This window comes from Larus michahellis, chromosome 9 (assembly GCF_964199755.1).
Source record: "Larus michahellis chromosome 9, bLarMic1.1, whole genome shotgun sequence".
NCBI lineage: Eukaryota > Metazoa > Chordata > Aves > Charadriiformes > Laridae > Larus > Larus michahellis.
In genome coordinates, this window is record NC_133904.1 from 39,901,465 (window position 1) to 40,004,336 (window position 102,872).

At 37.2% G+C, this 102,872-nt stretch overlaps 2 protein-coding genes across 15 annotated transcripts; one reads left to right on the forward strand and one right to left on the reverse strand.

The window, feature by feature from the left end:
* Positions 1–9,106: 9,106 nt before the first annotated feature.
* On the reverse strand, positions 9,107–29,559 carry XIAP (X-linked inhibitor of apoptosis). 9 transcript variants are annotated; one of them, XM_074600610.1, is made up of 8 exons: positions 29,428–29,527; positions 27,152–27,277; positions 18,035–18,941; positions 16,353–16,452; positions 14,487–14,565; positions 13,817–13,850; positions 12,243–12,467; positions 9,107–10,922 (listed from the first exon to the last, which is right to left on the reverse strand). In XM_074600610.1, exons 3-8 carry the CDS (start codon positions 18,906–18,908, stop codon positions 10,729–10,731), a joined length of 1,506 nt encoding a protein of 501 aa, XP_074456711.1. In that variant the 5' UTR covers positions 18,909–18,941; positions 27,152–27,277; positions 29,428–29,527; the 3' UTR covers positions 9,107–10,728. The 9 variants fall into 9 exon arrangements, with proteins under 9 accessions (XP_074456711.1, XP_074456709.1, XP_074456716.1 ...); XM_074600608.1 differs by lacking the exon at positions 27,152–27,277 and having other exon boundaries at positions 29,428–29,559; XM_074600615.1 differs by lacking the exon at positions 12,243–12,467.
* Positions 29,560–47,001: 17,442 nt separating this feature from the next.
* On the forward strand, positions 47,002–100,595 carry THOC2 (THO complex subunit 2). Of its 6 annotated transcripts, XR_012589160.1 has the most exons (41): positions 47,029–47,189; positions 54,280–54,338; positions 55,701–55,792; positions 56,992–57,043; positions 59,240–59,310; positions 60,071–60,192; positions 60,988–61,121; positions 62,817–62,983; positions 63,565–63,657; positions 66,281–66,436; positions 68,462–68,634; positions 68,785–68,980; positions 70,738–70,779; positions 71,455–71,496; positions 72,687–72,817; positions 72,905–73,006; positions 74,278–74,362; positions 75,384–75,477; positions 75,959–76,039; positions 76,302–76,398; positions 78,171–78,288; positions 79,067–79,246; positions 79,790–79,954; positions 80,641–80,916; positions 81,366–81,507; positions 83,521–83,678; positions 84,977–85,105; positions 85,613–85,744; positions 85,829–86,013; positions 86,763–86,947; positions 87,250–87,352; positions 87,741–88,177; positions 89,056–89,114; positions 89,404–89,847; positions 90,639–90,674; positions 94,929–95,066; positions 95,399–95,468; positions 95,543–95,700; positions 96,354–96,430; positions 96,538–96,585; positions 99,736–100,595. XR_012589160.1 is itself a non-coding variant. In XM_074601666.1 (40 exons), exons 1-39 carry the CDS (start codon positions 47,128–47,130, stop codon positions 96,563–96,565), a joined length of 4,827 nt encoding a protein of 1,608 aa, XP_074457767.1. In that variant the 5' UTR covers positions 47,029–47,127; the 3' UTR covers positions 96,566–96,585; positions 99,736–100,595. The 6 variants fall into 6 exon arrangements, 4 of the variants coding, with proteins under 4 accessions (XP_074457768.1, XP_074457767.1, XP_074457769.1 ...); XR_012589161.1 differs by lacking the exon at positions 89,404–89,847 and having other exon boundaries at positions 90,532–90,674; XM_074601666.1 differs by lacking the exon at positions 89,404–89,847.
* The last annotated feature ends 2,277 nt before the right edge of the window (positions 100,596–102,872 follow it).

Genomic DNA, 102,872 nt, shown 5'->3' on the forward strand with positions numbered 1-102,872 from the left:
AAATTTACAGTTGCCTGCATGGGTGCCTTATCTGGAGAACTCCAAGCCTGCGTGGCGGTACAAACAGGCGCAGTGTTTGCTGGCACTGGTGGCATTTCTCGTGGCTGGGAGCGCTCGCCCGAAACGTTTTCAGCTTCTGCCCGTCACTAAGTGCATTCCCAGTTTAAATTGGCACCTGCTCCTACGCGATTCCTTTTTCCTCCCTGCGTGAAGATTCGTCTGAACTGAAACGATCGCGTATAAGCAGTATAGAATATTTAACTAAATATAAAATTTGTGTTGCTTATTTTTCTAAATGCACAATTCAGTAATTCCTTCTACACTTTTTTTCTCTGTATTGTGTAATGCCAAGCGTATTACTCATGCCGAATACTTGCACGTAAGCTTATAGTTAAATCAGTCAGCACAAGAATAGTTTTGTCCTGGTAATTACTCTAATCATCCTCTTGTGTTTATCTACTTTTAATTTTGGGGAGAGGGTTAGCATAACTAAGCAGGCACTAAGCTGAGTTACTCTGCTCACCTGCTTAACAAAGGCAGGACATTTAAGAGAAGAGGATCCATCAGTTCCAGTCTTTTCAAAACTAAGATGAGGCATCCAAGAGCAAATGACGCTCATAATGGAAACTGTGATCAGATAAGGAGTGTTTTAAATAAAAAACTAGTGTAATATGAGTTGATGTCACCTAGCAATTCCAGATATAATCTGTCAGTTGGTCCATGAAACAGAAAAATAAATTATATTCTAATAAATTGTATTCTATAGCTTGAATTCACCTTTCAGAATGTTTTTTTTCACCTCTTCTCAAGGTTGGGGAAAAAATAAGAAAATTAGAAGAAAGATTGCTTTCTAGGCAACACTTTAAAATGGTGTCCTGAATGCCTAGTCATAAAACTATGTTCAAGGTTTCAGTTACAGATGCTGATCTTTAATGTGCATCTGTTAATGTGTGTCTGGAAATTGTAGAAGAATTGTGAATAAAAGATAATCTGTTAAAAAAAAACCCAAACGCTAACATACCAAACCTCAAGTAAGTTTTAAACTTGCCCATGATCTGTATGCTTGTTAAATTACACATAGAAATAGATGGAAAGGAGCTGGATCCATTTGTGCCTTCCCCATACAAAGTCAGCTTCTGACAGCTGCCAGATAGACAACTTTTCCACAAAAATAAACTACATGCTTCCAAAACTAACATATTGCCTGCACACGGAATTCCAGTAATGTATCCTCTGCTTGAGATACAATAGGGCTACTCATATTACAACCCAAATCCAGAACTTTGCAAGATTATAGCAGTCCACTGCGAGAGCTGGCAGAAGCACAACACCGAAGCAGCTTCCGAGTCAGCTGTGCATAAAATCCACATATCAGCATGTGCGTCAGATATTTGGTCTATTCCCAAAACACTGTAGTTCACACTTGACCTCATAGCTGAGATTTTTTTAGGCAAATGTGTTTAGCAGAAGAAAACGTGACATCGTTTTTAGCCTGTGTTTGTGAAGGAATGAGTGTGCAAGTGCTGACAACACCGTGGCAGAGAGCTCAGCCCATTTCCAAAGCTGACTCAGACCTTGGAAGCCCACATTTGTCATACTTTGGGGTCTCCTGTCTCACATGACAGAATTTGCTTTTTTAAACTCGTGACAACAAAGCATGGACACACTCTGGAGACCAGACTCCAGGTGCAGCGGCACATGAGGAACCGTTGGTCACAGAGCCCGCCTAAGAGGATTTTGCACTCTCCAGTTCATTTCCTCCCTGCCAGTTGTTCGTTCAGCTGTTTGCCCGGCCGCTGTCAAAGGAAAACTGTTGCCTCATCAGAGAAGGGGAGAGGGCCATTTGTTTTCTAAGGGATTGGTTGTTTGGGGTTTTTTTTTCCACTAAACCAGATAATTTCTCAGATGCTATTTAGAGTACAACTACGTAAGCAATTCAGTCAGCACAACTGAAGGTAGTTGTGCTCCTATAGAGGAATGTTTCTGCTCTGCTCCAGTGACCAGAAGGTGGGAGTTTCTTAAGCCAGCTGTGCCCTGGGAGGATTCCTAACACAGCACCACACTCGGATCATGCAAATAGCCGCCATAAACCAGTTTATATAGTACCCATCTAAGGAGCAAATGCAACAATCTCTCAAGCGGTGGGTGGGAATATAGGGGGCAGAAAAATGCAACAAGTTCTTACTGTTTTATTTGTTGTCTTTACGAGGGACAAAACTGTCTCTCTGACGAGTCTAACTTCTGCATTTTCCATGCTTCTGGGACTGAGTCGTCCAGTTGGTACAAGAGGGAAGAGGAGATGAAAAGCAGTTTCTCTGCTAGCACACCACTTTTTGTAAGCTAGCAATTGCAGAATGGGCTTCTACCATCTGTTCAGACTTTGTGATGAAGTCAAACAACATCTTAAAGTTTCTATATAGTTTTAGCACTGTAGCATCCTTTCCAATACAATGAAAAAATGTAGAAGCAAAAAAGAAGTGTGATCCAAGCATGATAAGGAAATAGAGATATTTTAAATTCTGACCTTTCTAGAAGGGATTTGAATCTAACAGAAAAGAAGTTCTGAGGAGAACTGTAGGAGGAAGTATTCTACAGGACTATGTCACCTTTCTCATAACAGCTACAATTCAAGAGCTTCAAAGTCCACCATTTCTGATATTGAGCCCAATTCAGAGATGATTTAACAAAGACTTTGCAACAAGGGCTTCCACTATGCTTGATCCCAAAAGAGCTCTTGATCAGTCACTCAGTTAAGAAACTGAGCGAGGAGAGGGTAGGTACCAATTCCATGTCTGAATTAATGGCCAGAGGTTCACCACTGGAGAAGATCAGAATAAACCCAAGCTGCCAGATGGCTGATTCATTCTTCCAGGCAGGAGATTCATGCTCATGCTGCTTCCTTTTCTTTGAGGGCAAAGGAATAGGAACCCCCTCTGCAATTCCATTTCCTCTTTTCTGTTAAAAAAAAAAAAAGAAAAAAGAAAAAAAAAGCTACAATCCTTTACCATTCCTTTTATTTGTTAAAAGGATTTGCTTATGAGAATTAGAAAACAAACCAGAATTTCTATGCTGGATCCCTTCCAAGGTGAGGTGGTAACCTTGATGGCCTGTATTAAATAAGCCACAGTCATATTTTTATCTGTTTGGTTGGGTACAGAGGGGAAAAGCAGCCTTCCCAATCAGATTTTGTTTCCCAGATTTTTGAAACTGGCTTAGTCACTCTAGGGAAATCTGCTCTAAATCCTTTTGGAGATGAGCTATTACATAAGAAACAAAAATAAAGACCAAAAAATGGGTTACTTTCCCATAATTTGCAGCAGAGAGATTGCACATTAGTAGCTCCTTAAGGCCTTTCCCTGTCCCGTGAATAATTTCTTCCTTTTGCAATTTACATAAGTCTCCCTAGCACACCCCTGTTTCTTGCCCGGTCTCCCCAGAACACCTGCCTCAAATCGGAATTTTCTTTGATTCAGTAAGTTTCTGCCTACCGAGCTCTCAGAGCTGTAAAGGAGCACAGAAGCACGGTTTGTCCTGTGGCACTAAAAAGGAAGGAAGTTTTAACTCCCCTTCATTATCAGCTCTAGAAACGAATAGAACCCCAGGAAGTCGCAAATGCCTTTCTGTAATTGCATTGTCAGCAGCTTTATTCACTCGTCTTGTGCCACTTGTTACCCGAAGCCCCGTGTTCATTCCCCTGTTTGAGGTGAGGTACTCTTGCTATGTCTCTTTCTTTGAGATGAAAATCCCTCAGCCATGTTTTAAAGTTTTCGTCACCAAACCTCCGTGTAAAGGCCACACCAGTTATTGGTAGGAGATAATGCAAAGCCCTTCTCCTACCTTCACTCAAGAGGAGTCGCTTTCACTTGAGGCATCACCTCAGCTTATGTACAGGAAAGAGTAAATCTTGGCATTCAGGCCACCTCTCTTGGATCCAGGACATTATCTGCTCCGGTTTCCAGACATAGGGAGGTTGTGGGAGACGGGACCAAGACACACTTGTGTCCTATAGCTAAGTCCAGGCAGAGGGATCACGAATCAAAGCACCATTTTATGAGTCAGGCACCATGACAGCATCAGTTACAAAATCTGTGGGAGAAGCACAGGAACCAGAGAAACATGTTTTGAATTGGGTAAGCTGGATAAGCGGAAGGGCACGGCCAAAGGCAGGGAACAACAGACTGTACGACAGAAAAAGGGCTGGGGTGAGAAGCAGGCAAGAACTGAAACAAGGTCAAGCGGACCAAACAGCAGCAACCAGCACCGAGCAGGGGAAGCAGATTTAGCTAAGCCGAGCTGAAAAACAAACAGTGAACCTCTGTCACACTCTTGATGTGCAGGACAATTCTCCCATTTCGAACATAGAGCAGTTCCCAGCTGGCTGGATTTCCTCGGGCCTCCAGCCCCCCGGAGACTCTGACGTGGAGCCAGGGGTCTGCCTGAAACAGGGAGGAAGGAGGCTGGCCTGTGGTTACATGAGGTTAGAGTGGAACTGGGCCAGGAACGTCGTCATTCAGCTCAACCTCTGCTCAAGACGATAGAGCAAAACAATTATAAAGTAGCAAAACAATTATAAAGTCAAATACATTCGTGTTTAATTTAAGAAAATCCTCCATCAATCCTCCATCTCTTCTGTATTTGCAGGCAAACACCAGGTTTGGATGATGACAGTGGGTTGGTTTGTCTTGGTCTTTTCCCCACAAACTCCCGAGACTAGAACTTGGAGGGTTTAAGCGGGAGTATATGCAACAGGGGATTGTTACTTACATGACAGATAAGGTCAAGCAACAGATTTACTGTTTCAGATAGCAAGCTTCCATGGTTTTTCTGGGGCTGACCCACCACATTCCCAAGATCCTACATATATCCCTAATAGAGTTTTCTTTGGTTTAGATTCCATCATCAACTAACTTCAAGGTTTCTTTCAGACGGTGCTTCTCACGAGTCCCCTCTCCTTCCAGGCGGGCTCAAGGCCATTCTTGCTGCCTTGACTGTCGGAGTGGGAGGTGGAAGCAAAGCAAAGTGTGAGCTGTCATTAGCTGTGATTTAGGTTTTTTTGTAAGTGGCACAATGCATAACAAGTAGCAAGGAGTACAACAGTTTGTGACATCTAGGTGGCTTGCGCAGATGTTCAAAACCGTTAAGATAAAAATACTCCTTTTAGACTGTAACTTCCTTTAGCATGATTGTAGAAGTCCTGCAAAGCCTCGGTGCCAGCAGCTGTGACCAAAGTGATTCCCCTCCATGGCAAAGGGCACTGCTGGGACGCTTCCCATGAGCGCCAAGGATGGTGATTCCCGACCCTGCTCCCTGGCCATACCCTGACCTTTCTCTGTATCGCTGGTTCCAGCTGGGAGCCCAGCAGAGGTGAAGCTTCCAAGCTGGAGCAGGGGTCTTCCTTACAGAAACCTGCAATGGCCCATTAAGCATTTACAAATCAACTTTTAACAAAGTTATAAAAGGGCTAAACGGCGATGCAGAGATAGGTGTCAGATTAATGTTATTTTTGGTCCATTCTGTTTTGCAAAACACCGAAAGAGACACCTGAAGCAACAGTTATTTTTCTGGTGGCTCGTACCCTACCAACAGAGCTCCTGCACCAACTCCAGTAACACCACGCGGGCTGGTTGTGGAGGGAGGGGAGGTGAAGTCAGTCCTGGGCTCAGAAGCCTCCCTCTGTTATGCAAGAGTTAAAAGGAAAGGACTACTGTAGCTTGACACGTGCTTTTGAAAATCTTGGATTTAGAAGATTAACTATTTGGCTTAAGTGATGACTCCATCATACCGTGCAAAACTAGAAAAGAATTGTGTCAAGAAAAAAAAAACCGTGTCAAGAGTTTTACAGCAAGATCTAACTTCCTGAGATCAAAAACACGTAACATGAATAAATTCAAGTGCTCTCTCGCTCGGTAATTTCTGCAAGTTTGATTAATTCATTCTACAAAATTTGCCCGTGACCATATGCATTTCTGCTAGAGTTGGCTTTTCAGCAATTATTGTAATGATTCTCCTAGATGTTTTCGCAGTACAACTCTGCAAGTGTTTTTCATTTCTTGATAGCAAACGCCATTTTTCAATCTAAGAGCAAAACCCTAATTCACGTATCTCTCCAATACATTTCCAGCAATTCTAACTTATCAAGCATTTTATCTCAGCCATCATCAATAGCTGCAAATTAATAATTACCCAAAGGCAACCAGGGAGTTTTCACCTACCTTGAAATATTAAATACTCACAACACAATTAATACCACTTTTTCCCCAGATTTTCCATGGGGTTTTGTTTATCCAAGCCGTTTATAACTGGATATATACTGTCTTCTTTCCCATCCTAGGAAGAAGCAAGTTCTTTTGCTAAGTTGGTCACAGAGCCATATTCTCTGAACTAATGCTCAGAGTTTTACTGTCGTGTTGATGTCAGTATTGCTTATAGTTCCTTATTATAGTTCCTATTATAATTCCTTGTAATAGGAATTACTGCTTAAGAAAAAATTAAAGATAAAATGTGAATTTCAGCAAAGGTTCTTTATTACCACAGGTCATTTGCCTCCTCACAGAAAGCCCCACTATAATTACGGCACACTAATTGCTGTACAGCAGCATCGGTACATCTCTTGAAGCAACGTGACAGTGGCATTCACAAAGGTGGCAGATACTTTCAACAACCTGGATCAGTATGAAGCCATGGCAGGGTCATGGGGCAGGAATGATTTTCTTGATCAAGCTCCCAAGCTACTCAGGAAAACTTATACATGTGAAACACACGAAAAAATAGTAAGAGGGAGAGCATTCACTCATACTTTGTCTCCATGAGGAATGAGGGTGATCTCACCAGATGGGAGCTTCCCATTGGGCTATGAGAAGACGACCGTCACCCTTCCCAACGCAGGTTGAGGAGCTGTGGTCGGTCCAGCCCTTCTGCAGAAGACGGGGATGAAAAGCCCCTGGGGCAGCAGTGGAAGCGCTTCTCTAGCCCGCGCGTTGGCATCCAGCCTTCTTGCTGATAGCCACCCATCAAGCACAAGGCGGAGGGTAAGGAAGAACCTGGTGTAACAGCTCACTGCTCACATACTTACCCCTGCGAGAAAACACTGCAAAACCCAGAAAAATCTCCAACTCCTCCTTCACCCCACGCAGAGCCAACCGTCCCGTCGGTCAGGCCTCGCACATCACACGCTAGAACCTGCTCGCCTTGGCAGGCACAACAGATTCTCTTCTCGGCACTTAAATACTGCGGCAGCAAACGCCACTGCCCCCCGTACCGTTTGATCCCAGCACACACCACTTCAGCTTGAAGTTTCGCATGAACATCGTAATCAGGCGTCTGCATTAACCTCCCACCCAGTTACAATTCAATTCTAACAACACGTTGCACTGAAGTTTTGGTTAATTCCAATTAAAAAAAAAAAAAAAAAACCAAACAGCAAAGCTAACTTTAAAACCCCCTGTCTTAGATTAGCAAAAATGCTTTGAAAACTTCGACAAACTGCTTGTCCTGTAGCTTCAGGTTGCACACACAGCTAACAAAAATAAACACTGGAGCGTTGCAGTCAAAACTAACCAGGCAGCACTAAAAGAAGTGTTTAAATACTCAAATTAATAATAAAACTAAGTATAATAATTTAAAAATCTTTTTATTGTGCTATGAGCTTTGAAAAAGTACAGACAGCTAAATATCCGTAGAGGTACAAACTGCAGCACCCTGTAGAGTAAGTCAGCATTATGTTCTGAGCCCCATGTTTCACGGCAGCGAGAAAAAGCTAAGTGCGTAACAAAAAAAATTGAATTTATGGCTTATTTTAGCCTCCTATTCCCAAATTAGGCATGTAAAGCAGTTCCAGAACACATTATTAAAAACCCTTGCAAATCTCCCACATATCTAGAGCAGCAAACAGTTCTGCCATCGCAAGTAAAATGGAAGTAAGAAAGATTTTACGTACAAGCTACTAGAAGAAAGTTATGAATACTGATTCTTGAATATGGTGTAAAATCAACTAATAAATGAATATGGTGTAAAAAACTGATAAAAATCAACTCCCAAGGCATCTCTGTCCTGCTACTATGCTCCTTCTCAAAGCACCTGGGCTTCTACTCCATTTACTTGCATCCTTCAGTTCTAGCTCTTTAAACGCTCAGCCCAGTATCAGTGTCCACGGAACTTCCCTGGTTCTTTAAGATACAAAAAACCAAAGTAATTCGACAAAACACGTTCCTAATTCAAGCTGTCAAAATTTGATGACTATGCCAATTATTTTTTCACATTTAGTCTGAATAGAACTCTGATTATAGTTTTTTAAAAGACCTAAACCTACAGAGCAGTTATTCTGTCATCTCACCAACAGGCTTTTAACCCTTTAATGTGCCTAAGTGATTGTAATTTGAATTGCTATTATCGCTAAGTTTTTAATAATATTTATCAAAAAGTTACAATAAGGGATACAGTATACCTTTTAAAAGTTAACAAGCTTTAACACGAAGCGTTTATGCTATTTGCTCACATATTTGGACAATGCGTTTGCGCTCCCTTTCAGCTCAGAACTTCAGTTCAGTTTCAGTATTTGTGACCTACTTCCAGGCTTTTCTCAGAGACTTTACATACTATACTTCCATCCGAAGTCATCTCCTTACTAGGATTTAGTTTTCTAACCGTTCTAAGTAAAATTTGGTCAATCTCTTTCCCGAAGAGGGCTTTGTCGAGCCACGTGCCGAGTTCTGCAGCCTGTAGGTTGGATCCAGCGCAGCCAGATAGTCTCTCGCGTGACTTCGGTCAAGGTTAGGTAACAAACCATCTGCTGAAGCAAGTCAGCAGAACACGGAAACTAAACGAGCTATTTCAGGCGAGATATACTGGCTCATAGGCAAACACCCATCCTTGAATTTCCCTTGAAAAGTAGAGAAAACCCTCCCTGTAAGGGAAAATGGGAGCTAGAGACAAGCCTGTCAGTTGCCCGCCTGTATCTGTCCTGAAAAATCCCTGTGTGCATGAATTGTCTGAAACGCTAAACTCTTCACAAAGGCACAAAAAGGCAAAATAAAACCTTTCTCTGATGAATTCTTTATGAAGTTCTAGTCATGCTGTGTTCCTAAGAACAAATTTATGACAAAAAATATTTTGATTTTATAGTTAACAAAAGTTTATTTATACAAACAATAGATTTTATTTCCTTTCCGATTAAATATATTTGTTATACTTAATAACATTCAGGTTAAATTAATAACAGTTGGTTTACAAAACAAAAAAGCAACAGAAAGCAACCTTCTGTTATGATTTTTGTTTTTGCATGTAAGAATCAAGTACGCTGATCAAGGAGCAACTGGGTTGCACTTTATTTTAAATACTCATAACATTACACCAGCATATAATCACAGCATATATTTAAAAAAATAGAAAAAGTATACATTAAATGTCTGTGTATTGGATTTAAAACTTTTATTATGTGAAAAATTATACTCCATATATTCTATATTCTAAATCTATTAGTGTGTAGGACTCAAAGATAAAAATATATACACAAAATAAAATAGCAGCTTCACAAAATAAGGAAGTCACATGAAGTAGAGCGATCGTAAACCATCTGAATTTAAATGCAAAGCTATGATACTTTTTTAATTGGAAAATTGAGGATCAGTCCAGTAAGAAATAGTTTATTAAGTATTTTAAGGTGACTCTCACTAGAAGATATATCAACTTTTTAATTTAAATGCTGCAAACTGACAAGAACAAAAATGAAAGATTTCTAACATTACTGGTGAATTAAAAAAAAAAAAACAAACGCATTTTGATGGAGATAGAGTTTAATCGTTTCTTACGAAACAATGGAAACAGACAGAAGCACTGCAAAGTATTAGCACATAAATGAGTTATGGTAATGCTAAGTGTTAAAAAAAATAAGGAAAAAAAATCAAACAATGAACAAATTTTTGTATAGGGGGCAATTTAAAGTGAGATCACTCCTTTCATGAAGGGCACAAGGTATGTAAGGTCTCCTTCATTTCTGTTTAGTTCTCTCTTAATATGAAATAATGAAATAAATGTACATTTTATACACAGAGGTATTTTTGTGAAAAATGGATGGCTAAAACCAGTTTACTGAAGTCAATTTATACATCTAACCCAGAGAAAAAAATAAATGGGGAGACAGGAATTATATATCAAAACAGACACTTAGGAAGTCGCAGTAGCAAACCTAAGGTGAAATATTGTAGCAGCAGGTTTACGTGTATTATCTGAATTACGTCACAACCAAAGTTACAGAAATAAGATAGCATTTCCAATCTTACACAATGTGCTTGAGAAGCTAAAAATCTCAGATATACTATACATGTATACAATAATTTTTTTAATTCACTTATTTACAAATTTTATCATCGGTCCAGACTCTTTATGCAACTGTATTTGCACAAACTTCAGCCACAGAGTCCTACCAAAGTGAAGCGAAGGAATGATCTATAAATAAAGCTTTGCATTACTTAGACCTTCCCAAATCAGGTCTATGAGCTGCAGTTACAGAATATATATAATTGCCTTTCAATATTGGTTTTTACATACAAAAAATTCACTTAAGGAAAATAATTTTTAAGATGTTAAAATGTATGTAAAGTTTAACGGCAGAAAAATATAAATACTGCCATATGATTACATCCTGGAATTAACGACATTTTTTACATTACATTACATGTATTTAAAGCAATAAAAAAAGTGAACGTTTGCATTCATATGCTGTACATTTCACTAATACATGAAAATTTCCTGTCTTTTCATAATATTTGCACGACACAGGGGGCATTCATGAAGTGCTTCAGCACATCCCTTACAGGCAACTAGGTGACCACAGGGAATGAGGACGACTGATATGTCTTTCGCCATACAGATTTTACAAAGCTTTTCTTCCTGCAAGCGTCTTAACTTCTCTTCAGTACTGAGATCTAAGGAAAATAAACACATAAAAAGAAATTAACATACTTAGTACCACTGAATTTCTTTCCTTTTTTTTTTCTTTACACACAAGGACAATGTTTTCTTTGTATGATTTAAAGGTCACACCTTTAAAAAGAAAAAAAATTACAAGAGATGGAAACCAAGCTGCAGCATGGAATCCTCTCTTTTTTTTTTTTTCCCTCCTGATCTCATTACATCTCCCAGGCCAATGCAAGCAGGGAATTCAGCTACCTGTGTTTGCAAGGCCTTGGAGTATCTACAGAATTTAGGATATTTCAATCAGGAACCAGTCTTTTCACAGACTTCCCACTGACAGCTTTCCCAAGACTTGTACAGAAGGTGAAAGAAAGGCTCGCCGATACTGGTTAAGTAATTTGGATTTTATTTTTTTTCCTCTACTAAAAGAGAGTTTCCCCAATGAAAAGAATGAGGATGTGATTTCCTTCCCTGCCTCTGTTTTCAAAATGTCCGTACTTCAAAAGCTTAATATTTGTAATAATTTTTGCATTGTACATGAGCTCTTTATCATTCCAGTGTGCCCCATTTGAAAATGCAAACTTCAAAAGCCTTCCCCTGCCACTTGAGGAAAGCTCTGCACAGCCAACCATAAAAATCACGTCCATCTTCACTGCAAGTTCTTTTTCCCTCCATAATGTCCATTAAAAATCTTATGAAAAAGAGTGGGCTGGTAAGATCTCTGCCTATCAAGCAAACCAGATGGTCTTTTCCCTCTCTGTGAATTCACCTATACGCTTGTCTTAAACTATGTCTCCCGAGTTAGAAATCTTGGGTTTGGTCTATTTACAGAGTGCACCACAATGGCTTTTCTGAGCACAACTGCCATGTCCCAGCATAGCTGGAACACAAATAACTGAAAAGAAACACTATCTAGAAGTACACTTTTTCTTATTGCCCAAGAGTTCCCACATCTATAGTTCTTGCTTTTATTTTCAAACGCCCTTATCACAATAATTTTGGCTTTTTAATTAGCATGTATATAACCTTTCCCAGAAGCACACTAGACTATTATTTCAATATTATACACTTTCGAGGTATTAATACTACTTATTTTATAGATGATATTTAGAAATGCTGCTACACTCAAATATTTTAAAACCCTCTTTGTTCAGCTTTTTTTTAATTCTAAAATTAAATCTCTTGAATTTTAAGTTACAGCACTGTAACTTGAATTTTAAGTTACAGCACTGTAACTTGAATTTTAAGTAAGACTTCGATCAGAGGGTAGAATAAACAGATAACAATAAGATACGTTTCACAGACTAAAGAGCCGATATGAAAGTACACACAGAGGTTTCGTAATTGAATAAGCTCATCTTGCTCAACTGGGATTTCATTTGGTTCTTCTTCCCTTGTATTTTCTTTCTGAGCACTTAAGTCTGCTACCAGATCCTCAACAGATGTGTGACTTTCTCCAGACATCTGCAATCTCTTTTCCATGGTGTTCCTAATCTCAGACAAACTGAAACCCATGTCTATGGCACTTTGTACCAAAGGATTCTGCAAGAGATCATCTAAAACAAAAAATTAAAAAAAAAAAACAACAACAAAACAACAAACAACAATTTAATAAGGATGAATCTGATCATTGGTCAGTATTCACTATAGTACTCTAAGACACCTTTTCAAATATCTAGCCAAAGGAACTCTATTTCTGATTTGAGAATTTTGCTAGTTGTAAAAAACGGTGTTATCCAAACACCCAAAACTGCAGATTTGAGATTTCTTCCATCCTAGCTTTCCCAGTCTCCCTTCATCTATTTATAATATAGAATTCCTCCTAGATTTGCTATTCCAATCAACTACTTCAACTTCTTAAATAAAATGTCATATATAATTACTATCACAAATTCCATAACTGAGTGTTAACTGAAATTCATCCAAAATTCCAAGGCACAAGGTACGTAAGTATTTGGTAACATTACATTAGTTTTAGTTCAGTTCAGGGAAGGAGAAAAAAAAATAATCACACATATGTTAAGAAAAAACAATAAATAATTTGGATTTACAAAAACAAAACACAGCACAATCAGCAAGCAAGTAAGCCCATTCATGGTAACACACCACACTACTATGGGAAACCATTTTCCAGTCTGCTGGAGCTCCCCCTTTCTCTTTTCAGTGTAATTTTTTTAACACATTTGTTAACAGCGTGTCTTATTTCCAGTTCTTCTGTTACACGTAAATGACTAATTTCTTCTTTACTTAACAAGATTGTTCAAAGAGCAAAAGTTTAAACCTAATTTCCACTCTCATAAATGAGTAGTGTGTGAGAGATTTCTAAAATAGGTTCTGTGTAACCACTCTTATTAGCAACAGCTATCATTTCCCTAGGATGAAGCTGCCTGACTGTCTTCCTACTACCCCTTTAACCGTTTTGTCTTTTTATGCCTTGGTATTTGTGAAAAACATTGCAGGAATGTGTAATATTGGAACACATAACAAGCTATTTAAGCTTTCTCAGCTTCCTAGTCCTTGCCATTTAACAGCTCAACTCTTCCTGCCTCATGAAAAGCAACAATGATGTTTCATTTCAGTATTTTTTAACATCCATCCCACAGCACTCCTAATTCAATACCTGATGTATACTTACTAGCTATAAAAATAAGAGTGCACCCTATACGTACTTTCTTTCATGGTTTACAATCTTTACTTTACAATATTTATGCAACCATGATTAGATTTCCCCTAAGAGAAATAACATTCATTCCGCAGTTCTTTAGAAGCAATGAAAAATATCATCCAACAATTTGCCTGTCATACTTTATTTTTAAAATTAACCGTTTTCTTTACTATACATGCAAATATGGATATTCCAAAATAGGCAGGGTTTATTTGGTTTGGGTTTTTTCTAAACAGATACCTTCAGGAAGTATTGTCCCTTCAGCAGCTTCTGTCTAAAAGTGAAACATAAAAAGACAAAATTACAATTCTGGAGAAAGTAGAAAGAAACCTATACAGTTACAAGACAGAAAAGAGCTATTTGATCTCAGTTATTTTATTGACTAAAACTATTAAATTTGCTCTGAACAACTGCAAAGGGATCAGTGTTTTGTTCTGTCTTTCATATTGTTTTAAATGTTCATTTTAACCCATCTTTGCTATAATCATACGCATATAATCCTTAGTCTACTCAAGAATTCTAAAATAAAATTGGTTTTACTTTTTAGTGACTGCATACAATGCTCTACCGACAAGAAAAGAAAAATGATCTACTACACTTGAACAAGGAAATTGTTCATTGTAAACCTCAGGTTCCCAGGCTATAAGAAAAAAATAGCACTTGTTCAGTGCAAAATATCCAACATATGCAAAGTACCCTACCTGTGATCCATAATCCAACTAAGGAGATCTATAAACCCTGAATGACAGAACCAAAATACACTTCCATGTCTTTCACTTTCTGCCAATGAAAGAAGCAGCAGAACTAAATGACGGCCAGAAAATGAGAAGAGTAACTTCATATGAAAATTATGTTAAGATTGCTTTCTATTTTAACAAAATGATATTTGATTAATATGCAAGACACTTACTGTTGGATCACTACATCCACCTCTTAAGTGAACGTTATTTATAAATTCTATCCCCTTTTCCTTTCTCACAAATCTGCACCTATAAATGAAAATATTTAGTTATACTCAAACTGCATAAGCAGCAAACAAAGATTGACTACATAACTTCAGAAAGCTTTGATACATTTTCTACATCATACAGAATGCTTGCTTTTGATATCTGTAAATGTTTAGTCAACATCAGTAACTTCACTTAAACATTTCTAAAAACATCTTAATCATTTCAGCAGTACTTAACTTTTTTCACATTTTTGGTGAACCACAAAGCTAAAGAGTTGTTGGCCATGACAGCTGATGCCACAGGTTTATAAAAATACAGACTCCAATGAAAAACTAACATTATGTTAAAAGGTTGGTTCTTTTAGTCTTTTGCAATCAAAGAAAAGCAGTCACTGGTCAGACAGGTGCCTTACGTGCTTTCTTTCACTGTTTTCCAACCAGTCCTAGTCACTGGGCAGAGCTCTCCCCTACCAGAAGATTTAGGGAATGCCATAACTCCTCCACAACAGTTCTCTAGCTTCAGCAGTTAGTTCACCTTCATGGTGTCCTGTTCATGGACATAGGAAGCATGCCGTGAGACTGATCCACTGCCGCTGAAGTGGATGTGCAAACAACCCTCCCATATATGACAGTTAATGATCTGTGAGTAAGTAATTAAATCCGTCATAATTTAAGCAACCTAAAACCATATCAAACCCATGGAAGGAGGAGTGAAACGCAGCAAGACAATGTATCTTGACCATTCACTGCACCAAGCCAAAAACTTGGAATGGCATTTCTTTCAGAGCTTCCAGAGAGCCTTTCACCACAGAAGACAAACTTGGCAGCTAACGCATAAAAGACATTGATTTTATCAATGTTATACAAGTAACTAAGTATTTGAACTTTGACAGCTTTTATCCATCCGTAAGAAACAATGAGTCATATGCTATTCCTCCTTTCCTCAAGACAGATTTTTAGACAAAATTGGCAATCTTTCTAAAAACTACTTCTGGGTCTGTAATCCGCAATCCTTTAAAATTATGCAGAAGTATGTTTTGAATTCAATACCACTACAGACTTTTTGTTTGCACCATGACAGAAGTTTTGTCATTTTGTATCCTGACATAAGTTACAAAATTTGGCATGTATGAAGCTATTAAAATAATGCTAAGAATGTAGCTCTTGGATAATGAGGAAAAAAAATAAATATCAGGTACGTATTCACAAAACTCCACGATTCTGCTAGCTGAGACATCAGTTAGATACAGAAAGAGAAATCCTCCCTCCCCTTTAATAATTTCTACAAACAAACTAACAAACAAACAACACTGACTTACAGTTATTCAGAAGGCACAATTTGAGGACAACCTTTCAGAGTGATCACTTCTCGAGTTCGTTGTGCCCTCAGCCTCTTGAGATTTAGTTCTCTTACCCGCCCACTTCAGAGAACTCCCTCCTACCCCTCAAAGATGACATGTCCTCTTTTGAGGCCTCCAATATAACATTAAAGCATATGTCAATGGTCATACATATAATAAATAGCAGGACTACAGAAGGTAGAACAGATGGAAAAACAAAAATAAGGACCCCATGCAAAAATTTACTTAAAATCTTTTCTAATTATTGAAAAGGAAAAACATAAACCCTGGAAGATAACTGATATTCCTTTGGTGCCTACATGACAAAAATGAAAAAAGGAGGAAGTAGAGGAGGGCAACTAAAAAATAAATTAATTTCATAAATCTAAACAATGTTAAACCATAGTCAACCTTCTGAAACCTTTATTAGTATGCTCTGTAAATAAGGCTCAGACATGCAACAAGAAACCAGTAAAAAATACCTTACCCAGGAAACCATTTGGCATGTTGATCCCACGGGTCTTCATTTTCCTTCCATTCTTGCAATCCTCCACCACAGTGGAAACACACAACATGATCACCATTACCTGAGGAAACACATGACAAGAAAGTTACACATTTCTAGTAGGCATAATAATAAGTTTTCAACTAAAATGTTACATTATTAAGAAAAAATATTTATTTTATTGATTAGCAATTGTAACTAAGAAGAACTCAATTTTCAAGGAGGACATAATACATACAATTTGAAACAAATGTTTATGAGACTTGAGCTTAAAAAATACAAAGTAAGAGTCACATGAAATACTCCTGAATTTTATTTTAGCAAGTAATTATGAAGATAAAGACTGAAAGCTAAAAATAATCTATTATCAAATAGCTCAACCCACTGGTAAACAAACCATGAAGTAGTCTACCACAAAGAATTAAGGATGTTTACATGTCTTTTGGATCCTCCATTTCAGCATTAAGATTCATGGGCTCCATACAGCAGTAGCCTAACTGACTGAGGACACAGTAGGAGAAATTGCATTCTCTCTGTTCTAGCACTATGCCTACTGTAATCAAAGACTGCACCAGAAACTGTTTAGATATTGTGCTTATTGAAAGCAGGGGAGAAGGTACAAATAGATTTTTCCTGCAGAGATAAATAATTCTCAGGCCATAGGAAGTTTTCACAGAAGTCACTTGAACAGCCCTCGGGTCTGATAAGCTGGTGCCCATTTAGTGCACCTCCACAATACAGATCTCACTTGGCTGTGAGAAGCTCGTTACTTTTAGGAATACAAGAAGAAATCAATAAAAACAGTTCTACTGGGTACAAATATTGCCCATATATCACCCACACAATAATATATCAAAAGCTTTACTTATGGCCATAAGTAAAACAAATGGAATCAGGTTTAAAAGTTCTTCTGAGAGCTACTAAGAGAGAAACCAATTAAGAGGAGAGCAAGAAATTATCCCAGATAATCCCCTTTTCTTTGTGACCTAATAATAGCAACACTTTGCATTCAGCATCTCTCAGTGAAGAATTTCAAAGAGCTTTAATGGCACTGTTCAATTCAATCTAATTGGCAAACCAGTGCACAAAGATGTTGGAGTCTTATCCAAGTCAAATACTACATGGCTAAAAGCTCTTCCACTGGAGTCACTGTCTTCATAAAGCTTTTACAGTAGGTAGTAATGGTATTTGCTAGTTTCGGGTGTCTGAATGCTATGATAATGCATGTGATAAACATGTGTTAACTAAATAAAATGGCACACAGCCTGGATTGTCTTGTTCAAAGGGTTCTGTACAGCCACAAGCCCACTCCTTACACCTAAGGTAGATATCTGGAGGACACCACTTCATTTTTCAAAAAATATTAACCTCAATAATTGTCATTGTGGAAGATGTATTATGAGGGTTTTAGCAGGCGAGGAAAATACACTTTGATATTTTACTGCTAAAAAGGAATTTATGACCAAGTTTATATTTTGCTATTAAAAATACTTGATATAATGCATATTATCTTACACAAGAACTATGAAAAGTAGTTTACAGAGTAAAGAAATTCTGGCAAATCATTCTGTATTAGAATAAAAAAAATGGTTATTTTTTCATAACAAGACACTCATATAATATTTCTTTGTAAAAAATATTAGCCATTTTAAGGTCTGGCTTACCTATGCTATAGAACCCAGCTTCAGCAAGTTGCTCCTTGTCAACAGGATAGATCCAAGTTAAAAACGTTTGTAAACGTCTTCCATATTCTGCCATAGATGGATTCCTTGGATACTGTGCGCTGTTCAGACCACTTCTCCCAAGCTCAGCGGAAACAGATTCACTTGGAACATTTCCAACATCCCGGCCCAGGACGAAAAAGCATTTGGGAAAATGCCTCTTATGTTCTGACCAGGCTCTGTCACTGGGTTCCCACTGTTTCAGTTTTCCACCACAACAAAAACATGCCACTTGATCACCAACACCCGTATAATAGAATCCAGCATTAGCTAATTCCTTTGGTGTCAACTGGACATTGAGGGGCCACTTGTGAAAAGACTTCAATCTTGCTTCTTCACTGCACATAGCAGGGTTTTTAGGATACAAATTATCTGACATATCCACAACCTGCCTAGTTCTCAAAAGATAATCTGCCTCCAGATCAGATGGGTCATCCAGGGCACATGGGAGGGCTGAATTGCTGGAACCATTTTCAGTTCTATGCTGGTAGTTCTGGGCGTCAGGATGTCTCTTATTTTCCAGAAAAGTAGATTCAGTAATAAATTTGCAACGTGGGGAAAGGTTTTTGTGTCTCTCAACTGCAGAATCCCCCAGTGCCCATCCTTCAATAGTTTTATGGCAACTGAAGCACTTCACTTTGTCACCCTCTCCAGTATAAACAAAACCAGCTCGTGCTAGTGCTAATGCTGAAACCGGACAGTCAAGTGGAAATTCAACAAAAGTTCCTAGTCGGTAGTGTTCCTGTGCCCATTCCTGGTCATGGTCAGTGTCTGGAGAGGCACAAGCTTCCGAGTTATCTGGGCCATTACACGTCATCTCTTTGTAAATAGGGCTCTCCCTTCAGATTTCCTAAACAAAGAATAAATGTTTTAATTTCACAGACAGAAGAACAGATCATACGCATATGCACGCCTGGAAACTGGCTAAATTAAACTAGCTATCCTTTATGTACTAAAATAATGTCTCTTCCCTCACATCTCACCCTTGCCTGCTTCCTGTGCCATGCAGGGGCAAACAGCAAAACATTAAAAACAAAACAAAATAAAAAAAGCTGTAAAGAAAGGCAGAAAGATCATGAAGTTTTATAGGCCAATAAAAATATACCTGGAAAACACACAGGTTTATACACTTAAGAGCTTTAAAAGCACGTTCTACTTCTTAACAAGCATTGGAAGAATGAAATCAACAAAATATTTAACAAAAGCTCGGCACAAAACTCTGCCAAAAGGCTTATGAACCTGAAATACAGAGTTATTGAATTTAAAATACTGATCTAAACCAGACCACAACTGCGAGATTTTACAGCCCAGTTCTGAAACACAACTATCTTTATTTTCCCCCATATTAAGGCCATGACTGCCAAACCCATTACAGATGGGCAACAACTGGTAAAACCATCATCAAAAGAACAAAAACCTTTGGACTCATGTTATATTGTAAAGACATATATCTCAGTTTTCCTTTTAGCAAAATATCTCATGAAATAAACTATCAGATGTTTCACTGGGGTATTTTACCAAAATGCTGTGCTTTGCTTTTAAGATCAGTGTCTTGGACTACCCAGCCACGAGTGTTCATGCTCAGCACATTGCTTCCACACTTTCCCATGCCCTGCCTACACTCTATCAAAAGTTCCTGCGCCTCTGCCCTCACCTCAGCTTTTCCTCCCTTCAGGAATGTCATTCTCCTTACCACCTGTCCCACATTCCTATTGCTGCCTACACTTTTCCAAGGTGAGTACCAACTGCTAGTCCTGCCCCGCATCCTTCTGTGCCAGAAGGCTGCTAAGAGCACTCAGACAACCCCTTTTTTCACAAGGATGAAAGAAAACAACTTGGTTCCCGCAGGTCCTGTGCAAGAACCACAAACAAACACAGTCACCACCTTCATCCCAAGATGGATGAAGTCAGGCAACAGTAAAAATTCATCCATCGTCCTGACAAGTGCAGTGATATTATTGACTTAGAAAGTCTTGGGCAAAACACAGGATACTGCTGAAACACATCTCAAACTTACTCCTTTATGAAGTGGTAAATTAAATTATTATGAGAATGCCCAAATGGACTTCTTAGCACAAAGCAATAATAATTCAGCAATTGGCAAAAATAAATGCATATAAGGAAGAATAGACTATGTATTTATTTGAACAACTGTCCTGCCCCATTTTATATATGGATCCTGAAATGTATCGATGTCCAGTCCTCACCTTTTTAAGGTAGGCCATCAGACAAAAATTCAGCTTCCTCAACACGTGCATTAGTATTGATTATACTTTCTGTGAGGTCAATGCAGATATTATAGTTATAATAATTGCTTATATAACAGCAGATTGAGATTCTACAGCACAGACAAAACCTTTTTTAAAGTTCAGAAGAGGAAGGGGAAAATTAAAATGACTATGCGTTGCAGGATCGCTGCATCCTTTGCCAAAATGACAAAGATAATTAACCTATAAGCAGGTTGAGAAAACATGACGTTAGAGACCCAGCATGCTTGCTTCAGGTAATCATGGACACAAGACTACTTCTGAGCACCAGCTTTAATTCCTTCTCTAAGTCAGTTCGTGACTAACGTAATGATACTAGAAATTATACTGTGGTTTTTAAAAATAGCTTTTCAAAAATAGCTTCTAAATAAATTGCATGGACTGACCTACAAAGCTGACCTATATGCTTGTTTTGACTTTGAAGGGCAAAAAAAATTAAATCAGTAATAGTAATATGAATCATGTAGTAATATGTGTAGAATCAGTGTAACAATATGAAAGCTGTCACAATACTTTTTTTTTTAATGTATACATATATTGAAAACAATTAATTTTTGTAAAAAAGTTTAAAAGTTCACATTTGTTTCCTTTCAAAACATTATTTAAAATCCTCTAGGACTGTTTCTGTAAAGATCTCAAGTGACCTTATGGATCTATCACTACTACAACACTGCATTCATAAAATACTTTGTATTACTCAAATACTGTTACATGCATACTAATTTTCTTATCTGCATGCTTAAAAGACTTTCTAGAAGAAAGCAAACAAAGCCTACCACACATCCTTCAGAGACTCCTCTTCAAAAAGCCCATTGAAAAAAACAAAACAAATGCATATGCTTTCAATGCATGAATAGCAATATACCTTCATTTCTATTTTACTTATTTCTCTGTAAGTTCAGAAACAGTGAAAAACCAACTCATCCTATTAAATTTTTACTTTTTTGGTTTATATTTACTTTAAAATCAGAATAGAGTTTCTAAATCCCCTTTTGATCTGTTGCATACAAAATAACTGTGGCAAATCAGACAATCTACTCAGCCATTCTCTGTAATTTGCCCTCCCTGTCCTCAGTGAAATCAGGGGTAGAGACAGACAAAGGTTCAAGTCTAACAGATCTCAAGAATTTACTGAAGACACAAAGATCACCCTTGGTTTGTGCTTTTTTGTTCCTTATGCCATATGGGGTGACCACATACTACAATGATGACTATGACAGATGAAGTTAAAAGCCATTTAAGAGTCAGAATTAATTATGCCCCCACTTCTCATAAACTAACTACAAGTTCTGTTTTAAGCACCACTTAACTGCTCCGTTATCAAAACTCATCTTAAAATATGCCATTCTTAAAAAGAAAACTGATACAGCAGTATCATATGCATAAAGAATAAAAAAATAGATTAATGTATACCAGATGCATATATACACATACACATAAAACTTCCTTATAACATGAATGCACTGCTTACAGTAAGTCATTATTTTTCATAAGCTAAAGAAGATATTTTACCAAAGCAATCTAAACAAATATTGTATCTTAATTAAGACCCAGATTCTCCAGTGCCCCTGGACAGATATGATCTTCAAATCATTTTTATACTGCATGAGCAAGCCTGGGTCTTGCAGTACTTCTCTGGACCCTTTTCCTAAATTTTCTGATCTTGCGGGGGGGAGAGCTTTAAGAAACCTCATAACATTTTTTTTTTAGTAAATAAGCTGTAAGTTCTAAAAATTTTTTTAATTCATGCAATTAGTAAACATCTACTTTTTAGATCATTTTATTCCAAAGACCCCACTTCTTTTGAAGCAGACTGTTTTCAGAGTGTCTATAAACATGTAACATTTAATTGTGCATTTTCTCCTCTTCTCCCAAAATAACTTCTCACCTTTAAAAATACAGGCTGCAAAACTCAAAATATCATGTAGGTGGTGTGTCTCATATATGACAGACTTTTCTAACAGGAATAACAGAATGAGCTTTAAATTATTACTTAAACCAGTTTGTACTAGTTGTATTCCGCTTACTCTGTTGATCCTCTTGGTGTTTCCCAGGAAGACGTGTGTGTGTTTTAATGACACTAAGGAACTGAGAAGGAGACATTTGAGCAAAGACACAAAGAGGGAAAGAAGAGGATCAAAGACTAAACTGAAACACTAGAAATCAGGATGAAGATGATATTCCATTAACGGAGATGTTCTTTTTCAATTTTATGATTACTTATAATAACTGTGGATGCTAGGCAAAAATAAATTAACAGAACTACCTAAAATCCAGTATCCGTGCCACCCTCAACTGCCTTTCAGCCAGATATAACAGTGGTATCTGAAGCAGGAAAAAAAAAATCTTTATGTATTGTACTGGAAGTTCTAACAATTGAGGGAAAATATAATTGAAAGTAAGCGTTAGGATAAAACTAAAAAAAAAATAATCTATACATAATGCACTCATCACTCAACATTGAGATTAGCAGCTTTATTCTTTCAAACAGTTTTTTTCTACAGTGCTATGAATACTTCAATACTTCTGCTAACACAGGGAATTAAAAAAAAATAATATGAAGGAACTGTTTCAAATTATATCAAGCACTTTATTTAATCTTAAATCTTTTGGAGCAGAAAGATTCAACCATCATTCTAGAAGTCTCTCATAACCATGTCTAAATAGTGCAAGGACAGAAGCAGGACAAATCCCTCACAGGTATCTGCTAGCTTTAACAACACTCCATCCATGTTATGAAGCCCTTTCCTTACGACAGCCCCTCTAAACATAATTACTTTACATTTCAGTATAATTTTATCTAAGAGAAAAAGATATAAACGTATTTATTAAGCATTGAGACAAGCTCTTCTTCTGTCTAAGTACTGCTTTAAATACAACATTAGTACTACTTTAAACGCAACATCAGGTTCAATTATTTCTATTTCAAACAACTGTTAAAAGCAACTGTTCTAAGTGTAAAATTAAAACTAACTTAGGAATAGTATTTCTACACAGGTATTTTAAGAGTTGCCTTATTCCAACTGACAGGATTAATGATTTAGAACAATATCCTGCACCATAACAGCACTCAAACGTTAACTGCAGAAGAAAAATAACTGAAGGTAAATTTTTGAATGATTTATGGCTGAGAAACGTCAATTCATAAAAAGCAGCCAACTAAGACACATACACAAGACTTTACGATACATACCAGCAGCAAAGCCGAGTTCAGAGAGTATACCTTATGCATACGGAAGTTAATTAAGCCTTTCTGCACAGATTTAATTAAGTAGAAGGTCCAGAAATGTTGAAGTGCATCTTCACTTTTTAAAATCATGAGATTTTTAAAGTATTATTGAAGCACTAAATATCTTCTTATATATGTAGTATGTAAACAAAGCCTATTTTAGCCTGGAAGACTTCGAGAAGCTGAGCCACGTTTAATCCTGCTTTTAAATATCTGAAGGTATTTGTCAGAAGACACCTCCCACTTTCAAGCTAAAGTACCGATTTATATAGTCTATTGATTACGTTTCAGAAGAAAAAATAAAGACAAGAATCCATAGCAAAAACGTTAACTTATGCAAAATGCAAAATTGTACATTGTAGTTTTGCAAGCCAAACATGTTCAATTAATGTTTAAAAATATTAAAAGGTATGATTTTATGCAGAAATATATCCTCATTGCAATACTTTGAGCTGAAATGCTTCAAAGGAAAAGTACAGAACCCGCTTTTCTCTTTTAAGTATATTTTATTAGACATTATTATTTCCATCTTTAATCCTAAAACAGATTGGCATTATAAGGAGTTATTTTTAATTCTTCCACGACAGGCATGGCAGTAACCTCCAAGTCATAAACCTTCTTGCACAGCCTCATGTTCCTGACCAAAGGGTACATAAACATGGAGCTTCTACTGCTTGACATGCTGACTATGAGTGCAATGTTAGTGTATATTGTTGACTGAATTTTGAAATGTGAGAGTAGTGCACCAAGCAAATATCAAACAGAACATACTGTACCAGCTGACACACAGATTATGCATATGTCACTTCACTGAATTTCACTTTGTGCCTGCTCAGCTGCAATTAGATCAAGGAAGGTGCATGCTGCTAACTGAAAGCGCACTTTTAAAGATTAAAACCACAAGAAGCATAGGATTTATTTAAACAGTGTTTACAAATCTTAGCATAGTTACATTTAAGTATCAGTAGCCATTTTAAAAAAATTCAGCTTACAGATATTTTTTTATTTTATAAAGAGGGTATGTATCTACACGCCGCCTCTTGATTCAGTGCCAAAGCTTACATAAATCCATCAGCTCAGCTTCATCTGTCTGTTTTTCAAACAGACTCTACTTACTTCCTATGATGATAAACCCTGATGGGAAGCTCAGTCAGCTGCTCAAGGTTATAATAGGCTGTTAGATCCTCCTAATTCTTGATTACAGTCACAAAGACTTTTACACTCTTTGCATCTTAGAAATAAATATAATGATGCCAATAGAAACGTACTATTTTGAGAATGATTTTCATATTGTATTTTTCTTAAGTCATATGGGTATGGAATAGAGAAATAAACAAGAAGAATGGATTCATGGCAGTGCTCTCAGTAGGTAAGGGTAGAACAAATTTGCATCTGCCAAGGGCAGAGGAAAAAAATATTCTTTTTGTGAACTTGCAAGATAAATGTCTTCAGAAGAGCTTTAGCTGTATGTGTGAGAAGGAAAGAGTAAATACTAGCCACCCTAGAAAAAGCTGGCATCCTGTAGCCTAAGTACATGGTCCTACAGAGATGTCAAAAGTCAAACATAAGACATAATCAATTACAGCCATTAATGAATATATAAATCAGTGTTATCCAAAGTGACCAAGAAAGAAGAAGGACTAAAGGTCTGGAGAAAACAATTTTAGCTGTACCAAACCTTGCTAAGTGTTTAGCAGAGAGCAAAATGTAAAAGAGATGTCGGCATTTTTAATTTGGACACAGGAAAACTTATCTAAAGCAAAGGTTTAGTTCTGACAGCTGCTGCCACTGAAATTAATTGCCTACAGATGACAGACTAAACTTTCAGAACTTTTCTCTCTAATAGAAAACATCTTGGAAGTTGTATTTAATACAACTTGAAGCGTACTTCCATCCATAAAGCGTACCAATACATTTTGGGGGACATGCAAGTTATGCAGTTCCTACCCTCCTAAAAGTAGAAATGACAAGCTACTTTTGTTAACTATGAAGTGGATGAGCTAAATAATAATAATAAAAAAGTTTAAATCTGTGATTATAAAGTATATCACTATAGAAATGTAAATGCTAAAAGTTGAGTTACTGCTGTTTTGGTTAAGAAACAAAAAAAAATATCCAGTCAATGGGGGTATATTAAGTAGAATAGCCAGTAGGAAAAAATGCCTAGCAAAACTTGCATCACCCTGAGACATATCTCCTTTCTCCAGTGTCAGCCGTGCTCCAGCTTTTAGTGCTACATCCTTTTACAAATCATTCAAACTTACAGTTGAAGAAAAAGATGGAAAAAGAGGGAGTCTTTCATCAAGGAGACATAAAGATATAGGACTTTAGCTACCGCAACATAATTAATGCCACTGCAAAACTGCTCAATCTTCTTGTTTCTAAAGAAAGAAGTTGTAAAACCAGACAAGTACAGAGAGCCCATCTCCTCCTGCCTCGCCCACTGGTAAGGGTGTTTGCTTCCACCCAGCTAATACTCCTGACCACGCCAGTGCCTCTTAGTTCATTATTATCACTCATTTATCTGCAGCCAGATGCAGAAGCAGCATCATGATGCTTTCTGGTATCACTAGCATGAATGTTTCACCATTAAAGAATGAGGTGAATTTGTATATATATTTTTACTGTTTTATAGATATACACACACAACTCATCATCTTGTAAACTTCAAAAACTCTCTTGAATTATCCTCTATATTCTAGTTTTTCAATTGCCAGGAAATTGGGATGACTTGGAGATAAGTTCTAATTATAATATTGCACCAAAAGTGAAATATGAAAGTTGCACCTGTTGAAAACACTCTGCTTGCCTTTCTATTTAATAAGAAACTCATCAAAACGTACAAGAGGAAAGACAATGAACTGCAAAACATGCAGAGGTTCATTTTATGTTTCATATGATAGGAGTGACATTGTTCACGGAGGCTGGCTTCTCAACTTCAACGGGATCCTATTAAGCAAGTTTTAAAATAGAACCTGCTCTCTAGTAAAGATGATTTTGGATAGTCATCAAGTCCAAAATTAACACAGAAGGCACACAGGTTCTCTTGCAACAATTTTCAGTTATACGCTTACAGTATTACCATTTCCATTTCTAAAAAAGGAAATGCTCCCAAATTTAGATGCGTAGAATCGTCTCCCATGAAATGAACTTCTGTCCCTTCCTCACCCTCTCAAAAGTACAGCACCATATGGGAGGCTAAAAGTCTTACTGATGGTGCCAGCTTGACAACTAATCAAGGAGAGAAAAGGCAAGAGCAAATATTCCGTGGCATAGTTAGAGCTATTATGAATTATCACCAGCTAATATTCTAGCATTCCAGGTCCTGAAGGACAATCCAATTTAAGTTCTGCAGCATGCCTTCTTCAGTCTTAACATATTTTCAACATTCACCTTTTTACGTTCAAAAGTCTTGCTATTTCTGGAGTCTGACTTTCAATCATCACATTCGGAATATTTTGCATTAGAACTCCACAAGACAGATCACATGCTATGAAAAATACAAAGCAGCAAAAGACTGTATGCTGTTAACTCCTGAAAAAAAAAAACGCAAAGGGTACTTACAATAGTTTTTCCCTAAGAAATTAGTATCCAATCAGACCAAGTTTAGTAATACATTAATCAAAACAGATGCTGGTTTCATCTCTATTTTCCCACCAATCTTTAGAACAAACTCCAATATTTACATTCCTGTTGGTAGAAAAAACAATGGTTAAAAAATTTCTTTTTCACATAACTTTAAGCACAGTTTACAAAGGCACAACTCCAAAACTAGGATTAAAAAAAAAAAAAAATTAAAATTCTATGCTTTGGCCAAGAAATCCAAATAAAATATATTCTAAAATTGAAAGAGTCTGAAATCCAGGAAAGTCTGAAATCCAGATATTTTACTGAAACTAGCAAGGGACATAATATTGGGGAGACTCCAGAAGATCCAAAGAGGGCAAAACAAAGTCGTGGAATTAACAACTAGAGGGCAGCAAAAAGGAGAACGACTGTAACAGCACACAGAATAAGGTCCAATAAACCAGCCTTCTCTTCTCTCTCCTAGGAAATTCTGCATCTGATTATAAATTGGATTTTCTGAAACTCTTCAGCTCCCTGTGGATGTCTCACCCACCCTGGCAGGATAGCAACAGAAGCAGACGCACTATCACAGGTACACAGGAGCCTGAAGTGAAATCCATCTTCATACTTCAAAAACCAAAATATGAACACATATTTTCTTACTATTGTGATAACAAATGCAAGTCTGCCTTGTATCAGTAGGAGCAGTAAAAAAAACAAAACACCACAACCAAACAACAACCCTCATCAGAATTCTTTCACTTTTGCTGCTGGTTACAAAGGGCGAGGTCAGAGGAGGTACAGAACAATCATTAACTTGTTCCTTTGCCCTTCTTGGCCAATGCTGTAGGTGCCAAGTTTTCTACAGAAAGTTGGGTGTTCTTTAAAGGGCCTCAAAGAAAAAGTCAAAGCAATCAAGTAGATAGCAAACTGAAGCACTTAGGAAAATGAAAAATATCCAAATAAAAGCTTAATCAACAAATCCATCACATGAAAACTTGCTTTCTTCGAGAGAATACTTCACTGTTGTCTTCTCTGTTATGTTGTGATTTATTTCACAATAAACAAAGCGTAGATTAAGTTAATGTATATCCTACTGTTCTTTGTTAAAGTATTACATTGAAAAAAAAAAGTATTTGACAAAAAAGTAATTTTTTTCCCCCAGTTGGTTGCTTTTCCTTCCAAATTGGTCTACTGTAAGATCTTGTAGTTTCTAAACATTCACTTAAGAAACAAAAACTTCCCACTTAGCTATATGAAGTACTAAAACTGCAACGTATGATTGAAGCAATGAAGGGATAATGAAGCAGTTCTGCAAAAGTATCTAAAGGCAGTTTCAAGATTAAATTTATGTTTTTTAGCAGATGCAAATTAGTAACAATTAAAAGGAACAGAAATTACCAAGACTAAGAATAGTTCTTATACCCATTTATAGGGCTTCTACCAGGAAGACAGGCGCATCAGAGAGACCGTGGTACAGAAACAGAAATATACTAACTGTTAAAGAGAAACCGATCAGCATACATACATAGGCATTGTGCAAAAGAGAACTGCTTAAACTGAAATCTGAATTACAGCTGAAAAAAACATGATCCGAGTGATCTTCCTCCTGCAGAATTCTTACCGTCAAAAACCTGAACAAACTGCATTTTTATTAAGGAGAAGCAGAAAGGGCATTCTAGAAAGTGATGGGTCTGTTAGAAAAAAAACACAAACACAAAAAACAAGAAAAAAAAAGAGTGGGCAGAAGGGAGATAAGACAATATTCAAATATGTCAAAAGAACCAAAGACGACCACAAAACCGCATATTAGCATAGTAAATTTTTTCTTTTACTGCCGTAAAGAGAGCACAACCTGAAACGTTCTATTCAGAGGAAAGTCTCTTGCGGACCCCCAAGCCGCAGGGATGGCAGACCCGTCCGCGTGGCGGCGGGCTCCGGGACGGGGCTCAGCCTGGCCTGGGGGGGCGGGCCCGGCCCGGCCGCACCGGCAGCTCACGGCGGAGGGGGCGCGCCCCGTTCCCATGGCAACGCCTTCCCCGTAGCCCTGGAGAGGCCGGGACAGCGGCGCCCCCGCCAGCCCCCGGCACCGTCTGCCTGAGGAGCGGGAGGGCCCCAGGCAGCGCGAAATGACCGAGCCCCCTGCCCTGCGCGGGGAGCCCCGCCGAGCTCCCCGGGGCAGCGAGAGCCGCCAGAGCGGGCGGCCGGGGAGCGCATCCCACCCTCTGCTCGGGGGTACCGACGGCCATGGCCACGCCCGCCTGACAACTCACCGCGCTGCGTCCCTCTCTTTGCCGGCACCGTCTGCGAAGTCCACTCCAAGGCCGGCACACGCCGAGAAAATGGCGGCTCCCGGCAGCCTCTCCGCGGCTCGGAGGGGAGGCGGGAGGGAGCAGCGCCCCCTGGCGGGCTGGGGGTGCGCGGCAGGCCGGCGCGCGCCGGCGGAGGGCGGCATGCAGCGGCAGCGGCGGGAAACGCAGGCCGGGAAGCGCAGAGCGGCAGCGCCGCCGCCTCAGCCCCGTCCCCTTCTCCATCCCCTCAGCGCCTCGCTCCTTCCCCTTCTCCGTCCCCTCAGCGCCTAAGCTCCGTCCCCTTCTCCGTCTCCGTCCCCTCAGCGTCTCAGCTCATTCCCCTTCTCCGTCCCCTCAGCTCCTTCCGCTTCTCCGTCCCCTCAGCGCCTCAGCTCCGTCCCCTTCTCTGCCCCCTCAGCGCCTCAGCTGCTTCCCCTTCTCCATCTCCTCAGCGCCGCAGCTCTCACCGCGCCCCGGCTCCGCGCCGCCCTTGCCTGGCCGGAGACTCCCTCTCCTCCCTCAGCATCTCGACCAGCCCCCTTCATTTCACACCGTCTTCTCCAGACGGTTTCTGGTCTGGAGCACGCTAATCCCAGCGCTCTCCTCGCTCTCACCCCTTGTCCCCGCAATTACGGCTTGTTATGATTTAAATCTATTAAACACAGGGCAGTGCCATTGGGAGGGGAGCTCCCAGGCGGGTCTGCTGCCTGCAGGGCTCTGTGAAGTCTCATGGATGCTGTCGCTGGCCAACTGACAAGATCAATACTAATAAAGTCACCAGTTTGACCTAAATAAGGTGTGGTTCCTAAGAAGCAGCTTGGCTCAAAGATTGCATGACAGTGCAGTTATTTATTCTGAAATTTATAGACTTCTCTCAACTGGCTGCCTAAGGGAATTGAGGAATGACCTACCAGATGCTGATCTTCTAAGTACTCACGGAAGATGTGAGATGCCTACAGGCGATGCCTCTCAGTACAGCTTCGGCTGTATTATAGTTGTTTCTTAATCTTTGCTCATAAATCATGGGGATATTAAAGCAAAGCAGGTAGTGCTACTTATTAAAAAAGTTTGCCAGGGACTGGCCTTTTTTTTTTTTCTTTCTTCAGATTTTGTTCTCACTAGCTATTTCATGTATTTGGACTAGAATTTTCCAAACCAGACATAAACCTCAGGCAATTTCCTTTGGTAGTTGTAACCAAAATCACCTAATCATTTTCAAGACTAAGATGGTTGTTGTGCCATGTTAAAATATTCCACTAACCATTTTCTCTTTTTGAGAAACTCAGGTGCTCTCATGATAGATCCAACAAATTTTAATGTAGCCAAGATACTTGGCTTTACACAGGGGACCTGCTTCCTGCTATCCTCAAGAAAAGTCAGCTACTGGGAGAAACATTCTCAAGCTTTGTTGGTTTTCCCATTGTGCATATGATGAGTGGCGACTTACTGTTTTCGAATGTTACATCTCTGAAGACTTGTGGCAGATAGTTTGGGACATTTTCAGGAGAAGCAGTCTAATTATGCAGTGTGCCAGAATGTTTGCAGATGCCAGAGCTTAGACTGAAAGCCCTTTTGGATAGGATTGTTTCTCACCTTATGTTGTCCAGCATCTACTAAGACCCCAATTGGATTCAAAGATTCTACTTATTATATTTAACTATAGTGACTTCCATTACTATAAGTAATGAAATAGTAAAAAACTCCCTTTGGTTGAATAAAAAAAAATCATAATGACTATTCAGTAATCAACAACAATACTTAATAACTTAGGATGCAAGTCCACCTACTACTCGCTCTTCATTCAAAAAGAATGACCCACACAACATAAAATGTAACATTTACTGATGCAGCCTAATGGTGACACTGAGCCTATGAGAAATAAACAAAAGACTTCCCTGACCTAAAGGAAATATAGTTCAAAAGGTCCGAGACTTTTGAAATACACTGAGACTAATGAAAAACTCTCAGAAAATATACTATTACAGACAGGTTCTTGTTAATATTTCTCTTAAAGAAAGCAACAATTTGACTGCAGTGCTATAAACTTTTTGTAATTTGATAATGCAAAGCTGTGATTACGTCCATGATTAACTTTAGGCAAAGTCATCTACTTAGGTTACAATCTATCTTAAGTCCTGTAGTTCTAAGTTCACTTGTTGTTCTGCAAAAATAATAATAAAAAAATATTTTACAGTGGCTTTTAAAAGTAATTGTATCCTTAAGACTTGTTTCCATCCTTCCAGCATCTGGTGAGGTTACTATTCTCCTTCATGAGAATAAATAACTTTTTCCAGTCCCACAGCGGTAATGGGTTGGACAATTTCTCAGAGGTCTGGCACTTCTCTCAATTTGAAACCTTCAGGGTATTTGTACAGAGTAAAAACAAGAAATGGAGTCATTTCTAAATAAGAAAACTATACTGAAAATGCAGACCATTTTTCAGGGAAATACTACAAAATTATTATTTAAGTATTTCAGGGATGTTCTTTAATGTAAACAGAGATAGCCTCAAGAAATGTGCTATGGAAACAAATCGCTTTAGACACACAATTGACTGAAATTTTAAAACACACCTCTGAAATATTCTAAATCTCTCTAGTCTCTTCTGTAATGCATGCATATACCATTTTTCTTTTCTCATTTGTATTCTCTGTTTCCTTAAGAGAAAAAATAATACGTAAAAGCCTTGAGTATTACTGGGAATATTTGTGTGAGCCAGACAGAATTTGGTTGCCTAAAAATGCCAAGATGATAACTGTACATGTTTTACTGTCTGAGAAAGAGCTCTATTGCAGTAGTGAAAGTCACATCAATCTAAACTCATTTCACATCAGTTCAAAGCAAGATCATTTATTTAAGGATCTTTGGGATAATATGACACAGTAAGAGGTTTGTACCTTAACACTGCAATGTGAACATGAATATTTAATCTTATAAATCCTTGTCACACCACATTATTAATACATTCATTAGCAATGATTTTCACAAAGGGCATTGCTCTGTTGATGTTCTGATACTTTTCCAAATGAAGCAGATTGTTTTTATAGATCACAAGGTGCTTTTACAGTGACCCACTTACAGGTTTTGATGTCTAAATCGAAAACTTTGGTAAAAGAAACCCAAAAAGTTCTAGCACCAGTACCTAGAAGAACTAGAAGATGAGAAAACATAATGGAAAAGAGAAATATCGGCTATAAGGACTGTAGTGTTCACAAAGTGTTTATTTTCTAAGCAAGCTAGTTCTTTGTCTTCTGTTGAATTTAACCAACTTAAAGTTCAGTTTGAATAAAGTTCTGAATCACTCACTAGAATTGTAAGCCAAAGAGTACAGTCGTACTGGAAAGCCAACACAATGCCTTTGATGACCCAACAGCATTAAAACTAATTGTATTACTTCAAAGTACTTTTTATTGCAGATAGAATTGTACAATGGTGGTATCTGAGCTACAGGGAGGGAGTCATTAAACTTTGAAGAAAATTTCAAGCAATATCTTCATCAAGACAAACTGGAGGTAGACGAATGTTCATATGTGCTGTATTCCCTCTTTCATTTGAAATGGAATGAACAAAATTGTTACTAAAGTTTGTTGAGTAGTCTGTATTAAAACAAAAAATTCAGCTTACTGACTTCACTGAGCTTTACCATCAGCTTTTTTGTGGAAGGACTTGTAGCCACTACATTATGGACATTAACTGACCACAAAGCAATTCCATGCTTTGAGTATCTTAGTCTTAGTCTTGTATTTTATTCTCAGATAAATTGAAGAAAAAAAAAGAACTAAAATTTTACAGTGATGCAAAGAACCTTCAGCAAGATAAAGAAATGCCTCTCTCAATCTGATTTATATGCTTTGTTAAATCATAATCAATCAATATGGAAAATCATCTTACTGTGTAGAAGTGTACATATGCATGTGCACATTGTGGTTTCTGTAGTGCTCTGCTCCTGCATGATGGACCATATTGTAATTTTCCAGCTCATGTAATTTATGCTATGAACACGTAAAGAAACAAGCCAGTTAGCTTGAAAAGTAGATGCTACATAGCATACATGGTGATAGCTTACACACTGTCCTCCCAAGCCCAGTGCTGCACGCTGGAATTGTATTCATTTCTTCTACTCTGCGAAGTAATTTATGTTATATATTTATACATAGGGTCAATTTAAACTGCTGTTCTGCATTAAAAATGTCATTTAAAAAATAAACATGAGTCAACTGAGGAATCTGAAGTGTCTGGGAATGGTGGTTTTGGCTGCAGCTCATTTGATTTGCTTAATGAAGGGGCAGTACTTGGGGGCATAAAGGGAGCTTCCAACCACTGCGTACCTGATGAAGGGAAGTCCAATAGGTGGATTTGGGGGATTTTCTGCTAAGTGAAAGAGATTTCAATATCATTCTGCTTGGAGGGCTTTGGGGGTTTCTTTTGGTGGGGTTTTTTTGGTGAAACATGAACATTTTATAGCTTGGACAATTTCAAATGTTTCAAATTGTTTCATGCAAAGATGATCTTTTAACATCATCTGGGGGAGGAGTTGGTAACATATTCAGGATTAATTTCATGTACCTTCTACTAAAATTTCTATTACGATTAAACAAAAAAATCTTTAAAAATTACTATTCCAAATCTTTAAATACATATTTTGGAGTAATGTGGAGAACTTTATTTAAATTTGTCGTGGTTTGGCCTCTTGCAATGATAACTGCTGGAGACTGCCTGCCTGGGGAGCAGCTCTGCGGAAAAAGACCTGGGGATCTTGGTAGACGTGAACCAGCAGCGTGCCCTGCCAGAAAGGTGGCCAGTAACATGGTAGGCAGTATGAACAGGAGCACAGGATCTGCGGATCGAGGGGAGTCATTATCCCCCTTCACTCAGCACTCATTAGACCACATCTAGAATACTGCGTCCAGTTGTAGGGACCCCAGGGTGAGGGGCGAGGGCCAAGAGAAGATGGAACTTCAGCCTGGAGAAGATAGGACTTTGGGGGACCTAACATCAACCTTCTTGTAATTATAAGGGGTCTACCAAGAAGATAGAGACAGGCTTTTCACAGTGGAAGGGCAAGGGACAATGTGCATAAATGGAAACAAGAGGTTCTGAGTGGGTATAAGCAAAAGCTTTTCAACCATGAGGACAGTCAAGCAGTCCCCATCATTGGAAGGCTTCATGATCAGACTGGATAAAGCCCCAGGAGACTTGATCTGACCTCATGGCTGACCCTGCAGGAGGTTGGATTAGATTGCCTCCTGAGATCCTTTCCAACTGGAATCATTCCATGAGTCTATGATTCAAAAACATAACACACCACATAAAACTGAAAAATCAGATTGTACCAAAAGTATAATCTCTTTGAAACTTCCTTTAGACAGTCATGTTAAAAATTTCAATCAGTTCCAAGCTGTTTCAGTCAGAGAAATATAAACTGGACTGAGCAAACAGTTCTTTGACATGAACTGTTTAGTCAATAACGGGTCATAAGTCACAGAAGTTCATATGGTAAACTGTTTGTTGATATATTCCCTAAGAAATTAATGTAATTTCTTATTTCCTACTAATATCATTGACTCATTAATCAGTCCATTACTATCAGGTTAGTGAATGGAGTGAAAGAAGCTATGCAATCCAGAGCTGGAATTTCAGAAGTGCAGCAGAGAAAGAAAATCAGATGCAGAAAAATGACAAAACAGTGCCTTAACTAGGAACATTTTCTCATGAATATGACAATAGCAAATGCAGTAACTGATAAGTAACAGATGCCTGAAAGCTGTGTTTTTCCCTCAAATTACATCCAGTGTTCTTGCTACCATTGGAAGAAGAGATGCGGTTGTTTGATGGGAATAGAAAAGCCTTGCATTTATATGCTGATCCACAGAAAATCAAATCTGATTCTCTCTTCCCAAAGAGTATGACACTTATGCCCCTTATCCACAGTACTTACTATTACAGCACATTCTTTCTTTCCTTTCATTGCAAGTAGGTGATAAGCATCATTCTCATTACATTTTAGTGAAGGCAGTGGAAAAGTCCAAAGGGAAGTTAGAGATAATTAGAGGTATCATTATAGTACAGAAATAGGAAAAGTTGAAAAAACATGATGAGCCTTTTCAATTTCAGCAATGAAACCTTAGGCAGGACAAACTTTCCTATAACTCCCAAATCCATTGCTGATCAGACAATGCAATAAAATGCCTTCTCATTAAAATTAAAAGCATCAAATAATGGCATCAGTATTGAACCCGATAATATATGCCCTGTGGAAAAGTTAGATTTTAAGCATGTGAAAATCCAGTCTTCTTTTGATGTCTGGGTATACTGTTCACTGAAATTACTTCTATGTTCACTTGCATGCGGTGTCAAATCAGGGACACAGAGCATTTACTTTCTTTCGCAACTCACTGAGCAGGCGAGCAAAGATAAATGCCAAATGAAGAGGAAAATGGTAAACATGCAACTAGTGATTTATTTTTGTTCTGTTTGAACGGATTAATGCAAGAAATAATTATCTAGAGCTGGGACTTTGGACTTAGCAAGCATGTGGCAGATGGCCATATACATGGTTTTCTATTCATAATTCCTTTGTGCTGGAATATTAGTGGTGGCACACAGGTACTAGATATTATAAGTCAGTGAAATAATAAGTAGAAAAATGCCAAGTTCAAGGCAATGCTTGCGTGCTTTCCTTGCATGCTTCCACATGTTATCTTGATGGGAGAAAAAAGGCAGAGAGGGCTGAAGAGGAATGCTACGATTAACAAACATGTCCCTTCTATCTGATCTCTTTGGTCATTCATTTTCACCACATCCCGGTGATGATGTCTGGGAATTATTATATATGGGGGAAACTCAAGATGACCATCTGAATCTTGGCTGGGCAAACTTTTCTGTAGTTCTTAAATGCTTTATATTTCTGCTTAAGTAGAAGGTTAAAAAAGATATTCTTCACATGTCAAAGACAGGTGTGTTTAATCAAGTCAGTTCTGACTTCGGACTCGCTCTGAATCAAAATACCAGAAGGAGAAGCAGCAGCAGGACAGAGAACAATGGACAAAGTGCCACCAGACTGCTTTCCACGTTGGGATCAAGAATGAAGAATCAGGACTGACAGTTTCAGAAATAGCTTCTTTGACTCCTAACAGTTGAAAACCCCAAGTGTAGGTGGGGGTTCAGGTTTTCTCTTATATGATTATCTTTATCCCCAGACACGCTTTCATTTTAACATACCTGGTATCCAGGGTATGCAACCCAAACGAGGATGTGGACCATGTTGATAAGTGTTTGACTTATCAAATTTAGTTTATACCTTCAAACCTTCATATTCTCTCAAGGCATAATACCCTTGCATCTCACAATAAATGAGCACAAGCTACCTATGGTGTTCAAACTCTTTTTCTCACATATGCCATGGGGTAAGTGCCGGCGAACTTCAGTAACAGCCATGCCAATCAGGTCTGGCGAGCTGCAGCTACTGCCCACCCACTGATAAGCGGTGACTGTTGTTTGCAAACTTTGGCTCCTGAAGCTTCCTGCACTAGCAGCACCCAGCTGACCCTCCACAGACACTCCGGTCATCTGGAGCTTCTCTGGACACATCCCAGAGGAGCGGGCAGGAGCTCAAACTGTAAGCACATGCTGCAGAGCTGCTTGGACACCAGCATGGGCTGCCTGGATCTCCTACCGCTGAACAGCCGCTGCTGCAGAGCTGCTGCGCTGGACACTTCGTATCCGCAACTGCAGGCTAATTATGGGCTGAAGTTAGCAATGGGATTTTGTCAGCAGAGTGCACTAAGTCAAATACCATTTTCTGTGGGATGCATGTGATTCAAGAGGTGTAATGACAGAGACCCATCCTGACAAATATCCAGCTGTTAGACAAACGAGTGAGTGATGATCTGTGAGTTGAGGAATACCAGCTTTCCGAGTTGTATTCTGACTTTCTGCATTAATGGAATGAGGTAATGCTGCAAGACCCTAAATTGCATTGCCAGTGATAGTATCACTGCTTACAAAACATGCAAAATTCCTATTTTTTTCCATATTTTAACACTTTACACGCGATTATCTTGAGATTCCAATAATTGACCTTGATACGGCACTTGCTAGGAAGGTGTATGGACTGGAAGTCAAAATGTTTCTTAATTAATTTACTAGTTTTTCATTGTGCCTTTGTTCGTCAGAGCAGGCAACCAGGAATCGTCCATGCAATGGTTCCAGCACAGCCTGGGAGCAAAGCCCCTTAGAACAGCTCATCTCCATCCTTCAGACAAATCCCAGCAGTAACTGACTTACAGATCTCCACTTCTGCACTAACATTTTGCCATTTGGTGAGACTGTGATTAAAGAAACAATCCTCTTTTTTCCTGTATTTGTACATTTCTCTGTTGTTCAATGCCATTGATGAACCAGGGGGTTTTGGGTTTTGTCTTTCCTTGTTCATGATAATCAAAGAAAAACAAACAGCACTCTTTAGAGCTATACACTCTGACCAGAAAGAAATACACATTGAAGTAGAGTGAGATATACTGTCAAACAAATAACTAGTCTGCTGTCAACCAAAAGCAGTTCCAGTCGCATTGCCCCAGGCATCGCTGCCAGCACCATTTTCAACAAACAAAGCCCCTTCTTCATAGGCATGGTGTGGAAGAGCTTAATTAGTCTTTCTGCCTTCCATTCTTCACCAGCAGGTGCATGAGCATACACAGAGCCAAGAAGATAAGAACATGAATGCAACTACTCCAACACCTTGACTAGGAGACTCCAGGCCAACAGGGTTTGGAAATGGAACCTAAATCTACAGTTGGCTCTTGCCTGTGTTGGAAAGTGGGTAAGAAAGGCAAAAAACAAAAAACTCTTACTGAAACAACCCTGCTTTCTGGGAGCTGAAAACAAGCAAACCTTTACCAAACACTGTGTGCCTCCACATCCACGGATCTTAATTAAATCCGTTACATTTTATAGCTCAGAATGATGAAGTGACACTGAGTTTAGCTATGAAAAAAACTCCAAAGTTGTAAGATCTGCTTGACAATCGCTATCTAAGAATGTTTCTCCTTTCAGTTGACCAGCTGAATGGAAACAACCGGTACTAGATAAATCTTTTTAGGATTCTTACTTGCCGAAACAGCATTTACCAAATGGAAATCATCTGGAAAATGTGGAAGCACGCCTTCTTTGTACCCTTTTCTTCTGCGTGAGAATTTAGGAAATGTCCCCAGAAAAAGAACAGGAACAATCACCAAACAATGACTGATTTAAAAAAAAAAATAATCAGGAATTTAGAGCAATTAATTCTTACACGGACATGATATAAAAGCCAAGTAATAAAGGACATTTTATTCCAAACAGTCGTTCTTAAATGTCTAAGGAAGAAAAGTAAAGCACTCAGTTGTTTATGCCTCAGAGCAGATAATAAAGTTGTGTCTCATCACATGAATTCATGGAGTGGGTTAATACAGAGGAAATGAGCTGTTGGACATTTTATTTCTTCTGCTTTTGTACATTTCCGACTCTCCTAATTGGTGTCTGTAGTATTTATTTAGAAAACCAAGAGCAAATACATTTTTATAAGATTAAATTAACGCTAATTTTTTTCTAACTATGTATTTGCTGGGTAATATACTGCACCCTTAAAACCCTTGTATTTGCCATTAAGCTAAATAACTTCCTACTGCAACCCAGCTGTTACCATAGTGCCAAACATGGGCACTTTCTTTAATGTAGTTGGGACAAAACATCCAGATTGCTTTTTTATTCAGGCAGGAAGCACAGTAGGTGACTCAAGACTGCAGTGTGACATACTGTGCCTTTGCAGTCATGATCGTTTTTCCTTCTTTTCAAAATTTTATCCCACTATTTAGAAAGGTAAATGTCAACCTCTAGAAATAACAGAAGGAAACAAAAAGCCATCCTAGCTTTTAACAAGGGTCTCTGACTCATTTATAGGAATCTTAGGATGCCCATGACACTTTTTCTAGCACACAAAAGCCTCATGAAAAGATGGAGAATAAACTAGAAAGGTTGTTTTATAGAACTAAAATATAGCTCTTACTTTTTAACCTAGGAATTCCTCACAATTCAGATAACACCAGGTAGGACTAAGAAAGATGTCAACAACATAAGCAAGGATAAAACAGAATTAAATATGATTTTACAGACTAGGAGTGAAGACTACTCTGTGTCAATGATATATGAATCTGAAGAGGAATTAGTACAAACTTATTTTCAAAATATTTTTTACTTTGCCTATATTAACTTATTAAAATGTATGAATGTCTATGTTTTAGAGATTATATATCATGCATCTTTATTAAGTAGAGCATATTTTATATAAACCCTATCACAAAATGCTTTCTAAAGTGCTATAGAAATATTGTGGAATCAGACTCTTCTCAGAGTAGACACAGGTTGCAGCAAGGAAAATTCTGGTTTGACTCAAGGGAAAAACACTTCGGCGCTCAACACTGGGACAGTGAATCACCTCCTTCAAAGTATTCACAACGCGGTGAGATAAGGCGCTGAGCAACCCGACTGAACTTTTTAGGCCCTGCTTCAAGCAGGGCTTTGGAGTAGGTGGCCACCAGAAGTCCCTTCCAGCCTAGAAGTATTCTGTGATTCTGTGAATGTAAACACCACAAAAAATGGAAATGGATGATGTAAATATATATATTTTTATATATAATAGCTAATAGGAAATGTGTAATAGCTAAACTATCTGCAAGAGATTTTCTAAAATATATCTAAAATACATTTTAGCCAAGTGATAAATAATTACATTTAGATCCTTTACAAAGATCTATATCTGTTTTTTTCCCCCTCATATCTGTCTTAAACTGTGTTACTAAAGTTAATGGAAATGTGGCAAGTAAATTGAGTCTAGAAGAAATATATCTCTAAACCCCAAGTATATTTCATTCATAGTTATGCTTTTATATATGCTTTTCATTCCTTTTTTGTTATGCTGTAGTTCTAAATATGAAATTGCAAATATATAGTCTTTCATTTGATGATAATTTCTGAGAAAGGACTTCACTTCATGTGAAGCACAACATGGACTTATAAGAAAACTGTTTCACTACCTATGCCTATTTAGTATTCTTAATTATTTTAGTTAAAACCCTGAAAATAATAATTTGGAACAGAGAATTGCAATGAGTTGCAAAGTGTAAATAATTCTGAGCTACAAATCAATATATTTACATATGAAAAAAATGTAATATATTAGGACATGACTTTGCAACCCTTTATATAAGAAGACGACTTTACTCATGTCTAATCTGTGCAAGTCTCGGCAGGTAAAATTGCTCACCAGCATAAATGTTCCCAAGAATAGTCTCTAAATGGATTGTAAATAACTTACAAAGTATCTACCACACAAAAGAATTGCAGCGTATCAGTGCCCACAGCTAATGCATTTCATTTACTGTAAAAGTTGTACCATTCACCACAATTTCACTATACCTTTCAGTTAGTATAAATGAAATGTAAAGACAATATAGAAAATGTAGTAATGCTGACTTGGTAAAATTGTTTGACTGTAATTTAATCCCAGGCCTAATTATTTCATAATTATTTAAGCATTTAATAAGCTAGCAAATTAATAGCCTATCCCTTACAATAATGAAATAGTCTTTACTGAGTCACTGTTGAATGGCAGATCTACAACACTTACAGGTTTTCTAAAACTCCTTTCAGTGACATTCACTTTGTGATGCTTTAGAAACGATGAAAACACTTAAACCCCTCATCCTTTAAAAGCTATCACTTCAATGATATTTTAAGTGTGTATATTCTATGATTCAGATATTCAAATACATTTGTAGGTTTGAAGTTGCAGCTGAGTGCCTGTGAGATAAACGTACCAAAACTGGGTAGTTCTGAGACACTCACTGAAAGCCATGGGAGCCAGGCATCTGACCTACTTTTGCAAAATCTTATTATGGTCCCAACTGCATCTTTAACACCTTTGAAAATCTGCTCTCATGTCATTAATTCTCGTCGTTGCTAAGTAAAATGTGAATGTTATAGAATACCACTTCTTTATTAGGGCTACATAGCACTCTACTGCTCTCACGGACCCAGACCACAGGCATTTGCCACAAAAATCCACAGACTTTGAAACAGTAAAAATTGGCATAGCACTGTATTGGCACAGTATGAAGTCAACTTTAAGAAAAAAAAACCATACAGGATCTTTGAAAAGAAGTTCGTAGCTGTGGCCAAGAGAGAAGGAAGACAGTATTTTTAGTGAAATGGCTCTTAACAATGGTCGAGAGACCTAAGCAATTGCAGAAGCAGTCAGTATTTTGCAAGAAGGTGCAACACTGAACATTTGTCTCTTTTCTACAACTGGAACTAAGTAACTTGTCCACTTTAAAACTAAATTCAATTATGTAAGCCCATATTTCAGTTTACAATACTTTAATTTGTCTCTGTTAGGTGTGAGAAATAAGTCCAAATTGTGAGAAATAAGTTCTGGTCCAAATGACATAGGCTCAGGCAGAATCCTCTGTGAAGCACGTTTTTATTCACGTTCTTGCAAGAGTGGGTGACCTAGCAAGTAGGCACACTTTTGGTTCTTGAAACACACCTTTTTATTTCCTAATCTCGGCCGAATTTTTCCCTCCCCTGTTGCCCATTGGTTAGGTACTCCAGGGTTCACAGTCTGTCCGGAGTGCCTAAAATTCTTCCCGGATGTCCTGCCTCTGTTTACTTCTCTTTATGCTACACCTAAAGGGATTATCTGACTAGTTTATTTCTTTCCTTTTTGGTAAAAATTGGTCAATGTCATTAGCCCTGGTTAAATGTTTGACTGCCCTTCTAGACACTAATCCAGTATGAATCAGTTAGTCCTTTTTTTTGTCTGTGTGATAAGAGATGTTCTATAAGCCTTTGCTGGAGCTTCTTTGTCTTAGTCGTTCCCTTATCATGTCAAGTCTGATGGAAACGGCTTTTCTCCACTGCAAAAGCAGTACCTGCCTTTCTTACAACTTCCCCCTTTCCTTTTTCATAATCTTATTGTCTTTTGCATTTCTAGGGCATGGTTCCATATGAGGCCTCTAGAGCCGACAGCATGATGTTACATTACTTTTCTTCTTCTCGAGAGTTTTTATTTTTTTCATAGGTTGTTCCATTGTTGAATTACAAAATCCAAGTAAAATAGAAGTTGGAGTTTTGCAATTTATAGTTATGATACTGCTGTCCTGTTGTTTGCATTAGCATATGAAGATACAAGTATCCCTGTGTTATAATGAAAAGAAACATAAAGTTGCTATATTGACCTGAAACGACATTTCCTACACTTAGACCTCATAAACCTTTATATTGAAATAATTATCTTCTAGCAAGAAACACAGCAAGCAAAATAACATGCATCTCGTAGATTTGATAGCTATTATTATTAGGCAATGTTCAATCAGATTTTCAAATTGTTTCTGTCACATATATTTCTACATTGCATGTAATAGCTCCCTTTATCTTCAGCCTGTTCCAGTCTGTTACCAATATACTTCACAAAATAAGTGGTTTAGTTTCCTTGAATAAACTTGGGATCTAACCATCTGGGCCTGCTATGACTTGATGGCTTCTTCTGTATTTCTCCACGAGTGTTTTTTCATCCTGATCATGAAGGCGAAATTTCACATGCTCTCATTCAGACCTTGCATAGCTCTGTGCCTACATAAATCCTTGTTCCTAATTCCTTTTGCTAGCTTCTTGTTTTCTGTTTATGCGTCTCTTAGGCTTATCTTCTATATACACCTACTGCACTTTCTTGTAATACCTTCTCATGCTATTCCTTAGGCTTGCAATTCTGTGCCTCTTTATCATTCACACGTCTGTTTTAAATACGATTTAACGAAACTTTTAAAAATGACCCATCATAAATATATTAGGCCCTTTTAAACTTAGTTTATCTTTTATCACACTGCATACTGTATGCCTGAAATGTAGTTTGTGTCTAATTTAAAATCCAAGTAGCTGAGGCAGAGAATCTGTCTCCTTTATTACTTGTGTTACTGCAGAGCTTGGGGGTTGTAATGGGTCCCTTTGTAGTAGGTGGTGCACACACAGATCAAGAACAACAGCATTCTCTGTAGTATACAGCTTGCACAAGGACTGGCTGTGAATAGTAATTAAAAGAACACTATTTCCTCTCTCAGTCATCAGTTACACGTATCTGCTGAAATTCTTTCTTATCAGGGCTATTTTCAAAGTAGAACAATGCTTTTACACAAAGCGCTTGCAAGCTGTATGTTTCTCTTAGATGTGGAGAGCATGCAGCCGAGAAACCACAGCAGTGCTAGCACTGAAACAAGCACAAATGCACTTAGGCCTCATCCTTTTGAAGTTTTTTTTATTTCAAATTCTCAGTTTTCTTCAGTTTCATCATATTTGTAAAATGATTTCCACTTCAATAGAGGAGGAAGCATATACAAGCCTGAGAAGGCAGATGAAATACAGACTTCTTCACGGGCAAGAGGAATTTCTGGAAAGACAAAACATGTGCTTCCTGACCAAATGAAGTATTTCTTAACTCATATATCCTGATTAGCAACTGAAGGAAATTAAGAACAGCTTGGAGAGACTTACAGAGATGAGTAACATGTAATAAGATGGGCATGTGTATTAGAGACGATAATCAGAAGATGACTCCCTTATAGTTGTTTGCCGTAAGTGTTTATATCAGTAATCAAGAGGATGTACCATCTGCAAAATGATCAAGTTTCAAACATAGTACAATGCATCACTGATACTCTGAATTTCTATTGGAGGCTGTAATAGAATAAATAAAGTGATACCATCAATTAAAGAAATGTGTACTTACAGGTTTAGGGTTCAATACTGTACCTTACTTCATAAAAAATTACCTCACAGACATGTTACATTAGTGTGACCATGTTAAAATGTCCAAGAAAGGTTAACATACAATTACAGACAGTTTAGATTTTTCATAATAATTTTTACATAAAACTTATTTTACAATTTTTATTAAAATAATTTACCAAATTTACTAAATTAATTTAATAAATAACATAATTTTAAAAAATAATACTAACTTGTCAGAGGGTAATGAAAAATGTATTAACATTCAAAGTATTACCTAAATTGCAATTGAAAAACTAATTTGATAACTTATTGGTAAAAATGCTGTGGCAAAAGATGAAGAAAATCTGATTTTTATTTTGAAAGATAAAACCTCTCCATCTTGCAACATGGCTCACAAGGGATGATGAGGTAGTCCATCATCATGGACAGGGGTCTCTGAATTTTGAAGGACTAAGGTTGTATTTTTCGTACTTCCAGATGTTTAGAGCAACTGAACACGTGTGTGCATGCACCCCAGCCATGCACTATTTTGCTTAATGCTTTCCAAATATGCAGAACTTGAATAACAAATAAAATACCCTGAAGGACTAGTTGAGGGCCACATGAGTTTCAGGTGGATGATGTTCTGAAAAGCATCCCATCTTCTTTACTTCTCTTAAAGGCTTTGTGAGAAAGTAAGGGAAAATCAGTGAGGAGGACTATAAACATGCTCAAGTGACTTCCATGTGGGGTGCTGGAAAACACATATATCACACTAATTGTTGTTTAGTATTATGTGTTCGGCAAGTAGAACATCCACAGTTAGATAACGTAGGCCTGTGATGGACTCAGGGGCACTTTATTGAACATGCCTGAGATTCCTGCCCCGCTGTTGAAGAAGATCAAAGCACAGTGGAAACTACGCCTGCCTGAATCCTTGAAATACAGGGGAGAACAGCAAGTCTGAGCTCTCGCTCTCTCACTCGCTCACTCTCTTGCTAACAAGGACACTCTCGCTAACAAGGACTCTCGGTCCACGGTGCCTTCATCCCCTGCGTTCGCGCCTCTGCCTTGTTGCTGCTTCAGAGATTCCCCGATCTACGAGGTATTGAGACTAAATCTGTCTTTTGCCTTTCATCCATGGTTTTGTGGTTGTTCCTGCATCCCGCCTGCATCAGCTCACACAGGCCTTTCTTTAAATCCCGGTTCAGTGTGTTAGCTCTCTGTTGGCCAGTCAGTAACGCTGGCTCTGCTGCTTGGAGGCGGTTGCTGACGCATCCCTGCAAAGCCGCACGCTCCCTACACGCCTGGCTTTGGGTCGCTGTGCATTTGGGGAAAGAGTTGCTTCCATAGGAAGGCAACGTCCTAAAAGAGTTTATGTCTCTTCAGCTTTGCTTCATTAGCGGGGCGGTGGCTCAAGAGAGGAGAGGTGCCTGCTGTCCACTTGCCTCCCTGCCAACTCCCACCCTGGGACGGAGCCTCCTCGGCCGGGTGCCCCATGCAGCTGGCAGCTCTGCCGCATTTTCGGGGAGTGGTGATTGTTATGGTTTGAGAAAACCCACAACAATTTATTGTCATTTAGACAATTATTCTATCACCTGATGACCCCTCCCCATCTGGAAAGGGGAACTGGGGAAAGCAAGGAAACACGAGGGTTGAAATATAAATAGATTTAATAGGATAAGACCAAATAATTAACAATAATACTAAAGAATCAGTATTAATCCCAATACTAATATAAGATATACAAGAATTATACTCAGCCAATTATATCAGCAGGAAGCTGTGCACTCCCAGCAGGGGACAGCAAATGTCAGAGACTGTGAGCACACCAGTTTTGGGAGGAAGGGAAGGGCTCAGGGGTCTGGCACTGGGGCAAGGAGTTCTCTGGACACCTGCCATCAAGGAAGAGAAAAACTATGCAGCAAACTTTCTAATTTATATCAAATGTGACATTCATGGTATGAAATAACCCTGTTGGCCAGCCTGGGTCAAATGCCCAGGCCTTGCTCCTCCTCATCCCTGCACCAGGCAAGGCTCGAAAACACTGAGACCTTGAATCCCACAGAGCCTAGCTGACTATAAAGTAAGTATTTTCACAAATTCAGACACTAGAGTCTTCTAAAAGTGCAGTTTTCCCCAGCATTAGAAGTTAGCCCTGTGTGGCTCAACCCGGGACAGCGATGGAAAGCACCACAGCGGTTTGGGAGAGAGAAGAGCTTTGTTCCCATCACAGAATCTGCTTTTTTTCCCCCAAAAGAAAAACCCTTGCTGTTTGCAAATGATGCTGCTGGGATCTGACTTGTGAGCTCACAATTTGAAAAGTAACGGGAACGGTCTTAACTGTTCTTAACTGTCAACGTTCTAACAGATTGAAACAGGATTCATGAGGACGTTTTGTGTCACATAAACGTTAAAGGCATCTAACACGCTCAAGCGACCCCGGTCTGTTTCTGAACTGTTTCTGCATTTGTGAAACTCCTTGCTTGCAGCATTTTCACAAACGTGGTGAAGCGAGCTGCGTGACAAAATTACACCCGGCTCTACCCTGAATCCCCCATTATAAATGACAAGCAGGTTCCCCTAGCCCCCGGGAGTTTTAATTCGCGGGCTGTGCTAACACCCCCCTCACCGGGGTAGCCCCGGTGGCCGCGGACCAGCACCGGGCCCTGATGGGGCGAGGGCCGCGCCCGGAGAGGCCTGGGCCGCTCTGGGGCCCGGAGAGAGGGCGGGGCCAAAGCGCGCGCATGCGCGATGGATCGGCGCGCGCCGTCTCCCAGGGTACGGCGCGTCCGCGTCCCGTCGTGCCTCGCGGGCTGTTGCGTCCCCTCTGACCCGGGGCCGTTGCTCCACCATCCGGGCTCTCGGCGCCACACGGGGAAGATGGCGGCGCTGCTCCCTGCCGAGTGGATAAAGAACTGGGAGAAAGGGGGCAAGAACGAGTTGTGAGTGCGGGGTCTTGGCGCGGGGAGGCGATGGGGCGCCGCAGGCCGCCGGCCTGCGTGAGGGAGCGGGGAGCCTGGGCCTCAGCGGCCAAGGGAGGCTGGCGGGGGGGCGGCGAAGGAGGTGGGAGCGGGCGGGGAGGACGTCGCTCGGGGCTGCGTCCTTGCTGCTGGGGCTTAGGGACGAAATCCTGCTCGGGCTGAGGGCCCAGGCCGCCTTCTTATCCGGCCCTGCCTCCCTTGTGGGTTGCTAACGTCCTCCGCCGAAACCCAGCCCCGGTAGCTGGGCCTAGCTCTCCTGGCGCCCGTTGCCCGCGCCCCGAGCGCCCCCTTCCTGCCTCAGTGTCAGGTTTATCGGGTGTCGGGCTCCTCTTTAGCCGGCCCCCCGTGGTAATATGGAGCCCGGAGCCTTCTTGCTTCGCTGGCTTCACAGTGTTGACCTTTCTGGCAGAGGTCTCGGCGCCTGTTCCCACCTTTCTACCTATTCCGAGGTGATTATCGCTGTATTCTTTGATTCAGGCAAGGTAGGATGAGCTAGTCATTCCTCTTCATCCTACAAGGTAATTTTTGTGTGCTGAAGGGTCTGGTTGCAACTTCCCAAATCAATCCAGGTGTGCTAGGAGCTTTCCCTTTCAGGGCCTTCTGTGTATCTGTTTTAAGTAATCTTAACTTGATGTGTTCGCAGACTGTGCTGCCTGCATTGTTTCAAGACTACATCAGTTCAGGGGCTTATTCACTAGTTTGTCTATTTTGTGTTATTATGTAAGCTTGGACAAGCGTGTCCTGTGTACTAACTGTCTGTTTTTAGATGCCCTTATTTTAATTTTTCCATGCAGTTTTGGTTTTTTGTTGTAACTTATAAAACCCTGCAGTTTCAAGTAAGGGTGTCTGAGGATGACTTTGAGAAACGCTTCTTGATATTCACTGTTTTTGTTATTTTCTTTTCTTCATCTGTTTCAAAAGGTTGTGCAGCTATGGTAATGATCTTCCCTGTGCATGAAGAAAAAGGTAGCGGGGTAGAGAATAGAGGACGTAGAGGCTCCTTGCACAAAACGCCATTCTCCCCAGACCCTCCATTTTGTAGTGAAGGGCCCCCCCTTTATAGTAATGCTATTTTTGGCTTTGGATTGTGCTAGAACCATTGTCACGTTAGCATGTAAGTTTAACATGTTTTGATGTGAATGATACAAGGCCAATGAAAATCTCTTCTATACCTGCATTTCCAACAGTAATAAGTGTTCAGGAGCCCCCAAACAATGCTGAGGTTTGCATTGCCTTTTTAATCTCCTGTTTAAGATTTTTATGGCAATAGCAGAATTTCCATCCAGCATGGCCATGTTTATGCAATAAGCACAGAGGCCTTTTTATTGAACTTCAGTGTTTAGAAACTTCTATATGCATAAAAAAAAATAAAATGTGTAAATGTGTACTGATGCCTTTCAGAAATGCACAAATGACTGTAACAACACAGATTGCCTTTTTATACATAACATTATCTATATGTAGATGCACTTGCTAGCTTTTCTGTAATGGTTATTAAGTCATTTTTGCTTGAAGTAGTCACATATGACTCTGGGTTTTGTAACTTACCCTATTATGATCACTGAGATTGTATGGAGTTTGCATGAGGACAGAAATTTCATAGTTGATCAGTTAATGGCAACTGCATTGTTTGCATTGAATTCTGAGAACTTGTAGCTGTGTAAGAGGTAAGTTAGCTTAGCTTTTGACCATGATGAAACCTTTTATGATTCTCCCCTCCCCCTAGAGCAGTGTGTCTTAACCATGATGGTAAGAAATTGTTAATCTGACCAATAAAACAAAATAATAGGCTAAATTCCTATTTTTGTGGCATTTGCACTTTATTTGGAATACTGCTTAAATGCAGTTCCCAGTTCCAGGCATGATTTAAAGAGTAGGTTGCAAAAGAAACCATGTGTTTTAAAAGAAATGTGATTGCGTCTGGATAACAGTTGTCAGTTTTTGCAGTGATCGCTCTATAAGCATGTGGAATGTGTATGAACTTACTTTCTAGGAGCAAAACAATGTATCTGTAGCCAATATTTAGAGAACTTTTTAAGAAAGTAACTTCTTTGGGGGGAATCTTCAGTGTGTAACTTTGCATTTCTTTTTCCAAAACTTCCTATCTCCTGTTTTACTGGGGGAAAATATAATTATGATGCTCTCTTTCAAAACTGAAACGCATGAAATATTTTTAGGCATTATTTAATGTAAAAGATACTTCTTATTTTTATTTAATTATTTATCTAATACAAATATGCTCAGAAATATAAATTAGGTCTAGGCCACAGTTCCCATCTGAGGGTTTGTGGTTTAAAGTTAAGACAATGCATTATATTGATAAACAAATTAGAAAAGCGGGGAGGGGAAGGATACTGCAAAAGGGCAAACCTGACAATTCTACCAAATACAGGATTTTCAAAAATTTTAAAAGGTGGGTGTGGTGGTGATTTTTTTGGGTGGGTTGGTTTTTTCTTTTTCTTTTTACTCTATGGAATCCTGGTCTAATAAAGGCCATACATGAAGTCAGAGAACATTCACTCTTGTATGGAGGGGTTTGTTTTGTTTTTAAACAAAGTGGTGGGTTTATTTGCAGGGAGGCAAATACCAACTTTATTGAAAAGCAAGGATTACAGGAAAAATATTTAGCAGAAAGAAAATATTAGTCTTATAAAAAAAATAATTATTTACTGTAGCATGAAATGGCGTACATGATCTGACTAGATCAGCCCAAGACAGTATTTGGCAGTTACTAGTTACCTAGATAAACCCACAACTTTATGTTTTGGGGGAATATGAAACTGTATTGAGAGAAGTAAATGTTTTGGGTTTATTTGGCATTTCAGCTTCTTCTGTGATTAATAATGGATGCCAAAATGATCTCTGTATGTTTTCTTATGTAATAGTGAGTGGTATGGTGGTGGTCTGCCTGTGCTTGGAAACATACAAGACTTGCAATATTGCTGTAGTCTGTGGGAGATACTGTCATTGGGGTCGGGGGGGGGGAAGAAAAAGTTTGATTGTTTTATAAAGAAAACAAAATATAGGGATGTTTTAAAGAAATCCAGTAAGGAAGTTAGTTTTAAAGTGACCTTTTGCTGTGAAAAACAAGCTTATTTTTGGTAATGTTGTCAGTTTGTCGTGATATAACTGTAATATCCAAAAACCAGAAGGTAAGGATTTTGTATGTGTCTTAGAGTGTCATAATGTTAAGGCAGCATCATAGAGCTTAGGTAGCGGTGACCATTCACTTCCTAGAAATTGTTCAGAGACCTTGTTCAAAACTGTAAATGCTTTGAATTTAATTCAGCTACTAATGTGTAGTAATATCTAATACAAATACATAAATGTCCATCATGTGGTAGTTTCAGGTGTTCTTAGCTGCCAAAACTATAAATTGGTCACGATGTGGTCATCTTATCTGTCACTTTCTATTTTGTCCAGACCCATCTCTGTCTAAATACATTTTTATTAAATTTTGTGTATTTGTTTTGTTACTGCCGGATATTGTGGAGAGATTAAGTTGGAATCCGTGTGTGACTGCTTATTATGCTGATCAGTCTAGACTCCTTGTAGGCCTATTTGTATGTACTTATACTGTCCTTTGTAGCAAAATTGTGTTTTGTACAGTGTGCTCCACAATAAGGTGCTGGTCTATGACTGTAGCCCATATGGATGTTTGTAATATGCATACAATGGCAAGTACTTACTATTAGACTGATACTTTGCCTTGTTTTGTTATAGATTAAACACATCGAGGACGCTCTAGTGGGGAAGTAGGGCTTTAATAATGTACTTTGCTGGCAGTTCATGCAGTATGCTAAGCCTCGAGGTAAACTAAAGAAACTTAAGATTCTGTGAATGTGAAATTTCGAGACTCGATCTTTCAAGCACTACCAACATGCTTGTTACTTTATTTGCAGGAAGAATATTACAGTGTTGAGTCAAAGGGCTGAGACTCAGGAAAACAGAGTTGAGTTGTAGTTTTGCCATCCCGACTGCAAAATGCAGTTGATTGTACTTTATCTCAACTAGAGAACTACCCAGATCAGTTAAGTTATGCATATACGTAAATGTTTGCAGGCACATGCACTTCATGATAATTACTGCCTTATACTATGTGTGGGAGTGTAATTGAGGATATAGGACGTTGTATGTGAATTGTGAGGCTTAGGTTCAGTTGCTGGCTCTGCCATGCGAACTTGTTTGATAGGTGCTCAAAGCTGCTTCAGAATTTGTTGTTTAAACAAATCTACCCCATAATTCAAAAATTTAATTTTGAAACTTTGGTTTTCAGAAGTGATTCTGTGTCTTGTTTTGTTTTTTTAACGTACTTTCTACGTTACCCTATTTTTTAATTGTATTTTACATGTATTATACAGTTTTATCTTTGGATGAAGGGATGTAGATTTTAGTAGGGTAGGTGAGTTCTCTATCCTAAGCTTGCAGCAATGAACTACAAGATTAGTGTAGTAAAAGTTTCAAACAACTCTTAACGGTTAAGACAACAGACAGTTTGAGTCTGTTGAACTGAAAAGTGGACCTGATAAACAGTGCCTAGGACAATGGAAATGTAAGTGGGAAAGTATTGTGTCTTTTTTCTGAATTGATTAATCATACTAATATTGACATTTTTATTCTTGTGAACACGCAAGCGTTTTGATTTTAATTTATGATGCGCTTAGTTGAGAATAGATGAACTAATCTCACAGCTTGTTGGTACTGGAAGGGAGGGCTTCTGCCTTGGTTTCGTTCACCAGGGCTCTCTTTGCTGCTTATTTGACCTCCTGGTAAGATGCTTCAACTTGCAAAGCTGGCAGAAGACTTTTTTTTTTTTTTGACTGGTTTTCTGCCGGGTTTGTCAGTTTAACTGATTTAACGGTATGAGCGCTAGAACTGTGCGGCCAGGAAGGGAAGTATTGGTGAAAGTGTCCATTTCTGCAGCAACAAGCCATTAAATCAGCTCAGCTGTACTGCCTGACAGCATCTTCAGAAAAGGTCAGCCTCCTTTGGAAATGGGGTTGCTGTATGAAAGAATGTTAGCACAATTATTAATTTAGATCCAGAGTAGTACCAGCATCTTCTTTTCTACTACTAGAACTTAACCATGTAGATTTTCACAAAAAGAAACTTTTAATTCCCCCCCCCAATTTAATAATTGGAAATTATTAAATTGGAAATTCAATTACAAATTTACATTACAATTACAAATATAAAGCAAATTGTTTTACAGACTGATCTTGAATAGGGTTTCTTGTTACATTGATCGGACAGATTTGTGTCTTAAAGTCAAGTTGATAGTACTGTTTTGGTATTGCTGAAAAAGGAGTTGGAAGAGGTTAAAACTCTTATTTTGTATTAAGATGTACTTAAATGAACTTTTCAGTCCAAACAGACAGGGTTGATCCTCATGTAACCTGGTTGATGATATCACCTCATGACATAGGGGTCAAAGTGAGCATCACGGCAGATAATTTTTTGGAATCAAATATTTCACTTTGCTGTTATTTGTATACAGAGATTAGAAATGAGTGCTTATAGGGTAACTTCCTTATGGGGTAGCAGTAATTAAAATTTAAGAAAATCTGACTTACAGCAAATTGATACACTCTTTGGAGACAGCTGGTGAAAAAAATAATCTATTATTTCTTTTTTTAAAAAGTGCACTTACCATTCATGAAAAACAAAATAAATTACCCATTCTCCTGTTTTCCTGTCTCTCTTCTGGTTATTTCCAAATATATTGTATTCTCTTCAATAGCATTTAGAACATCTTAGCCATACCTTTGCTTTTTGCTGAGCTTGCATGTTTCTGCTGATTACATTACACATGAAATTGCCCTATTTCCAGCTGTCTTTAAAGGGTGCGTATACCTTGTATTTGCAAATTATAATCCTTTGATTGCTGGAACAGCTGTTTAATGCGGCTAAGGAGGTAATAAACTGTATAGGATACAAATAGAATGAGTAACGGATTGCTACAGGATCCTTTTTTACTGTTTATTTTTCATGATAAGCCTCTGTAATGATTGTACATACCTGCCTTATTTGAGAACATGCTTGAAAGTCGCTCCCACAGGAATTTGTAGTTTTGCCATTTTATGTAGGAATAGGATGTAGCTCTGATACTGTCATCAGTTTCTGCACATGAAAGACTTTTTGATGAAAAATATGTGAAACTTGTTTGAAAATTTGCAACTGTGAAGAAAGCTCTTAAAATATTTGTTACTGTCTGTTACGATATAGGTAAATCACTATCTCTTTTAAAATACTCTTGCTTTTAAATGTGAAACTGCTTTTGAAGCCTCATGCAGGGATGACCATGGTGGTAGAAGAGAGGGAAAATCCTTGTACCTTGGAACTATGTCCATTTCTAAGCCATCAGTGTAGTGGAGAAGCCTGCTCTTTAAGCATTTACTTTAGAACACACAGAACTATTATTTTATTTCATGAACAGTCTGTATGGTATTTAGTGTACTTTTTACATATGGCTAATTTAGTTGAGGGAGCCCCAGGAGTGACTAAAGTCAATGTAACATGACAGGTCTCTGCATCCTATAGTGGAATCTCTTAGTGACTAGAATAGCTAAAAGTCTGTGTTGCCATTGATACAGCATAGCATCAGGAAATTCTGCACATAGTTTAATATTAAAAAAAATTTTTTGCAAGCCAGATTTTGAAAACTATCGTAGTCATAGTATTTCTATGAGAAGTGTTTCCTCATTGCTAACAACATTAGGTTAATGCTAGCACTTCTAGGCTTCCTTTCACAGATTGAAATTACCTAGTGTTATCACTTTTCTGTGTGTAAGCATATGTAATGTTAGGAAGAATATTTTTTAAAGTATATGAGATATATGTATGTATGAGGTCTATTAGGAGTCTTGCATTTCTTTGCTGTGTAACTTCTGTGAGTTTACTCTATGAAAATTAAAATGTCAGCCATTTAAACTGCCCAAATTTAAGATTATTTTAGCTAGAACAACAAAAGAAGAGCCCCAAAGCATTTGTGTGTGTATGCTAATATCTAACTATTTTTGTTTGTTCATTTTTTTTATTTCTTTTATTTCAGTGTGCAACTATGTCGCGCTCTCAGTGAAAACAAAAGCCATGATAATATGGGTTTCAGAGGTAAGTTGTGTAGTTTTTTGGTTGTTTTTAATTCAATAAAAAAAGCCTGGAAACAGTATCTCTGCATGGATCTGTTTGGAACATTCATATGCAGTGACCATCAGTATGTGCTAAAGGTGAATACTACAAATAGTAAGGCAATACAAATATCCACAACTAGGTTTGCTTTCTGATGTTCAGCTTTCTTAGATTTCTTAGACAGTAGTAAGTGGTGGCAGGATAGTCCAGTGTTCGTTGGTGCTGTAGAAAATGGAATTTCCTTTTAGAAACTCAACATACAACTAGATTTTTTTTTTTTGAAGTTAAACGTATGAACACTGATGTATGCAAGTGTGGTTGTATATTGCAGAAAGTAATTTTTACTACAGTACATAAGTTACAGACTTTTTCTCCTGTGTTAGTGAAAAACACTGCTGTCTTTAAGTTTTAAATTCTCACTTTAAGAAATCTTTTGTGTTTAAAGAAAAATTAAATTTTTATTTGCTTTGCAGAAGAAAAGCTTCCATGTTACTAAGACCACGAATGTGCTGTGCTGCTCAGATAGTGTTTTGGGTTCTTGCTAATATAGTCATAATGGGCAACTGTAATAGCAGAAAAGATAAACCAAAATATTTCAATGTAAATTATAAGTAATATTACTAAGTAAGAAGAATTTATTGTTCAACAAAGCAAAATCACTATTCCCAAAGTTTTTGAAGACAGGCCACTCTGTTCTGGACAGAGGTTGACAATTTCAGTATATTGTTTTCTTTTTCTTTGTCCTTGCTGCTTTTGCAACCACTATGTTTAACATTGCAAGATTTTTCCTCAAATGCAGTACCTCTCTTCAGTGTTTCAGCTTAATATAAGCTTTTGTAAAACAACATTCTTCAGTTACGGGAGACTTTCCTTAAAAAAAAATAAAAAATAAAATCCTTGTTAAGTGTTTTCTCTCCAATTACATGTCTGTGATGAGATACGATTAAGAAAAAGTACTGGAATGTTTTCTATGTATTATACTTTTTTATATATATGGATAATGTGATATTTATGAGAATTATAAGTTACAGATGTCTTTGTTAAACCAACTGCCAAGACTCAAGTTACGTGCAGGACTGTAGTTCTTCATCCCATTTTACTATTACTCCATAAACTCTCTAGGGAAAGTGTATGATCTCTTACTATCTGCTTGCGTGAAGTCTTAGATATTGCTCAAATTTAAGCTATCAGCAGTAATAAAGTAATCCCCCTCATTGGTAAGAGAAGCATATCCTCTTTACTTGTAGGGTGTCTGAGGTCTACAGCATTAGTGTAAACATTGCTTTAAAAGCTAGACCAAGAATTACCTAGTATGTTCCTTAATCATCTGTTTTCTTTCAACAGATATCCAACAGGCTTTGTATGAGCTTGCATACCATGTTGTCAGAGGAAACTTAAAGCATGATCAAGCTTCTAATGTTCTCGGTGATATCATAGTAAGTATATATTTGTAATAATTGCATACTTACTAAATTTTTAGTTTGTTACAGAAGTCCAAATGAAAGTCAAGCAGGATGATATTCAACAGACTTGGTTTTCCCTGTCTAAAAAGTCATTCTTGCAAGTCCTTTTTCTTCATTTGTGTGCACCTGAAATACATGTAATCTATCAGGGTTTTGTTTCTTCCCCTACTTTTTGTGGTAAGGAATAGGTATATTAATTTTAGCATAAATTAAAAATTAAATAATCTTTTTAAGGGCATTTGAAGACTAAAGTTTTTAATAAATGCTAAAAATAGATTTCACTTGCTTATGCGGCATGTCTGTAATGCCACCTACTGGTTTTTATAATTTACATCTTTCTTACAGTGTAGCGATGTGCCTGTCTGCCATTTTACTACTGAGATGTCTAAGTCCCATGATTGTCTTTAAAATAATGCATTAGACTTATTTTTTGTTTGAAAAAGGTTTTTCTTAAAATACTTTGAATAACTAGAGAAAGTAGGGAAAAGAGTATTTACCTCTAAACTTCTAAGGTTACCAAATATTGGTGTTCCTAAAAGAGGGAAAAAAAAAAAACAAACAACACTTAAAAATCCTCTGAAATGATTTCTTATTTGTAAGTTGTTAGATTGCTGTATAGATCGACATATATAGAACATGAAAAAAAAGTACGTATTGCAGTCATCTATTCTAGAATAATCTTTTTATGTTTTTAGCCTTCTGCATTGGGTTAGAGAGAAGTCAAGGCTGACTTAGCATATGATAATGTTTGATCTTTAGTTACTGTAGGGGATTGTAATTTGCTTGGTGCCTGAGAAAGTATAGTTTATTGTACAGGCTGGTGCTGCTCTTCAGACAGGGAGTTCCATTGTGCTACAGAAATGGAGGTAGTAACCAGAGGGTTTTGTCCCTGGCCACTAGATACTCTTTTAAATTACATTAAAATGTGATGTTATTTCATTACATATCAATAATTAGTACAGCATTTATGTTAGATATTAGTCAATAATTGAGCCTCTTCATTATTAATCATTTATGACATTAATTATTATTAACATAATTGGTAATAATCACATTATTAATTAATCTGAATTTACTTTATGATGAAGTGTTTTATGTAATGGAATAAGAATTTTCTAAGTCTACATATTGGAATTTCTGTATTCACTAGGTGTGATCTTTTTCCTTTTTAGGAATTTCGGGAAGACATGCCTTCCATTCTAGCTGATGTATTCTGCATATTAGGTAAGTTGGGTTCCCTTCCTTTTCAGCATTGTGAGAGATTTGGAGAAATACATGCCTTGTGTGTTTGCTTGTTGACTTCAGGAAACTTCATTAGATCTGTAAAGCATGGCTTCTCTTCACAAAACATGTGTTGATTTTTTTTCTCAGTGTATTTGTATCTCAGTTATTAATGTCTTTTCATTCTGCTTTGTTCTGTTGTAGTTTCCAGACGTTTACCTATTAAAGGCAGTGGAAATTGATCTACTAAGAATAGTTACAGGAGCTAGCTTGTAAGAATGTTGGATGTTAGCTAATGGAATCAGCAACGTAGTGTTGTTATCATTCTTATAAGTATTTTAAATAAAAGTTGACTTACTGGTAGGTAGATCCCCCGTTCTCAGAATGTGTTCTGTAAATATTTTTCTCTGTTCAGTCACTGTTAACTAATTGTCCAGAAATCTAAAGACAAATGGCATTGTTTGCCAAGTTACTGTGTGCAAACTGAGCGAGCTTTAAAGATTTGTGCTTATTCTGGTAATAACTTCTGGATTTTTATGTTGTAATGTTGATCCAGAGCAGTTTCTCTCATGTTTTTAGCATTTTAATCCTGTGTACTCTTTTTCCAGATCATAGTTTTAACTGCTTGCAGTTTCTATCTTGTTCTATATCTCTCTTTTTTTCAACAATTTTCAGCAAATTCTTTTGACAATCTGCTCATCACAGATCCTGGTTTGTTCCATATACTGAAGGAGTGTGGCATCTTCTGTTTTGTGGCTGCCTGTGCAGAGATGGATCTAATTAAGTTTGCATATGCACCCTCACTTCTGTAACATCTAAATGATGAATTCTGACTCTGTTTTATTCATAACGTTTCATTCTGTGTACTTGTATATTTTTTTGGTAATAATTAGTTTTTATAATGCAGTATTATACTGATACCCTTTTGTTTTTTAAGCTGGGTTAGAGAACTTAGATTAGTTTCTTCTTGAACTATTTGAATAACTAAAACTGGTGTATCTGCCTACCCTTTTTTCCTTTTTTTTTTTTTTTTGCTTCTCTCCAAGTTAGTATGTTGCCAAATGCCATGCCTCCACTAGTAGTAGAGAAACAGTATGGCTAAGGAGCTAGGTTTCAAACTCTTGGGCAAAGGACACTTGACAATTTCTTGCTTGTTTTTAGTGAGTTTCCTTTAATGCTTTTCCCTTCTAACCAGTATTTGCTACTATCAGGATTTTTTTTCTAATGTCATCATCTTGTAGTTAGTGTGTTTCAATATATCAGAATTTGATTTATCCACTTACCCACATTCCCTGGACTAATGTTTTTCTGCAGATTCCTCTTTGGCTGAGAGGCTTGGCTGCTAGGGTCCAGACTGATCTGGCAAGTCTGTTGCCTCTGCTGCCACCCTGCTACATCATTGGTTTTCAGCCTGTTTGGGGCCTTCTTTATCAGACTTTTGTTGTTGATGTTTTCTCTATGGGTCTAGTTTTTCTCTGGGTATGTGTGGGGCTGGTTTTGTAGGGTTTTTTGTTTTGGTTTGGTTTTTTTGTAATGTCTGCCTTACATTCTTTTAATGAGTTTTCCACTCCTTCTGCAGCTCCTTGCTTCCTTTAATGATGTGCTTTAGACAGGTGTGCTTCCTTGGCCATTGTTTTATGGCTTGTCTTCCCACAGGAGTAAATTTATGAATTACATTCAGTAGTTGACAATGCAAAAGAAAAGAATGGAAGTATAGAATCGTAGCTAGTAAAAGACTGCAGACCAGGCATCAAATGGTAGTTACCCTGAAGACACAGGGAAAGAGACTAGAACATTACGTTAAGACTAGGATCTTGCCATTCTTTTCAGCAATTCGTTGAATACGTGTGCTAGCACAAGAAAAATCTTCTTGCACCTTGTTATTGATTCTTAATGCTTGCTATAAACCTTATTGCAACAGAGAGAAGGGCAAGAAAAATTACCATGGCATTTCTGTGGTTTCTTTTTTACCTTCTCATGAGACTTGTGGATGTTTCAGAATTTTCATCAAAATATTATGTGGACCCCAAGGTGGGTGGGTAGGTAGAAAGTGGCAAGAAGCTAGCACGTTAAAAACAAACTACTTTGCATGGTGTTATCATTAGTATTTGTCAGAATAGTTATAAAAAGAAGAAACTCATACATTTCACAAGTAATGATTTAGTTTTTCCTTTTTTTCCCCACCTTCTTTTATACTAGATATTGAAACAAGTTGTTTAGAAGAAAAGAACAAGAGGGATCATTTTACCCAACTGGTATTAGCCTGTTTGGTAAGTTGTGCTTTAGAAAGTAAAAGTGTATGTCAAAAAAAAAAAAAGTATATGCCAAAATCTGACAAGAAAAATCAGAGCGTTTTGGAGCTTGCTTTTTTGCTTTCTTTTTTTTGAGGAAATAACTATTAGAATGTCTTATCAAATTCCCAAATCATTTAAAAATGCATCTTCGAAGTGTTATGGTAGACTAATGTCGTTGTCCCTTGAATTCTTTGAAGGGCTTTGAGAGAACTTAAATTTTTTCCTCCGGTCAGTTCAACAGAAATTTTGCTTCTGAAGTATGTTTTGAGTTGGACTTCTCCTTTATGCAACCTCCTCTGTCTTTAGAAGCGGCAATCGTAACCACATGGAATATGCTTGATTTGTAGGAAAATTCAGTATATGAAAATAAGGCTTTTCTCCCAGAATATGGGAGAGGATGGGTATAAGCTTTGTAAATATGCAGTTTTTGGTGGTAATATCCCTAGATGCTATGCAATGTATACTTTGTAACCAGCAATTAGGCTCTAGGACTTGTTTCTTCAAGGTGCTTTTGTATATGAAATCTACTGCTGTAAAATTCCAATATCAGTTAAGTAGTTTCTCAGTTTTGTCCGCTTCTATGTTTGAAGCAGCATGCATTTAGTATCATGCTATATGATGGCATTTGAACTGGTTTCTTTGTAGTCAGAACATATATGTAGCCTAAAGTAATAATCAGATGGTTTCTAGGTCTTTCTAATTGACAAATTTGCTGTATGTTTTTGCTGTTTTTTAGTATCTTGTATCTGACACTGTCCTAAAGGAGCGTTTAGATCCAGAGACACTGGAGTCATTAGGACTTATCAAGCAGTCTCAACAGTTCAATCAGAAATCTGTTAAAATAAAGACAAAACTATTGTAAGTTTTGGGGCACGGGTTGTTTGGGGAGTGGGTGGTGAGGGGCAATGGTAATTAATCTGGTAACAATGTTTGCTAACAGTGTGTAACGTTTCTTTTAATAAAAATACTGTTTTCTTTAGGAAATGTGTTTTATTGCACTTTAACTTGTCAGCCCTCTTAGTTTTCAAACTCTTGAGAAATGTAAAATCTTTCTTAATGTCAGCTATTGCCATGGCTTTTGCTACAGTGATTCCATATGTGCAGATTAAATATTTAATTTGTGAAAAATACGAATTTACAAAGTATAAGAAAATTAATTCCTGCTGTTGTATTAGTTAAGCATAGGCATGTATTTTCATAAATAAGCAAATACAGTTATATTAGTTTTGGCAGCACAGGATATATTTTTGTGGCGTATGTGTGGTTTTTGTTTCTGCATCCAATATTTCTGTTGCAATCTCAAAGAACACCCTTTGAAACTAGAATAGGTCCTTAAGCACGGACTCTTACACTTCAGTTCTCCAGCACAGCGTGTAAGAACAAGCTTTACTGTTAAGTATAAGCATAATACTGCTTTTAAATGGTCTGCATTTGAAATAAGAGCTGGATTTGTTTGGGGACTGCTTGCTACCTTGCAGGTATTCATTGTACTGTGTTCTGTAATTTTTGCCATAGCTCAAGTAAATGACAAGTGCTTAAAAATATGTTCAAAATTAGGATTTTGTATAACAAATTTAATATTGATAAGAGCATAAATAAGCTTCACTGTGGACATGTGTTACACAATAGTGTGTAATTTCTGTTTATTTGCAGTTATAAGCAACAGAAGTTTAATTTGTTAAGAGAGGAGAATGAAGGTTATGCAAAGCTCATTGCAGAACTTGGGCAAGACTTATCTGGAAATATCACTAGTGATTTAATCCTTGAAAATATCAAATCTTTAATAGGTAAGGAATTTGTTTTAAGGAACGTGGGCACTGGTTTTCCTACATGGTCTTATAACTACAGAGAGTGACTTTAGACTGCTGTTTGAAATCATCTGTGGATCAAATAATATGTCATGCAGGCATGTGGTGTGATAGTAACACACGTATTGGTAGATTACCTTGGACAGAATTATGACATTTGGAAGTTCCTGTTTCTGTGGCAAAATTAATTTTGGGAATGTTATGTAGTTAAACTTAATTTAGATACTGAATTTATGGTACAACCTCAAATATGCATGCTGTGATTTTGATTCATTTCAGCAGTATTTGTTGAGAATGTGCTTGTCATCTCTTAACAGGCAGATTGGAGTATAACAAAGCAATGCATTTTGCTATTTTAAGGTACTCTATTCAATGCATGAATACTCTTTTAGTCTTAAAGAAGTTCAACAAGTGAAGAGAAATGAGAAGTAGTAAATGTTCTTCTTTTATCTAGTTCTGTTTGATTTGTCCATATTTCTAAGCTAAATCTTTGCGAGTGTCACAACCAAAATGCAAAATGCACTAAACCCAGGAAGTATCTATAATTCCCCATGTTTTAAATCTGTAATTCCCCTTTTTGAATAAAGAGTTTTAGACAATATATAGATGTTTGCTCCAGTACCTGTTTCATATGGTAGCAGTGCAGTAATGGTCAAAAAACTATGCTGCTATTTTATAAAAGATAATTTTTCATCTATCACAAAATTTTGACTGATCCTATGAAATCCCTGTAATAATATTACTTGTTTCGTAAGAGACCTAGGGAAGATAATATTTTTGCTAGTTATTATGGTAAAAAACATGTGCTCAGTTTGAGGAGTTTCATAACAAAACACTTTTCTGCTTCTGGAATTTCAGGAATTGGAAATAGACTTCCTATAAATTGTCAATTCTTTCAAAGTACTGACTTGCAGTAGGTCCTGGTGTAGTGGAAATGGCTTTTGGGAAGGAAAGAGTGATGCAGCTATATATCTGCATAGTGGATGTGCCTGGATAAAACTTCTCATGGCACAATGAAGAAAATAGTCTAGATGTGGATTCTTTTGATATAAGTAATGTTTCTGTCTCGAGCATGTCTCCTGGAGTTTTGGTGGAAAAGTTTATATAGTAAAATACAGGTATGATTACAACATTGGCTTAAGCTGATCTATGTACTTGCACTTGCTCCCCTCAAAATAAGCAAACTGTTCTCCCTAATGCTATCAATAACACTGGATTGACAGGACAGTACAACCAGGTGGATCAGGGTCTAGCTCAAACTAGAACAATTTTTGGGGTGTAAAACAATTAGTTTCCAGCTGTCTGATCTGTGTGACAGCATGAATACGTGTGCTAGCACAAGAAGAGAGGACGCAGCCCATGCCTTTTGCTGGCGCTATGGTATTAGTGAGGTTGGGTTTTTACTTATTAAGTGCTCACTGTAAAATGGTAATTTTTAGTCTTTCTGTAATCTGAATTGAAAGTCCTGTTTAGTATCTCTGCCTACTTCAATTTTCAACGTAAGTCAAAGTGATTGATCCTGTATTTACAGATGATCCAGATTGCTTTGCTGTAGATAAATCCAGGCACAATTTTAACTGAAAAGAATTAACTTTAACGCATTTGTGGTTTGTTAACAGAATGAAGACAAAAAGTAGCAATGTTAAGCTTTTCTTATCTGTTCTTCTCTACTAGGATGTTTTAACCTTGATCCGAACAGAGTTTTGGATATTATCCTAGAAGTCTATGAGTGCAGGCCTGAGTATGATGACTTCTTTGTACCACTGATAGAGTCTTACATGTACATGTGTGAACCTCAAACTCTATGCCATATCCTTGGGTTCAAATTCAAATTTTATCAGGTAATGTATTTCCATTCTTAATTCTTGGTTTTGGTGGTTGTTTGGTACTCAGTGTTGAACTGCAGTTAGTGGTAACAGCTTTTTTTCCTGTAAATGTGTTTGTTTTTAAAATAATTAAATTCTAAATTGTAAAATTCTAGTATAAAGAGCAATAATTTAATGATTTGAGTGGAAGTCTCTGACATATTTTAGAGGAGAACGCTTAGGATTGGCATTAAAGAAGAGATTGTACGTTATAATCAAAAGACTTGTCCCCAGGAGTGAAAAGCGTGTTTGCAAGGGAGTCACAGTTGACATTCGGTAAAATATTCAAGGTTTTTTTAGGTGTATGGTTAGTAATTGCATACAAGCACCATAAGGTGTGAAGATAATTGAATGGGTTTTTTTCTGAAAATTCTGATTGTGTACTGCAGTTAAGTCTAGGGGCTTTATAGTAATAGCAGTTAAATAACATGGTAACAAGGAGAACTGTGGGTTAGTATGTTTCATCTGAACTTTGAGCGGTTTCTTTTCTGTTTCCTGACCTTCTGCAGTGGTCTGTTTTGCTTTTTTTCTTAAATTTGCAATCTTGTCTCTTTTAGGATCCAAGTGGTGAGACACCTTCCTCCTTATACAGAGTTGCTGCTGTCCTTTTGCAACATAATCTCATAGATTTGGAAGACCTTTATGTTCATGTAAGTGACAGTGCTATTCTGTCAAATACCAAAACTAAGAAAATTTTAAAAAGATATCTTACGCTATTCCTAAAGCTTCAGATTTAGACGTAATGTGTAATAGCTGTATGTGTACGTGGTTTTATGCTCTTTAAAATTTCCAGCAATTTCTAATGCCTCATATTCAAATAAACACACAGTGAAATGTCAATGCTGTAACACTTTCTTTGAATTATCTGTGTAGCATCCTCTGTATTGTTTACCTCCTGCCTGAATAGGAAATAGGAGGTAAATGCCTCAGTATGCATTAAATGGCAAAGTAATGTTCCTTAAGAACTCAGCACTTGGAGTGTTCTGCCTTACAAGATCAATTTTTGAAAAAACAGGTAGGACAATCATCTCATAACATTATTTGTTTAGTTTAATAGTAGGATTTTTTAAAAACTCTTAACATATTCCTGAATAGACCTCTCATTCCATCTACAAGAATTCTGACGATTCGTTAGGTTGAAATAGGAAAATGGAGTTACGTGTGCAGACTTAGTCAGAGAGACTTATCCTCTCCAGTTTGACAGTCTTACCAACTAAGGTGCCAATTTGGCAGATAATAAATGGAATGTTGCAGTTATAAAAATAATTTTGCATTACACACCACTCTTTAATTTCAGAATATCCATAGATATTTTAAGACTCTTAACTGTTCCACTGAAATCAAGGAAATGAGCTCTAGTTACAGCTATGGAAGTTTTGTAATGTAGTCCTGCCATTAATTTGTGTGGCAGTTAATAACATTAGTCACAATCTGACTTGTCAATAACTGGCTTCATAGGAGTATTTTGGCTAAAAACGTGTTGGGTGGAGCAAGAGTAGGAGTGCCTGTCTCAGATAATCGGTGTGGAGGGAGGAATGCATGATAATAATGCTAGTTTGTTAAGGAATGTTTGTAAGCTTGCAAAAAAAATGCTCAGACTCAGAATTACAGTGGCCTGTGCAATCTCAACTCGAACTGTATAGGTGTGGGCATGTTTTCTGACAGTCTCACAGCTAAAATGGGCCCTGCATTCATTTATACTGTTCAACTTTGTCATTGTCATGATTTGGGCTGGACCGGCCGCTGAATGAATGACAGATGCTCTCTTTTTCCTCTCTCCCCTTCAGACAGGAGAGAAAATGAGACAGATTGAGATTTGTGAGTTGAAACTAAACTACTTTAATGAAATAATAATGAAAATAAAATAATAAAAAGAAAAGATAATAATATTAATAAGTCTGTAATCTACTTTCATTCCAGAACCTCTCTGACAGTCTTTCTTTACATGTTTGGGATGGCGTTTTTTTCCTCTTTTCAGTTCAGGCTTAATTTAACTTGCTATGGGAGTTTCAAGAAAATAATTAGTGTGTAGGTGTTGAGTCTCAAGTGGCATATATTGTACAGCTCTTATACAATAGCAGCTGTCAGGTTTATCATTCACATCAAGAATGTTCTTCCCCCCGCTCTGCCCCACCTTCCCCTTCCAACCCTGTAAGAACTGTTTTCTATTTGTGTATACATACACACAGCCGTATATAATATGTATTGCATCCTGACCATATGATTTACACCTTAAAATTCCGCGCTAGGTATTTCTTGGTGAATCTTAGGTTACTTTTGTTTTCAAATAAGAAAAGTGCAACTCTTTCAACCTTTTACCTTTCCAAGTGGGATACGTTCTTCCCCAAATTTCCATGAAAATGCAGACTTCTACTATCTTTTCTCTGAAGATGATGATGCTTAGACTTTCCTCCTTCTACTGTCAGTTTGGGAGGACAAAAAACAGTAAAAATCTTCCCTTGTTAAAAACAATAGAAGAAAAGATTACTGTATCAAAGAGGTCATGATCCTACAATAAGTTTTAATTACTTACTTGCAGTTAAATTTTGAGCATGATTTTAGGAATCAATTTGAAGTTTGGCTTTGTCAGAAAAAGAGCTTTTCTTCAGTCTCACAACTTGACCTTTTAATTTTTGAGTGTAGGGTTATCTTCCTCATCCTGACAGTTCTCAAGTACAAGACTGCTGAGGTTTTATCATACTAGGTATCTCTTAATGTAAGATGGGTTTTAAGGAACAGATGTTACGTGTATTTAACCCACATTACTGATAAAAAGGAAATTTGGTAAGCTTTAAATGGTATTCCTTTAAAATACAGTGCAATCAAAATGTGTATCTAAGTAGGTTAACTGGGTTTCCTTGGTGATGAATTTTTTTTCCTTTAGATGAGCAAGTGAAAATTTATGCTTTTGAATATTCACTTGCTTTTAAACTACTGAATTTTGTAAATTCAAAGTATTGAAAAATACATGTGTAATTGTCACCATATATCTACAGCTGAATGGTAAATTGGAGAGGGGAAGGGGAGCTTATATGACTAATGTTTGTGAGGAAGTAGAACAGAATGATTTCTCGTGAGTCCTTGATTGCCAAATAGTCTGTTAATAGTATATTTCCTTGTTGGGATGATGGTAGCAAGGAAAACAACCTTCCAGGGAGTAAGTTCATCTGATTACTACCAACGAAGGATAAACTTCTGCTTTGAGCTCAAGTGATCAAAAGTAGCAGTAGCTCACTTTAATTTTCAGCTATAAAGTTTGTTCTGTTTTTTTAGCTTCTTCCAGGGGATAATGCCATCATTGAGGAACACAAGCGAGAGATAGTGGAAGCAAAGCAAATTGTCAGAAAACTTACAATGGTTGTCTTATCCTCTGAAAAGACTGAGGAAAAGGAGAAGGAAAAAGAAAAAGAAGAGGAGAAAACTGAAAAGGTGAGTATGTGTGAATATTTTGCTGTCCAAGAAAATAATTTGAATTATTTTAAACTAAACATAATAATTGTTATGAAAACATTTTTGTATTTATTTGAAAGATAGACGGGGTACGTACTTCTTGGACGGCTTGTGTCTATCCTCTGATTGCACTTCCATTATACTGAATGTGCAAAAATGCATGGTTGGGGAGCTGTTCTGAATTTCGCTAAGGTTTAATGTTCTTGGTTCAGTGGCTAATTAATTTCTTTCCTTCCTTCTTGTTGTATCAGCTCCACAGAGTATGTTCCAGCATTCATATACTTCAAAATCTTAAACAACTGTGTTTTCTAGGACCTGCGATAGTACAATTCTGGTTGATTTCTTGAAAATAATGACATTAGTAAGAGTTCATTCCTTATTTCTCCCGATCAAGAATTGGGACATAAACAATTGTCAGACAATATCAGGAGGATAATTGTATAATTATCCTCCATTGTAGAAGAAGGTTTTAATTGAACATTTTTAATTGTAACTTCTGCTGTGTTTTCCATTAGTTCTGTATCTTTGTATGTGTAAATATATACTCCTGTTTGAGGTGCTACTATGTCATGTATTGTTCATATTTCTGTAGGTCTAAATTGTTTCAGCACGTCCAAGCCTAACTTTAAAAACAGTTATTTAATCTCTTATCAGCCTTTCTGTTGTGATCTTCATGTGATTGTCTAAGTACTGCTTAAACATCTTGTTTAAAACAAAAAGTGAAATAAAAGCTTGATATTTGCATTTTATAAGTAGAGTGCTGCAGAGGGGGGAGGGCTCCATCGGTCTTGACAGCTTCTATTCTTCATTTTCTGTATCCTCCTGGATTCATTATATCAATCTGTTTTGTCTACTTACTCCTGTTTGTTCTACCCACCTTGATTCTGTAAATTTCTGACCTTCCTTCCTCCTTCCATTTTTCTTGCCTAGCTTGAAAAATCGCATTAATTTTCTTCCTTCAGGCAGCTGATATAGTCACTGCTCTCTGGCTCTCAATTGCAGCCATATCTGCTGCTTAAACTGATTCCTTTCACTAGCTTTTAAGTTTCTGACCTCCCTCCCGCTCATTATTTCCATATCCCTTTTGATTATACCACACTGCTTTGGTCCACCTTCTCTGCAGTCAGTTGAGGCTCCCTGGTATTCTCTGAAGTGTGCATGTCACCATGTTCTAATGGAAAAGTAAACTCTTGATGGGATGTGGGGAGTGTATATGTTGCAAGTAGTGTCAGAAAAATTAAGACAGTTTTTATGGCAAAGCTTTAGAATTTAAGACCTAGGGAATTTTAAGCTCTGGCAGAAACGGCAACATTTTTTGGAAGGATTACAATGACTAATGAAGTCTGAGCCTGTGTGATGGGAAAATGGAGAGTTGTACTTAAAAAGAATTTGTGTGACTCTTTGTACAGTTATGCAATGCATTCTGTTTCTTGAAAAGCTTTTTTCTGTGTTAATATTTTTGTCTGTGATTAGCTGTGCAATTCGTAGCAATTAGTAGAGTAACTACGTGTGAAAGCTGTTGACAGTCTAAATTTGAATACTTTATATGTTAAAACTGCATACTGGATACAATTTTAGATACAGTACCATAGAGTAAATGCCTGGATAAAGAAAACAATGTTTAACAATTACTGACTTAACTTTTCTACACACAATGCAAAGGATTCTTAAATGCTTGCATTGTTCTTAAAATGTCATGTAAAGAAATAAGCTGCAATAGATTGTGACGTTTTGAAATGAACGTGATCAGACATATGTCAGACAACTTTATAAACTTGTTTTTAACTTTAACTTTTTTTGTTGATCCAGATGTTAGATTCTGCGTGGACTGGTTTATTAATGCTTTTGAAGTGTGTTTATTGTCTAGCTGTATTTTATTTTACATGTTTTTTATCACATAGTTGAAATAGTTTTTTTGTGGATTACAGCTGCATACTGCTTAAGCAGAAATGTTAAGAAGACTTTGTGAATACACTTTCTCATTAATTGTTTGTTATCTTGCAGCCTCCTGATAATCAAAAGCTTGGTTTATTGGAAGCTTTATTAAAAATTGGTGATTGGCAGCATGCACAAAGTATTATGGATCAGATGCCTCCGTTTTATGCTACTTCACACAAGCCTATTGCAATTGCCCTTTGCCAACTTGTACATGTGACAATTGAACCACTGTACCGCAGGTAAAGTGAAAAGTAGAATTCTGTTGCTACATAGGGGAAAACTACTATTTATTTATAAGCATGAATTCAATAATAAGCCTAACTGTATTGGCACATTTCTAAAACTTTCACTTCGGTTTTCATGTGAAATGCGTGCATCTTATTTTTCAGAGTTGGTGTACCTAAAGGAGCTAAAGGGTCACCAATTTCTTCTTTGCCAAACAAGAGAGCACCAAAACAAGCAGACAGCTTCGAGGACTTGAGGAAGGAAGTGTTCAACATGCTTTGTTATCTTGGTCCTCACCTCTCCCATGATCCCATTTTATTTGCGAAAGTGGTGCGCCTTGGAAAAGCATTTATGAAAGAGGTTGGTATGACAGAACAGCTTGTCAAAACTTGAAAAATACCAATTCCTCTGATGTCAAAAAATGCTCAAGTCTTACTAATTGTGTAATCTTGAAATTCTGAAACATAAAAAAATTCTTTGACTAAGGACAAATTTGGAGAATCTTATTTTAATTCTTGTTCATTTTTGTGATCAATAAACATAGCATTTTTGTGAGCAACTTAAAGCACTTTAGGTTTATAACCAGGAATATTTAGTAATTACTAATTTCTTGTTATGGTCATAATCTTTTAAAACGTCATCTGTGTATGGATATATTTTTAAAAACACGGACATATGATACTAATTGGATAGAAGCTTTTACGTTTTACTAGAGTGAGAGCATAGGCAATGGCAAGCAATAACCTCACACATGTCCAGTACTTAAAATAATACTTTCTGTTCCATCTGTTAGGTTACTTGGGAAGTAGAGGATGTTGCATCTTTTTAATTAGTGGGGTGTCCCCGTGTTGTGCCAGGTGAAATGCTGCTATTCCTGAACTTGTATTAGTGACAAATCTCTGGATGCCACTAAGGATGAGTTCAGTGTGGAGATCTAAAACACCCTATAAAGCCTCAAGTAGCCAACTTTAGAAATAAAATGGCCTCTTGATATTTATTTTTTTTTCTTTTGACTGTATGTTTACCATGTATATATTGAAAGATTGGTCGTGTGACCAATTGTAAATTGAATTTATATTCTGAACTCCCTTGGAATGTACTCAGTAGCTCAGACTTTCTTTTGCTGCTTTTCTGGCAATTTGCTATTTGACTAGCAGTTTTTGGTTCATTTTCAAGTCAACAATAGAGGGTTTTTAAATTGTTTTAAAAATAACAGCTCAGAGAAACTTTCACATTCATAGTTTTTAAAATATTTTTTTATATTATTATTATTAAAAGCAAACAAACACCGCCATCACCCCCACTTAAAAATCAATATTATTGTTACCTAGCTTTTTATTTTAACTTATAACTGAAAGTTGGAGAGGTTGATTGGTCTGAGTGATACTGGAGGGGAGATTTTCAGTTTTATAACTTTTTTTTTTCTTGACAGTATTTTTTGTTTCCACTACAACTAACAAATATTGGAATGTTCAAAATTTATGTACCACCTCAGGGGAAGCTTTCATGTCCAGCTGTACTTGATGATGCAGAGCTAAGATCACAGACTTCGGACTGAACGTCTTTTTGTCTTAACTGACTTTTGGCAAGAGAGTTTGCTCTCATCAGGTTCCAAGATGCAATGACAGGGTGACAGAAGCTACACTAAGTTTGGATTCCAAGTAGTCTTTGTTATAAAATCACGATAACTTCAAGCATTTCCATCTTCCTCTGCTGCTGTGTCTTTGTAGGAGGTATAATTTCTCAACATCTTCTCATCCAGCATGATAAGCTTCCCAGTGGTTAATATTGTGCTTTATAGCATCCTTATTTCTTGCTGGTCTGTGAGAAGATTGATATTTGAGTGATACATTATGTTGCACTGACAATGCAGTTAATTTGGAAACTATAATTACAAGGGAGTAATTCATTTTACTACTGTCAGGAAACTATTAGGACTACTTTGTCATTAAGTTCAAGTACTGAAGGTTTGTGAGAAAGCCCTTGTTTCTACATACAGTAGAATGGAGACCACTTGGTTATAGCAATTTCTCATGCAGTTTTACTGTAAATATATGAATATAATAGTTTAATGTGTTTCTGACAAGAATGAGCAACATTTTAGCTATTTGCTCTAGGTTGGGACTATGAAGAAATTCGTCAGTGACAGAATGGTTAAGGTAACATAGGGAAAGTTATTTTTAATGCACTATTGCCATCAGCATGTTCTAGTTACGAAACTACATTTAACACACAGTAGAAATACTTATAACTGGAGGTGATCTGACTGTAAGTTAACCCATTCGGTAGTTTAAAAGTTAGATTACTAACATTGCACTGCAGCTTTCATGCTCAAGTGTACACTTACTGGTGTGATAGCTTAATATGCTTTTCATGGTGAGTGGAAAGACGAGAGAAAATAAGGTAATTTAATAACGAAGACTAAAAGCTTAAGAGGGTGTTATTGTGAGAGAAAGGTGGGGAGAATAATCTGTGGCTGTTAATAATTGGGTTGGAAGTCCTGGTTCTTTTTGTAGGGAGAAGGTGAATGCTTAGGGCAATTTTTTCCTCTCTCCAGTAAGAACATCCAATATTTCGTATATAATAGTAAGTTTCCGTGATATCTTAGTTGTTACCTCTTTTTGAACAAAAGTGTACAAAGCCCCTATGTAATGCATTTCATCTGTGCATTTGGATTTTCCTTCAAAAATAGATTGATGCTGACAGACCTGGAAAATTAAACATTTACTAGGCATGTGGCTCTTCAGGTTTTTGCTTTGCTGAGGTAGCCTTATTCTGAAACTGTAACTGTTATGTTAATTATGCTACAATTAACATGATTGTCTTTGTTACAGTTTCAGTCTGATGGAAGCAAGCAAGAAGACAGAGAGAAAATGGTGAGTTTATTTTGAAGGAAGATGTCTTTATGTGAGATTGTAATTCAGAACAAATGTTTAATAACTGTACAACTCTTCTTTCTCTGTAGAGTTTTATGCTTTAATAAGTGTACATTACAGACTTGTCTTGATTTTTATAGGCAAGTTTTGAGCCAGTCACAGGTGGATTGTTTGTATTTCTGTCCTTTTTTTTTTCATTCTCCTGAGTTCTCAAATCTAATCCTGTTCTTTTGGTCCAGTGCATTCTACTTATTTGCTCAGAATTAGTTGGAATATCTTCAGCTATTTGTTCTATAAATATAGTTTTTGTGGTAGCACCTTGTATCTTAAAGAATTTACTGGGGAAAAGGAGAAATTAGAAGTAGTGGAGGTAGTACAATAGCTAAGTTTTCTTTATTGGCTAATTTGTTTCTTTCTAAATTTTCTAATGTATTGAATTATCAAGATTGGTCACAATGAAACCCAAGTGTCCTGTTGAAATCTAACTTATAAAAACAAGTTGGTTTGTCTTTTTTTTAATCAACAAGCAAGTTTTCAATACGAAGTTTGCTCAGTTTTCATTATTAGCTATTACTCCTGTTTCTCACTTCTCATAACTTCCTGACTTCCTCAGATCATCGCAGAGAAAAGTGGTCTCTTCTGTGGTTTTTTTTGTGTAGGCTTTTTTTTTTGCTGTTACGGTTATTCTAATATAGCTCAATAGGAAAGAGGAATGTTTAAGAAAGGGGGAGGGTAGAATACTGGAAATGTGGAAGTTGGTACTGTGTCTCGGGAATGTGTATAATGCCTTCAGGTTTTAATCTGGAATTTTGAAAATGGACTAGTGGCAAGGAATACCTTCATACATTGAGAGCAGTTGCCAAAATCTATTTTCTCCTGTTGCACTTCGTGCGAGTCCACAGTATATCGATTTTAAAATGATTTATTTGATTTGAAAATGAGTGCTACTTGCTGAAAACTTCAGCAGCTTGCTCAAATACCTTATATAGGCAAATAAAATAGTGACAGTATATATGATCCATAATTTATCTAGTGCAAGATTTATGATGGGAGATATTTATAAGTTCTCTTTAGATTTTTGTTTAGAAAGTCTTAATCTTGTGGCAAACATTTTATCAGTCTACTAAAATCTGCATTGCTTCTGATGTACTTACTTGATAGTCACCTTGAGTTTTTTGTCTTCATCTCAGGACATACTGTTTAGCTGTTTGTTGAGTATTACCGATCAAGTTTTACTTCCGTCTCTTTCTTTGATGGACTGCAATGCATGCATGTCTGAGGAATTATGGGGAATGTTCAAAACTTTTCCGTACCAATACCGGTGAGTAGAATAATTTGTTTCCATTCTTTGGAAGTGGCCTTTTGAATTGTGAGTACTAAAAATAGTTTTCCTTTATAATCTTTCAAGGTACCGTCTTTATGGGCAATGGAAGAACGAAACATACAATAGTCACCCACTTCTAGTGAAAGTTAAAGCTCAAACCATAGACCGAGCCAAATATATCATGAAGTAAGTTGTCTAATTCCATAAATAATCATCAGCTGGGATACAATCAATGTATTGCATGTCACCAACTGAAGAAAAATAACTTGACAAATACATTCCCTTTCTAATGACTCAGTAATTTCGCTGATAATCCTTGTTCATGAAGTATTTAATATACTGTGATTAAAAACTGAAGTAAGTAAGGATACAGACAAATTTGTCATCAACAGGGGTATTTCATCTGTGAAAAATATCCCCTTAAATTATTTAAAACCTTTTCCGTGGGTATGTTGTTGTTTGATAAATTGCTTTGCTTCTGGAAATGTCAGAGTGCAATGTATTTTCTCCAGGTATGGAGACTCTTTAATCTGAAGAGTCTCAAAAATCTTGTCACAGTTTCTGTAGATTTGAAAGTAGGGCAGTAAGTTGAATCGAATGGAATGATTAATTCTCATCTTCAAGCAGGCTCATGACTATTTCAGATTTACCTTAGATTTAACATCTCTGATATCATTGTCAGGGATTTGGGTTCTCCATTTATCATTGCCAAAAGCAAATACCACTGTTTTATAATGTGGGTAATTAGAATCTTTCTACATAGGCAATGCAGAATAATTGTTACTGGGTAAAAGACTTTGGATTTGCAGCTGTGAAAGCTGGAAACAATGATTTTGATTCTCTTCTGACTTACTGTATAGCTAGCATAGACAGTAAAACTTTACATTTCTTCTCTGGGTTGTACAGTGGATTTCAATTGCGCAAATGAGCCACAGTGCTGTCAGTTGTTGAGATTGTGATGTGTACAACTTACTTTTGTGTGTGGACTTCAGGTTTCACGTTAAGCTCATATCTTCAGTAGGAAATGCTGTGGAAGTGTAACACAATGAAATTAACGTTGTTTTACAATGAACAGAATGCAACAAATGCAAAATGACTAATCTGTAGCTAAATTGAATTTGCATGAGTGATTAACAGCATCACATGCTGGTTTTAGATGTGGTATAGGTCCCACTGACAAATTCCAAATGCTTAAGCGCTCAAAGTTGAAACTAGGATACAGTCCACAGTAATATAGGGACAATTGGTTTGTTTGTACTCTCTGCACATACAGACTTACAAATTTCAGGTTCCCAGAGGAGTAGTGTTTCTGTGCTTAGATTTCTTAAAAATGTATCTGCTAGTGAGAACTTAATCTCTGCAACTAATAAGGTGTTTCTTCACTGGAACTAACCTGCTGTTGTAGTATTCTTCAGCTTCAGCTTGTCTGTTGCAATAAAATATGGTCTCTTTTACAGGCGTTTAACTAAGGAAAATGTGAAACCCTCTGGAAGACAAATTGGGAAGCTCAGCCACAGCAATCCTACAATTTTATTTGATTATGTATGTAGTTACATGTATTTGAAGACTATTTCATCCCAACAACAGATACTAAAGTATAGGAAGGGACCTGCTGTCTTAGTTGGAGGGTAGTTCTAATTGCATTATGTATCACTTGATGCAAATTTTAAAATATGGTAATTTGCTAGTAGTGCACAGGTCTGAGATACTAACTGTGACAATAGCTCTCGAATAACCACAATTGCACAGAAAACTACATCCATTTATTTATAGGAGTAAAGTATTTAATTTGAGATAGCTGAGGTGGGTTTCAGAGGTACAGGGATGTGCTGATCAGGTTATGCAGAATGGAAATTCAAGTTAGGTTGCTCTGGGTGGTTGTATGTGTTTGTGATGAAGATACATCAGGGTCATTTAGAAGAAAACATAAAGCTTCGAAGTCTGAAATGCACCTATGAAGTTGGGAAGGATTTTTACGATTACTTGGTGCTACAGAATGCTTGAGAGGTCTGAAAGTGTGTTGATGGACCTCCACCTTATTCACAAATGTGTCTTGTGATTACTTATCTACCAGTTTTTAGATGTTACTTGAAGACATTAGTACTGCAATATACGCACACACATATGCATCGTGTACCAAAGAGAACATTCTAAAACTTGATTAATATAGTTTACTTATATTCTTTCATGACCTACATTAATTTTTTTAATAGTCTTTTATGATTATAAGTAGCAACAGGAACTCTAACTGCTAAGGTTTAAGATTCTTAAGAAATCTTAGGAAAAAATGAGTTAAATGTTTCTGCAATTTTATCTTCTGATAATTGAGAAGAGAAATAATTACACAAAATTGTGCTTACATGTTAGAGACATCTTTCACTGATATCTATAGGGTACTAGATAAATTCATGGGATTACTTATTACTTGGAAAGTGGTTTAGGACCTTCTGAAAAATCAATTCCAAAGGAAGTTTTGTCTAGACAAACATTGTTAAAATGGTTTCGATTTGTTATGTGAAAGATAAGGAATACTGTTCAGCTCAATGTCCTTTGTTACTTTCAGATTCTATCACAAATACAAAAATACGATAACTTAATAACTCCGGTTGTTGATTCACTGAAATACCTCACTTCGCTGAACTACGATGTCTTGGCATGTATCCTTTTATGTAAATCAATATGTCTAGTTACTGATAAAGTTGCAGTTGTAGCCAGATTAAATTCTGTTGTCTCTGAGTAAATATTATCTTCTACTGTTTTTTATTCTTGCTGCTTTTGCTGGAAATTTTAGTGACAGTTGCAAATAATTTGTACTCTTAGTGGGTTACAGAACCCTCTCTATTCATTCTTTCACACTATGAGTATTATACTTTATTTTTAAGGGTATTTTTTACTACTTTCACCCTGTTCTTGAAGGGACAGTGGTCCTCTAAATGGTGAGGTAAATACTGCTTTTTAAGTTACCATTTCTTTCATGATTTTTTTTAATACCATAACTGTTAGTGGATTCCCAATATCAAGCTTGCTATACTTGCATATCATGTTCACGTATTACAAATTGTGGAGCTGGAAAAACGAGCCTGTGTAACTTTTGTTTTTACAAATTGAGGAAAAATATTCTCTTTAACGCAACTAAAGACTGTATAATTGAAGCTCTGGCAAACCCCGAGAAGGAGAGAATGAAGCATGATGACACTACAATCTCGAGCTGGCTGCAGAGTTAGTATTCTTGTTTTATTTACTATATTAATGTTTAAAATACTTCACCTTCCCTATGACCTATGATCAATATTTATCTTTGATCTACCAGCTATTTTTTTTAAACAAAAAAGAGAGCTGGCAAGTTTAATCAATAGGAAAATATTTTTGTCTTTGTATTACCAAAATACATATATTGCTAATATTCCACATGTACTTTGTTAATACTTTAATCGATAAGTATCTCATGAGGTGCAGTCATACCTGTTTCTACTTACTTTAGGTCTGGCTAGCTTTTGTGGTGCAGTTTTCCGAAAATACCCAATTGAACTTGCTGGTCTACTTCAATATGTAGCCAACCAACTGAAAGCTGGGAAAAGGCAAGTCTTGTACAACTGCTCTTTTAGAAACTCAATTATGTATTATTTGGATGTTTGCTGATAAAAGGGCACTTGATGTAGTAGCTACTTTAGTAGTGGTAAAACTCCATTTGTAATACCAGGAAGGTTAAGCAATTTAAAGCAGAAAGAATAATATCTTCTTTACTGCATTATTTTTCCTCTAATTGTGTAGCTGTGACATATTTTTGAAGTACTGATTTTTTCATCTGTAACTTACTTCAGTACAGTTTTCTTAACTAACTAAGCAGGGAAAAACCCCTGCTGGTCTGTAATATTTTCATAGAAATTATTGTATGTTATTTAAAAAATAAGTACCTGTGATATAAAATGGTGTGATTTTTACAGTTTTAGTTTTTTCTTTCTCATAATCTCTTTTCTGCAGGGATGTCTCTTTAACATTTTAATATTTTGAAAACTTTGTCCAATTTATTTAATGGCAGTTAAATTGCTTCTTGATCTGTCACTGTTAATTATAACTGAAAATTTTGTAAACAAGGTTTGCAGTTTGAAATTTCCTTTTGTCCTTCCATCATCATCACTTAGTAGTATTGTTTCATTTATTTATTTAATTGTACTGTGTTATTTTTATCACATAGGTGAGTATCAACTTTTTCTATTATGAATCTCCATATGCTTACTGAAAGACAGCTTACCAGTGGAGATGTTATTTTAGGGCTAGCTTTTTCCCTTCCCTGCAATGTAGACACTCAGTCTCATGTGCTCCCCTGTCCCCAATTTGTTTTGTATTCTGATGATGGTACAATCACATTGAGCTACAGAGGAAGGGTAAGTAATGTTTCTTGTCTTTCTCCAGAATTAAGTATTAAAACACTAAGTATTTTTTGGGGAAAAAAAATTTTTTAATATTCAGTCTAGTATTGGCAACGTAGAAATAAACTGGATTTACCACTATGACCAGTTCCATAGGACTGGACTACTCAAGTATTTGAATTGGAGTATATGCTGGTTCCTAGACAGAAAAGATACGTATGGTTGGAAAAGCAAAAATACAAACAATATAAATTATTTAAATATAAAACCTTGTTTTGGAGGGCATGGGTCAACACTTTTTGTAAGTAGGTCACACAGATTTCAGAAGTTACTGGAAAATATTGCTGATTTAAATAATCATGATACAATTTACTGTTCTGTTGAGGAAGAGTCATTGTCCTTACAGAACTCAGAGCAGGAAGTAAAGCCTGGTCTCTGGACAGGATGATTATTGGAGTGTTTTGTATATTCTGTGTTTTAAGTAAAAAAATTTTTTCCATGTTCCAAATACCCTCTCGAAACTAATTTTGCCAGTAAATTTCTACTGCTGTGTACTATTCTAGAAAGTTTTAATAAAAATTAAAATATTTCATGTGTATGAAATAACTGTATAGATACATTGTGAAACATGAAAAACAACAAAAGGGAGCAATAAACTTTATGATTAATTTGTTGATAGCAATAGCACCACACACCATTATTTTCAAAAACAGTGAAATTGTTCTGAAGGGATGTTGTGAAGGAGTTCTGAAATCCAGCTGTTGAATGCCTGCATTGCTTTTAAGTACTAATGTTTTACTTCCAGTAAAGAAATCCTTGTGCACTCAGCATACTAGGTTTTTTTTTTCAAAAAGGAATTAAAATGTTACTTGTTGTAATGTGCGTTGTAGTGTTGTTTTGTACTGTGTATTGAATGTCATAGCTTCAATTTCTTAAACAAATTTTCTTGTTTTTACTCCACTCTTCTGTTTTCTGTGCAGCTTTGATTTGCTTATTTTAAAAGAGGTAGTGCAGAAAATGGCAGGGATAGAAATTACAGAAGAAATGACAATGGAACAATTAGAAGCCATGACTGGTGGAGAACAACTAAAAGCTGAGGTGTGTTCGTGTTAAATTTACTTAAAAGTAGCTATTGCTTATTAATGGTGGTTCTGAAGACTCTGATTCATGAACTGGCAGCATAGCTGAGAAAGGTGTTACCGCTTTCATCAGAGAGCTTCCTGTTCTGTTGAACTTACAAGCCTTGCAGACAGGTAGCCAAGACAACATATACATGAGCCTTAATTGTGGTTCACAGCACCTCATATTAACGAAAGCAGCCTTCATTACTCGTTGTATGAGACACCTGTGAATTACAGCAGCCAGCGAGCTTGTACATTATGCAGTCCTGCTGCTTTAGCCCTGCTTTGGGGGCAGCAGCTCCTTCTTGAGTGGAGTAACATCTTAAACCATTTTAATAGTTAAAACTGTTGCAGCCTTGGTGTCAAAGAGCTAGTTGAGTCTGACCTAGACTCAACTCCCCAGGGAGTTGAATAGCTGTAATCTGAACGAAAATCTGACAGTCCTGTATTGAACAGAGAAGAGACTTTGAGCAGATCACAGCAGACCTAGGGCTAAAATGCAGTATCATGATGCCTGAGCTGAAATGTCACTCTCTTCATTTATTGGGTAAAAGACCATTTAATAGCATGCAAGACTAGTTTGTTTCCGATTCTTTTATACGTACGTTGTGTACAGGATCCAGAGAAGAGAGTTTATTGACAGACAGTAAACTATTGATGTTAATTCATCAGTATTTCTACAGTAAGAAGCACTCATGGTTTCCATTTGTGATGCACTATTTCCAAACTTGGGCAACTTTTTCTGTACCACACAGGGTGGATACTTTGGCCAAATCAGGAATACAAAGAAATCTTCTCAGAGATTGAAAGATGCATTGTTGGACCATGATCTTGCCCTTCCACTCTGCCTGCTTATGGCTCAACAGAGAAATGGTGTGATCTTTCAAGAGGGAGGGGAAAAACATCTGAAGCTGGTGGGAAAACTGTATGATCAGGCAAGTAAAACCACTTGCGTTTATAAGAACCCCTCCTTTTCTTTGGTAACTTCTAGTGTATCAGCACCATATATAACAATTCAGCACATAAATAAGAATAGATAAGAATTCAGCACAGTAAATACAAATATGTGAGAATTTTCAAAATTAGTTGGAGCGATCTCATTAAAATGTATGGGTGTATTAAATATATATTATATTGACAGGTGACTTCTGAGTGAAAGATTAAAACATCCTTCGTCGTAAAAAATGAAGTTCCTGTTTCTTAAGTTAGCTATTATGTTTTTCTGATTTTACTTTGTTAGAAGAATTTTCCTCTAACAACGCAGCAGCCTGAATTCTTTTGCTGCCTTAGGCAGTAGGAGCTAGTTTCATTTCTTTCTGGTAGAACAGAATGCTTTTACAGTCCTGCAGGCTTTTGTAGGGCTTGCTGTACTATGTGTTGTAAACTTTTTTAAAAAGAAAAAAAGCTTTAAACCTCTCTCTAACTTCACTTTTAAACAAAATAATAATTTTTGCTAACTTTGTATCTTTCACATGTAGTGCCATGATACCCTGGTACAATTTGGTGGGTTTTTAGCATCCAATCTCAGCACAGAGGATTACATTAAGCGAGTGCCTTCTATTGATGTTCTCTGTAACGAGTTTCACACACCTCACGATGCTGCATTTTTCCTCTCAAGACCCATGTATGCACACCATATTTCAGTAAGTAGAACTCTTCTGTTTGCCTGCTGTTAGTGCTGCTATATTACGTGTTACCATTACACGTGTTAGGTTCCTGCTAAGGTTTAATTTGCTAAATAAAACTTGTAGAAGCTTTGAGTTGAGGTAGAAGAAGAAGCTGTGGGCTGAAACAGGTTATCCTTTATTTTCATAGAAAATAATGGCCCATGTGTCAGCTTTCACAAAACTGACAGAAGTTGTAGCTAATGAAGTCATCTCTTCTGATCTGGGTGATCAGTAGGAGTTCTCTCCCTCCCTGTTCCCCCCAATGTGTAAGTTCTTCTGCAGATGCTTTAGATGGATTTTTTGCTGTGGAGGAAAATGTTGCAGCAGCCAAAAGGTGTGGTATCTCAGGAAGTGTCAGAAATAAATTTGTCCCTCCATCTAAACTGTTAAATATCGAGAGGAATTTTTACTTGGTGTAGTATAATGTGTTACTATAACAAGTGGGAGCATCAGTGAAGAAAGATAAAACCATCCAATATGGATGAATACAAAAAGTTCTGTATGGTGTTCTTCAGTGCTTTATGTACATGAATGATGTTTCATGTGTGTGAATGTTTTTTATATAGAAAAGTTCTGGAGGAAGTTTAATTATATTGTAAAAGTTAAATTATATTGTTCGTGTATGAAGATTACAAACTTTTCATTTTTCTTTTTACCCACAGTCGAAGTATGATGAACTAAAAAAAGCTGAGAAGGGAAATAAACAGCAGCACAAAGTTCACAAATACATTACATCGTGTGAGCTGGTGATGGCTCCTGTTCATGATGCTGTGATTTCTCTGCACCTTCCCAAGGTTTGGGATGACATCAGTCCTCAGTTTTATGCTACATTCTGGTCTTTGACAATGTATGACCTTGCCGTCCCACATAGTAGCTATGACAGAGAAGTCAATAAACTTAAAGTCCAGATGAAAGCCATAGATGACAATCAGGAAATGGTAAGTTTATGTAATTTTATGGTCCAGTATAAACTTTCTAACCTTGAAAGAATTTTTTTGTGAAATCTTATATTAAGGTCACTTAGATCTGGGAGGTTTTGTGTCACCTGATTCATCCATTCTGATTTGTCACATTCACATAATTTGGATTGGCTCTTCCTTATAATTCCCACGTTAAAAGTACCAGTGACTTAGAACTAAGTGAAAATTACTGGAAAATCTGTTTCAGAAAGCAATCTGTGACACCTGTATCTGTGGTTTAGCTGTTCACCTTTGTCTTAACTTTAGTCAGCCAGCGTTCATAAAATCCCAGTTGATTACTAGAGGAGAACATTATTTAGTGAAATAGAAAGCTTTTCAAGTATTCTTTAGCATTGTAAGGAATTTAGTTGCTCTATCTATAGCAAGTGTTAGTATAATATTAAGTGACTTACATTGACATTTTATAGCCTCCAAATAAAAAGAAAAAAGAAAAAGAACGTTGCACAGCTCTTCAGGACAAGCTCCTTGAAGAGGAGAAGAAACAGTTGGAGCATGTGCAGAGGGTTCTACAGAGACTGAAACTAGAGAAGGATAACTGGCTCCTGGCAAGTAAGTGTGTGTAGGGGAAATGCTCTGGATGTTTTTGTAGTCATCACTGTCCCCAGAAGTAAAAGTTCAGCATGCACTAATACTCTTAATATTGATTTTAAAATTTGATCTCTAACAGACCTTAACATATAAACTTCTAATTAGAATGTAATGTGTCTTTGCTGCAAATGCTGAGTAGTTGGTTTGCAGGGAGATGTTTTGTTTGTTTCTTGCAATGTCAGGGCCTTTTAAATATTGCACTAATTTAGCAAATAAAGAAGAGATTGACCAATTGAGTGGAAAGTTGTAATTGCAAGATGGCTTGCACTTACTGACTGCAGTTACAATGCTGCTAAGTTGGGATAATTGCTACATTGCAAGAAATAAGCATGTAAACCCTCAGTGGGTGGTTTGAGTTAACTTACTTTGAGTCCTGTGATTAGGAGCAATGTGCCAGTATTTGGGTGGTAACATAAAACCTGTTCCAATGATGAGATAAATATTGCGCCAGTCTAATAGCACCATGAAATGAAGCAGCATGCAAATGTTTTATATGCCAGATATGCAGGAGGCAGAACAAACTTTTTTCTCTGACAGAGCCTCTGTAATGTTTCGTATTGATTGTGAACTCTACTAGTATGGTTAATCTCAAATGTTTTTCTCTGGTCAGTTTTCTCTGGAAGAACTTTCAGTTTATAACTGGAAGTAGTTGTTCGTCTGTCCCAAGGAGCCTAGCATAATCCAGTGGAAAAGCGTTTTATTGTCCGACTCATGTAAGACACACCCAACTGATTTAATGAAGAAACATTGACAGTTAAATCAAGAAAGTTTATTCCCTATAAATATTTAATGTACTGGTATGGACAGCTAATTAGATGCATGAAATTACTGGTTGAAAAAATATTGCCTGACTGAAGCTTGGGCTAGAGCTGACTGATAAAATTTGTCTGCTTAAGGAAGCACCCAAAAGCACATAGAAAATTGTTTGTGTGGATATGATCTATAAATAAACATGTACTCTTAATACAGGCGTTTGTGAGGTAGGTACACAGAATAGCTGTAATTGTTGATCTGTAATGCTCATGGACAGCTGACAGTCCTTTCTTGAACAAGCTTTATTCCATGAGCATTACAGAACAGAAGCAAGTAAATCCTGGGTCTTACGACTCGTGCCCTGCAGTCTGTGCAAGAATCCCAGTGCAAAAACAGCAGTTGCCGTCATGAGGATCATGTCCTCTGAAGGCATCCCTTTGCAGTCTTCAGTTCTGTGCTTTCATCCATATGTTTATTTTCTTCCTGCCTTCCTTTTGTGCTGTACATCCCTCTCAGCTTGTTTTTATGCTCCTTGTTTATTGGGCAAGAGCTGCTATGGGACCAGTTTGGGTATGCGTTTGGCTGTTGTGTTGACTAACCAGTGAACAACCAGTGGCTGGTCAAATGGAACGGGTAACTGTTGAGCATTCAGTGGAGTCTTTTACTCAGTGGTAGAATGAGCTTTCACAAAATGTATGTATATTGGGAATAGTGGTTCACTATTCTATTCCTCTGTTTAAATTCCTGTAATTTGGAAAAATGATTGGTTGGAAAAATGATTGTTAAGGGATTGTATGTTCTTTCATTTCTAAGGAAATCAAGCTGAAAGTCAGCCCCATCTTGAAAGGAGAAAACAAGTGTTCTAGAGAAATAGCAGATGGTCTTCCTTTCACTAATGTGCAGAATTTGAGCAGCTGGAGAAACGTACAAAAGATTATTCTGAGCCTGTTTTTCCCCACATTGTGTAATAGAAGAATTTTCCCAATAAGACAAAGATTTTCTTACAACCACCCTCCTACCCTTCCCCCTGTCCTCAAACAGTTAATCTTATTTTGACTTTCTCTGAGCAGTGCCAAAGATATGTCTGGAGTACAAGTGGCCTAATGTACAAACTCGAGAATATGCATGTGCGATACTGAACTTCTTGGGAAGAGAGTAGTTGAGTGTTAAACCGTTAATTAACTTTCTTCCTTTTTTCTCTGAACTTCTTTGTTTTTGAAGAGTCTACCAAAAATGAGACTATCACAAAATTTTTGCAATTATGTATATTTCCTCGATGCATTTTTTCGGCAATCGATGCAGTTTACTGCGCTCACTTTGTAGAACTGGTGCATCAACAGAAAACACCCAATTTCTCCACGCTTCTCTGCTATGACAGAGTAAGTAGCTAGAACTGCGTGTGTGTATGTACTTACTCACTGTTATGAGCATGCAAAACTGGTATCCCCCCTCCCTCCGAAAGAGGTAAACAGAATTGTTACCTATGTTTAATTCTAGAATCTGTGGCAATCAAAAGTTGCCTTTTGTACTTCAGATTCTACAAACCAAGTTTTCCTAGAGCTTCAGAGGATTATTTTGAAGAAATTTTGGTTTTGGTTTATCCTAATGGGGCTAGAGTTTTGGAGCAAAGTCACTAGCAGTCATTAGCAGTCATAGGAGTTGCATTCAGGTTTTGCAGTCTTCCAGTGGTTTGCATTTCTACAGCCTCATCTAACCCTCCCATTTTAGCTGTGTGTGCCCTACTGCTTGTAGTATCAACTTTCTTATACTTGCCCGCCTCCCCCCTGCAAGCAGCATCCTTAGGACTCTTCTGACCCTGGCCAATGGCACTACAGAGAGTGGACTAATTTGTATCACTGCTGGGACATGGGAAGGGACTCCCATGGTGACTTGGGGAGTACTGTAGATAACAGTAGCAGCCTGACTTTATGGGTCAAATGGGGCAGTTGGAGGAGGCATTTGCTTTTCCCACTGTTTATGTAGCCATTAGTTTTCTCCTGTGGAGGAAACAAGTGTAGAACATAGATGGCAGAATCTTGCAGGATGCATTCAACTCCAACATTCTAGCCCTTAGTGCTATAAGTCAAATTATTATTATATCTGTTCTAAGAGATTTGACTATGAGCTTTGATTAAAAGGATGTGTATGGGGTTGTATTGTAAAAAATTATGGTGAAGATTGTTTTCATCTGAACATTCAATTAAGATTGTCTGGTTTGCTTTGAGATGAGACATTTGAAGTAGGTATCTGCTTTGATTTCATGACTCCAAAAGAGCATTCTTACTCAAATACTCAGCCCATGTTCTAGGTAACAAAGTAGGCGACTGCATGAGCCCTATCTGATGAACCTGTGCAGGCCAGGAAGAAAGTCCTTTTGCATCAGCTGGGTTAGGTGTTTACTTCCACCTGCTCAAATAAATTATTAATTTGAAAATAAAACAGTTACATGTCAATGAAGACACAAACACTTTAACTATGGAAAACTGAGTGTGAAGGACCAGTAGTTGGGTAATAAAGTATTGAAAACAAACTGAAAATATTTTATAAGAGATCTCCTTTATGTTTAGAAACCAGCTTAACAGTAGTTTAGATAAGAAAAATTTGAAAATCGTTTTGTTTCTTTTACCCTTTGTAATTCAGTAAAGTCATTGTAACTTTTTATTACTGCTCTTCACAGGTTTTCTCTGATATTATATATACAGTTGCAAGTTGCACTGAAAATGAAGCTAGTAGGTACGGCAGGTTTTTATGTTGTATGCTGGAGACTGTGACTAGATGGCACAGTGACAGAGTTATATATGAAAAGGTATGTGAAGTTACTAAAACGTGTTTGCTCATGAAAATATAATGGCCACTTGTGTAATTCAGCCCAATAAAAACGGGTTTAGTGAAATAGATTTAAAAACACCGTGTGATTAAATTTTTCTGATGGTGTAATCTTAGGATTGAGTTTCTGTAACTCATGTAGTTTTAATAGAAGTAATTTTGTATAGTGTCAAAAAATATAGTGACTAAAAAAATCTTATATTTTCTCATTTTTCTCATAGCATGTCTTGAAGATAATTTAGGAAGCATATGGAAACTCACAGTACTTCTTGCAAAAGCTAGTTAAATTGCAAATAATTTTTTCTCTTACCCACAACCAAGATTTCAACATAAATAAGCTTTTAAAAATGTGTGTAACTCTAGTAAAGTGTTATTGTGTCTTAGTCTTTAGCAGAATCAGTGAAAAAGTGCTTCAGTTAGCACATTAACTTTTGCAGAATTATTGTTTTTATGCTTCCCAAAATTTTTTTCTTTTATGTACATGTAGGAATGTGGCAACTATCCAGGCTTCCTAACTATATTACGGGCAACTGGATTTGATGGTGGAAATAAAGCTGATCAATTGGATTATGAGAATTTTAGACATGTGGTACACAAATGGCACTATAAATTAACTAAGGTAAAGAAAGATGCTGAAAAACTTAAGTTTTTGGAAGCTTTAATAACAAAAACCCAACTTAATTAGATTTATTTTGTGTTCTAGGCTTCTGTGCACTGCCTTGAAACAGGTGAATATACACATATCAGAAATATCCTGATTGTGCTGACCAAAATCCTTCCGTGGTATCCAAAAGTGCTGAACCTGGGACAAGCATTGGAAAGAAGAGTGCATAAGATATGTCAGGAAGAGAAAGAGAAGAGACCTGATCTATATGCATTGGCTATGGGGTAACAACACCTTACTTTAAGAAAGTGGTTAAAAGTGGATCATGAAAGGCTTCTAAAGACTCGGAACTGTTACAGTCCTAACATTTGATTTTTACCTTATCAGAGAAGATTTCACTATCCTGCGTCTCAGGGCTGGCAGTGTGAATGAAAACTTTCATTTTGTGCTGGATGATCACTAATTTCGTTTACAAGACTCTAGTGAAACACTTTAAATAGTAAAGGTTTCCACTCACAAGAGCATAGCTTAATTTTAGAGAAATAGTATAGCAGCAAGTAGCTAGGAGGGAGAGTAAAATGAAGAAAGCCGAAGGCTTTTGATGCCAGACTGCGTAGTTTTTGGAATCTTACATGATTCTAAAAGGCTAAACTAAAGTGCTTAGTTATGTTTCACATCTTTCTGTGGTGAATGAATGCAAAGTCATCTACGTATGCTTGAGGGGCAATTCGGGATGCCCTAACAGTTTTAAGTTTTGTCAGTAGGCTGTTTCTTCTGTGTGTTAAGCAGGGGGATGTGTGTGGTGGCGGTGAAGAGGGTGTGAAGGTAGGGCTTCTGTATCTAGTGGTTTGTTTGTTTTCTTTTTCTTTTCTTTTCTTTTGAGCTCATCAATAAAGGGGGAAGACACTGCATATCAGTTGGGAAAAACTGTGAAATAAATAACAGATGAACTGTTAGAATAGATCCTCATTTAAAATTCAACCCATGTTTTGCTTTATGTTTGTGCATATTTAACAATCTGTGCGACTTACAGCTATTCTGGGCAGTTGAAAAGTAGGAAGCCGTTCATGATACCTGAAAATGAATTCCACCACAAAGACCCACCTGCCAGGAATGCTGTAGCTGCAACAGTACAAAATGGGCCAGGTGGTGCTGGGATGCCTACATCTCTCACAATAAATACAGTTAGACTGGAAGAAGGCACTACTGAGGAGACTGGTAAACAAACCTATGATATTTATTTACTTATTTTTTAGTTTAAGTCTTCTGACAATACAAGCTACTCTCTGAAAACTTGGCTCACTAAACTGAAAAGGAAAATATCTAAATATGCTAAATAGAGCCAGTGTGTGTTCTTTATTTTTAGTTGGTTTTGGGAGAGGGTGTTCTGTTTTTAATTACCTAATTTAACTGTTAGTTACACATGATCTTACATGAATATGCCTAGGTACTTATTTTATTTTAACCAGTAGGATGTATATTAACTTTGTTGAAACAAAGCTGTTTTCTTTTTTGAATAGATAAACTAAAGGAGAAGTCTCAGGGTGTGGTGAAAGTTATTAATAAAACTGTCAACGCTACACCAAAGGTGACAACAAGCAATGGAAACAGTGCTTCTAATAGGTGAGAAAAACTGTTCTTTGACACTATCTATTTTATTCCTTCCAAACCATAGAATTGTACTTGAAACTGACCTGCCTTTTTTTTCCACTTTCAGGTTCTATATAAATTGTTTCAATTTCCTCATAGTTTAATAAATGACACTATTTCTTCCAAAATATACAGCCATACTGATCTGAAGCTGTTGTTAAATGCATTCCATTTTAGCTAAATAAAGATAAAACAAATCAGAACATTTGCTTGTTGCTGTTCTGGTAAGGAGACAGCAAATCTGAAATCTGACAGTGGCTGCTTCAGGAGGTTCTGTCAAACCATCAGAAGAAAAACTTTTGTGCTAAAACTAGAGCGGGTTTTATATGCATGCTAATTGGCCTTTTTATTTTTGATGCAGCAAAATTATTAAAGAGAAAGATGATAAAGAAAAAAGCGGGAAGGAGAAAGATAAAGAAAAAAAAGACAAGACTCCAGCTGCCACTCCAGAGATGAAGGCACTTGGGAAGGATGGGAAAGATAAACCAAAGGAAGAACGGGCAAACAAAGATGATAAAGCAAGAGAGATCAAGGAGAAAACGCCAAAATCTGACAAAGAGAAGGAAAAAGTCAAGAAAGAAGAAAAAGCTTCAAAAGAAGAAAAATCCAAGACAGTTGTTACCATCGTTGAGTCAAAGTCAACCGCAGAAAAGGAGAGAGAAAAGGAGCCGTCCAGAGAAAGAGATGTAGCGAAGGAAATTAAATCCAAGGAAAATGCTAAAGGAGGAGAAAAGATGCCAGTAGCTGGGTCCTTGAAGTCACCTGTTCCCCGATCAGAAACATCAGAATCTGAGAGGGGTAAGTTTGCGTATTTAATTTCTGTTCTTGTCTAGAAAAATAGAATTTGTCACTGGAAAATCACTCATTGTCAAAAATGCTAGAGATGGTGAGCAAGAATTGGTACGCAATACCTGGCATTTTGGCATTGGCTTTTACATACAGTTAGCGCCTAAAGTACCTAGTCAGGATATCTTCAGAAGGCGAACTGTGCGTGTGTGAACTTTATGTGTCTTCAGTGAGTGTTTGTTTTCAAAAAAACCTAACATTTTTTAGTACAAGTCTAAATGGTCTTCTATTAAAATGTATTTGTGTAACTGTGGCCTTGCAAGTTGTGCAAAAATTTTAACGCAAAAACGTCAAGAGTGTACTCAGAGTTTCATCATAACCTTTCAATTGAAAGAAGACGGGATGTAGGAGATGTAGGCCTTTGTCCTTAAGAAGGACACAGTAAGCTTAATTAGTTCCTCCTTATATTAAGAGTTAACACATCCTTAATGTTGATATTTTAAGTTCTTATAATCTGAGGCTGCTGTTGTTTTTACTTGCACTGCTTAAGGTAAACCAAGTAAAGGGGGGTTGTAATGCTTTTCATTGGGTTCACCTTTTCAGGGTCTTCATAGCAACTCTGAAATTCAGATACAGGCTTACAAAAAAATGGAATTTTTAAATTAGCATAATTTTGCAGCAGTTTGTTCACATTACACGTTTCCTGCAAACTTTCATAAAGAGGGTCAAGGCATGCTGGTAACTCTAGATAGATTAAGAAAAGCAAAGTTTACTTAGTGGTAAAACTTGAATTCTATCTTGAATTATTTAGGTAATTCAGAAAGCCATATTATTAGATTATTCTCTTTTAAATGTGTTTTAATAATGCTATTGTTCTTTTCTTTCCTCAGAACAAAAACGCCGCAAAGTTGATACACACTCTTCTCCATCACATTCCTCAACAGTAAAGGTTAGTATAGCCTGAGGAAGGCAGCACCCATGTTAGGCTCACAAGTTTGGGATGCCAATGTTCGACTTCCTTCAAGTTTTGTGCCAAGTATTCCCTGGAACCACTGGAGGTTTTAAGTTGCATTAGAAAATGCATTCCTTTTCTTTATTGGCGGACTGTCTTTTTTTTCTGTAAAAAATATTTTTAATTAACCAAAATAATGCTTCAAGGACCTAGCACAAATTTTGTAAATAGTGTTTGGAAATTGCAAGAGAATTTTTACACAGAAGTGCCTCATTGTTTTAAGCAGTCAGTTTTTTTGGAGTGCAATGGTAGCTACAAGCAAATGAGTCTTTGCAGCAGAGTGGAGCATATTTTTCTGCACTTCTATTGAAGAATCTATAGCACTGAAGATTCCTGGATGATACGGGATGTACGATACCTCTGAATTCATCAGGCTTCTTGATGAGCATCATACCGATATGTGCCTTCTAAGGAGGAGTCTTGAAAGGAGTTCCATTTTAAAGTCTCCTGGGTGATCAGTTCTCCTGTAGTTGTGTATATTCAGTGCGCATGCAGCTTCTGTTGTACCTTCCCTTCGAGGTTTGTTTATTTCCAATGGGTTCCCACCATGTTGAGCCCTGCGTTACGATAAAACCAGATGTGGCAACCAAGCCTACTACCCAGCAAAGAGAAACCCCAAGCATTCAAGCGCAGCACAAAACCATGGGCGTAGCCTACTTGAAGACTCAGGGTAGCCATTCCTTGCTCCATATTTATTTTATTTCTAAACCATCTATGTTCATGGAATCTTTGAGTTTGCAGTACGTTGAACATTTAAAACTGTAAGTTACCAATACTTCATGAAGAGCACTGTGATGGATTATGTGGGCCTTTAAACTTCACCGTCTTACCAACTTTAGAACAAGCTTTTCTTTTTTCTTTTTTTTTTTTTCAAAGAGTACATCTTTTTCTATGTAAGATTTACTTGAAAGATTTAGGCTAATTTTGGAAAACTCAAATAGCTGTTACTAGTTTTGAGGAAGCAGGTGACAGTGATAATTACTCAAAATGACAAAGTTTTTCTTGCCTTTTTTTGTAAATGGCAATGTAAAGTCATTCTAGTGTGACTTCTACCACATTTAACTGAAAGTGGAGAAGATACACGTTTAAAAACATCTTAAACCTGTTTCACCTGTGGTTCAGCTGTATTTAGAGTTAAGACTTTTTTGTCTTTATAATTTGTCTTGGCAGGAGAGTGTTTTTTTCCACTGTTTTATGAAGAATTAGATATAAGCATATTTTGTAATTTACTTAATAATTGGGTCTAGAGAATAGATATGACTGTCTCTTTTTTTTTTCTCCTTCTTTCTTTTTAAAAAATATTTCAGTTCCTAGCTTTATTCAGTGTACAGTATTAACTTAAGATTTATTTCAGAAGGAGTAGCGGTTTTTTGTTTCAAGGGTACAGCCATGCTTCCCAAAGTTCCTCTGGTTTCTGAAAACTATTCCAGCTTACGTGTCATCTCCGTTCATTTTCTACAGGACAGCCTCAACGAACTCAAGGACTCTTCAGCAAAGGTTTGAATCTTTTAGACACCACCAAAGTTTACTTTCATGTTTTGTTGCAGAAAGAACTTTTGGTCTTGTGGCAAACCCCATCAGAAGATTCAAATTCCATGCCTGTAAATGCTAGTGTAGCAACAGGGATTTTTTTCAGTCTCCTATATAGAACCTCTGTACAGGAGAAGAGGGATAGTTACTTGGAAGCAACATAATGAATTTACCATTCTGTCAGTATTTTTAAGGGATTTTATGGGTCAGTATCTTTTCTGGTCCTCTCTGAAACTTGTAAATTTATAGAAATGTCCCTATGATTAAGCCATTTATTTGACTGAAGAAGTAATAGAATAGGTGATTCTAATCTAGTGATTAGAATAGTTAGTTCATTTTGATACCAATTAAAAAACAGTAGTTATTGAAAACAAAAAATGTTTGAGGCGTATCTCTGGAAATAACAGTACTCTTTCCCCTTACTACTAATTGTATTTATGTTTTTGTGCTATAGTACTAGATTTCTAAGAATCACAGACAACCTCCTAAGTGATCATTTTTGTGTGTTTGCTTCCTGTAAATGCACTTCAGATTTAGTATCTTATGAGAATGTATGCTAAAGAATACTTTCAAGAGTTCACAGAATATCAGGTTGGGCCCTCAAGGATCAACTGGTCCATCCTTTCTTGGCAAAAGCATGGTCTAAACAAGGTGGCCCAGCTCCCTGCCCAGCTGAATCTTAAAAGTGTCCAGTGTTGGGGAATCTGCCACTTCCCTGGGGAGATTATTCCAATGGCCGATTGTTCTCATTATGAAAAATTTTCCTCTTGTGTCCAATCGGAATCTCCCCAGGAGTAACTTGTGCCCATTACCCCTAGTCTTTTCCATGTGACTCCTTGTGAAAACGGAGTCTCCGTCTTCTTTGTAGCCACCCTTTAAATGGTGGTAAGGTTGCCCCTAAGCCTTCTGTTCTCAAGGCTGAACAGACCCAGTTCTCTCAGCCTTTCCTCCTATGGCAGGCTTCCCAGGCCTTTGATCATCTTCGTTGCCCTTCTCTGGACCCTCTCCAGCCTGTCCACATCTATTTTGTGTAGCAGGGACCAAAACGGTATTCCATGTGTGGCCTGACAGGTGCTGAGTGGAGTGGCATATGAGTTGAAAGGCACTTTGAAATATTGTATTTTAGACAGATTCTGCAACCACTCTGTTGCTTTTTTTAAACTCAGCCACTTGCATAGTAACAGTCACAAATACTGTGAACTTGCTAGTATATTAGGGTATGTGGCTAATAGGAAATGGGTCAAATCTTCTGAAGTTGCTATTAAGATTTTTGATTACACAGTGTGTAACTAAAAAGCACAAATGATTAGCACTTGGGAAATGCTGACCATTTGGACTTTCTGGATAACTTGTGGATTTACCTAGAATTAATTATATTCACTTAATTTGAAAATGCATAATGGATTATCACTTATTCTATATTTACACTGCTGTTTTACTTTTATCTCTCTTTCTATAAACAAAGTGTTCAGGACACTTTTTATATGTTTTAATTCAAAATAGCTCTGACTTTATAATGGACACTTGCTGATTTGTGTTTTTTAAATGAATCTTGTCAGTACCAACCATATCTGCTTACAGGGAGAGTGTATATATGAAGCATCCTTTGATTCTTACAGGTGATGAAATTATAGTGCCTACAGATTAAATCCATATACTTTCAAAAAAGGCTTTATAAATCATTGTTGTGATATCTTGTATATTTAAGGTTTTTGAAAATAGAAAACAAGAATATTTGTCTTGAGCTCCCATCTGTCTGAAGCGTGGTATATAGTAGTCTAATAATCAGAGTTGTCCCTCTCTTACTGTATCAGTCAAGGTTCAGCTGGTTAATTGAAACTACCCTCAAGTTTTCATTAGTTAAGCTAAATTTTTCTGTAAAACTATTTTACTTTTTAACACATTGATGTGGTAATCAAGTAGACAGTGGAGCTATCTGTAATTGGCTTAATTAAAACAGCTTTATTTTTCTAGTCAATTTGAACAGTTAAATTTTAGAATTAACTAATGTGTTTGTATAGACTTAGCTGGAGTGGATTGCAGTTGTGTGACTCTTCCATGGATTTACTGTTTAAGTGCTCAGGGGATGGGGGGTGTCCAACCCTTTCCTTCCTCTTCTAAATGCTGTTTTCTATTCTTTCTCACTTAATGAACTAATTTTCATTTTTCGGTGCCATTCTGACAGTCTTAAGGCACTCTTGACAATGCTCCCTATACATGGTGTAAGACAAGTTAAATACTCTTCTTTACTGCCATGTACTTGTTTGGGGAAAGGATAAGATACTCAGAAGCCCAAAAGATTTGTGAGTTCAGCTTCCACCGAAAGTTAGAAGTGTAGTGCTGTTACATACTTACAGGCTTTCTTTATTCCTGACTTTGCCTAATTTCTGGGGCCAGACCATTGAAATGTTGGTTTACGTTGCAGGTCATAAAATAAATGGTGCCGGACTTGAGTTAGGTTTGTGTTCCTTCTTGCTTTGGCCTTTGCCCAAGTTACACAACATACAACAGTGCCCAAAATTTGATGTGGTTTCAGTTAGCAGCATTTCAAGAAGCAAGTTAATAAAGCCTGATGAGCTAAATCCAGCCTTTTCTTCTAAAGGGGGTGTGAGAGGGATGCAGTTTTCTAAAACTCTGCATTGGGATGGTAGAAGAGCAGTGGAATCTGTCATGAACAACCATGTAACTTCAGAAATATAGTAGGAGAAAGCAGAGCTACCCACACGTTTGCTTTCTCACATAGACAGATGAATGGGGCTACGGACAAAAACCCGTATTTGCAAGTCACTGTTGAAAGTTGAGAGCGAAAAACGGAGCAAGGATAAATTTAATTGTGGAATGGCATTATAGGAAATAGAACAAGAAAAGAAGAATGAGGGAAAACAGCAGAATGAAAATTTTCTAGTGAAAGGAGAACTGAAGGTTCAGTCTCTGGCATAGGAGGATAATAAAATTCCAGTTAAGTAATAAAAGGAAAAGAGACCTAACGTCGTCAGTGTGACTTTTAACACAGGACCATAACATCAAGTTTTGGTAAATTAAACATTTACCAGAACTGGGTAAGGACAAGTTTAATTTAATTAAAAGAACAAAACAAATATTATTTCAAGTAATTTTGGTTCAAGTGATTTCTAGATTGTTCTAAACTATCTTACACATACCTCTTTCTTTGGTGTCCTTTTAAGTAAGACGTCTCTCTAAAAAGAAATACAGAGAACACTTTAATTAGAAGATACTATTTTTTTTTCCCCAAATAAAATGGATAGCTTATGGAACTGGGGAAAGATTAAAGTATACTAATTTAAATCTGTGTGTTGCTGTAACTTAAGTGTATAAAATACCAAAGCAAGCTGTTTTTAATTCAAAATGTGCTGCTCTTGCTATTTTATGAAAAATATTTCTTATAAATTTCTAGCTATATAATTGTATTTAAAAAAACAGAACTAGTTACTGTAATGCATTGGTATTTATATAATACATGTGCTACCTTATATATACACACAGTAGCATTTAAACTTTGTCAGGTGTTGTACTTGACGTTACTGTGACTTATTTTCTATCTTCCCCTGTGACCCCAGTTTATATTAAAAATATTCAGCTTTGTGAAACTAGTATGTTTTACAGAGCTTATCAAAATGGCTTAGAAGAGAGAGTGGAATAACAATCTAGAACACATTACAGAGCAAACCCAGTTCTTTTCTATGTTCGGCTGCATTTATCATTGGAAGTTTAGGCTTAAGGTGGAGTTTTGTGTTACTTCAGATGAAAAAACACAGACAAAGTATGGGTTTAAATACTTTATTGATTACGATTATTCTTTAAATATTAATTAGAACCTGTTTAAGAGCTGATTCCAGTCATTCATTCCAGGCAAGACGACAAGCGTTAAGTCAGTCCAGGAATCTGCATATCCTGTTTCAATAGTACTGCTGTCTGATTTGCTTTGATGTATCAAACAATACTGGTGAACAATGTTGTATGTATTTAGTGTGTTTCAGTTAAGAGAAAGTGTTCTTGAATTTCCAGTGTTGAGAAAACAAAGCTATAGGTTAAATTATAGATAACAAGTTTTGAAAGTATCTTCAATCGCTTTTTTTGCCAGTAAAGTATTAATGTTTAATTTTGCTCTTTGAGCTAGATCTGTTATGTTAGAGTAAGACTTTTTATTCACACATCTAGGAATACATATTAATATTTGGTGATATTGCCTTAATTTAACAGCACTACATTAACCACACTACTCCAACACTGTCCAAGAGTAAGGAGAGAGAAGTGGACAAGAAAGATTTGGACAAGTCAAGGGAAAGATCCAGAGAGAGAGAGAAGAAAGATGAAAAGGACAGGAAAGATCGAAAAAGGGTTGGTGATGTTTTTCTGAACTAGTTTAGAAAGTTGGTATGTTCTTGGAAAGCTTTCTGTTCGAAGTCCTTGCAGTAATAATTGGTTGTACAGCCCATACAAGCAGAAATGTTTTTCTTTTGTTCTGTTACTTTTTCAAAGGTCGGTTCACAATAATGTATTCAAAACATTTTCCCTTCAAAACCGATCTCAAGAAACTTTACATAAGATGTAATAACTCAGTTATATTTTAAGTATTCAAAAATTAGTTCTCCAGAAGAACATTATAAGAGGTGCTACTTTAGGAGTATGTTTTAATCTGCTAACATCTGCATAATTGTATTTGGTGCCAGGATCATTCAAACAGTGACCGAGAGGTACCACAGGATTCAACTAAACGACGCAAAGAGGAAAATGGGACAAGTACGTATTTCACTTTGTGTGTGTATATTAGGCTTTTACTTGTTGTGAGTTACAACTTTCTGTTGTGTTTTTAGCTGGCTCTTCAAAACATAGTAAGAGTGAAAGTCCTTCTGATTCCCCTCGCTTAAATGAAAAGGAGAAGGAGAAGAACAAATCAAAGTCTTCAGGAAAAGAGAAAGGTGATTCAATTAAAGCAGAAAAGATGGAGAAGAGCTCCTCTGGTAGCAAAAAGGTAAAATAAGCTATTCTCATTTTGTTGGGTTTTTTTTTTGATGGTGGTGTTGGCAGAACAAGCTGATTCTATTCCCCTAAATTTTATTGCCGCTTTTATGGCCTAAATTAAAGAGATAACACTGTGAATGTGTAGGAAAATGTTTCTGGAAATTCTGGTATCTTGAGGCTTTAAATATTTCAGCAGTCGCTCTTGGCAGGATAAATTGGAGGAGTAGTTCATTTTAGCAATAGCCAGGAAAATTCATAACTTATACTTTAGGTTTTGAATAATCTAGAATATTTGCAGACTGGTTTACTGAGCAAATATGTGAAAGCAGGGTTAATTTACATACAAACTAGTCTGCTTGTATTCAGATTTTTGAGTGCATGTGTTAGCACAGCTTTTTTTTTTTTTGTGCAAACAGGCAAGTATGTTTTAGTCATATTTGTAAAATGCCAAACAATTGTTGTAACTTTTTAGTGATAGTGGTTATCATAGAACTGTAAGACAAAGTTACAATAATCTCAGAAATCATAGGAGCTGATTACTGTCATTCTGACCAATTATTTTTTTAGCTGTGGCCAGTTATAATTGTAAATATGTATAATGCTATTAATCAGACTGTACAGTGTACACTGCAAAAAAATATTTCCATATGTATATTTTTAAAGGAATCAAGACATGATAAAGAAAAAACAGAAAAGAAAGAAAAACGAGACAGTACTGGAGGGAAAGAAGAAAAGAAGCAATATCCTTTTACACATTAACATTTCAGGAAAAAAAAACAAACCAGAAAATAAGCTTCCTTTTGTTTTATGTAATAAAATATATTTTTTTCCTTAATGTTGAATCTACTCATAAATCTTCAGACAAGCACAGATAATGAAGATTGTGCCAGTCAAGGTAAAAATTTTTATGATTGACTCTGTTTGACTTGGTATCCCCTGTGGCTCCTTTTGGCTGGTAAAGGATATGCAAACAAAACAGCCTGAGTGTGAAAGGGCTGAAATTACCCAGGGTGGGGTGTTCGGGTGTTCAGTTTTTTGGTTGTTTTGTGGGGATTTTGTTGGGCTGGTTGTTTTATTTTGTTTGGTTTTGGGTTTGGTTTTGTTTTGTTTTTTTCCCCTGGGATGGAATTAAAAAAAAAAAAAAACAAAACACTTTTCCTATCATCAGCATAGAGATTGGATAGATACTCAAATTTTTCTTGGCCAAAAAACCAAGAAAGGGTGGGGGTTGGTGTAGTTATGTTTGTCACTTTTTCCAAGAAGGGTTGCCATACAAAACCCAAAAGTGAATCCATGTGATCCTGAGAGTCATGAGTCTTGATAATCTACCAGTTAATTAAGAATATCTTGCCTAATATCTTGGAGACTCAAATTTTGTAACCTCCTCTTGTTTTACATTTAACAAAAGCACTAGCTTTTAAACCAAATTGCTATGTAGTGTAGTAAGTCAGTTCATTATCTCTGCTTAATCTTTTTATCTGATCAGATTTGAGGTGGAAGAAGCAAAAGGAAGACTTTCATATGGAGACATTTACTATTTGCAGAAAGAAACTTCGGAGTATTTTGAATAACCCTTACTCAGACTGCAGCTTTTAGAAAAATATATTTTTCTTTGAAGCAGACAGTGTTCTGAAGTTTTTATTTTTTCAGACCTGTGCAAATATGTGAAGGCTTAAATTTAGTTTTAGGGGTATGAGGGTGGGTTTTTTCCTCCGCTTTGCATCTAGCCATTTTAAGAGTCTCATTTTCAGTTATTCAGGAAGGAAAGTTGCCCCAGTGAACTTAAAGTAACTTCACCTGACCTACCCAACTTGAGTCACACACCACTACCAATGTTTCCACGTAAAGCAATGGACAATTTTACATTTTAAAAAGCGTGTATAAGTTGGGTAAACATGAAAATAACTGAAAGTATTCAACAAATATTAAAGAATATGGCGTCTCTCTCTGTTAACAAATCGTCCAAATGCTTTATGATTCTTATGTTTGTTTTCTGTTTAGAATTCATTAATTGTTTTTGTGAAAACTTTGTAGCTTCTGTGAGCATTCAAAGTGAACACAAGCAGAAATGAAGTAGAAACAAGTTTTTATTCAGTTTGAGGTTTGAGATTACTTGCTTTCATAGTAGTACTACTCTGTCTACTGAACAACATGTAAGGCAGGCAGTTTTCCTTTTTATCAGACAAACTGATAGTGTTAGAGAAGGGGAGGACAACATTTTTAAATGCACAAGTCCTTTGTTTCAGATTTTGAAGAAGGATTGATGAGGCTGAAAATTTGTCTTGTTTTCAGGATTGTCTTGTCTGGTCTAGAAAGTGATGCTACCTTTCACCAACATGATTTGTTGTGAATTCCATTTAAAGACACGGGAGGGTGTGTTGGGGAAATCTTTTTGCTGTGAGGGTGGTCAAAAACTCTTTAACAGTTTGCCCAGAGGTGACAGAGCTATTCAAAGCCTAACTTGGCGGGTCACAGCCCTGAGCAACCTGCTGTAGTTAACTGCTTTTTGAGCAAGGGGGTTGGACTGACAAGTCTTCAGAGGTTCCTTCCAACCACATTATTTTTGAAATTCAGTTATGTGGGTAACACATTTGAGAATACTTAAGGTGGTATATGGCAAAACTTACTGGAGAGATTTATTGGTTGTGGACTCTCACATTAACATTGCTCCTTATAGTGGCTGTACTTGCTTTAGGTGTCAGAGAAAGCATGATATAGTCCCAGGATCTTCTGTTTGCCACTGAATCAACAGAAACCAAATCTGAAAGATGTAAATGCTTTGCGTTTGTGAATTCTTTTCCAAGAGGCCTAAGGATTATAGGATGGCTTATATAACACTTACAGAGGAGTGTTTTGATGAGGATCCAACAAAACAAACCCCAAGGTCTGAGATCTGAAGTCTTCTGATCATCCGGAAAGGTCTTCTGAAATAAGTCTCCACACATGGCTTGTGGCCTCAAAGAGCAAAGAGGGGGATTATTGGAAAAAGGGTCTCAAGAGTTTCATTTGGTGACGTTGCTCGTTCAGCCACTGAAGCTGAGGGCAAACATGTGGAGTGGGTTTTGGGTAACAAAGCTGGTGCTGACACTGTGTGCTCTTTGGAGGGTGTTGGTAGAAAAAAGGATAGGAGTTCAGGTTATTGCGTCTTAGTACTATTTCTCTTTGGTTTATTGCCTTGAAATAATAGAGGATGCTTCTGTGAATAGCGTCCAAACTGAAAATGAATGAGCACTCTTTGGAAAGAATTTAATGGAATTTTTTTGACTCTTTGTCCTTCATAGCCAGTATTGTCTGATTACTGTGGATGGATCCTAGTTTTTTTTCCTTGTTTCTTTAAATATTACTTTTGAGGGGGAAAAAAAAAAAAGGCAATCTTGGCAGATGAAGTTTGCTGCTGAGGACTCACAGCTTCTTTAATAATAAAATCTGAAGTTTTATCTTGAGCACCAATTCAATATAAAGTGAGGATTGTCATCAATTAAAAAAGCACAACTGTGTTTTTATGACTACATCATGATTTAAGCAACAAGTGCTTAGGTAAATGTCAGTTGCACAGTTAAGTTCACATCCAGCTATGTAATAGGCTAAACTGGAGCATCTGGCCTAGGATACTGACAACACCCCATCGTTTGCATAGTGAACTATGTAAAAATGCTTTTTATAGCAACACAGTTGTGGAATCTAATCCTGTGCTCCTGTTTGTTACATCTCTTGTAACATTCTTCCTAATGTACAGTGTCTAATGGCATTTATTTCTTGCCTAATTTAGAGATGGTAACACTTTGAAGGGGTTGTTTTTACCTTCACAAGTGACTACTTGTTTCTTATTTGTATCTTCAAATTAGTGTTTCACTGCTTACAATGCAGTGCGCGCATTAATATACCTCATGCTGTGGATTAAACTACAGTTAGGGAATGAATGACTGATGAAAATAGTTTTATTCCCCCTCGTTCTTTGAATTGTGAATGGAATAAAATGCTAAGTTGTGAGATCAGTATTCATTTGAACAACATCTAATTCCAATTGTGTGTGCCTTCGTTGCAGGTGAGATTGAAATGGGAAGATATCCAGCTGTGACCAGAAATGTATTTTCCAGAGTATAGATTGCACAGAAATTTGTGAATGAAGAGGACCCATCTGCATCTCCTTAAATTATTCAGTTCTCTGCTTTATTTCCCCGTGCTGAGGATTTAATTGTTGAGTTGTACATTACTGTATTTTAACTTGTTGCTTAGTTTCTTACACATTTATTTTCAGTACCTGGCTGAAAGTGTTACCTATTCCATATTTTAGCACAATGTGCTGCAAACAAACAGTTGCCATAGTGCAAATGAGGTTTCATGTGTACAGAGTTCCACTTTAGGTTGTCGAAAATACTGCCTGAGTTTAGTAATTCTTTCGATTTGAAATGCATTCTTTTAGATGTTTGAAAACCACAAATAAACAGTTATTGAACCTTTTTGGATTTACCTCATTTAAACTCAGTTTTTATTTATTACTTGGCCTGTTTTTAATATCAGTGACTAAAAAAAAAAAAGTCAAGTGGGAGCACTGTTTTCATGCAATGCTTAGGGATTATTTGTATATTGTGTACAACGTTGACTTGTTTAAAGAAACAAAGAATGAACCCTGTCCCTTCCATCCTGACCTAAACCTGTGCTCAGTTGTCCCTTGCCACACCTTTTGTTTGTCATGTTTTTAGATTGATTGGAAATGCTCTCTTCAAAACTGAAATAAATTAAGTTTCAATTACAGCTACAGGAGCTTTGTATTGCTGAACTTTAGTCTGAAAAGTTTCACAATGACATTTTTAAAAAAAAAAAAAAAGAATTTTTTTATCTGCTGAATTCTACCAGTGTAACCTTTTTTCTAAATAAACAATAGTTTTCTCAATGGGTCGTAAATCGTTCTCTGTGTGGTCACTTTATTGCTTTATGTATTGTTATGAAAATTTGGTACACGTTGGGATTGTGGGAGGGTGTCTTTGTCTTGGTTTGTGTCCCTGCTCGCCGATCAGCCGGGAAGGGTTAGTTACACAGTGCGGTGCCTGCTGTAAAGATGTGTTACGTGTCTCCAGTGCTTTCGAGAAACCCAAGGTTTGCCTTCCTGCATTCGGTCAAGTTTACATCTTTATCTTGAGATGTTTGTCTCTCACCCAAAGCTCACTAAAAATCCCTGGCGCTTTTTTTTTTCTCCCCACTTCCTAATTCAGTCAAATTAGACTGACTTAGTGTGTCTTGAAAATGTCTTGGTTTAGTTTAACCAGTTTAATGCCTGACAAAATAGGGACTCTGCCTGGCTTCTGACATAGCATGGGTAGGTGACCATGCTATGGTCACTTTGGTGATGCCAGTGTCTCAGATGTTCACCTGGGTGAACCTCTGGTCTGGAAATCCTCAGGTCTGGAACTCTGTAGGTCACATTCATGACTAATTTCCACCCCGACCTGTTCTCCCCCCTCCCTCAGGTGTGGTTTCAGTAAAAGTGATCACTAGGTTGTTTAAACTAGAAAACATGGGTTGTGAAAGAAAACACGCTTGTGTTCACTGGAGAAAGGGAGATGCCAATGTCTTGTTTAGAGACTTTGTTCACTATTTAGGGTTCAAAAAGGTATGATTGGAAGCTGAGCTCTCTTGGCCTGGATACAGCAGTTCAAATACCCGCTGAATTCACCAAAAAGCAGGAGCTGCTGTTACAGCTAAATTCTTGTTAAGTTTTGGAGATGGTGCATCTCTCATGCCCTTTCTCTACAGCCAGTTCTCACTCAAGCTTTCTCTAACCCCAGTTACATCCTCCTTTGGCTCTGCAGCCAGCAGGTACGATAGAAGGAGATGTGGTGACCTGGTGGGGGAGAGAAAACTTCCACTTTTGGTGCCATTTACGCATCAAATCAGCTGAACTGTAATATCAGACTGCACCAAGGGTTCCTCTCCAGCCTTTGTGTTTACTGTACCTCCTGTCTCTTTTAAATCCAAATTCTGCTCCTCATCCCTTTCGTAAGGATCTGCTTTCTTTTCAAAATCAATGCAATAACACTGTTGGGGTGCGGAGGAGAAGATCTGGTGCATGGGAGGCGTTTCACAATGTGAAGACTGAAATATTAGCAGAACTGTAAAACCTTACAGCCTTGGTCTTCAGAACATCATGAGCTGAACCTGTCACAGCTCCTGCCTAAAGGCTGGAGTGAAGTTCTCCTCTATTTTTAAAAGGCATGGCAAATACAAAGCTAATCATAGTCCCGTCAGTTTGAATAATTATTTTAAAAGATGAAGTCATGCAAATTAAGGACTGGTTTCTTGGAGGAGGTGTGGCATCTAAGATTTAAGTGCTGTAAAATGGTGATCTTGGTAACAGAGACTGAGATTTCTTGTAGGTTTAAATTTCCTAGGACTGTATTGTATTCCAGTCCCTCTAATACTGGAATTATTACATAAAGGAATCTGTTCTGATTTTTTTTTTATGCTTTCTGACAGGAAAGGATGATCATGTTTTTTAAGGTCACACTTTCAGGTTGACAAGCAGCAAATTCATTCTGCCTGTGGGACTGCTGAGCTCTGTGTTCCTGCCGTCAGCGCTCCATGCACCCGGTCTCTCTGCCCGAATTCCACTGACCTCTGCCAAGCAGGACGGTTGTAGCGGCAACGATTCCCATAAGTGAGTCCTGCTGGCCGTGCCCTCCCAAGAAGAGGTTCATTGGTGCTTATTAGTGACGTTGATACAAATCTACTGAAGTTTACGTGGGGAGACTGGTCCTTGTTGAGCAGGCCTGGGGAAACGGGCTTTGCTCACAGGGAAGCATAAAAAAATACAACTCTGTCAGAGCAAAGTACTTTTTAATGATTGCTCTGAGAAACACACTTAATAGATTTAAATGCTCAATATTCTGTTTATGTGAACTTTTAAGATAAGAGCGCACACGGAAATAAGGGTGATGCTAAAAAATCCTATTTTAAATGGTAAGTTAACTGCTGTGTGTTGTTTAAACAACGCTGTTTTGCTCTATACGAAGTACCACGCCTGTATTGCTTTTTGCTGTCCTGCTCTCCCCCTTGTCCAAAAAATTCGTATATGAGGAACTCGAGTTCCTGGAGGTCGTTTCTTTGTGGAGGGGCTCTTTGGCGACAGACGGGCGCCCGTGGGTGCTCAGCAGAGCAAGCTGAGGCAGGCAGCACGGTTTGCCT

Excerpts from the sequence above, each read along its gene's own strand:
- THOC2 (XM_074601666.1), top strand. The coding sequence starts at position 47,128 with ATGGCGGCGCTGCTCCCTGCCGAGTGGATAAAGAACTGGGAGAAAGGG. Across the intron at positions 85,106-85,612 it reads ACAGAGTTATATATGAAAAG|GAATGTGGCAACTATCCAGG; the intron begins GTATGTGAAGTT and ends ATGTACATGTAG. Across the intron at positions 85,745-85,828 it reads GGCACTATAAATTAACTAAG|GCTTCTGTGCACTGCCTTGA; the intron begins GTAAAGAAAGAT and ends TTTGTGTTCTAG.
- XIAP (XM_074600608.1), bottom strand. The coding sequence starts at position 18,908 with ATGACGTGTAATGGCCCAGATAACTCGGAAGCTTGTGCCTCTCCAGAC. Across the intron at positions 16,453-18,034 it reads AGCTGGGTTCTATAGCATAG|GTAATGGTGATCATGTTGTG; the intron begins GTAAGCCAGACC and ends GTGTTTCCTCAG. Across the intron at positions 10,923-12,242 it reads TATTCAATTACGAAACCTCT|ATCTCAGTACTGAAGAGAAG; the intron begins GTGTGTACTTTC and ends TATTTTCCTTAG.